This window comes from Apostichopus japonicus, chromosome 14, assembly GCF_037975245.1.
Source record: "Apostichopus japonicus isolate 1M-3 chromosome 14, ASM3797524v1, whole genome shotgun sequence".
Classification (NCBI taxonomy): Eukaryota; Metazoa; Echinodermata; class Holothuroidea; order Aspidochirotida; family Stichopodidae; genus Apostichopus; species Apostichopus japonicus.
This window is the reverse complement of record NC_092574.1, coordinates 23,471,153-23,614,886: the sequence shown is the minus strand read 5'-3', so window position 1 is coordinate 23,614,886 and position 143,734 is coordinate 23,471,153. Positions and strand designations below refer to the sequence as shown.

Here is a 143,734-nt window from a genome sequence, read left to right as displayed (position 1 = left end):
GGTGAAGAAATTTAGAAGGATTTTCTTAGTTTGGTCCATTGCAATCTTATTGAAGCCTACAGCTAGCGGTACAATTCCTTCATTATAAAGCTGAATTGGGACCCAAACATAATTGTGTCCATCACGGAGACCGCTTTAAAGATGGAAATTGATGATCAATAATAACCCTATATAAATAATGATTGTCATTCTTAAAATCCGTAAGGAAACTGACAACAACAAAAAACCTTCTCGACCTATATATGATTCATAAAAACAAGGGTCCATGTTTTAATCAACTTATAAGGGTCATCTGGAGCCCTGGAGTTCAAACATTTTTGCTTGGTGACCTTAAATGTCCCCTTCATCGCCTTAAAGATCCTCGAGTGATTAAAAAAAGACCAACACGAAGGAGATATATACCCTTCTCCTTTTTGAGAAATGAATATCTGATAAAAAAGTGCTTATTTTTAAATTAATATTTTGCAATCATAGTTCAATATTTATTTTTCCTTTCACATTTAATTCCCCACAAATGACGGCAATGACTTCCCTTTTTTGTCCCCGAATAATTTGGCGAACCCTGCGTTGAAAAGCATGGATCCTTTATATATAGGAGCTACCATCAGTAAAGACCCTCGATAGGCTGATAGGGTCCATCTGTCATATAGGGAGACCAGCAACGAGTGCCGTTATGTGTACGATCAGTATAATTATGGTCCATTTGCTAGGGCCAATTATTGAAGTCAGTGTAAGGATTCCAAATTTAACATTGAGCAATAGGGTCCACTTCATATAAAGCCACTTAGTGTGTCACCATGGTGGAAATATATGTCCCCCATATAGGTAGTAGACTCGACTGCCAATCTACACAGTTTCTTGTACTTGATGTACCGTATATTTACATATGCTGGCGTACATATAACTGCCATCGGACGACAGTGGGTTGCACGTAAAATCCGTATATACGTGAATAATCTTGTTAAGACCCTAGTAAGAACAGCCTAGTTTACCTTTCTTTCCACAAAGCAATTTTCCCGTATCTAGTTGCTGTACTTCCCAGAGAACGTCCGTATGGAAAGTCATTTTAACATTTAATCGGGAATTTCAGATATCTTAAATTGTTTCTTATTTTAGATATCTAAAATTCTATTTCAGATATCTAAAATTAAATTCGAGATATCTTAAATTTAATTCGAGATATCTGAAATTTTATTTCAGATATCTGAAATTGAATTCGAGATATCTAAAATAGATTTCGAGATATCTGAAATTCTAATTCAGATATCTGAAATTGAATTTGAGATATCTGAAATTGAATTCGAGATATCCGAAATTGAATTCGAGATATCTGAAATTCTATTTCAGATATCTGAAATTGAATTCGAGATATCTGAAATTGAATTTGAGATATCTGAAATTGAATTCAAGATATCTGCAAATCTAATTCGAGATATCTGAAATTGAATTCGAGATATCTGCAATTGAATTCCAGATATCTGTAATGTAAATGCAGAAATTCCCGATTAAATGTTAAAATGGCACGTATGGAAAGCCATTTTAACATTTAATCAGGTATTTTCAGATATCTGTAATTGAATTCGAGATATCTGAAATTCTATTTCAGATATCTGAAATTGAATTCGAGATATCTGAAATTCTATTTCAGATATCTGAAATTGAATTCAAGATATCCGAAATTGAATTCGAGATATCTGAAATTGAATTCGAGATATCTGAAATTGAATTCGAGATATCTAAAATTCTATTTCAGATATCTGAAATTGAATTCGAGATATCTGAAATTGAATTCGAGATATCTGAAATTGAATTCGAGATATCTGAAAATGAATTCGAGATATCTCGAATTCAATTTCAGATATCTGAAATTCCCTTGTATTTCGAGATATCTGAAATTGATTTTAAGATATCTGCAATTATTTGTAGATATCTTGAATAAATTGGAGATATCTGTAATTTAATTTGAGATATCTGAAATTATTTCGAGATATCTGAAATTCCTTATTAAATGTTAAAACGGCTTTCCATACGTCCGCGGCAACGCTTTCGATTGATACTATACGTATATCGGACAGATCCTCGGGCATGTAAAATACAGTGGGCAAGCACATTCGTGGTAGGCAGAAACGGACTCTGAGGCATGTACATTTTGCACGCGAGAAAGAGAGTATTAAAAACGACTTGACCAAGACTATAACTGGCCAAGACACTAGGGCATTTACTATTCTTCTCAACCATATAGTAATACAGATATGTGTGCATCATAGAGATGATACATGTATTCATGGCTAATCGGTCGTACCCCCCCCTTACCCCCACACCGAATCGCTGGCAAGTAAATATTATCTGTATGACTTGTCGATTCCCTGTGTTATGTTGCCTCAGGTATAGGATCACATTCCTTCCTCCTTCGAAGTTTTTTCGAGGGCATTTACTATTCTTCTCAACCATATAGTAATACAGATATGTGTGCATCATAGAGATGATACATGTATTCATGGCTAATCGGTCGTACCCCCCCCCCACTTACCCCCACACCGAATCGCTGGCAAGTAAACATTAGCTGTATGACTTGTCGATCCCCTGTGTTATGTTCCCTCAGGTATAGGATCACATTCCTTCCACCTTCGAAGTTTTGGAATTATATCAAGTAATATTTGCAAACATTAAAATTTAAGACATGAAGCAGCAAGACAGGTCACCAGAAAAAAGAGGGGATTTTCCCGCCAGCAACGACCCTGCATGCTTGTTTTCTAAGACGGTGTGTATATATATATACATAACTGTCCTATACTGAGAGTGATGAGAATACCTGGTTAATTATTGATATTATAAGGCTAACCAGAATAAAGAAAATATAACCCCCTGGGAATTAATAAAGCGAGCGAGATATGACTATAGAGTGAACTATGACCACCATATACTCTCGGCAACAGGTAAAGGTTACAATGTATATGTTAGGCTAACATCGAGTGACCCCCATGGTGGTTACGGAAGTAAGCAATACGTGACAATATATAGAGCTAACATATAACTTTATCATACCCGGAACTCTCCTTAACACTCCAGATAAGGTCCAAAATATATCCTCAGTTAAAGCTATATCACGTGATCTCGTTGAAATAATGAAGTTATATGTATACAAGGCTGCTAACTTTCAAGGAGGCGGAGGGGAGGGGAAGGCAAAAGAAGTAAATTGAGGGAACCGAGATGCAAAATTCTTTCAATATGGCTACGTGCTACAACGCCATTCACCCTGCAGGTCATATAGAGGCCGCAATGGCCTATGCGATTATTTACCTACTCGGCGTTCCATAGAAGCAAATTACCAGCACCGTATGCGTCTTTCTTGGAATAAAAATCCAGGTACCTGCTATGTTGTTTATTTAATGCACAAAAGAGTTCGAAAGTTATGTTTTACGGTAACGTTAAATAAGCAATCAAAGAAAAGATTTGATGCGATCATTCTCGAATGAAAAACAATGGACAATTCTAAGTGATGATATTGTCGGGCATTCAGCAATAGACATGTGACTTCTGGAATCACGCGGGGCAAACCTGTAACGCCAAGTTTTAGTTATTAGTTCGTAAAAGGGCAAAATAATTGAGGTATGGATTACGCACCTCCCGAACCCGACATAGAGGACTTGTGAATAGGTAGGTATACAAGGAAAGGATCAATAAAAAAAAATAAAAAAACAGAAAACTAGAACAGCAATGCTGCATAATTTCAATACACTTATTAGACGTGTCTTGAAAACTAATGTCTTAAACAATGCCCTTTATTATCATGATATTAAATTTATCACAAAATGTCCTTGTCTTGAGGCAGTAGTATGCTATTAATTAAACAAGCATATGTTAATTTTGGGCGAGTAAATTATGAAAAATATATAGGCCTATGTATGAAGTTCTTTGCAGAGTAAGCGATCATAGGCTGTTTTGTTGTGAAACGGTTTATATATAATCCATTGAAGATGTAACTGTCCAGTGAGTTTCTTGACAGGGTATCAAGATTTGAAATGTTGTCATCAATTGATGTTTTTTTTTTTGGCACAGAGAGCAGAAGATTGGGACGTTAAAGTGGTCCTACATATTCCATAAATGATCATATGGACAACCGTGTTCATTTTGATACAGCATAAAGCCGGTTGATATTTAAGTTAACTATTTTTGTTAAACTAACTGAAATTGTACTTTTGAAACTCGAAAAATCTTCCTCAAAAACTTGACAAAAAGTTTGAGAAATATCCACAAATTCTAACAGTATTGTTCAAAGAAAGAATGTATCAAATCTTGTAAACTAAGAACGTGATTGGTTGTAAGATTCAACATTGTAATGCTAGCCTATATCCTAGCCTATTGTATAGATGACATACATTACAATGGCCCTCAGAATCTTGATCAAAATGTTACCAAAATAAGTCGATATGGACCCCTAAAATAAAAAATAAACTTTTGCCAGCGATAAGTTTTTGACATCAGCCATTATGTTCCCAAATTTGTAGTATTCGAAAAAAGCGGTTCTAGTCACGAAGATGTTAGGTACGATTGCACAAGTAGGCTACCTGCTTAACAAATAGGACTTTATATTGGAGAAATTTGTTAGTTGGTTCACAATCCCAAAAGTGTTTAGGCCTGGATCTATGTGACGAACTGTAAAGGACCCTCATCCAAACAATCCGCAATGTATTTACAAGTTTTACTTTTAACCTCTTTTCGTACGGATCAATTTTCTTCAGGGTGTCTTGCTCTTTCAAGTAGGCTATAGGTTACTAACGTGTGTTACTGTATGCCTAGGCTACAGGCCTTGCATGGCATATGCACTTTTGAATGAGAGATCGACCGCCGAATGTTTCCAAAATTACGGGTATATGAGTACAAGTAGAATCCTCCATGGAATGAGTGGAGTACCAGTACAAATAATGAGTGCTAGTACTAATACAGAAGCATGAGTACAGCCTATTTGAGTACAAGTGGAATTCTCCTTGGAATGAGTTCGAGACTTCTCGTACAAAGGTCATGAGTACTTTATACAGAAGCATGAGTACGAGAAAACGAGTACAATAAGAATTCTCCTTGGAATGACTGGAGTACCAGTACACAATCATGAGTACTAATACAGAAGCATGAGTACGGATATATGAGTACAAGTAGAATTCTCATTGGAATGAGTGGAGTACCAGTACACAATCATGAGTACTTTATACAGAAGCATGAGTACGCGTATATGAGTACAATTAGAATTCTAATTGGAATGAGTGGAGTACCAGTACAAAATCATGAGTACTTTATACAGAAGCATGAGTACGGGTATATGAGTACAAGTAGAATTCTCCTTGGAATGAGTGGAGTACCAGTACAAAATCATGAGTACTTATACAGAAGCATGAGTACGGATATATGAGTACAAGTAGAATTCTCATTGGAATGAGTGGAGTACCAGTACACAATCATGAGGACTAGTAAAGAAGCATGAGTACGGGTATATGAGTACAATTAGAATTCTCATTGGAATGAGTGGAGTACCAGTACAAAATCATGAGTACTTTATACAGAAGCATGAGTACGGGTATATGAGTACAAGTAGAATTCTCCTTGGAATGAGTGGAGTACCAGTACAAAATCATGAGTACTTATACAGAAGCATGAGTACGGATATATGAGTACAAGTAGAATTCTCATTGGAATGAGTGGAGTACCAGTACACAATCATGAGGACTAGTAAAGAAGCATGAGTACGGGTATATGAGTACAATTAGAATTCTCATTGGAATGAGTGGAGTACCAGTACAAAATCATGAGTACTTTATACAGAAGCATGAGTACGGGTATATGAGTACAAGTAGAATTCTCCTTGGAATGAGTGGAGTACCAGTACAAAATCATGAGTACTTATACAGAAGCATGAGTACGGATATATGAGTACAAGTAGAATTCTCATTGGAATGAGTGGAGTACCAGTACACAATCATGAGGACTAGTAAAGAAGCAAGAGTACGGGTATATGAGTACAATTAGAATTCTCATTGGAATGAGTGGAGTACCAGTACAAAATCATGAGTACTTTATACAGAAGCATGAGTACGGGTATATGAGTACAAGTAGAATTCTCATTGGAATGAGTGGAGTACCAGTACAAAATCATGAGTACTTATACAGAAGCATGAGTACGGATATATGAGTACAAGTAGAATTCTCATTGGAATGAGTGGAGTACCAGTACACAATCATGAGGACTAGTAAAGAAGCATGAGTACGGGTATATGAGTACAAGTAGAATTCTCATTGGAATGAGTGGAGTACCAGTACAAAATCATGAGTACTTTATACAGAAGCATGAGTACGGGTATATGAGTACAAGTAGAATTCTCCTTGGAATGAGTGGGGGTACGACCGTACGAATATAATGCTCTAAGCGCGGAGTACTAGAATCTATATATACTAGATTTACAAAATACCTCGAGTACCATTATGAGTACTAATGAAAACGAGTATGAATCAGGCAGGCAACTATATCTGCTATTATACCAGTACGGATTCACTATACAAGGGTAAACATCGGGTAATGCGACACCGTGAGACAGTGTATTAGGTCCCTATCTACACTGAATAGGCCAACATGGGGTAACGGTATAGGTAACTTTGCTTTTCAGCTGTCTAAACGGTGTACAGGGATGTTATTTAAACGAGCAACTTCGACACAGTTTCGCAGAACACACGAGGATGCTATCTAGACTTATTTAAATACATTGGCAGACATAACGGGGTCTATCTCATTAAACGGTTTGCCATTACACCGGACGTTACCGTGTATTGGGATACCAGAACTGAACGCCTTTCTTCGAATCAAGCGTGTATAGGAAAGCATCTGAAACGACCGGGTTATGATGGCTGAATAACTTGTGTACTGGGTTAAAACTTTGGCACATATGATTTTAACATTCCTTGAAATTAATTTTTCCCATGCGATCCATACGGACTGAAATAAAGCGATATACGGAATATGTGTTCTACTTTCGCTATTTGAGAAATGCGTGCAGCTGCCAAGTGTTGTGTTGGCTCACATGTTATCGTGAATGCAAAACACTGAATGTCGTTTAAAGGACACATTAAAAGCATATAAACGAAAATACTGTATTACTATAACTGCAGCATGTACGTTAACATTTGTACCTAACAGATCAATTTAAAAAAAAAGTATGTTTCTTAAACCAAAGTCTCCCAAACGGTTTTTCACCGGACTGATATAGACCTATAGAATAGTTCCGCTTTCCTGCATTATACCCAGTTCTCTTATAAAGATCGGGACTGAGACCACGTGATCGTGACGTCATTGTGTTTGGAGTAGTATATCGTGAATGCTTACATATTTACCAAACAGATATTACTGGTGATCTGGTATTAAACAATTAAAGGTCAAAATTGAAACAAACAAAAAATATTGCAAACATTAGAAGTTTCAGTTTCCCATATTAGCAAGAAATTAGTTTAACTATAGAGTTATGCGAATTTGGTGTCTTCATATATTGGCGCTCGTGGAAATCAATTCTCCTTTGGGGTAGCCTAGGCCTATATAGTGTTCATATACGTGCATAGGCAACCAGAAACACAGAACCGTGAAAATGGCAGAAACATTCCCAGATATAGTCATAGATATACAATTCCAATGCCTGCTTTGAACGACTTATATACACGAAAATGTGTGCGTCAATGATAATATGGAGGTAGCTTCGTGTACATGTGTATACCCATTTTATATATGCGGCTATATGAGAACGTTTCTCGTGCGCTCCCAGATAATAAAAAAAAAATATGAATTTGATATTAATTGTTCTGTTTCTCTTTTTCATTTTTTTTAGGAAAAATGAACTATCCATTCTAAATTTCCTAACCTTAAACGTTATGAAAATGTTTACTCGTTTCTTCACTATGTTATGAAACAAATAGTTATGAATATTCATACTTTATCGGCCTTTTTAATTGGACGGTTAAAGACAACTTTTTTTTATCTAAATATAGTATCACGGATAAGTTCGGAGGTGGAGTTTTAGTTGATACTTTGCCCGGGGTTAAACCACACTTTTGGCTGATACCTTTTATGAGCCCTACGGGACCGACCCTGGGTAAAATCCTAATTGTTCTAAACCTGTTACTAGGGGACTTTCTCCGGGATCAAATGTGAACCCGAACAAATTGGCATTGTTACATTTTTGGCCTCTATGGTAGTATTTAAGGTGTTTTTTGTTTTGTTTTTTTATTATTTTTTTATTATATTTAGTTTTGTTTTTGGTAACACGTTAATACTCTTGATCTATTGGATGTGCGAAAAAAATGAAATGAAACAAACAAGTTAGATCATCAATAAATGGAGAGTATATGTTGATGTTTTGAAGCTAGCGCTGTATCAGGACGACCTCGCTTGGCACGTGCGATCATTTCAAGGTGAATTTGACTGTCACCTCCGGAGTTCACCAAACTATCGCAGGATGAAAGATATATATGACCGTAAAGGAAATTCGTTCTACGACTTGGTTAGGGCCCAAAATAAGTCTTAATCCGTTCCAAAAAAGAACATCCCAATAGACTTAAAGAATCCTTTAGACAGCCAAGTATGGTGTTTACGGTAAAACTCACCTTAGCTAGTTTTTTTTTGTTTTGTATAAATTTCATTAAGATAAACCAAGCGGTGTATTTTGGTCTTGTTCTTATATTTTTCTCAGTACCAAGGGCGTAGGAACCGGGGGGCTGGGGGCGCCAGCCCCCCCCCCCAGTGAATAATGTGGAGGGGCGGAAGTATCATTCCGTCCCCCACCCCCCGCTTCACAAGTCAGAAAACCCCTTTTTCATTTCCAAATGAGAAAAAAAATCTCATTTGGAGCACCAAATTGCATCTAAGGCCTAGTGAAAATACAAAATTAAGTTTACAAAATGGAGTGGGTGTTGAAGTGTGCTATATTGCACCAAATTGCATCTGAGGCTACCTGGAAATGCAAAAAATTCCAAAGGGGAGGGGGACAACCCTTCCCCTTAGACCCCTCCCCCAGGCCGGCCATCAGTCTTCAGCCCCCCCCCCCCCACTCAAAAGTACCTTCCTACGCCACTGTTCAGTACTGTTGAACTTCGAAACATAATTTCAAACCAAGCAACTTCATTTGAGTATAATATACTCGCAATGGCATTGCTATAGTTGACGGTTGTGTGTGTTTGCAGGCTGACGACCACTGCTTGTATTGTTGATGTTATGACTGCATACACAGAAATACAACCTGTAATATATATATCAGTGTTCAGTCTTTCAAAGGTCACCGTTATGAGCCTATACTCAAGTTTCCGTTCAAGATGTGTACACTTGTAAGATATCCATCGTTAAGTATACAAATGATTTGAAGTTATAAACTGCCCGCGAAAAAAAAAACGAAAAAAAAAAAAAACACATACCCTTTGATGCCTTAGGTTTGAGCACCCTACCATCCTATACCCTGTGCTTTTCTCAATCTATATCAATACAATGAGATTGTCATTCTATCTGGCCCTTTCCTTCAACCAACGTTTCTCTCTGACCCTCGTGGAAATAAATTGAGAACCAATGCATGGAGAAAACATTGTAATGATAAATCAGAGGTCATGCGTGGTATGAGGCGCATGTGTATCCAGCTCTATATATATCTATCGATGTAAACGCTCAGATGAGAAATAATAATTATATCAAGTTGTTATAATGATGGAGTCAAAAGGAATTTGTAGAAAAACGATCCAAATTTGAGAAACATCTGTTTTAAGAGGGTTCCTTTCTTTGACTGACTAAACAAAAATACATTCATGAACTCTGCCCCCCCCCCAAAAAAAAACGGAAATAAAATTTACGTATAACGTGACAGATGACTTCAACGTGAATTTCCAAAAGAATATGGCACTTGTAAAGGAAAGTCACCGAATCAGAGCATAGTGTTATCTTTCAAGGTTTGTGCTGTATTGGCCCCAAATATGCTAGATATTCAAATATGGTCACCTTTGGTCAAAATTCTATAACATGCTCTTAATAATTACACCCTTCGAGAAAATGTTCCTCACTGGGACATTTAGTCATCTTGTGTGTTCATTAAAAATTGTCTAACAAGAATTTGGAGAGAAAAGCCCTCCAGGAAAGTACTTTTGGAAAACGTCTAGCAATTATAGCGTGATATATCATTTTGGGGCCTCTATAGACTACATGTACGGTACTTCTCTTTCATTATCGTTAACTTCTGTCCGTGAGTATAGTCACGTATTTGATGAACAGTACCAGCACAGTTAGACGACGGGAAATGGGGAGCGCAGGAGAGACTGTTTGGGCTCGAGCGTGCATGGGTTACCATGCCGCCTATAAACCGCATCATTCTTGTTCTAGGCCTATGCCTCAAGAACAAACAAATTGAGCACGCATTAATTTGTCTAGTTTAACTGCTTTTATAACTAATATCGGTCAGTATCTTACACTCGTTTATGTCAAAGACACTATTACGACACTATACCTCTAAAAGTGTAGGCCTACACTTAGTAGGCGGTTCGATTCCCCGCCGACAGCAATGTGTGTCGTCTGGCAAGGGTGTTGTTCAATAACAACTTCCTGACATGGACGTTAAATGGATGTGTGCCGAGAGATTGGCTTCGGTCAGCTTGCGAGTCTACAAGCCTCCATGGCTTCTTTCGCGAGTTCCTGCTTGCGGGAAGATCACATATACATACATACATACATACATACATACATACATACATACATACATACATACGTATACTTGATAATTTTATCATCTTGTCACAGTTATCGATCAGAGTGTAGTATATTGTGTACTGTCCTGGTTACCGTCATGGCAGACTTGGCGCATGCGCGTTAGATTATTTTCCAGCCGTTGCGGATACAGATGTTCGTTGATGGTTCAAATAGGGCCAAACAAACACTTGTAGTTTCGGAAGTGTGGTATGATCGTGCAAGATCAAGATAAACCAAAGGGGCTTCAGACGATTTTTTTTTTTAAATTAAACGCAAGGAAATATTGTCCCTTCAGCCAAACGGAAGGATAACATTGCCCCCAAATGTTAAGTCTTCCGAAGAAAAGTTTAACAATACTAGGTTAAGCCAATGTTTCCGATGGGAGTCTAATAAATTATGTCAAATTTGACCAAACTCCTTTTTTTTCAGAAAAAAATGTTATACTGTTTTCCCCGGGCACTGTGTATTCAGACGGGACCGTGCATCTTAGCGAACCACAAACAACTAAAACACGCCGTTGTGCCCTATATACCGGTGACTGAGTCGCGTTTTTTATTTTCTGCCCATTTCTTTGTCAAGTCCTATATATAATAGTAATACCGATCATAATAATAAACTATATTATCGAGAAGTTTAGACGGATGTAACCATTTAAATTTTACTATCTAGCATATTCGGGTACTTTCCGCGGATGTGATTTGTAGCATTAATACCGACAATTCTCATCCATCTCGTCCTATCAAATACCCGCCTAAGTGGAATCTAATCTTACCATATACCATCTTATTTCCAGAAACTTTTCTTCTTAAAAATTTCACATCTTTTGTTCACGATTCCAATTGGGGTATTCTTACACTTATAATAGTATACCCTCATGAAAATCTTTGCCGTACTTCATTAACTTATATTCCAAGAACGGATAAGATTTTGTGTGTGTTTTCGTTGTACATACTGCACGGGACAACCGGCACATATATAAGTCATTATCTATGCAGGCAATTAATTCAATAGCACAGTCATATATTCTCGTGTCTCTACGGGTTGGTGAACGCACCGTGATGTTGTCGTTTTGAAGTTAACGCAATTTTAACCGTGTCACCAGGATGCGGGATAAAACCTGGCCATATGATATCAGGCTACTCTTTGTTACATTTGTATTCTTAAGGTCAGCGACATTCATGTTCTCAAGATGTGTTCTTTTATTTATAAGTATATCAACAATATTCTCCCCCGTGTCTTTAGTGATATTGTTAATCCCAGTAATTCCGCGTATATTCGTAACAGTACGAGGAATAATACCCATTTTTCAGTTAGCAGACATCACTCGAAACACGGTAAATTACTCTTGAACAACTACTGCTATAAAACCTGGAAAGTGCTTCCAAATGATATAAAAACTGTTAAATCTTATGTAACGTTTAAGCGCAAACTTAAAGCCCACCTAGTTGAAAACTACGCTGACTGAGTATTTATTATCTCATGTTTATTTTTCTCTACTCTTAATTGTTACCTTCTTTCATTGTTATTTGTTATTTTTTTTGGTCGCTAGCTCGATAAACTACTATTGTTTTTCTAGTGTCCTGTTTATACTATACCACTTTGTTCTATTGTTCTTATTTATAGACGAAATAAATTAAATGAAAATGAAATGAAATTTCAGAGGCTATTCACGCAACAACGTTCATGCATCCGTTACGTAATGATTTCCTATGTTGAGTGTTTGTAATGATTGTAGTGGGCGTGCGCGCCACAATATTAACATTACTGGCCAAGTGAACGATACCTACATGACTGGACGTTGAAACTTAGAGTTTCATTTAGTCTCTGTACATTTGTAGTTTAATAGGCGTTAGCTGCGTAGCCAACTTATTCTGAGCATGTGATGGCGCTCACAAGCGCCCTCTCTTTGTAGGTTCCCTACATACTCCCTGGTGTGTTGACCCCCCAAAAAATAACACTATGAACAACCGAAAAGTTCTTCCTAGTAATACCGCAAGCACTCCGCGCCCACTACAATACTACGTACTTGCAGGCAAATGCAATTCTAGTTCCGCAGTATTATTTTTTCATTCGTTGATTAACGTTAGTAGTTTTAGTAGGGGTGGGGGATGCTGCGGGTGGGGTGGTGGTGGTGGTGGCGAGGAGGGGGGTAGAGGAAGAACAGAGCAACGTGTCGTAGAAGTTCTGACAATATTTGTATAAAATAGTATTGCGTTATATGACACTATCGAGATCATATGCACTACATTATACATTCAATTCTCAGGAAAGGAGGGGTGAACAGTTCATTTATCAAATAGCTTTGGCAATAACAACAAGAAAAGGAAAGAAAAAAGAACACTGCTGTGTATATAAAGCATATAACTGTACCAATTCAAAGAATATAACTGTATCCTTATAACTTCTATGGGGTAAAAACCTATCCAAACAGACATACTGATGACACAGTGTGTAAACAAAAAAACTTTACCGTGTGTGTTTAACGGGCAACCAAATTTCGTTTGTTCTTTAGACTTGAGGAAATTGTTTTCCAAGATTTTCGGTCGAAAAAAAGGGGGTTGTTTATTAGTCACCATGTGAGCAATAGAATAGCGTATCTATATAGAAGTGATTGAGTATCTAATAGGCAGATGAAGCGAGTACACAGCCCCCCCCACACCCCCACCCAGGTCAAGGGGCCTCATCTCCATGCACCTGAGAGGAGGATTCGGGGAAAGTCTATATGTTGCCATATGTGTGTAAATCTGACCGCACTGGTGTGCACTCTTTAAATACGCGGAAATGTAATTAGTTTTGACTGATTTGTCGATACGTGTCACTGTTACCTATAAAACTGGTATACTGACCAATATGGAGATTGTTAGCATGTGTTTACATGCATATATTATAAGTCCTTTAAAATGGTTCAAGGGTATTGTTTGAAAATTACTTAACAGACGTTTACCACGAAGTAAAAAAAAACAATTTTTGTCCCTCAATATACCCAAATGACGACATAACTGATAGCTGCATGTCTGGTTATCATTTTTACAAATATTGTGATGCTTACACGACAGTAAATAGGATTTGGGGTTACGGAGAGCAAGGGTGGCGAGGGGTGGCGAGGGGAGGCGAGAAGGGGGTTATGTTATATGTACGGAAGAGTTCTACAGTTATCTGTAACCCGAAAGGACTATGTAAATTAATAAAGAACAGAATTACCCCCCCCCCCTTCTTCCTTGTTCCTCCCTAACACGAACTAAAGTTGGTAAAGTTCCTTAGATGCCTTTGTAGACTGACTGACCATCATGAATTTTGACATACTATTACGAAGAGTTTTTTCTTTCGTCTCAAAATGGTCTTATGAACATTTTCCCTAACCTTCCTGCTATGCCCATGCATATACTTGTATATATTTTACAGTGCTATTATTTGGTACCACTGTGTGCACTTGGAGCATACGTGTAGAGGTTATCGTGTTGACTATATTTGAAATGCACACACAATAATATTTTTATATCACACTTGATTGCTAATACACAATACACGTTCATTATATTAGCTGATGTATTGTTATATGCGGGGTCGGCCAATATATGTGACAAATACGGCACCAACGAATAGGTGACGTCATACAACAAAGTAACCTGCCCATGCGAAGCAAGTGATTCAGCGATTTCATTCATTACTAATAAGTATTTTGATCAAGTTTTAATAAATGCAAAATGGTAAGATGAATAAACGTGTTATGCTTTTCAATATTGACTTCAGTAACGCGGAGATTGGTAGGAAAGGTTTCGATATGGTACGGTATATATGGTATATGTGCATTGATGCAAAGGACACAATGAGCCAATTTATGCTGTAGGCGTGTACGTATGACTTAATAGGTGGGTTAACCAGCAGACATAGTGTGTCTTTGAAGTATATATAGTACCGGTACATTGTTGTATAAACTTGAACCACTGTTAATTGTCATTCCGATCGGTTTCGGTATTGACTATACAGACAAGTTTCTAGTCTTATAATGCGTCCATTATGCATGTGTATCAGCACGCATGCACATACATTGCGGGCCAGTATATTGGATTTTCTGGGGGGGGGGTGGGATGTGCTTACTGAAGGTGTACACCTTTTTGAACACTGTCCCCCTGATTTTATCCTCTTGCAGCTCCCCCCCCCCCCCCCGTGCAGAAGTAGTATACGTGGTTGCGCGCCTGCCTGAAATGGATACGATATTGCATGTTTTTCGCAACCAGATTACGATACACTATACATGAACACACATAGGTATACCAAAGCATAACTATTTTCCATACACTATGAGTATGAAGACAGACGATAAACTTTAAGACTTCGTTTATGCGTGGAGTTTGTGTAAAGTCCTCATACAAGTTGATTTTCAAACATGTAATTTTCGTTAAGTTTTACAACCTACAGGTGATTCTGCTGGGGATAGAGGAGGGGGAAGACACATGGGGCGGGGATGGGTTGTGGTGGGGTGTGTGGGGGGGGGGGTGAGGAAGCAGGTAATTTGGATGTTTCTCTTTCGCTTTACCGTCCGAGCCGAGGACATAATTGCCACATTGGAGGTTCAAGTCTAAATCTCACGGATTGAGTTTATTGCACAATTCCCGTTTTCCTCTGTTATAAAGTACTTCTATACGTTGCATGTTGTAAACAAGTATGGAGGACATTTTTCAAAGTACTTCCAAACAATACAAATATCTCTATAGGTCGAATGTGTTCCAAAGGTCGACTTGAATATTTATTTTTTTGTAGCATGGCGACTTTGCTGTGTCTAGTGTAAGGTTAAACGTCCTTGGCAGCAAGTCAAAAAAAGGGACCTGGCTCAAGGCCTGTATTCTATGAAAGCGTTTATGGTTCAAATAAAGTTACACTTGTGGTTGTCTTTTAACTTACATACACAATAAATGCTTTGCCTTTAGATATGAGCAATAAAAGATGACGTAGACGTAAAAAGAAGGAAACGATGTTCCCTTAGTCCATGTTGACAATTGACTAAGATAGAGTGATCAGTATATATATATATATATATATATATATATATATATATATATATATATATATATATATATATATATAAGTGTGTGTGTGTATAATATTACATATAGGGTAACTGAAATCACCTTCCTTAATATTTGTTTACACAGTTGACTATGTCGGGAAAACAAGGGGAAACCCCTCACGCTCAATGAGGTTATGCAATCATGCTGGTTGAAGGGGGACTGGAAATTCTCAATATCGTGGCGCATCTGCGTATGCTTAGGGGCCGGAGCGATTTACAGCCCCTTTCGGCCGGTAGAAAGAATATTAAAAATAAGTTATAGTGTACAGTATAGTACATCAATATACAACACGTGGCTTATGTGCGGTACAGTCTAAACAGTTGAAAATTCTTCTACATTGTTTCAAAGCTCGAAGCACCCTCTGATACAATCCTGAACGATAAACAATTTTAGCACCCCCCCCCCTCTCCCTAGGGTCCAGTACAAAAATTGTATTTTTCACCCTGTTCAATAGAGTCGATGCACCGTTAAAGGAGCTTCAAGACAGCAGAAAGAAATATGAGCCATGCATAGGCCTACAATAATTACTTACACTCTTCAAAATATTAAAACAAAGAGAGTTGATTGGTATAACTTAGAAAACAAAAGTGATAAGCTATTCATACTCACAAACAGTGCATAAAGTTTGGCGTTTTCCTGTGAGCCTTTACCAAGCGATGATCCTCTTTGAAACATTTTGTGATTAGAAAATCGACAATGGCAAACAATGAAAAATATAGCCCTATACTGATGTTAATTGCAACGGACAAAATGAAGCCAAACACCCAGGGATTAGCCTGCCATTCAATATTGGGTGATGGCGGAGGATCCATCTGTGCGTCAATTAGAGAAGTACTGTATATACGATGAACACTGCTAGCCTATACCAGTCTAACGAACGTCTGTTCACTGTTCCGCGAAAGCTAGTAGTGCTAGTACAACCGTACGCTGTAATTTGCCCGGCTCAAACCAAAGTTATTTGGATTTTTCAGGTGGAATCGTCGATTTCTAGGAAAGGGGGAAATATCTTTTTGACTCGGCTGTATTTGTAAACAACAGCTTATTCAGCAGCTGTTTGTATTAAATTAATTCTCGTTATTCATCAAGACTTAATTAATATTATCTTGTTTAATCTCTTTGTTTCCGAAATAAAGATGACCAACAGGTCAAGGTACGATTGAATTTGGATAGGGTCACGTCTAAAAAGTATTTCGGTTGAACCAATATTTGCACTCGGGGAATCCCCAGACATGGAAACAACGAAGTTGGAGAAATTTGATATCATCACTTAGAGGCAAGGACAACACACAACAGCTGGTATATTTTCATTTCTTCAGTGAGTGGAAATTCAACTCTCCGTCTGCGTGTTTGTGTGTGTGTGTACGTGCGTATGTGCGCGTGTATATGCTTAGAGATAAATGTTATATGAGGAATTGTGACAGTGAGGTTGTATTTAGAACAAAGAAATAAAGAGGGAACCCTTTATAGTTCTTTGATTTAGAACAATATCGTCATCATCACGTCGTGATCACAGTGCTGTTAGGGTTGAGACTGAGGTTAGTTAGCGATGTTATTATGTCCTGTTTATCTGCTCCTGTCGTATTTCATTCAGCCTGACGTTTCTTAAAAGGTCAACATACTGAAGCAGGCTCCTCTTGATTCAGTGAATTGATGAGTCACCATACTACATTAGTGTGAACATAAAAGGCCCGTCCAAAACAGGAGGAGGGGTGGGGGGGGGGGGAATCTAGGATTTTGAAAATCGCCTGTAAAATCTCGTAAACCGCCATGTAAACTTACACCGCAGAATTGAAAAAGGAGTGCTAATATACTGTAAATTTGTTTCTAAATATTTAAGACATTTTGGGTCATATTTATTGTTTATTATATACGTACATTTAGTCCACAGTCTTTTTTTCTCTCATTAGATCAGAAGGAAAAGAATGCAGAGTACACTTGACATAATATTGCGAAACGTTTGTTCTGATCTAGTTAGGGTAATGTCTGTGGTGACACCAGTTTCAAAGCAAGAGGAATCAATATATATATATATATATATATATATATATATATATATATATATATATATATATATATATATATATTGCCTATTTTCATGGAAGAGAAATAGATCTACAATGTCTCATGTTTTGTAAAAGAAAGTATTTAGTAAAATGCTTCCTGAAGTTTAAATTGAGTGACGAACCAAACAGTACATACATTTCTAGCATACTTATTGATAGACCGATGCTTATAATTTGGTTTGTGCCACTTTAAGTTATAGCTTTTATCAAGTTTACATCATTCAAGTTAAAGGGGCATGCGTCGCCATGATATGTTTTAGTTGCAAATGTACATTTATGTGCAGCACCGCTGGTTTATGTTGACTAGACCAGAGGGGTTCTGGGAGGGATCGGGGGGTGGGGGTGATGGGGCTACTATAGCTTCGACCCTAGATCAATTACAGTAGATGAAGAGTGGAAATATCTCCATGAACCACACTAGCATGTACCTTCCACAAACTATATGCAAATAAACATAGAAATATGTGATAAATAGCCTATATCATGTATGCTCACATGCGCCCATGAACGTGTAATGACGTTTTGAAGACTTTGAAGAGCAGGAGGTTCTCATCCCCCTCCGGGGGGGGGTGGGGGCGGGTGGGAGTGAAGCTTTGATACAGATTACTTTAAAGTTGTCCAGCAGCAAAGGCTTTTATTCTCGTTTTCTCCGTTCATTTACACCTCTCAAACCGAAAAACTTGTAAATTCACTTTCAGCATCGTATGAATTATCATAGGCCTCTACTTGCCCTCTCCCGGCTCTCACCAATTATCTCCTTCACTAATGGTTCAATCAAGTTAGATTAAATCCGGAGTAAAATGTAGGCATATTATACTATATATAAATACATCAGGCAAGGATTGGTTTCATCAAATCATGGGGACGATTTTACACGTACATGAATTATGGGGGCGCTTGTTCACTTTATTGATATTCCGTGGATAATCTTTGAACCACTACACTGAAGCGCATTCACTTGAATTTGTTGTACCACCTGATGTAGTCAATGAATAAATTGGTTCTGTATAGAAAACGAGACCTTTCTTTTTTTCTTTCTATATATTAACACTTGCCCCCCCCCCCCCACCCCTCATATTTTTTGGGCATTCTTACATTTTACGTAAGGCAGGTTTGTCGACGTAATCACGACAAATATACTTAATTATTTTACTCAACTATTTTTACAATTAAGCTAAGTTTCACGTCAATTATTAATTGCAATATATTCGATGCACACTGATTTTGGACAAAGTATTAATGCAACAGAATATACAATTAAATGTCTCAATGACATGATATGATATGTTATTAGCGAGGCAGTACAACGTGGGTGTTAATATTTGTACACGAGTGGGCCATTATTCGCATTTCTAGCAAATTTTAGGGGCGATATCGTTCGCTTTAATAAAATATCAGATTTTGAAGTTACTTTCACACACATAAACACACAGACATTCAAACATTCAGTATCCCATTGTTTTTCCATCTTTTCACTCCACGAACCGTAACCTTAGAAACCTTAACAATAGAATTCTTCTGAGGACGTGGTGATTCTCTACAAAATGACCTCTGAAGACTTGAAATTTCGTTTTTTGAAGTCCTCAGTCTATATGACAAACAAGTTCACACACGCATACACTATACCCCCCCACCCACACAGGCATCCGTTGCCCCCCAAAAAAACATGAATGATTTCTTTAATGGATTATAAATAATTACATCAGACAAACATTGTAAAGGTAAGGTAATCTATTCATATACCTTGCACAGTAGCCCAGCCACAAATCAAGAAAAGACAAAAACACAAATGACAAATGGAATACAAGGGTGGTCTAATATGTCCGAACATGAACGAAAACCTCCGAGAGTTTCCGAAGCATGTAGCAACAGTTTCGGAATACAGTCCTGCTGGGGATGTTTACAATAATCTTTTACATTGTTGTTATACACAGACAAATAATGTCAGACGTTTCTTCAGTGGACATATATAAATATTGAACGGCCACGTGCAAAGTGTTATGTGTTTATCACGAAGATTTTATTCTTTAATTAATTTCTCAGGGTTTTGCCACTTTCCTGAAAATCAAATATTTTGCATCACCTCTTTGTTCATCGTTGTTTTGTAGCATTTGAAGATTTTAGTCAGTATCGCTCATTTATCATACTTACTTACCTAAACTTTTAGATTTTATATTTGCATTAGATGTCCAAAATTTTCGCAAATATATGTGTTCATAAAAAATACCGAATATCTCAACGAAACTTTGAACAGTTCTAACATGAGTATGTCGACATTCTCCTTATAAGTTTAAAGGTCATAGTCCAAAAATACAACAGAAAATATAAGAAAACCTTCGTCACTTATTCTCGGCTTATAGTGATGTTTGATAACACGATCACTCAAAACATAATCTCGGTAATATTTGCAAGTTTTAAACCTTCGAGAATTCAGTCATGGAATTGTTAGCGTTTCGAAGTAAGTGAAGAGTTAAGTTTACTGTATATATCGTGGTTATACTTAGAAGTGTGTACTTGCCTTTGGAAGCCCAATCGTTACAATGTCAAAGTATTAGAACCACTGACCACGTGACAGTTCTCACACAAAAAACAAATGTATTGAAATTTGAATTAAAAACTTTAATCAACATGCAACTACATAATGAAAATCTAATCTTCAAAGAAAATTGTAAATAATGCTATGAAAACGAGCAGTGAAAGGAAACAAAACTTACAAATCCATCATTGCCCTTAAAATATACAAACAATGTGCCAGTCTATTTCGGTTTGATTGCGCACCCCACCCCCCCCCCTATCCTACCCTCTCCCCCCATCCACCACTACCTCGACAAAATATATATTGAAATTTGTATGATCAATAAGTCAAGTATTACTGGGAGTTTTGTTTTAGTTCAAGACCAACAGTCATAATTAAATTTGACGAAATTCAATGTTGAGTTCAAGTCGTCATCGGATGACGTCATTAAAAGTTGACGTTTTGTTACGAAGTCGATCTTGCCTGTGAGATATTTTCCTACGATGGTGGCATCCCTATAAATCAATGTTTAATAATGTCTATAATATATATACATGGAGCTACTTTATTCTTTACTCCCCGCTCCTGCAGCATATTTGATGTGACGTAGTATAGGATGGAGATATGTGCATAGAAAGGAATAGAGGATTCGGTTTAATAAATTAGGAATATGATTATGACGCCGTTTTTGGAATGAAATTGTTGTTTTTTTTTCAAATGCGGTTTTGCGATGCTGCTGCCAAGTATAGCCCTTGTGTACATCAGGGGCCCGAGTGTTGCATTACTCCCGAGCGTTACCGAATAAAACGCGAACCCTTATAACGTGATTCGTCTTTTAGCAGCATATGTCACATCCGCTATGGATGTCTACGTCATAGAAATAAAGTAAACTAATACCAGGGCATCCGGAAGTGATATTTATACAATATTATTAAAAATTTACAATCAATGAACATAACATAAACATGAGGTGATCTGTTTGCCCCCCTATCGTTCCTCTCTTCCTTCCCTTAACTCCAGAATCCTAAAACATAAATTAGGTTGATTTTCGTGATGAAGATTCGCTAGCTGAGTGGGAGGTCAGAGCTGTCGAATGGTAAGAAGAAGGCCTGCAGTGTAAAACAAAGAATATACAGAAATATTAAAAAGATATCGCTTAAGCATGCATGGACAGATCTTACCCATATACAGAGTACATGGGGCGTAGACCGACCCGCCCGCTCCCTCCGTCCCTCTTTCGCTCCTAAAAGGAATAATTGGAAGGGAAACATTACCATATTTGTTATATATTTTTCATTATTGTCACCTTTAATGAGGGTAGTCCTGCTCAGTGTAGGAGCACTGCTTTCCACCCTTGTGGGAAAATGTGGCCCTTCCCCCAGAAATTAAATTGTTTTGGTTCCGCAATCCTACTGAAAGGAATATCGTTTATGAAAAGTTAGGTCGAGGGGTTAAATAACTTGATTTACTGCAGAAAGATACATATGTAAAACCAAAAATATAACAAAATTGGAAACATTCACAGGTAGAGATGCGAATGGGAAGGGGGTAGGCTTGGGAGGAGAAGGGCAGGGATGGCCATATTTATCTTTTAAGAAAATTTACTCAAGATACCGGTAGAGGATGGGCACGAAAACAAAAGAATTTGATCCACTCGTAACCTCACATGGTCAATGGTGATCAAGTGGTCAATAGTGTCCACATTGTCGTGTCGAACTAATCAACGGTAACCGGAGAGTTGTTGGTATCTTACTCAACACAGTGCATGATAGAATTAATGGACGTTGTTTATGGCATGTTGCATAAGTGAGAAGGAAATATCTATATGGTCACCCGATATATATGGGATTAACCCAAGTTGTCCAGTTGTGCGCATGCGTCACTGACTTTGTCGCTTCGTGTACCTACACACCGAATTAGAACACTAAGGACATTCAAAATCTCAGATTCTGAGAACATGAAACTCGGGTAACTAACCCTTAGAAAATGCTCCCTAAATTTATGAATATATATCATTTTGTTCTTGAGTATTAAAATACTTTTGGAAGCATAAATTATAAATAAAAACACTACACAATGTTTCGGTATTTAACACACAGACAAAAAAAATTGGCCTTCATTCGTAATGTTATTTATTTGTTCTTTATACACAAGCAGACAGATGGAAGTAGAATGACCCCCCCCCCCTTTTGCGACGCCCACCATATACCCCATACCATACTTTCGAGAATGAGCACCGAGCGTCCCACGGTCCTACCTACTTTTGAACTTAGATGTTACGTAATCAGTGCTCTATATGGCATAAAGAGATAAAGAAACTGAAAATAGTACAATAATTGTAACGAGTCACGTTATTTTGAGTTTGATGCGATTCAGTGACGCTATTCACTTTATAGTCTCTAAGGGAAGGGGGAGGGGATATCACAATTGTTTTCTATTCTTGTTGATAATCGAGTCATGAGTATGTAGGGTACTGAACTGTGGTAAACAAGTTTATCTAATATGCCCCCTCGACAAAAAATGAAAGGTAATTGTCGACACTTTAAGTTACCAATGAGCGGTCACTTAATTTGTTCTTCCTGATATGCAAACCTCTTTGGCAAGTGATGTAAGCTTTAAAAGGACGCGGCTTTCCTGGTGTGACGAGCTATTTTGGTTCCAGTTTCCTTTGAAGGTAACAAGCAACCTATTAAACTTGGCAGCTCCTTGATGGACTGCTCTTAGCTGAGTATTAATGTGGGAGAAGATAGTTGAGATGAAAGGATATGACTCAACCATTTGGGGAGTAGGGACGGAAGAAGTGCCGAATGAAATCAGTTAAAGAACGTTGAACAAGTGTCTAGTCTAATGACGATTCACTTCCTTGATGCTGGCCGTTAACAGATATTCTCTGAGTCAACCAAATAAACATGTAGGATTTTACGTCGACATAGTTTTACCGTTCAAACAACAGTGTATCTCACCTTGCAACAGCATCACCGTGCCATCATTAGCGCAAAGTATGTGAAAAGCTTCAAAGATAACGTAATCTAAACACAAATACGTTTTAAGTTTGTTTTAGCACTTTGTTTTACTACATGCAGCGTTGGATATTTAGCCAGTCACGTCAGTGAGTCTCAGTAATGATCAGTTCCGCGAAACTATTCACATTGACCAAAACATAAGTGGTTGCTACTCTCACCGGTGTAAAGGAGAGGGTATAAATGGGACGAAAGCAAGAGGAGCATGAAGGGTAGGTTATGGATTGGGGTAGGATATCGGAGGTGAGTAAAGGGGGCTTGCACATGACGGTTTGTAATCTCAGACGTTTATTCACGTGTAGTATGGTACAGTGAATCTTGCTGCTGGTTATGAAAAAGCGCTGGCGAATATAATATTGCCATAAAAAAATTGTAAAAAAGATTGATTTGGTTCGAGAAAAAGCGCCAACTAAACACATATGAGAGACCGTCTTTAGTGTATGGAATCATATGCACGCCCTCCGTACTCACCAAGGGATTACATTTATTCCGTATTGTCACTTAACATGTTCCGTTTTAGAATCTCTGCTTCATTGCGCAAACTCGCTACGTCTTGTTCGAGTGTCTGGGCTTTCTTGTATAAATCAATGCGATTGGTCAACTGTGATTTTTGTTGTTCTAGTTCCTTCACCCTCTTGGTTAGGTCAGCTTCAAATTCTTGGTCACTCGGTTGCCTTTCCTCTGTTGATAAGGAGTAGAAATACGATTAATTTCTTGCATATATAGCCTCAATGGAGGAATAAGTCTTGAGAGCACTGGCGTGCCCACAGGGGAATGGGAACCCACACCTCCCATCGCCAGTCGGGGGGGGGGTGGGGCTTGTTCAGTAGGAGTATTTCTTTCTATTCTGGGAGTTGGGGAGAAGACAGAAAAATGAACAATTACACTGATGCATAAAACCTGCACTATTATTACGACTATTTTGAAACAATGGAATAATGATGTAATATGAAATCTACCATGATCCATTCACCTCCATCCTGTTCCGACTGTTCTGTAGTTATCATGTTAACATAGGTATATACAGATCATTCGTATACACAAGCATGAATGTTGATGGAGTTTAATCCTATATAGTAAAATATGGTCAATTTTTTGAATGTATCCAGTAATCGCTCTTAGGTGACGAAACTCAAAGCATTACGTATACAGTAAAATATAATAACATCTTAACGATTGGTGTCTTTGTGGTCCGTTTCACTTCACGAAAGTTCGACTATTGTGTGTCGAGTGATGAAGGTAAATCATCAATGTAAATGCAAGTGACATACTTTTTGGCCTCCCATAAGCTTTTCCATGAAAGAAAGTTATTTCTTCTTTTGACAACTTGCAGCTGATTTTACTGCCTGAAGGGCAAGAAATATAAGACATTTTGACTAAACTGTAAATCGGACGTGACATGTTTATCTCATTATTACCTCGCGATTCTAATAATCACTCCAATAAAGTTCTATGGAAATCACTTAAAGGAGAAATACACCATGAGGTTTTGCAGTGACCTCATAGCAGAGACAAATAATCTTACACCCTCTGTGAAATAACTAGTCAAAACTAACTTTTCCCCGAATTTCCAGGAATTTTGTAATTATTTTTGAACACCTACTGTGATGGCGAGCATTACGTTAATTTCAATAACGAGGGCGCTTCAAAAATGACGTCAGCGAGCCACATCGTAAGTTAAACAATACCCATCTCTGCATATGAATTGTACACTTGATAGTTCGGAAGTTAGTTTGCAAAATGCCGGAGGAAGGGGCAGGGAAGAGGAAACGATATTATTTTGTTCCTGAAGGGAAAAGATTTCCAGAGAAAAGATAACGTACAAAAGGCACAAAAGCACCACGCATGCACCTCCTTCGCAGAACTGTTACAAGTGTTGGTAATACTAGCATCTGAGTAACTGCAAGTGTCGGCCACGGATGCGGTCCGTTTAGGAAGCTCTAGGTCACGTTGTCACAGTTCCTCCGCTGTGTATTCAGGCTCGAATTGATAGCAGTCAAGTCCAAATGCATCCATGTTCTATTTTTTCCTCCAAAAAATTCCCAAGTCCAGAAAGTGTTTCGGAAGAAACATTTGACTAAATAATGCCTTAGTTATCGTGAACGGCGCGTATTAAATGTTAAGCTTAGAAGGTTTTAATGTGTTGATATACGATATATGGCAGGAACTATCGAAATTCAAACAACAATGGGGTATGCTATGAGTGACGATTAAATCCATTTTAAGGCTGAAAGAAATGTTTTCATGCATTCGCGTCGCTTCTGTCGAGAAGAGCGTATCCTGCAAAGCGTTATTCTATAAGCAGAAAATGCTAGGGTTTATTTCTCCATAAAAGGAGACATAACGCCCGCTATCATATTTTGCTTTTTTGTCATGAGATCACTGTAAAGAACAACTTCCCGCAAATATATAGCTAATAGAAATCTTGCTATACGTTTGGGAGATATCTTTGGAAATACCAAGTTCTACTGCGATAGGGCGTTCCATGTTTTCGCGCCACGTTTGTGGAATACTTTACGACAGTCTCCTCGTGCACTTCATAATTTTCAAACTTTCAAGTCTCATCTCAAAACCTTCCTCTTTGCTAAGTACTTTAATTAGTAGTGGTTTTTCTCTGCATTCTTTGTAAAAGCGCTTTGAGATATTCGTTAGGTAAAGCGCTATATAAATGTTTATTATTATTATTATTATTATTATCATGTGTGGGAGCTGCCATTTTGTAAATATATGATATCATAGTACCACTATATGATCTGAAAGCTTTTACTCTCTCTCTCCCTCGTGTGTCTCTTATCATATTTTAAAGGTAGAATGTTATAGGCAACCATATTCTCATGACCGTCATAATTCATGATATAAATAATTAAAAACAATATTTAAATAGTTCTAAACCTGTTTCGTTCTGTGCCGCAGGATATCCTTCAGCAATGGTGGAATTAGCAGGACTACCAGGAGCCTTCTTTCTCGACCAAGGCCACTGTCGTCTGCCCTTGCCAACCTTAGACTGGTCGCCTTCTTTCTTTTCGTCTTTGCTCTCATCACCTCCTGTTTCTTCAGAGGCATTCTCCTCCTCTCCCTCAGTTGCACTTGGAGTTTCTTCTTTATCTGTCTTAGATCTGATGAATCACGAATAAACAATAAGTAAAGTTCTATTAAGTCATGACTATAAACAATCAATAAGATTGATCTTAAATCGGGATCAAACATCAGATAAGCATAATACTTGGTTAAATTATGAACCATACAACAAAAACGAGCTCTTTAATCATAATAAAACAAACCAATTCCGGGAAATCATGAACAAACAACACAAAGAGATCTGTTAAATCATAAACAAGTATCAAGTAAATCCTAAACCATCCCTTCAGTTTATGAACGACGAAAATCAAACACAAAGTATTATCTATGACGTACATGTGTTACTGAAATAATTTTACGTGTATTACATCGACCACCAGGCTTGTTAAAATTCAGTTTACACTTTCCTCTCCCAACTGTCTCTTACTAATGTTTTCTCTTTAGTTTGTAAAATAGTGTAGTCTGACCCAAGCCCAGCTTGTTCAAGCGATGGTTGAGATCTTACTTCATAAGTGTTCATGTTGTACACATGAGCTTTGACCGTTGGATTTGAAAAATGTAGCAACTTTGAAAAGTATGACCTACAGTATTCAATCTAATCGGATAATGAAGAAGTTTTAAAAATTGTCATCTTTCTTTGCCTTTTCAGCTTTAATTAAGGTTGTTTAATTATCACAATAAATGTCTTGCTGATTCACATCGCAACGAGGACACCAAAACGGTCCCCTTACATTATCGTATACCCCATAAAATAACGTTTGTAGTGGCGGCGATAGCCTGGTCGGGCCGTCAAATCACCGTCATATCTTCAGTTTTCCTTCTTAAAGACTATACATATTCTTCCTCCCACATTTCTTCCGGCCCTCTAATTTATAACGGGCCCGGTACTGTATCCCCCCCCCCTCCCACCCTGCACTCTCGTTAAGACATGTATATAAATACATATATACGTACGTTTCATCTGCTTTGGATTCTGCTGGTTTAGTCTCTTTAGCCTCTTGATCGGCTGTTGCTGCTTCTTCTTTGGTCATCTTGAGTTACTTTTTACAACCACTGGGAGAAATCTGTAACCAGCAATTAAGAAAGAGTTACATCTCAGAGACAATGAGAAATGGGTACCAATATAAGTGTGACCTATATATGTTTAGAGACCCTCATGTACTCCTCTATGTTGTTGACTGGGAAGTTGGTCCCGAGCCGGGGATCCGATCTGGATCTGATCCTCTGCTCGTTCTCCATTGTGAATAAATAGATATCACTATATAAACCCAGGAGCTTTGTTAGTGTGTTGTGTGTGTTGAAGATGTGTTAATGGAAGCTATATTTGGATCAAGTTCCCTAGCAATAGCTAAACCAGTTAGTCAAGCGTAAGTTTCCGCCGTTGAATATTCCTGAACAGAAATCATAGTAGTTTGTTGCGTTAGTGTAAGCGCATATGTTTTACATTCAACATAGACATTGATAACCTACCCAGATACCCATATCCAAATAGCACAACATCAGAGGTGCACTTTCTCATTCCACAACCACCACTCGTTATGCTATGAACCGATACACACCGGCCGCGTCACTTAAATATATATGATGTGTTAGTATGCTATCAATACTATTATGGTGCACGTAACTCTATTTAAAAATTTACATGGGCTTAAGATATCCAAAAGACAGTTCTTCATCAAAGGGGCACATTTTATTCGCCAGTAGGGCACATTTGCTATTTTCTCGTGCCCCCAGCCACCCCCCGCTCCTACACCACCCTGAACCTACCACACTATCATATACCAGATATAACGAGCCTAGATTACTTTCCATGAACGCGTAAAGATTGATTTTGCCGCTGTGATCAATTGATACTGATAAATAGTGCGTTGCTGAGCTTAGCCGGGAGTAAAAAGTTACATAGTTTACATAAAGCGTCTGGTCTCATCTGAACATCAGGGTTTTTAAATTGATGATTAAAAGCATGCAGGAAGGTGCATGATTTAAAAGTTACCTTTAATAATACCCATTTCTTTATCATTGACATTCTTACATAGCTACTCGGTGTTGTGTTATTTCACAAAATAGATAAATCAATACTGCGCATTATATAGATAGCTCTTGGGTCATAGCAGAACGCCACAGGAAATTCTAGGTTATTTCAAGGACGTAAATATGGAAGCTATTGATTGCATACAATTATGTAAAGACACTTCTGTCCTTAGGAATAAATTATCAAGTTCCTGACATGCATAATGAATCTAATTAACTGTAGTTGTCAAAGTACTAAATGCAACGATACTTGATGTATAGTACAGTGTAACAGCATACAAGGATTTGTTGACGAAGTAACGTTTAGGGGGACACTAACCCAGTCAACGTTTTAGTGATTATATGACAAAGTTCTTTGTGAAGAAGAACTTTCTCAAACAGCTAAGAAACCTGTCGCTCTGTTTGGTAGATATTCTAGTTTAAGAGTCATGTCGAGGGGCTGTCATTTTCAAAATCTTGATCAAGGAGCCTTTTATAGTTTTTCTTTTGTTTATGCTTTTCATATTTTTAAAGTGAAATTTTAACAGTGTTGACAATTGAAACCAATATCAAAATTAGGTCATGCTCAATGCTTCAATATTTTAGAGTCAGCATTTGACAATCCATCTCTCCATTACAGAAAATTAAAATTGTACAACAAATAAAGAAAACCATAAGAAACTGAAGCATATGTGATTCCATGACGTCATATTTAGACTTGATCAAGTTTTCAGCATTGTGTGTGAAGCATCTTTGATATTAGCTAAGTGGAATAAGATTTCCTTAAGCTGTTTGGGGAAGTTGTTAATTACAGTTATCTCTATAAGAAGGATGATTAATGGTGGTAGGGTAAGTGTCTCCTGCCTATGGAGGGGGTGGTGGTGAGAGAGGGAGGGTGGGGTGAGTTGTTCATTACAGTTATCTCTATCAGAGGGATGATTCATGGTGGTAGGGTAAGTGTTTCTTGCCTGTGGGGGGGTGGTAATGAGAGAGGGAAGGGGTGGGGTGAGTTGTTCATTACAGTTATCTCTATCAGAGGCATGATTAATGGTGGTAGGGTAAGTGTCTCTTGCCTGTGGAGGGGTTAGGGTTAGGGTGATGAGAGAGGGAGGTGTTGGGGTGAGTTGTTCATTACAGTGAGCTCTATCAGAGGGATATTTAATGGTGGTAGAGTGTGTCTCCTTACAAGAAATACCAAATATTTCAGTGGCGACCATGAGTTGGATATGTATTTATCCCTTTACTTGCTGTCCATAAGTATGTTGTAACCTTTCTAGCATTGACCATACAAAGTTTTATAGATAAGAAGGGAGGGGCCACAGTAGGTCGATGGGAGGGGGTGGGTGAGGCGTGTGAAACCATAAAAGGAACAATATTTCAGTAACATGTAGGCCTATGCGTTGTGTATAAATCTATGCATCAAAATGTATGTGATTTCTTTTTTTATATATATATTTCCTAAAGGAAGACACGACTATATACCCTTAGATGTACAGTAGACATAGGTAACCACATCCATTACTACTACGCACATTTCGACATTGACATATATAGGAGGTAATTGTTACAGAAACTATCATTTTAACCGGAGGAGGGGAATCGGGCAGGCGCGGCGGAACGGAAAAATTATTGGGGGGGCTAATGTGTGGGGACTATCTAAGCGGAGCGCCACCATCGGTTGGCGCGGAGCGTACAAGAAAAATTTTGGGTTTTTTCAAACCCCCAGATGGCCGGAAACGGCACTTCCCGAGTGTTTTATGCTGCGAATACCTAGCCCTAAAATATGGGTCTCAAGCCTGCAATTTCTCAGATTGCACGTAAAAGTCTGTAAAAACATTGTAATTTGTATATTCGATGGTGTTTTAAGAGAGTAGCTATTACTCGTAGTGTACTCGCAAAGACGTTTTTGAGTGTAGTAAGGGCAGTGGCGGAGCTAGGGGTATTGGTCAGGGGGGGGGGCAAGAATGGTCTGTAGGGGCGCTTTCGACACTATCTAAGCGGAGCGCCACCACAGGTTGGCGCGGAACGTACAGAAAACTTTTGAGTAAAGATACTCCCTAGATTGCAGGAAATGACCCTTTCCGAGCCTTGCTAATTTGCAGATAAACGGAGAATAAATAGGTGTCGTCGCCATTTTGTCGGAAAATTACACCAACAGAATATGACAAATGTCAATAGGTATATGAGAGCGCAATAAAATAGTCAATAATCGCGAATAAGTAAAAAGTAGTGAAAAGCTGAAAAGGGCGCCAGCAGTCCATTTGAATCTGTCAGGGGGGGGGGGGCATCCGCCCCTGACTGTTTATATGGACGCTCCGCCACTAAGTAATGGGATGTTGGAGAACTGGCTGAAATGAGGCAAGTCATTGGCCTAAGACGAAGTTGTGTTACGCTTACCGGTACTCACACTCACTGCTTCCACTTTTCACGGGGCGTGAAGACGCGGTTGGGGTGACAATATGGTCTTTAGCCAGGGGACGTACCGAGGGTCCCCCAGCAATTACTAAAATTATTACACCTATATAGTATACGTGTGCATCGGACAGATCGACAAATATACATTGAAAAATGGGCAGATGCACGTTTCGGAGCCTTGGTAAATATTGGGGGGGCTTATCATGCATTTGCCCCCTCAACTTTTTCATTGGGGGGGGGGGCTGAGCCCCCCCAAGCCCCCCCGGTTCCGCCGCCACTGGAATCGGGTGCAGGAAGAGAACCAGCAGGGATGTGTCTAGTCACTGTAGAAACAGGAAAGATGCCTAGAGAGTGCGTATTTCCTTGATCTGACGTCACAGCTAGATTACCAGTCAAAATTTATTCGGAGAGTGAAGATATTGCAAAATGATATTCGATGGCCATTTAGTCCGATGTTATATGTCCGTCACAATGGAAGACGTAGAGTGAGGTTGGTTCACAGTAACTAAGGGATATATTGATGACGTCACAATTTCCGACTGACACATAAGCGTCATAACCATGGTCCCGCCCTTGCAATATTGATGAGGTTATTCGATATAGGTACAAGTAAATGCAAGTAAAACTGTTACAGTAATAATATGTATAATAATATGATATGTTCGGCAAATAGAAAAGTATGTGTCCGTTTTAGTAAATCATGTCTACATGTTTAGTTCGCTTGACTACAGACGGCAAAATAAATATTGACCGATTTAAGAAAATAAGATGGATTTGTAGATAGAACGGAGATTGGTTTTGACCCCATCTCCCTATCCGACTCGGCGTGAGCATATCCTGGAATATCAAATAAGGTCATAACTACAGTTATATGAAACAATGTAAACCGCGGGCCATAGCAGGAAGAAAGGTTAGAAATAAGAACCTCAAAAGAGAAATGTTATAGGAATTAGAAAGAGATTAGTCTGAAGAAACACCATGGTCGGTTTATCTTCTTCTTTTTTTTTTTTTTTTTTTGGATATCTCGAAAGTAACTATCCTATCTCCCTGGTTCTCTTTCTAGTGGCAATTATACTACAACAGGTTATAGGTAACCACCCTTCCTCTCCCCCCGATTCATTATCCTGTCAACATTAGTTTGCATATTATCATGTAGAATTAAACATATGAGAGCACATGACTTTCCCTCTCCCCCATCCCCCTCCCACCCCCCCCCCCCGTTAGTTTCTAAAGAGATATCAACGCTGTATGACGTAATATTGGTGACAATAAATCAGATCATGGTATAATCTTTAAAGACATAAAGGAGTGATGAATTTGTTACTGTCATTTAGTCTAATTATACTTTTCCAAGTTTAATAATATGCATATACCAGCTGTCAATTTAGTGTCTCAAATGGCAGAGCTATATCTAAGCTACATGTTCATTCCATACGAAGTGGTCACAATGGTCAGTAAAAAAAAACGAGAGTTTTCCACTTCTCGTGCACCAAGCGATTCCGTGTCAATAAGAGATATAAATTGTACTAGTAAAGTACAAGTAGTACGATTGATATATATATATATATATACATATATATATATATATATATATATATATATATATATATATATATATATATATATATATACATATATATATATATATTTATATATATATGGATATATGGTGTTGATCCTATTTCGGTAAACTATCAAATCTGTTTATATCTAACTTTTTTTATCGTATATGATTGATTGCGAAGAGAATCTGCTTATACTGCTGCTCAACATTGACACATTGTATTGGATACACAGGCCTATCTTAATCATAATTAATGAATTAAATGTAAATATCATTAAAAATTATAAACAAATAAACTAACTAATCTAAAACAAAACAAAACTTGCATGAAAAAGGTAAGACAAGGAAAGAATGAAATTACTTACAGATAAAATTCACGGTAAAGACAGAGATTAAATGTAGTGAATGAAGAGATGGGAGTTAACTGCAGTTAAGTTCAAGGTTCCCCGATACGTTATGAAGTCAATTCTCTTATTTCGTTCTTATTCATCTCTCTCTATGAACCCCACCTCCAGGATGCTGTCTATTACTCTAATTGGCAAATTCCTGCACCTATAAGAAGAACAGGGTTCTTAGTACCGGTACATCCCGGGGTTGGGGAAGTTGAGATGAAGCGAGCTTCCTGAAAGCAGGTCAAAATTTGAAAGATCATATACTTCTAACTTGGTTTTTGTAGGGTCTGATATCGCTATAGTTAGCTAGTACGTTGTTGGCATACATCTAATGCGCAATTAATCAATTTTTGTTGAACAGTTTACTTATTCTGCCAAGCGACATACCTTGGCCCGCCGAATCCTCAAACCCTTCCAAGAGTTATGGGGTTATACAATGGACAGGTGCCAAAGTGAGCGATAATATTTAACGAGTTTGAAGTTACATATTCAAAACAAGAAAATTGGATCCAACCCCACCCCCTCACTTCCTTCACACACACACACACACCTACACACACGTACACACAAACTTTGGAAGGGAAATAATCGATTACTACACTATCCTACCGTATGTAAGAACGTTAAGCTGTAAAGATGTAGGCCTCTTCATTTGGGAATAGAGATGGATATACCGGTTTAGTTGTATCTATTTTTGTTGATTTATGCCAGGTTTAAAGAAAATAAAACGGACGTAAATTTTAATTTCGTTCAGGCAGCATAACCAACGAATGCTCGGTTAAGTGAGCAGTGTTTATGTCGATGTAGAGGGAGGGTTTAGGAATGAAGACAGATTTAAAGTCGGGTCAAACGAGGCTGCTGCCCTAAGTTGCTTGACTCATGCGTGTATACCCTTTAAACTATGTTTGGCCCCTTCGATCGTATATTTCACATTGCCATAGCATAGAGGAGAACAACATGTCCGAACATTCCGTCAATTTTTATATTGTAAATAATATACAAAAAAAAAAATACAGTGAATGAATTGGTTTCAGTGAAGCAGTGGCAGTAAACGGAACTCACTGAATATTCCTCAGTTCTATGTAACGATTTTTGTTTAATTCATCATAGTTATTATAGTTCAGTGACTTGCACAGGTGGGTGGGTGGGTGAAGGGAACCCCCCCCCCAACCGCAGTGACTGTTTGGATAGGGGGAAAAACCTTTGTAGAAGGGCGTTTTGTGCCTTCATGGAGAATCCTTTCATTCTTTGCCGACTGGACGATTTTTTTTACCCCTTCGCTCCAATTGCGATTAAGGGCACCCTCTCGACTGCGGGCAAGAAAAGGTAAATCACAAACTGTTCAAATTAATTGTTGTCACTTTGAAAAAGACGTATTTAGCATACCCTGTTCATGATTCGTTATAACGCCGGAATATGCGTAAATAGACTAATATTAATGACGTATATGTTGTTCTTGATGTTGTAAATATGTTCTTTTTCTTGTTGATGTGTTTATTGATGTGGTAATTGTTGTTGTTGCTGTTGATATTACATTTTTTACGATTATGTTGTTGCTGGGTTTTTTTTGTGTGTTTTTTAATGTTGTTGCGTGTTGTTGTTCAACTGACTGTAATATATATACACATGCTAATATATTATCCCACGTTAAAACAAATTATAACAGTAAATATAAACAATAAATAATAAAATATATACAACATGTATTTGTGTTACATGTTTCATACATCATCACGTTAATGCATATCTTGGTATGCATTTTGTTATTAAACACCAAACAAATATACTGATCGCATGCATGGATCATACTAGATTATGAATAACTATATATGTACATGCCCTATCTGTATACATAACGGCGTTATTATTGTAGCTAACATCAGTCACGGTAAACCTTCACAATATACAAATTAATTAACCAGAATTATAAGAAACAGCTGTTAAACAGGCATAGGCACTATATCAACAGAGCGGAGGCTTTCTGTCTATATAAAGTTCATTTAATTTATTATGAAATTTGGAATCTTATCAAGAATGTTTCACGAGATAATTCATTCCAAATTTTGGTCTCTTCTCCATTGAATGTATGTAAGTTGTATAGGCATATACCATATGTATGGATATAACAGCTATAATGTATTAACTATACACGGAAGCAGCATATTACGCGTTATTATGTCGGTGATGTCATTAAACTTTGAGATTCTACGCGCATGCTCCGTCCTCCCATGTCCGATTTCGCAATGATATGCATTTAGCCACAAAAAAAAGACAGAATAAAGAAGAAGAAAGATTTCATCAGCTTTGCAGCGTTTTAATACTGTTCTGTGTTTAATGTTCTACATCCTTAATTGGCAAAGATTGCGTAAATACATCGTAGTATGTGGGTGTACAAATTTGGCAGTGTCTTCAAGATTTTATTACTTTGCTGTAAGAGACGGAAGTAAATTTTACTATGAAAGATAGCGTAGACATATTTGAAGGGAAGTTCTTTATTGGCAACAACTTCAAAGGTATAAACATGCATGATACTGTAAGATCGTGTAATTCATTGCTAAACATATTGTCACGCATCTATATATCATGCTCGAGTGACTGCCCGCGTATAGCTCTGTATATCATGAAAGCTTTTATTACAGTCAATTTGTTGGAAGACGTCCCTTGAGTTGGTGGTTTCTGAGAAGGCTTTATTCCTTTGTATATTATATAGTAAGCTTACACGCACGTCCTTATAATGAACCCGAAAACTGTATAAGCTATACAAATATTCACATGACCAATTTGAACCCCTATATAAAACACAAACAACTACTTCCTTATAGAGATTTTTCTTGAAATAAACACCATATCATAGGAAGTATGTATGGTATATAATATCGTATATCATAGGCAGTATGGGACCTATATGAACATCATTATATATAACTCGGTATTATACATAACTTCTATCCATCACCCTCAAAAAGAATGATCTTTATACACATATTTTTATTTGATTTTAAAATTTCACAGAGCATATCAGTGCAGCATGCAAAAATAGTGATTCGAGTCAGTTGAAGTCATTTTGAATTTATGGCACAGGTCGAGTAAAATCACACGTGACTCTAAAATTCACAAAAAATAGATTGTCAACTTAAAGCGAGTAGAGTCAGTATTAACTTATTAATATATTAGCTTTATATGTATTTATCGAGAAATACAAAAAATTCATATATGGCGTTTATCTCCCACATCTAGTCCTACTCTATATTTACTGAAACTATTCGCTCCAAACATCTCGCTAAATTAAACATGCCTTTGTTATAATAGGAACTGTAAAAACATGTATACGTTAAAATAATTAACACACGTAACTTTTTTTTTCATTGATGATACCTCACATTCAAAATGTAAAGTCGGTGTACAGTTTTTCCTTCAATATCAATATATAAAAAAAAATGTATATATAAAAAAAACACGTGTTTATAGTGCACTGAGTCTGTACTTGTCTTGAAATGCATAAAATATAAACTACTGTAGCCTCTACGTCACCCCTAATCGGATCTATCCCATACAACACACCATATTTAATTTTTAATTGGATATCCGAAACCTGTCCTAGATATATGGTGTAATGAAAGCGAACGTAAAGAAGGTACCTGGTTATGCAAAGGATGGTATGACATGTGGCAAATAATCACAAGGAGAGCGCAGTATACAGCACTGCAGTATTCAAAGAGAATGCTGGATAAAGTTGGTGGAGTTCGTAGAAATGAACCAACGGTATGGTGACGTCATCGTGAACTATCCACAGTATACGGTCCACCCCATGGACAGTAATAGGTGGCACACCACAATAATAACCCTTCCATTGACTTACACACTAAATGCCTCACTTTCCAATGGTCCCCTTAAGCATATAGGATAGAAGTTTTTCAACTGGGATATCCTACCCACCACATGCTAACTGATGGATTTGCTTATCATGGCACTTAAAAGTTTCCATATCATGACATTTTGTAGATGTTCAATCAAAAGAAGAGCATATTTAGCCAGCATTGTGAACTCCAATCGTCCCGTCTGCTCGCGCGGATTAGGGCCCTATATATAATATCCACATCATACCACATAATTTCTAAATGCTTTATGTAACCTTCATTCCTCCGTATTTTCACGCCATATCTATTTTCATGTTTTGTGCTCTTTCACAGCACATATTGATGACTGATAATATGCCAACACAAGCACTGCATTAGGATATCATGTTTGTTCAGACTCTTTTATCTACATGATTAGCCTTTTCGAGCGGATGTACGCCTACATTACTGATGTACTGGTATTGTTTATGGTATAACCATGCACAACCAGAGCCGTTAACAGAACCATCTATAGATATCTCTATTTACGACCTGTCTAAATGACGAGCGATTTTGATGATGGCGCTCATTCGACAACCATGATTAAACAACAAGGGATTCATGTCATCAGTTGATTGTATAAGTTTCCAATGTCTGTCATCACTTGATAACAATTGGCACGAAATACCGTGTTGTCATGGTAAAATCATAAGGAATGTTTCATGTTTATTTATCTCCATAACGATCATGAATTCTTTGAATTAGGCCTACATTTAGTAGCGTATGGGGTTCCCTTCTAAAATAGGTCAACGTATATATGCTAGGTCACTTTAGGTGTAAGAATCGGGTGGAATTGGTTGCTGTTGTTGTTTTTTGTTGTCAGCATACTTGAAGTGAGTTCGTACTTGTCAGGGACGGATCCACAATTTTAAAAAGGAGGGAGTGTGGCCCTGGAAGCCCCCCCCCCCCTCCCCGCCCTTTAAAAAACTTAAACGTGAAATTCTGAGGCATATTTAGTCAATATAAATAGGTCAATACTAAGGTCTGTGCAGGTTGTGCAGGCTAATATTTATATTTAACTCTTTGTATGAAGTCGAAAAGGGGGATATGCATCCCCCCGCCCGCCCCGCCCCGCACTGGATCAGCGCATGTTCTAGTTCTAGCATATATGTTGCCTGTACGGCCATACCCGGGCCCTCATGAATTTCTGAGTAATGCTCGTTACAGTTCAGAAATCTATTGGTAGCAGTGGAACTTTATACATACTCATACTCTCACTTAGAGCCAGATCATTGTACTCGTGTTAGTACTCACATCAAGGAGAACTATGCTTGTATTCGCCCTCGTGTTGTTGTACTCTTGCATTAGCTGTAATCAAGTCTAGGTGTCAGCTAGGAATAATTTATAAATACAACTTTTGAGCAAAAAGATAAATGTTCCATGTTTGAAGTTTCGTATATACTGGCTTACCGGCGTTATATGTCATTATACATGCACATATATTACTGAGCGAAAAACGGTTGCATAATGGGAATAAGAACATATACGCATATATACAGAAAACTTTCGTGTCAGTGTTGCGATGTTTGGTAGTATAGGCCTATATAGTTGTCTTCAAATTCATGAGATATAGGAAACTATAAATTTTAGAGTTTCCAGGCTCTATCCTTGGTGATAACATTACAGTTAAATTCAAAATATGTGACGTCATCATAGTAGGTGGGCCTAAGTTTAATGTTTTATAACTTTGTCAAAATATTGAAACTATAACTGTAACGTCAAGTTTATATCTCAAATGACCATTGGAATAATCTCATCAGCACGAATGTCCAATGTTAATAACAACATGTGTAGGCTACGCATAATTCATAACGCCAATGAAAGATATCCGTACAACAAAATTTTCCATGTTACACATGGCATACACCGTCATTATAGGCTAATGGAGATTAACGACCCCGTTTGTCGTCATTTGCGGATTAACTTGAAGGAGACACAAACTCAACCACCATTCTTGATATGATATCGCGGAGCTTGGAACTGGAAGAATACTACGAACTATTCGGAAATTGTTCACATATTGTCAGCGATATCGTTTTACTCAAACTGAAGCTGTATTTCTACGGCAATGTTCATATGTCAGCCGAAAAAATGACTTGTGATAACAATCATGGACGACATATGCAAGTGTTCAAGGGCCATCAGGTCATCAATCGCCCTGTCCTAGTCTTCGATGTCCGGCCGAGTCTGGAGGGGACATAAAAACTAAAAGACCTCTGCCTCAATTTCGAACATGAGGTTTCCTGAGAATATAATACATCCTGAGTACAAGCCAATTAAAAGAAAATATACTCGAATCCGAACCAGCCGGATCTAGTCGAGCTGCCTTGGTCCAATGAGCCCTGTACAAAGACAAAACTTGAAACCAAACAATGCAAAGCCTTTGTTTTTGTTGTTTAACCTTGCATAGGTTCATCAGTTCATGAACGTGGGGAAGAATCCTATCACGGATACCCATAATGCACAGTAAGAACATCGAGTGAAGTTTCTACGCGGAATATACACTGTAAAATCCAACAGCTAGCTACACAGAAATTTATGTGCTGTTTATCGAATTTATATTATGGCTTTCAAAGTCCACCGTAATTTGTAGCCTGGCCGCCATTGTCAAATTTTGTAATTTGCTACAACAACGCACGTACTTAACGTATGTTGCTCAGCTCTGTATGTAATCAATGCGAACAATATATAATAGTGCTATGCTGTACACGGCGAGCGTAAAAGTTTGAGACAAAGACCCGGAAAGCTAAGAAGAGGAATCCACTAAGCCGGTCCAAAAGTCCGAATGTTTTCGCATCATTACGGTTTGTTTGAAAGGTACCAACCAAAGTATGCAGTGAGTTCCTCGAAAATGGGGGAATTTGGAAAAGAAGGAACTGCAATTTTCGGTGTTGGACTTAGCGAACGTTTTCCTGTTCATTTTGCATGTTTCAATGGGGAATCGGTCACTTTGTCTCAATTGCTCAACAGCGGCAAATTTGACCTGTATGAAGAAGACGCCTTTCGTGGTTGGACACCTGCACATTATGCAGCTCAACGTGGTCAGGTAATAACCATCTTCATACAGTCATAATCATATCGACGAATTTCTAACGCCAGTATTACTATTAGGCTAGTAATATTCAATGTAACATGCTATAGGATTGTAACTTATACTAGGGTTAGGCCTAACGATAAAGGCTTCGAATTGTGTTTCGTTAAAGGCCCTCTCTGCTCAACCTAGTGCCTACAGCCGTTGTGTTGTACTAAACAAGGACAGTTAAGCGAAACTTACATCGCCATTTCGGTAAAAACAAATCTTATGGAATCGAAAAAATAGGCTACCGTGGGCGTGAGAAAAAGAGGGGGGGGGGAGATGATGGCATGCAGTTAAGGTAAACAAGTGTGCTGTTACTGTAAGCCATCTGCCACATTTCTGTAGTTTCCTAGGCTAATAATACGATAAAGACCTGCCACACACTGTACTTTTCATAATGTTTATACTAGATAAGTGTGTGGGGGTGGGGGAGGAGGGGGTTATTGTAGACCCGGGGGGTTCGGAGGATGGGGATTGTTGTAGACCCATATATTATTTTTGCTTACCCTGAACTGATGCTAATTTTGATCTTTGATGTTAATTTTGATTTTTTGATTTTACCAAAAGTGCTACACATATGAAGGGTACAATGAATAGAAGGATTTGTTTTTATAAATGCCTGAACAACATCTTTTATGCTACTAGTGTACTAGCTTGAAACATTTACATACACGATCGGAGGTGGTATTTGGCAGCAACAGGAATGCACTCACATCTCTTGCAAGTTCCAAACTCTTGTGTTAAAGAGTACAAATTGCAAATATAAAGCTACTGATGTCAGATTAAAATGAATTGCACACAGATCCAACATCAAACCATTTTGTAGTACAGTGTATAGCTCTTATTACACAGTTTGTCTACTGAATTAATAGCCTCTGCATGGTATCACATCTACTAACAACTATACACTAATTAAGCAAGTCAAATGAAAGGTGTGGAGTCTTGAAGGTAACCACATTTGAGTGGAGACACAGGATATTGTACATGTCATCCCAAACGTTACATGTTACTGACTGGCCGTACAAAGTCTGCAAGCAGGAACTTGTGTCCGGCAGACATTCACTAATATGTATGCTCAGAAATATAAAAAACATATCAAAATGTATTATTATAAACTAACATTAATGTATTTTAATCCTCACCAGAACCAAAATTTCTTCCAATCCAACAGCAATTAAGCCCAGGTTGTACCCATTGAATCTGAAAGCAAATCTGCTATATGGATGAACTTGAAACTTGAAAGCAAGATCAATTTGACCTACTGTTTGTTGTAATTCATACAGTGTAGAGAAATCTGAAATCTTATAAACTTGACAACTTGACAATACACAAGTTTGCAAACTGAAACATTTCAGTGGTACAGTAGCTGAATTTCCATCTACTGGAGCAACCTGAAATCTGGTGGGCACCAAAAAGCAGTTGTAAATTTCCCTAGATGTCGGAACTGTACCTCTTTACTCTCTTACTGCGTTGAATTTGTATATAGTAGAAATTGAATGCATTACTGTACTATTTTGTATGGAAGAACTGTGTCATACAAGCAGCCATCGTTTCCACTTTCAGCAGCCTGGATGTGTTTACAGTTTTTCATCAATATTACAACATTTCTATGTTCAAAATGTCCTTGCATTTGTAGATCATTCAACACTGAAGTGGCCAGTTTGTAGCATTAATTTGTAGCATTTTTCCATGTGTTACCATGTACTGTAATTATAAGTATATCCCTTCCCCCTCCCCTGTCCCTCCTCCTCCCCTGTCCCTATATTTTGTACCAGTGCTGTGAAGTATAATAAGTGACTCAGTATCTCTGCTCGTCTTCCTTTCTCAATCACCTTCTTGGCTAGTATTGATACTGTACTGTTGAATAGAATTTCTGCTTTCATGAGTTAAGACAACACTCAACAAGACTGCTTAGGCAGTCTACTGCTGTAACTACTGACTCAAATATATTACATCACAGTTTCAGAGTTTTCTCTAATTCCACCGATAAAATTCCACAGTAATCTGTTTGTTGTCTCTTAACCACAAGGAACAGTACACCAACTTGTTTAAGAAACTGATGAGTCACATAGTAACATTGCTTAGTGCTCATTGCCAAGTAGTGACCTCACAGAAGGGCATGGATGTCATGATGATGTCACACTTATTGACTGTCTCCTGCTACTTTGGTTAAAGGTCACTTGATCTGTTTTGATTCCTTGCTGAAGGCAAAATAAATCTGATTGCGGTGTTGTGTTTGTGGGTTTGTGTTTGTGCATACATGTGTGTGTGTGTATGTGATTGGCTGGTTAACATGATGATTACAATGTACCACTTTAGAAGACCCCCCCCTCCCATTGTTTTCTATGAAACTCAAAGGTCATTGAAACTTTGTAACTACATTAACTCCTAAAATCAAGCTTGGATGAACTTCATATGAAGTATGTTGATCCATGTTGTTGATATCAAGAAACCTATCGTTTCCTGTGGAGGTCATTCTGAAGTTCTTTTGAGTTCAATGCAGGTCAAAGCTTAAAAAACTTGTAAACATGATACTGTAGCTCCAAAAGTAAAGCTTGCAAACACTCTGTTCTGTACTTGCAGGTCTACTAGAAAAAATACAGTACCTCAAGCTGATTAATTGAAATTTCCAGTCCTTCGCTCCACCACTTCCTAACCCTCCTCCTCCCCCCCCCCCCCTCCCAGAACATCTTGGTCCTCTTTGCATGTAGTACAGTTGCACTAAATGCTACAAAAAGCTTTTCTCAAAGACACATTCTTATCAAACCGGTGATAAAATAGCCAGGGCTGTAAAAGTTTGTTTCCTGGATACCTCTTTGTTGTTACACTGTGCTAGAAGATGGTTGAGTGCGACAATACATGATAGTTCAACTACATTAACTGAGCCTTTGAATTGAAGCATTTCCTAGATGTACAGTAAATCCAGTCTCCTGGGAGGCTTGGTTATATCTATTGCGATAACAAGCACCGTAAACAGATCTATCAGGTCTAATTAAATGTGGTTTAATATTCTCTGCTCTCCTCCCACAGCTCGAATGTCTGATGCTCCTGCAGGGCGTTGGAGTGAACTTGAATGTCGCGACTCAGCAACAGCACCAGACGCCTCTCCATGTAGCAGCAGAAGCAGGCCATTCAGCTTGTCTGTCCTTCCTCCTGCAACAGGGTGTATCCCTGGATATCCAGGTCAGCACCATCATAAAGATCTCCCCCTGAGAATCAAATTTGGCAAAAGCCAGGCTTCAAGTTTCATGCCAAAAAAAAAACAAAAAACTATGAAGATGATTGTTCTACATCAGTTAGTCCTACTTCTATATGACATCACAATGTACAATAAATTGATTAAATTCATGTGCAAGGAATAATTTTAGCTAATTTTAGCTAGACTGTTTGAAGTTGACAGTGTACATTCTATTAAATACATTCTCTCTGTTGTATGTTTTTAACTTAAGTACAGCTTTACAGGAATTACAGGTCCCCCTTTTAAAAGTTCAGACTTGCATCAGAAAATGTACAAATAATTTTGTCTGAGTCAGTTTAAATTGCATCTAATCATCCATGCTCTAGTAATGATTTATCCTATTCAAATAAGGTAATGTAATTTTCTGTGTCAAATGGCAGTGGTTTGCTCTCTTAGATTATTCTAATAAAGTCATATATACAGCGGGGCACCACATACAGTACAGTAGCTGTAAAATAAATAAATATTTGTGTTTTATTATTTAATATATCAGCATGGAATCAGGCTAATCAGCCACAGTATACGGTTTAAAGTAGGCAGTGTAAGTTTGAACATTCTCTTACATACATCCCCTCTGTTGTATGTTTTGAACTTACAGCTTTACAGGTCAACCCCTTTAAATGGTCAGACTAACAGAAAATGTACAATTAATTTGTCTGAGTCAGTTTTAAGTGCATCTATTCATCCATGCTCTAGTAATGATTCAAAATCGTTCAAATAACATCATGTAAAATTCTGTGTCAAAAGGCAGTGGCCCTTAGATAATTATAAAACTATTCATATATACAACATGGCACCACATATTGTACAGTAGCTGTAAATTGCTACAGGCAAGTTTAATGTGCTGCATACGGTTTAATGTGCTGCATAGGAGAATTAATATCAAAACCGCAACCACGCAGTAAATCTTGTCATGAAGGAGTGTCTTGATCCAAGTCAAGCAATGTTGCCATAGCAACATGGTACATATTGTGACATGTTTTGGTGGTCATCATGAATTTTGCTTAACTCCTGAAAGTCCTTGTTTCCCTTCGCAGGATATCCACGGTGAAACAGCCGCCCACAAAGCTGCTCGACAGGGCCACGTAGACTGTCTACAATTGCTGCGGTCTCAAGGAGGCTGTTTCAAGTAAGCCAAACTTGTGTCAATAATTCAGGGTACAAATATCATGGAGAATGAAGTTTGTGAAAGTGATTTGCCTCAAAGATTCCATATTTTAAAAGAACGACTTCATAACCTCTACCCCTGTAAAGATTCTGGTTGTATTTGTTAGGTAGCATGTCTTGCTTCATAACTTTACTCTGGAGCAAAAAATATATTTATGAGTGTTAAAATGTAGCAATGGAAAACTGACTGAAATAATTATAAACGATGGAAAAGAGCAAGAGAAAATTTAGGCTAGAACTGGAATCGACCCAGTGATCTCAGAAGTTACATGCCCTGCGCTCTGCCCACTACTGTACCGAGCTATTCATATTTCTTTGAATAAAAAGGTAGTCATGTGATCATGGTTATTTAGAGAAGGTTATATTTACTTTGGCATGTATTTAGTGTATAGCTCCATACAACAAGGTATTACATTGGTGCTGTACATAAAAGTTAATGTGCTGCTTGCTGTCGGATTTAGATCTTAAGACATTAGATGATTTTAAGATATCTCCTGTAAGCTTCATGAACAGAAAAGATCAACTCAAACCAACTCTAGTATATATCAGTAAAGTTTGAAGGTTAGATTGCACCTGTGTGCTTGAAATTTACATTAACTAATGTTATCATAACATTGTCCTTGCAGATTTCCATTCAGTGTGTGCAATAACGAGGGTAAGACCCCTGGGGAGCTATACCAGCCAAAGGAACACAATGATATGGTCTGTAGTACCACAGAGGGTCCACCAATCAAACCGACCTCCAGGAAGAGGGGTCAATTCAACGAAGATGCATCTATGATAAAACGTGCCAAATTTGATGTTTCTGGTAAGTTACCTGACTCTGTATGTTTATGTTGGTGAGACAAATGGTGGGTTGCATCCGCAATATTTATGTTTAATATTTGATGGCTCATATGAGGCATCAGATATTTCATGTTGTGTGTCTGTCCACATGTAGAATATATGTACACTTCCATTGCAGATGGGGGAGCAACAGTAATGAGTGTTCGCAGAAGACAATATGGTCCAGTGGGGAGACCATAGTGAGGGTTGTAGACATGTGGTTGAACCTTTGATATTGGAAAGAATCAAGATACTGTAATGTGTGCTGTTTTGGGTACTTTTGTGCTTACCTAATCTGGTATGTGGACATAGCGTCCATCTCTTTACTTCGCACAACATAAATGATGTTCATACACAAGACATATGATGTGCATACACAAGACATATGACGTGCATACACGAGACAAATGATGTGCATACATAAGACAAATGATGTTCATACACAAGACATATGATGTGCATACATAAGACAAATGGTGTGCATACACTAGACATATGATGTGCATACAGTACATAAGACAAATGGTGTGCATACACAATTCAAGTGATAATTTAGCAAGACAAATGGTGTGCATACACAAGACATATGATGTACATACACAGGACATATGATGTGCATACACAAGACGTATGATGTGCATACACCAGACAAGTGATATGAAATGTATACACAAGACAAATAATGTGCATACACAAGACAAATGATTTGTACCTTCACATTTGGGAATTCTTTATAGTAACTAGTTCTCTTAATTGGTCTTTGTTTCAAACACTGAGGGATTATAACTCCCCCTAGCTATGTAGCACTTGACACATTAAGAGATGAAATGAATGCTGCATGCATACCCATGCTTCATTTAATAACATTTATCCACATTCTTCATATCAAGAAAAGATTCATCCATCCCCATACAGCAGTGTCCTTTTCCTACTTCTTGAGGTCATATATCTTACGTACTCTTGTAGCAACATCAAATTTTTCTGACAGCTTTTTCATGCTCATGTTGTATTTCACTGCTGTTCGGTGATAATCATGCACCAATTTGCCCATAATGTTATTGCATCTAACGGCACTGTACATTTATAGGAAACATATTTTACCTTCTTTTTTTTAATTCCAGAACCAATGATGGGAGAATCATCTTCACTCTCAGCCGAAATTACTCAGTCTGGGCAAGACTACCCCATGGACTTCAACGACGAAACTCTCCCAAGAGAATGTCCTCGGCCCTCGCTGATGACCTCCGGAGGTACCTGTCTTCCTATGTTGCCGAATACATTAGATTGCTTGCCTCGGGCCGATCCACACCCTAAGTGGAAGTGCCAGCCTTTTGTAATTTAAGATTGTTCCTGAGAGAAGGTTTATAAAACTTCTCCTCATACTGCAATTGTACGATAGTGAAAAAGCTGTACAAAAAAAGTTAAGGTGCTGTTTTTAAAAATGTATGTGGTATTCCTTTTGAAACAAAAAAAACATGCACTGTCTTTTGACGTCTTTTGTAAGCTGAGCATCGCATCGATAAGGCCAATTCTGTAATTCCATCGCTCATTTGTGGTTCATTCTCCATTGAGAGTTCACCATTGTGTTATTCCTGGTATTCCCTGTTGCACACAAAATTAATTAAATATTACTACAACAAGTTAGGAGTATGATTATGGTGAGCTAATGTACCTTGACATGTGCTCGTCTCTTATACTAAATTACATATTTGGTACCTTGTTTGTTATGATAGAGTAAATAGGTACATCATTTAAAATGGAATCACAGTAACAATCTCTGGCGTGCCACCTACATTTGGTCTATTTGACCCGGGCATGTCCTAGTGGTAGTCCCATCATTTTATGCTAAGACAAGCATGTTTCAGCAGCATGTTTCAGCAGCATGTTTTAACAGCATGTTTTAACAGAGGTACATTCTCTTCTGGTTACCTGTGAAAACAGCAAAGAAGAGGATGGGTTTTCTTTTTGGCCACCTTTGTAAATTTTTTGTGATTGATTTGTGGAATTTTGGTCAGACTTCATATCTTGCCAGCAGGGCAAATTTTTATGGATTATTTTCTGGTTGTCCCTCGGATAACCCGAGCTCTTACTTTCTGGTTACCTGAACAGCAAATTCGGTTGTCCGTGAAAATGTAGCAAAATAACAAAGAATGGCCAATATTTGACACAGTTGGAGAGATGTGTAGGTTTGGGGAATAGAACACCAGCTTTTGGGCCAGTAAAACTCACATGCAGGTAGTACATAGGCCTACCACTATTGTTGTTTCATTAAAGTATCTCCAAAGTGATGGAGCGTAAAAGGGTGAAAGCAATTTATCATTTTACCTATTGTTTTAGTTAAATGTTACATAGTCGTCCGCTGGAAGATTATCCGAACAGGAATTTTGTCTTCTCGGACGACCCGGACAACCATTAAAAATTGGCCCTGTCTGCAAGGATGTTAATGACTTTAAAATTACAATAATTTTATGAATAAAAATACACTTTACAACCTTGTAAAGGTGGAGGTATAGATAGGTGTCTTGTTATTCCCCTCTGTGGTTTCACTATTCCACATGCAGCTGAAGGAATCACAATGCAGGTAATAATGAAAAAGTAAAAATTGGTCAAGTAGGAAAAATCCATGTGCATTTTAAGTCAATTCAGGAATTCTTTTATTTTACGTTTTTGGGGGTTTTCTGAAGAATGCCATTGTGAAATGGAAAGTTAGGGACTGCAAAAAAAAAATTGCATCAGTGTCAAGGGTTTTTTTTTTTTTTAAATTTTTTATCATCTGCTGTATGTGCTCTTATCCAAGGGTTGTATATATTAATAGGAAATATTAAATTTAATTTACATATTACTGACTGCATGCTGCATAAAGATAGGCGACTTATGCAAATTAACAATTAATCCTCTTTTAGTCAACGTTGAATGCTTATCATCCATCGCATTAATTCCCACTAGTAATTGAGCATCTTCCATTATGCTTTTTGGATAGTCTATCATTCTACTTCTTAAGTGTCGGGATGCGAGTTGGTGAAAACAGGCATTTAATTTTTCACATTGTCAGCCAGTATCTGAAATTAGTAATTTTTTAATGCACTGTGTGACATCATAAGCAATGACCTTAACCAAAAACAAAGTTTCTCCCCCCCCCCATGGATGACTGCAGAACTCGGTTACTTAAGGTTTCACATATACCACCAAAAAATAGAGATATGGACTGTACTGAAACTTTACTTCTTAAAAATTGTCTGAATAATTCAGATTTGGTCTTATTATAATATAGTCGCTGGACTTCATTTGGAATTCATGATTTGCATAGAACGTTTCAGCCAGCTAGTGTTTTTTGTTCACAACGGAATTCTCTCTGCAAATGTAGATTATTAGTATCAAATGTCTGTAGGATATAGCAAAGAATCTCAGTACTATCAGTCCCACCATACCTGGATACATTTTGATTCGTTTCCCATCCCGTCACACATCTATTGGCTCCTGCGACTCCCCGACGACGACCTCTGACTTTTCATTTTGCATCTTTGATTATTACAGAGAGTGGTGTCTTTAGACAAGCTTGTCACATAGGCCCCGATTCATCGAACACCTTCATCTCACTCGCCTGTCAAAAAGAGAGACCCGAAGACCACTTGCATGACTCATTGCTAGAAAACAACAACAACAATTCTATCCTACAGCCAGCGCAACAACAGGGTATGTTGACCCCCTCTAGTGTTGTCGAACACCAAGCAGCCCTGCGCGCACAACATGGCTACGAAAAACTCTGCAGTAGTGCCTATGAGACACAATCTTACAGTCACTTCTTCTGACCAAAGATTTCCAGCCAATGCGCTAGAATGTCACGTCAGAGATCTCCCGGTGACGATGAACGGAGACTCGTTAGATTTGTCAAGGAAAGGTATGTGTTGTAGTGTGAGAGCCGCAGAGGGCTAAAGGACCAGGGTTAACGATGCAGAACATTTTATGAATGTTGCAATATTGGGATATAGTACGTGGTACATACATGCCGTATCAGTTCACATGAAGGTTTCCAGGTAGTCTTGGGGTCTTACCTTGCCTCCTGTGGATTGGCTTACATTATTCATGTGTCTTAAGATATATATTCTGTAAGCTGTGTCACATTCTCATCAACCAGGGTAGTAGTCCCTCCCCAGCAGAGGAGGGTGTTTTGGTGCATATTTTACGTAATTACAACCCTTTTTGCATAGTAACTTATACATAATGAAAATTGTATGCACATAGTGTTATTATCATATTACAATCGGCTACACAATGGCAGCAATAATTATTAATTAAGTGGAAAGATTGCCTCAAGGGAGAGCAATCCTTAATTAACTGATTTCAGCCACTTGGTTTGGATCTCAACTTTGAAAGGTAGTTCATTTCATCTTGATATTGTTGTAAAATTTCCTTCTATTCTTTGCTTTGGTTAAGTAAAAGTTAAAAAACAAAAGAATTGTACATAATTTTTACGATTGAATTTTACTTAGTTGTTCATACAATAGTAGCTTTTTTTAGTTTTGTATTTTTCTGATCCTTAATTTGCTTATTTTCCTGTTGTAATGTGTGGTAAGAATTATCCACTGAAAATTTGTAAAGCAAAAAGGTGGGGGTGAAGACTGTTTTTACATGCTGTTGCTGTTGCTCATTTTCAAATTAATCATTTTAATCAAAAAATTAATCATTTGTGATACATCTGATTTTTTTTAATGTGGCTCGTTTTTTGTTTTTTTTTATATATATTTTTTTTATAATTTTTATTAAAAAAATATTTAATATTTATTATAACGAACAAGTTCTCAGAACATGTTGGAGTTTAAACCACTCCCGTCCTCTTTGTTGATGGTAACTGGTAAACTTCGATAGTCACATGACTACAGAAGGTTTCTGAAACCAGCTTTCCGTCCTACCATCGACGACTGTAGATCTAGGCAAGATAGCTTGGCTGTTCAGTTAATTTACCATAAGTAAAAATGCTGATAAGAACAAAAAGATTTGCTTTATTTTGTTGGCAATTTTAACATGCAATATTCTGCAAAAAAAAGTTAGTGTTGTTTTGTTGTTGTTGTTGAAAGTGATGGCTCCTTTTACATATTACATTGTCGTGATTTCTACTTTTGCACAATGTTTCTTCTTCAAACTAAATTGAAGTAAAAACAAAATGAAAGTAAATGATGCTTTTGTCAAAGTTATGCATTTCCAAACGTTCCCTTTTGCAAACTCCTAAAATCCACTTGCTTCTGAAGTTGATTTTGAAACTGCTTTTAGCCCACTTATTAATCTTCAAATGGGTGGCTAGATCCTCATTGAATTTTTGATGGCCATTTCTGCAACAATGGTTTCATCATAGATTGTCATTGATTCTTTAAAGTGCATAAAGAAGTTTTATTAAGAAACAGCAGAATTAAAGCAAGAAATGTGTGATAACATTCTGTCATGAATATTCAGTAATGAATATTGAGTACTACATATTCATTTTTAACAATGCATATTTATACAATGTAAATTGGTAACGGTAACCAAATGCAAGCAGTAGTTTTGCAGTGCTGGTAAATTCAGTGATTAACAGTGTACAAACATATGTAGCTATATTGTGATTCTTTGCATCAAAGAAGCTTGATTAGAAATCGATGATGCAAAAAATATTTAAATTTATTTCAAATTTACATACTGTGACAATTGGTCAATGTAACCACGTTGAAGCATAATGCATATACATATATCTACAGTTGATCTGTTCTTGTGTTTAAATGCTGGTTGTGATCTGAAAAGCCTGTATTAATGTTGTCATTGGATCATCATTCTTGACTGCAATTCAAACAGAATAAAGAATTCTGTAATGAACTATTCATGAAACATCTTTGATTACAGGCAAGTTGGGAGAATTTTGTAATGCATGTACCAGTGTAAACTGCACTCCCAAGCCATGCTTCAAAGCACTCATACTGACAGTATGGACAGTTTCTAACCTTTTTCTGATATTTTCCTTTCAAAGGAACTTGTGATACACAATTGATGTAAAGTCATCATGATCATATAGTTACAATCTCAGGAAAGGGACTGGGGCCGAGAGTGGATCAGTTAAGGTGTTAGTTTTTGTGCCCAGGCTCTGTCTTGGGGTACTTTCTTCAAAAAGTACCTTTATCTGGGAGAAACATGATTTTCATACTGTCAGTACCAGTGTTTAGAGGCTCACATGGAAACTATAATAGAATAGAAAAACATTGTTCCAGCTGATGGCAGTGAAAACTGTCTTGGTAACGTTTTTGGCAGACATTAAGTTTTTCAGTAGTACTTTTTGAAATTTCCTCCTTCTTCTTCTACGATGAAACTGAAATGCTCCGTAGTTTTTCTTGTGTTTTTTATGACAATAGTATGATGGTCGCACCTACGAAAGATTCTTTATCGCAATTTTTTTCTTGTAAATAACAAACGTAACAACTGTCTTTGTGTTTGTCTGCATTCTGTCTGTCTGTCTGTCTGTGATCCAAAGTATTCCTCATTTGTCACATGAAAAAAAAGGTAAAAAAATGGAAAAAGAAGTCTTTGAAATATAACTGTGAACTTTTATATTCCTGCATTTTTAACTTTTGGTCTAAAATTGAATTGTATAGTTTCTTTTTATATGTTATTAATATTTTGTTTTTTGAACCAGTTAGTATTAACTTATTATTAACTTAAATAGTTGTTATTATAGATAGATAATATGGTAGCTGTTTTTTTTTTGGATAAAATTCCTCTTCAACCTCACAGTTCTATTTGTTACCTTTTATGCAAGAAGGGTCGACTTTTTCGCAGCTTTTGGCGTGTTATTAATTGTTCAATACGTTGTGGTTTTATATGCAACTTAATATTGAAGGTATGTTTTTAATAACACCTTTTGTTTTTCAGACAAACAAATTGTTGACAGAATGTGATAAAATCGTTTGAAGTAAATGTCGGATTTTTGTCAAACGTACCAATGAATGTGATTCTGAAACTCGACTACTTCCATAATACTGGAGACACAAACCATATAACTTATTAACTAGTAACTACTTAATTTATTCTTAAAAATTGATAACAACATTATCACCAACATTGTTATATAAAATATTATATAGATTTAAGAATAACCACTTATCAGTTTCTCATAGATAAATTCATTAACATTTATTTACTAAAGTTACATGAAACATTCCCAAGGAAGAAAACCAGTAAGATTAAAGAGAGATATATACAAAAAAAAAATAATAATCATAATATTTCACCTTGCTAAGATTAAAACCTGACTCTGAAAGCAAGGTTTGTTCTGGTTACTTCCCCAACTTTTTTCGTTGTAAAATTTTAGAGTCGACAGAAAATTTTAAGGCTCTGTTTATGCACTGTAATACCAGTCCGCTTGAAATTGTGTTCTTGTTTGAAATGTCTTGTTCCTATCTTCTTGGTTTATATTTCATCTCTTCTTTTTTGCTTACCATTTTTGCTGTTGAGAGAATGAGAGAATGAGAAAATGAGAGAATCTATAATTTTGTCCCTAACAGAGACATCTGCATTCCTTTTGTACTTTAATCAGATATGCGCATGCATGGGTGTAGCATTGTTTTGTATTTTAAGGGTACTGTACACTGGCTTTACTGTGATGATGTTAACCTTTGTAAATCAGCCCAATGCATAGATGGGATATTTTGTAAAAAGTTTTTTCTTTTCCCTTTGCAACGGAAGAGCTTTCCGCGGTGATGCTATCTTGGCCTGTGAGAAATTCAAAACACTTTAACGTTTGAAGATTGAAAGCATATTATACAGATAATTACCTGGAAATGGAACACGTTTGTCCAACCCACAGCTTTTAACCCTTTTTGCCATTGTTGAGGTATAAATTATTGATTGAATTAATTTATGCATTCAAGTTAGAATGTGCTTTGTGCAATTAATGTGTGATGTCGTACATGAACTATACGAAAACAACTGCTCTTTTGTTTTCTAGTAATTTTTAGATGATTGCATAATGTGGAGGTAAAGGTACAAGTGTATTGACCAATATGTTTGTTACTGTCGGTCAAGAATGACCAAAAAACGTTTCTGTCAAAATTATAGAATTTTCGATGGATTTCCACTTACATCATTGAGAGACAAAGACAGTCTGGTCTTGTTGTCATTGTGTGATGACACAACTATAGCAAAAAAGAGAATGTCCCCAATCTAAATGCACATATTTTTTACAATTCGACACCCAATGGAATAAGCATTAATGTTTGGAGTTTGACAAACGTGTTTCTTTTAACTTGCTGTAATCGCGTGTTTTGCATCTGCTTTTCCAAAAAAAAACTATTTTGTTTTATTTCGTTACACACTGGTAGTTTGTTAATTAGAGGAGTGAGTATAGCAGGTTGTTTGTTAACAGTAGTGTATAGTATAATAGTATTGTAGTGCAGAGTGTATACCCATGTGGGAAGTACAATGCTATGTATATATCAATCAAATAGTGTTAGCAGACAGGATTTTCTTTAGACTAGCTAGAAATGTTGTTATATGTGAGTATGAAATAAATGAAGATATGAAAGAAAATTGATATCAGGGCCTTTCGAAGTTCTTTTTTCTTTTTATCTTTGCATTTTTTTACTTGAAATTTTTGTTTTGAAGTTAACAATTTCTTGCCCCAAGTATGCCAGAAAGTGAATGAATGGTCATCCCTCAATGTCCGAGAAATAATTGACGTGGCGAGAACCTCCTGGACAGCAAAGTACATTTTGAATCTCTCCAACAGTTTTAACAACATGAGGCCACTTTTTAAGGGGTATAAATCAATTTCGAGACTGACTAGAACACCACCCCCCCTCCCCACAGTATGTTAAGCATGCGTAAGGGTTACGCCCTTCATTTGTAAATGCCTTGTTTGAGAATTGGTGTAACAATTCAGTTTATCCATGCAGGGTTGTGTAGGCCTTTACTTGAGGAGTGCCATAAGCATTATCAGATGTTACAAAACATCCTAGTTTTCCACTTCACGATTTGTGAGAGGGAAGTTATTGCCGAAGACTGAGGGCAAAAATATTGAGCCCACACGTTGTGGAACACTCTATAAGGGGGTTTGTTAGCCTCGTGATAACCCTGGTAGCAGTCAATCCAATATTGCGGGGGGGGGGCGGTGGGGGGTAATGGTTGTAGATATTTCCCCGATAGTCGGTTGAATAAGCATCAAGATTATTGCTCATACAACCCGATCACAGTCTGTTAACTGAGAGACTATCGAGCCCAGGTGCGTATCCAGGGGGCGTTGGGGGCGCGCGCCCCCCGGGTAAGGAAAAGAGGAGAGAAAAAAAGAGAAGAAAAAAGGGGAAAAAAGGAGGAAGGAGAGGAAGGAAGGGAAAAGAAAAAGAAGAAAGAGAGAAAAAGGAGAAAAAGAGGGAGTAGAAGATAAACGCCAAGACCTCGGGAAGAGAAAGAGGAACAGTCATAATTACAGCGCTGATCCCTTTTATATACACAGGGTAGCCAGTGACAGATCGAGAATTACGGAGGGGACGTGCGCCTCACCCTACTCCTTACACCGACAACTCCATTTTTGACGTTCCATTTTTCCTCTCTCACTAATGTATCTATATACATACTACATATGGTCTATCATAACTCGAATGTGTGTATGGACGCCTTAAACAATTGTACAATTGTGCTATGGAACCAACTGTGGCTGGTCTTGAACTCGACCGAGTCGTCGGGGAACATGACGAATTTCGGGAAGGGGGCGACCGCCCCCCCCCCCGAGCAAATTTTCTTTATGATATCGCTAGTAATTTCAAACTAGACAATGATTAGATGCTACTCTCAAGGCCTGGGAAGTGTCATTTTCAGCGATCTGGGTGGCATTTTCGGCCAAAATTTTCTTGTACGCTTCGCGCCAACCCATGGTGGCGCTACGCTTAGATAGTTTGCCTACAGGTTTCGCCCCTACCTTGGCAAATTACTCGCTACACGCCTGTTCGAATTTGTAAAGCAAAGAGCAGATATCACATCATATCAGTGAGCATGAAAATGCATGTTCCAGGATGAACAGCCTCAAAACTGTATATGTGTGTAGTCAAAGGCGTAGGAGCCCAATTGGATTTGGGGGGCTGTAACGACTTGCCCGAAAAATATAAGCACAATTTTTCGCGCGCTTCGCGCGCGTTCAACATGTGAAGGTCATTATCATATAAGCAAGCATCGGTCATTACATCGCATGGAATCGTGTGCCGTACGGTCACTGAAAGTTGCGCAGTATACCGCCGGATGCTAATGTAAACAACGAAATGTCTTATGTAGATGAAGAAAAAGCATACAGGTCTAGTTATGTCAAAACTCTCTTTTACAGTATTAATGGCGAATTAGTCGGCCAAGCCTAGATCTTCATTTTAATTACCAAGGAGATAATTTTTAAATTATTCATTTCCTTAACCTACATTATTGCTATTTATTTTTATTTCAGTAGGTGCCCGAAAATTATCAGCATATTGCCCGAATTTTCAAGGGGAAAAATTGGTTGGGGGGGGGGGGGCTGCATCCCCGCCTCCTACACCTATGTGTGTAGTGTTCGGTTTCGAAATATCTGATATCGGAAATATCTGCTATTTTTCATTTCCTCCAACCAAGTTTTATAATAGCCGTTATAAGAGGTTGCAATATTTCTACACCAATAAATTAACTCTGTCTGAATTTTCGAAAATTTCCTCACCAACATTCTTCATCCTACTTCCCTCTGTTAGTGCAATTTTGACCTATCTGTTAGGGGTTCAAGGAGGTTTTTCTATATTGGTTTTCCATAGATTGAATTTTGTGCAACATTATGAATTGTTTTGTAGTGATTTTATTCACGAGCAATGAGGTCGAACATGATGTGTGACTTGTGACAATCTTCAAAAAGGTTATGGATGGGGAAAAAAACTATTGGGAAATACTTGGTTCTCAGGCAAAAGTGTACATCTGGTTGCTCATTTTCAAGCCCGAGAAGTGCCATTTCCGATGATCTGGGGGGTATCAAAACCAGAAAATTTCTTGTACGCTCCGCGCCAACCGATGGTGGCGCTCCGCTTAGATAGTAATTCGCACCCCCGGGTTAGAAAATCCTGGATACGCGCCTGGAGCCGTAGAGAAAAGTATTTGTGACTGTCCATCCAATCTTAACAGTAAATCGCGCTACGATTTAATTATTCATACTGTCATAGTGTTAAGAATAACCACACGAAAAACATGGAATGGATGAGTACAGCAGCTATATATGACGATCGGTTTACATCCAACAAATATCTTGAGGAAAATAGGTCGGATAAATTATATATTAATTGAGTTTTTTTATTTTTTATTATTAACCTATGGAGTAAATCAACAATGGCCTCATCCTTTTGGAATTACCGACGATCACGACGTAAATACAGTAGCTCCCTGGTAATCTTAAAATTAATGTTCATTCATACTTAGTAAAGATTCCTAAATCCTATTGGTCCATTCAGGTCAGCTGACCGTGGTTAATCCTGTGAGTAACGCACGGTAAAATTACGGGGCATCACTTTAATAAATCTTTGGTTATATGTAACCAAAAATGTTTTGTTTTATGCTTTTTCCCCCCACACAAATGGTAGTGTATGAATGAACGGGGTTAATCAACGGTCTAGCGTGCGTTACTCACATGATTAATGCACTCCGAGTGTTAATGCTATCGCTGGATGCACTCGGGCTCCGCCCTCGTGCATCGCTTGCATTATCCCCCGATCGTGCATTAATCCTGTGAGTAACGCACGCTAGACCGTTGATTATCCCCTTATTTAATGTTTGGAACACGGAAATAAACTGGAGTGAATAAGCATATTCTTTGGTATAAGGGGAAGAGGGGGGGGGGCAAAGTTTAGCTGTACTGCAAGTTGCTGACTACACGCGCATTTTCTGCAGTAGGTCTAACGCTTTTCTATTAATTGCAACAAACCTTTAATTAAGATGTCGAATTGTTTAGCCGGTTAATTTCGTAGCCTTCAATCAGTCCTTATTCTTGCTTTCTTTTTCGAATGATTTCATTAGGTTTGATTAATAAGCTTCTCCATGATGCGATCCTTGCCCAGTTCAAACTCCTTCCCTCACCCTCATGATCTATGAGCATCCCATAACTTTTGTCCTCGGTCCCTTCCTTTGAGTCCTGTATAGCACACTAGCGTGTTGAATCATGAATAGTATAGTACAATTTCCTGCAAGAAATACTAACTGTTTGTATTTGCATTGCACACAAAACTGAAGAACGAAAATGTTCTTTTCTAAAGAACAATATTCGAAATGTTTATGATGGAAGACGTCCAGTTCATTAGTGATAATAAAGTTGTTTGCATTTGTTTGCATAGGTATGGAAATTAATTTTCTTTCGAAGAGACATTTTATTCTTTTTGCATGGCAGATTTCAGAAGTCATTGGATTATTTTCTTCTTCTTTTCAGGCTTGCAAAATGGTTACTGAAAAAAATCTACCAATTGCGAAATGCATCCTGTAATCACATGACGAATTCAACAATTATGCACAGATACTATCCTGACCAGAACACAGAGCTGCTGCCAACTGTACAAATTAATTTATATACTTAATCACTGTTATGTAAGTTTTTAGTAAAATGCCGCTTAAATTGGCAAAAAAAAATGAATATAAATATACCGTCAAGATGAATGAATCGCAAAACATACAATTTTGATCGATTTACGTGAAACTATAGGACGGTCGAACGGCCTGTTTTGTATTTGGTTAACCTATTCACGTTTCGCTGTGTCAAGCAAATTTGCTCAGCATGTTGTGACCATATCACGAAAAGGCACTTCTAGCTATTCACCACAGCTACATATTGTACGATGTCCTGCGCGAGCCGTAGTGAGTCACGTTCTCATGAGGCTTGGATGTAAGGTTTCATGGGTGCCAATTTTATTTAGGATACGTTGTTAGTAATCGAGTTTTTAAGTCAATGTCGTTTTCAAATTGAAGAACCTTCGCTTTTTGTAGAAATGGGTTGTTGTTACGGAAAAGACTCTACAAAAGAGTCCGTCGTAAGTGAAACTGAGAATAACATTATTTTCCACAAGCTGTTTTCTGCAAATGCATGCCCAAGTGTTGCAGTTTTATCAGATTTCAGAGCCCTAATGTAACCTAGGCTAGTTCATACAATTAGACCTGTATGCCTAAGTAATGGTTACATGCTGAAGGTCGAATCCTAGCTTAAAAAGTTAGACCAAAATATGTCTGAGTTGACGTATATGCAATATGCACAGAGGCTAAGTAAGAGCTGAGCGAGCACTAATTTAACTCAAAGCCCAAACATTAGGCATATTCTCATTTAGGCCAGACTAGGCCTAAGGTTGTTATCATGGTATGTATGGCACTGACATCACAAATGTTGTTCCTAGCAATTTATGCCTATGTCACACTCACAGATTTAAGATTTGTAAGTCATAAAATGCATACCAGTATTTAAATAATTGTATAAAACCAAGACTGTTGTTAACAGTTTCTTAAAGTTACATGGCATGTTTTCAAATTTGGTAATAACAAAAATCTATCTTTTTGCAAGTTATGGGGGTTAAAGTCTGGTCATATCCAATGCTCTTGGAAGTGCCATTAGAGGTGCTCTTTCTCAAAACTTTTCTTATGCTCAGCCTGACCAAGTTGGGGCCTTGTTGTCCTGTTGGTACTTAGTGTCCCATATTTTGTTCATCATAATAAGCAAGGAATTGTAGTTAAGGTTAAGGTGGTAACACTTGGTAAAGCGCACATTACTGTAAAAACACTCAATGGCGCTGAACAACAAAACAATTATAAAAACGATTTCTTAAATAAATGAGTCTTTAAAGCAGCTTTAAAAGTTCTGATGGTCTTCGAATTTCTTGTGTCGACGGGGAGAGCGTTCCAAAGTCTAGGGCCAGTGACGCTGAAAGAGCGGCCTGCGAAACATTTGCGGCGTGTGAAAGGAACCTTGAGAAGAATGCCCTTTGACGAGCGTGTTGAACGACCAGGTGTCTTAATTTCCAGCAACTCGGACAGATAAGCTGGTGCTGAATTATGTATACACTTAAAAACGAGGAGGAGGATCTTGTACTCGGCGCGGACATTAACGGGGAGGATGTGCAGCTCCTTCAATGCTGCGGAGGCACTATCATATTTTGATCTTCCGAGAATAATTTTAGCCGTGTAATTTTGGATCCTTTGTAGGGGATGAAGTGTGGAGGCCGGGAGGTTGATAAAAAGACCATTGCAATAGTCCATATGAGAGAAAATCATGGCATTTGCAATTTTGAGACATGTCGACTTGTCCAAATATTTCCGGATCTTCTTCAGATTAAACATGGCGAGGGCTGATGCACGAGCTTTCATGGAAATATGATGTTTGAGATTGAGGGTTTCATCCAAGTAAACACCTAGTAGCTTCACACTATGGGTACGACGGACGGGAGTGTCCCCAATGGATAAAACGTCTGTATTGCACTTTGGTAGTTGGTGATTGCTTCCGAAAACGATAAACTCCGATTTTTCATCATTCATCTTAAGACGGTTAAAATGCATCCAGAGTTTCACATTTTCTAGAGTTGATGAAAGACCCCTGATTGACTCAAATTCTGAAGAAACATCTCCGGGTTTAAAACTAGAGTAGATACTGTCAGGCGCGGCGGAACGGAAAAATTATTGGGGGGGCTAATGTGTGGAGACTATCTAAGCGGAGCGCCACCATCGGTTGGCGCGGAGCGTACAAGAAAATTTTGGGTTTTTTCAAACCCCCAGATGGCCGGAAACGGCACTTCCCGAGTGTTTTATGCTGCGAATACCTGGCCCTAAAATATGGGTCTCAAGCCTGCAATTTCTCAGATTGCACGTAAAGTCTGTAAAAACATTGTAATTTGTATATACGATGTTGTTATAAGAGAGTAGCTATTACTCGTAGTGTACTCGCAAAGACGTTTTTGAGTGTAGTAACGGCAGTGGCGGAGCTAGGGGTATTGGCCGGGGGGGGGTAGCAAGAATGGTCTGTAAGGGGGGGTTTCGACACTATCTAAACGGAGCGCCACCACAGGTTGGCGCGGAGCGTACAGAAAATTTTTGTAAAAAGATACTCCCGAGATTGCAGGAAATGACCCTTTCCGGGGCCTTGCTAATTTGCAGATAAACGGAGAATAAATAGGTGTCGTCGCCATTTTGTCGGAAAATTACACCAACAGAATATGACAAATGTCAATAGGTATATGAGAGCGCAATAAAATAGTCAAAAATCGCGAATAAGTAAAAAGTAGTAAAAAGCTGAAAAGGGCGCCAGCAGTCCATTTGAGTCCGTCAGGGGGGGGGGGGCATCCGCCCCTGACTGTATATATGGACGCTCGATCCACCACTAAGTAAGGGGATGTTGGAGAACTGGCTGAAATGAGGCAAGTCATTGGCCTAAGACGAAGTTGTGTTACGCTACCGGTACTCACACTCACTGCTTCCACTTTTCACGGGGCGTGAAGACGCGGTTGGGGTGACAATGTGGTCTATAGCCAAGGGACGGGCCGAGGGTCCCCAGCAATTACTAAAATGATTACACCTATAGAGTATACGTGTGCATCGGACAGATCGACAAGTATGCATTGAAAAATGGGCAGATGTACGTTTCGGAGCCTTGGTAAATATTGGGGGGGCTTATCATGCATTTGCCCCCTCAACTTTTTTATTGGGGGGGCTGAGCCCCCCCAAGCCCCCCCGGTTCCGCCGCCACTGGATACTGTGGTCATCGGCGTAGCCAATGAGGAATTGGTCATCACTGATACATGTGTTCATTGTGCTAGTATAGCAGGTGAAATATACTGGTCCATTTCTACTACCCTGTGGTACGGAGAAATTGACCTTCATCGGCGTAGAAAGTGATTTGTTTATACAAAGTTACAAAACTTTTTTGCTTTGGCAAGGTTTCAAAGCAGTTTCATCATGCCTTTGTAGTGCCTTCTCATTTATCAGATATCGGTGGGAGAGGGAATGTAATTTGGGTCTTTTGCAAAATAGTGTACAAATCAGACCTGTTTATTTCTTCAAGCACACATTCAATTCATCAGCCCACACACAACGTTGTCAATATTTTTTCAATTGATGTGTTGTTATGTAGTATATTGATAATCCTTAAATAGGAGGGTACTTCCTTCCTCAATAGGTTTAGCTGGTAAGTCTTGTTTTAGTAAGCTACAATAGGGCACAGTCACTCTCTAGTTCAATCAAGACTTTCTTAGCCATATTATATGTCTTTTACTTGGTTTCTGAAGTGTTAGAGTATCCAGTCAATGTCCATGAAGTATTTTGACCAAAAATTTATAACAGAACCAACGTAACCAACGTAACCAACTTTGGTACTGTCTCTTTGTTAGGAACAGGAGGAATCAGAGCATCAGAGATTACTAGGACCAGCTAATGGCAGGACACCAGATAAACCAATGTATGGGTGAGTAAACCTCTCACAAGTTAAGAGTTCTAATGCTCATCTCTCTTTTTAAAATAGATCTTAGAACCAAGTTCCATTTTTATGATTTGGTCGGCCCAAGATATATGAAGAGGCATTTTCATCTAAAATACCTCACCTAAATTTTCCTTAGAACTGCAATGTAGTCAGTTATTTGATATCCGTGAATTTAAACAAACTAGTATTTTCCTGATGTACTGTACCCATGGTGTGGTACCATAGTGAATGGCGTTATGAAGGGTGTATATACTGCCTGCCACAAGCTAAACACATTTCAATACCAGTAGATTTGGAGAAGTCGTTGTTGGTAAGTGATTAGACTAATTACAATATGGATGCTCCATTTATGATGAGATTTCTGTGATGAGGGGAACAAGCCTGGTCGAGGAAGGGGAGGCTGACTCCACGGGGGGGGGGGGGGAGTGCAGTCCGAGCCCCGGCCTGATGCAATACGGTATAACAACATTAGTATGGATTCATTGAAGTTGAGTGTGTGTCTGGGTGTAACTTTTGCTAATTGCATTTGATAATATGAAGTGCAACCAGTTACATTAATATTCATCATCACATCTGCACAATTTACATACTGGCTGGTTTTCCTCTGAAAGTCGATGTCAAGTAATCTGTGGAAAGTCCATTTTCATCTGAAATATTTGTTATCCTCCATCATTTACAGGGATGGTGGAGATAGACATCCCAAGTTACCCAAGAAAGGAGATGAACAGTCAGTTTTAGATGAGATTCTACACAACACTGCCAAGTAAGTCATACTCTAGGCATTCAATCAGAGGGGTATTACAGTAATACAGTAGTTCAAAGAGTCCGCTATCACTGGAATAATGCCATGACAACATGACTTAATACACCGACCAATTTATACCGTCAGCATATATCTATACAGGGATGTGCTCACGCCCGGCGGCTGTGCCCGGCAGTTCTGAATGCAGCACAGCACAAACAGTATTTTAAATGTTTCTGCCCGGCATTTTTTTTTAAATGATAAATTTAACAAAGTTCACCATTACTTGGCACAGAAGTTAGCTCCGGAATAGGAAAATGATAGCACCATTTGCCATCTTAGCATACCTCATTTGCAAAGGTTCCAAAGAGGAGGGTGAACCCCCCACCCCTGAGATCCCTCCCCCAGGACGTAGATCACAAATCTGCCTGGCACTCAAATATTCCTGAGCACATCCCTATCTACAGCAATGCAAATCTCAAATTCATGTCAAAGTCATGAAATCTGATGTGTTCAAATGGACAATTAGCATCAAGATTAATATTGTCATATAGGTTTATACTTGTCATATGTCAGTTTTGTTGACAGGCACAAGGGGTGCAACCAGTGTTAAGTACTTGTTGCGTGATTATTCAGTAGCTATCACCGATTTCATGTTTTTCATTGTCGAGGTGAAACGGACTCGAAACCCTCTTTTCAGCTATTTTTGTCGACAGTACTAGGACATCCACATGGACGATATCTATGAACTACCACAGAGGTAACACTCTCCTACCTGTCTATGTGAAAGTGTTGTGGAATTATCATATTATCAATATTTAAACATTAATGAACTTCTTTTTCAGTAATATCATAGATGTGGCTGCTTTAGAATCTAGAAGGATGGAGCAACAAGAATACCTTGATAGGGCCAGACAGTATGGGTGAGTAAAGTGTATCTTTTTTAATGACAAGCCACTCAATAACCCTAGTGTAACAGTTTATTCAGCTGTATATCAGGAATTCTCTCAAAGTCAAATAGCTAAGGGAATTCCAAAATGTGCTGTTTTCTGCACATCAGGCAGACAGCTACCTATCCTCTTTCTCTACTCCTAGATCAACTACCTACCCTACAACCCTGTCTCTTCAGAAATTAGATCAGCTACCTACCCTACTTACTTTAAATGAGGTCACTCCTTCCCCCTCAAAACAGATGAGCCCTTAATATCATTCCCATTCTGTAATAAGGTTGACTACCTACCCTCCCTATCAACACTGGATCAGCCCGCCTTCCAACCTCCCTTTTAGTAGCACCCTCCCCCTTCTAATAAGATTGGCTAACTATCCTGGCCCCTCAAATAAAATCTGTGCTTCCCTCTCCTACCCTCCAAAAGAAAAATTTGCTTGTAACCAGTTATAACCCCCCACTACCCTCTTAACTTCCACCTGTCAATATGATTGGCTGCCTAGACCTCACTTCATGATTCAGATTTAGCGACCTACTGCCCTTCCCATCTTCCCTTTCCTTCCCATTCCCCTTCCCTCTGTCTCTGATTCAATCCTTCCCCTTTTCTCCCGAGAGTTCCCCTTCCTGCATGAAATGTATTTCTCATGTGAAACTGTTGATATATATACTTGTCTCTTACTCTGCAGGTCTCGAGTAAATAATCTTGTTCCGAGTACGTCTAGGCTTCAGTCACATATGTTACAACTTCATAATGGAACATCCATGCCTTACTCAGTACTAGCGGCTGAACCAATTCCTCTTCATGATATCAACCTAGTAAGTTTAACTTTTGTATCTCAGGCATTAAACTTTTATTTTCATCCCATCGCTAGTGAAAGTTTTAAGTTCCCTTCGAACCGTCTAAGTAATCTTAACAAGTGACTGAACTCAAACATCCTCTTTGGTGGATTAGTCACCAACAGGAGTTTCTACACATACTGTATTGTTACGAAACAAGATAGCATTGTCTGTATACTTCATGGCAAGCCAACAATTTGTACCAATTATGGAACCCAAAGTAAAGTACCCCTGTTGCCCCCCCCCCCCACACACACACAAGATAAATAGGGCCTTATGTTTTTGAGAGATCTTTCTCAGTTTAAAAATGTTGCAAAGTACATCATTAATTCAGGTACCTGGAAGTTGCTCAAACAATGTGAGTTTTATTTAGTTCCTCTACTGCAGCAAATCCTACAGTGGTCATATTTCTATGATTGTTCAGTTTATAATGATACTAGTAATAACCTGAACAAATTTGTAAGCTTTTGATGAGTGTTCCTGCAGTAGTAGTTTCCTGAAAAATTGTTCATAAGCATTGCTTAGCTCAGCAAAAAAACATCAACTGATGAATGCAATACAAGGACAAGCCTTGGAGGAAAGAAAGAAAAATGAAAGGTTTGAAAAGTGCAATAAGGAAAGTAGCTCTGGAAAGGAGCTTAAACGTCGTGCATGGTTTGAGATGCTTCGAAAATTACTTCTAAACGAAGTGAAATTAGTATTTGGACATGTTTGGACCCGGAAAATTTGTTGAGGTGCTTTTATGTTTAGGAAGTGAAAAATCAAATGTCTTAAGTCATTATAGTTTCCTTTCATCGTAGTAAGTCTGGGTTGTATTACAGTGTACTGTAGTTGGATCTCAATCTTTGATTTCTTAATGAGAGGAATATCTGTCCATGTCTTACTTCGATCGACCAGTTCAGATGTAGACACCATGGATCATCGCTTCTAATGGTAACTTTCTTTAGATTATAACTTTCTCATTTTTTTTTGTGTTCATCTCACCAGATCACCCACACAGCAGAGAAGATGTGGAACGCCTGTGAGGGCATCAGAGTGAACCATAAAGAAGATTTAGTCGTGAATTTTGAAATTCCGGACAATTGAGAGGTGAGCCAAGCGCAGGACGCAACAATTTTGAGAGAAAAGGACTCAAAAAGAGTATTTAAGAAAAAAAGAGAGAGGAAAACGGGGAGAAGAGCTCTGAGGAATTTGTATTTTTGTACGACACTGTTATCATGAGTTTACTGTATCCAAAGAAAGAATGAAGAAAACCATGACGACGAGATGCAAGAATACGAGACGAAGAGACCCCTGTCTGTCGGAGATGAGAACAATGCTCGTCTGTCTTATTTGTCCTGTTAACAGTTAGCTAGTTAACAGTTAACTAGTTAAAAGTTAACTATTAAAAAGTGGAATCTCTGAGGAGTCCAACGGAGGCGGCATTCTTTCATTTCATGATTTGGAAGATTGACTTGGCATTTATTTTATGGTAAGCCCTTCAACTCTACAAGCAGAGTACGGGCTTTGTGAAGAACTCGACAGCGTCGACCGAAATGGGTGTACGAAGTAGACCCCGGTCTAATATGGAAAGCAAAGATACTGTAACTCTGGATTGGCTCACATTTACATCTAGAAGGAAATATTGAAATTACCAAATTATGTTTACTATGTATGGCTTCTTATATAAGCTTCCATTTTTTCTTTTTTTGCAATATTTTTTGTTTGTCAGCCCTTAACAAAGATCACATGTGTAGACTTGTAGCATCCGTCTGTGCCGTTCAGTACTTCTTGCCAAAGGTACACAGTTATAAACAGTGTAGTGTAAGACTATTGGCCTTGAGGGGGACTTAGTTGTAAATTAGACCTGTGAATAGCCACAGTATCTCCAGTGGGGCTGCTGTTTTTGGTGGTTTGCATGAGGGCACTATTGTAGTCTGGAAGGTTTAAGGCAAATATTATGTGGCCCACAAGGGGCTCTTTAATGCACTGTTTATGTGATCTACAATATATATATATATATATATATATATATATATATAATATGTATATATATATATATATATATATGTATATATATATATATATATATATATAATATGTATATATATATATATATATATATATATATGGCCCATGTTCGAATCCCGGTGGAGGCTGGAAGTTTTTTCTCTGTTCTGGATTTTCCAACTCACTACAATTTCAATTATATATTCATATATAATAGCAATGGATTTATCCACCCATAAAACTGATTGACTGAAAAAAAAAAAAAAAGAAACATGTGAATACTTTGGGGGAGTTTATGTATAGGTCCTATGTCTAACAGGATATTTCAACGTTCATAACAGGCGGACAAAACACATGTATATAATGTGGTATTTTCATTTTAGTCACAGCAGTACTGTAGCTACTTTTGGTGTGGTCCCTAAAGTGGGCACAAAATGTCACTGTTTTCTGCAAGAGCAAATTTTGTGCCTCTCCCTGCTTTTAGATAAAGCCATGGGAAAGGATGAGCACTGGTCCAAGCAAAGGAGAAGGTAGGGGGTGGGGTGGGATTTGCATTGCTGTGATGAGGGTGTTTTTTGAGGAAGTTGGAGGATGGTTGAATGGTTCTTTCTTATGGTTGTACCGCTGTTCAGGTTTTATGGAGGTTCACTTAGACTTACTGAACTACTCAAATTTGCCCATCTCTAATTCTCAGTTTTATATAGTTCCACCAGAATCTCTGTGAAATCTCACATAGTACTTGGAATCAAAGTATTCTATGAGTACATATCATTAAATGCTACCTTTAAACCAAGCACATCCAGTTTTCCATGGCCTATAATACTTCAAAATGTTCAAAAATGTTTCCTTGCCTGACTATTTTATTTTGTAGTGAGGGGGTGGGGGTGGGAGAGCTTGCTTGTAATGGAATGTGTGTTGCATCTTGCCATCAGTTATATGTTTTTGTTCCATTTTTGTTTTGATGAGGTCTGTCACATTTTTGTGTAATATTTCCACTATTGTCATTATTGATGGTAACAGAACTCTTTCATGTTAATTCAATCATCTCCTTAGCAGAGTGAGTGGCCTTGTACCTTTAAACTACCATACAATGGAATAGGAAAGCTATAGAACAAAGAATAAAACATTGGTTATGACCAACTGTAATTAACATAAATGAATAATCATTGGTATGACCAACTGAATTGAAAAAGAAAAATAGATTATTTTGATAAAACTGATAGTTGTAAATAGTTTTTGACTTGGTTACATATGTAAAGTACAAGTTATGTTATAAGAGTTAGTCTCAAAGCGCAGGGGCACTTTAAGTGTGTTGTTTTTGTCGAAGTTTATTAACAAATTAGGTAAGACTTTCACTTTGTATCATGGGAGATCTGCCAAAGGTCGATTTACCCCCCCCCCCCCCTAAAAAAAACTTTTCAAATACCTTTAGGTAATAAAGGCAATGGATGACATGCTTGTTGCATTGTCTTGAAATGCAGATGAAATTCTTTCCAAGCTATTTGCAGAAGTTGTAAACATTTGGTTTATTTGTGGATGGACTATTGTAAATACTGGTTTTTGTCTCGAAAGGCAGACCAAATAGTTGTGTAGCCTCCTCTGATGGTGAATTGTCTGTGAATCCGTTTTCATCAAATGTTATAGAATTAATAACGTGTGATTCTAAAAACAAAAAAGGATGTGATATTATTCACTCATTGTCACACAAAACAATTATTGTAATCAATAACATTGCCCAGGTTACATTGGAGTAAGAACATTCGAAAACATTTGAATTATCCAGTTTCATTAAATTTCTATACTTTTTTCATAGATTTGTTTTGATGAATGTTTTTACAACAAAGCCAACAAAGCCACAATAATAACACAAGTATGAGTTAAGTTAATTAATCGTGGTATGTTATCGTTAATTAATATTTTTGGGAGTTAATAATTTAAGAGAATCTTGAGGGTTGGTCAAATGTAGTCTGTATTGTTGAAGAAGGAAAAGAATGATGATGATGATGATGATGATGATGCTACTACTTAGTGCCAACCAAACTTCAATTAGGTTAAGTGTTGATGATATTTTGGGCAATAAAAAGGGTTTTTATAGTATTAATTATAACGAATTTATATCGATAATGATTCCGGTTGTTCGAATTCTATATCAGATTCAATAAGTGACATTCTGAATACTCTTTTATTTCCCAATTTGGTATAAACTTTTTTTCTCAAATTAGAAAATAGAGTATTAAAAATAATGTCTTCTTTTTCCATACAACATAGGTTGGCTTCCAGAATCCTTTATATGTAAACTAGATTAAGGTTTTTTTTTTCATTTGTTTTCATTTTATGATGATTGGTGAGGAATCCTGGGCTTTCTTAAGGTTGGTTATGAATGTTGCCTCATATGATCAGGGTTTCACGTGGTTGCATTGTGTATGTGTGTTCCTATGGAGCACCCAGAATATTGTGTATCTGGCTTCTGTAAAAGTGATTGATATAGATAACTTCTTCGCCAGCTTTTGTGCTATGGTTGAGATATGACACAGAGCATACTAGTTATCTGTTATGTTCAGAGAATGCTCATGTTTCAGATATTTTTATTTTTGGCTTCGTTGGCGCCCCATAGTAGTAACATTTCGAGAACTTTGGAAGCCGACTTGTGGTCAGAAATTATTCGTTTTATATCAGAAATAAACGTTTAAGGCAGGATTTTCGTTACTTCCATGTAAATTTCAACTCCAGGTTTGTACCTGATGATGGTACACAAAAATGTTCTGCTAATTTGCTCCAGTTAGTGTTAAAACAGTTGCTTTAAAATATTGAGAAAGATTACTTTTCAAAAATAATACTCACAGGTCGACTACATTTCCATCGACATTTCACCTAGACCGCATTCAGGTTTAAGTATCAGGTAATTATTGGTTGCAGTTATTCTACTCGGGTCTGTTGGACTGGAGTATTATGAATCGTTTGAAAAACAAGTGTTGTTATAATTTTATGAAGCAAACGCAACTAGCTGCTTTAAGGCCTTAGTCATCATCATGTGACTAATATCATTGTTTACTAACAGACATTATTGTCAACAATATATTAATACATTATGCAGATATACAAACATCCTATACATTGAATGATTTATGTGTCACTCATGCTCGAGCGTCAATTAATGGCTCTTTGGGCCAAATAATTTAACATCTTAATATTTTCTTTTTCGCCAAGTCGAGGTTGATGTTTACAAAGTAATGAATATAAAAATGGGCGACATGGACGCAATCAAGAAATGTTGTTTATTATGTGCGTTTTTTCTTTGAGTGAATCTCTAAAAAAATGTTTGAAACAAATTCAGCTGAGTAGTTTGCATTCGCTAATGATGATAATGGTGATGACGAAAGTGGTAGGAAAGTCGTGTGAACAAAATTGATGAGGGAAGAGGCGTGGCCGCGGGGGTGTGGAGAAGGTCGACACGCCCATTTACGCCATCCATGTTGTGGCTTTTATCAGCCGTATTTTCATTTCGCTCTCTGGAAGTAGGTATCAATAATGTATGACCTGTCACGCTATGTTATGTTTCTTCATGCACTTATGCAGCCTTGCGATGCTTAAGTACCCTCTAAGATGCCCTCAACCACCCCCCCCCGTAACCCCAACCACCCCCCCTACCCTTGCTACAGTCGATGGTTCGCCTGCGCTTGTACGTAAAGTATCGTGAAAGTAAAGCGCACTGCGTGCATTACAGCAGTTTAGATGGAGATGGTGCAGAATGGCCTATGGTGAGAGCCGTACGTATATATGGCTCTTGTGTATACATAGATAAGAGGGGTGTTGTGATATTTTAATGTATGGGGGTAAAAGTGGTAAAGATAAAAAGTTGAGGAAAGATATGGAAATAAAGAATGATAGCAGGATGTGTTGGAGATGACAATGTTAAATACAGATGTTGTTGTGTTGGAGGATGTTGTGTTTAAATTCGTTGATGGGAATGCTGTAGAATAGTAAACCTATGATGTGGTAAAGTATGACGATGTTGGAGGAAACTATTTTTGCGATAAGGCGAGGAGGGTAAAATGATTAAGCTTGAAGGCTACCTCGAGGCCTAGTAATAATTATCCATTTATGTATATGAAACCTTAAGGGCTATTTGAGAAGAGAAATTTATGGTTAATGGATATGTGAAATAAAACTCATGCCATTAAAATATGTTCTGTAACTCATTGGTATACTGTGTATCTGTGTAACTTTTCAAAATCAACAAGAAATATTTGACTCAAGTTTTATCAGTTTATCTTGATGGATGATCAACACGAAAGGGCAATTTACGGTATGATGTATGGGTTGGCATCGCTACAAAAGTATTACTCAATTATACATGGAAGGTATGGTGGTTATAGACTGAAGTTGAATCGCGTTGCGACGGACGAATCCAGAAATAATATTTGAAACATTTGAAGAAGTATAATTTTTAACAAGTAAACTTTGAGCGATTGCATAGTCATCACATTCTAAAGTTAAGAGACTCGAAGCCAAGATATCCCGCGACAGGAAAGGAAACTGAATACATCAACACTTTTCTACTTCTCGAGGGTGGAGTTTAAGAAAGAAGAAGAATATAACATTGGCGTTCTGGCTGAATGGAAACCCAAAGGTAAAATATTCTTCAAAATACCAAACTTGAAGCTATAACTAAGACGAACCTCGTCTTGTCAATTTTAAATTTAAATGTATAACCGGGGTTAATTTATTAACCGTCATTTAAGCCACAAATACCTTCAGATTGTGCTACTAGGACGAAAAATTTCATTAGCCTCCCACAGGACAATGTACCAGTAAGTTGAATCAACCTGATGATAAGTGAAATGTAGTTATATAGGCAGTAGTCTGGTTCTTTAACAAATTTTACCACTTTTGGCTGGCAACATTAAGGCAAATCACTTATTTATGTGGAAGGATGGGTCATCTGTAAAGAAGTGAAATGAAGCGAATGAGAGAAATTCCCGCCGAAATAAATATTTCATATTTCATACCTATATAATCGCTCACATAAATTTAGAACGCCGAGGGCCAGGCTTGGCCAAGGGGACACGTTTATACCCCCTCCCCTACCCCTTCCCCCTCCCCAACCTCTGTTTCCGTTTTGTTTGTGCACTTCCTCTTTCCATAGTTATATTATGAAACTACAATACACTGTGCTTTATCCAGGGGCGTATCCAGGGGGGGCGCAACAGGCGCGCGCCCCCCCTATTGGCCGTCACCAAAAAAAAAAAAAGTTTAGCAAAAAAAAAAAAAAAAAAAATTGATGAAGACCTTTATGTGAGATGTCGGTGATCGCTCAACCCCCCCCCCCCCCTCCCGTATGCTTTATTTTTTGTTTGCCAAAAAAGGTTCTGGCGAAGTTCGGCGGCATAATAGTTTTAGAAACATAGATGGTAATTGTGTTTGTATTATCACTATAAACACTAAATGACATGCCAGCCATACTAAATTGTGCATTTTGTGTCCATATTTACTGGAAATGTTGCTTATTATTAAGGTCGAAAAATGGATCACATATGGCCATGGGCGGCGATCCTGGGTGGAGGGGGGATATATCTCCCCATGAAAATGGGTGGAGGGGATGTAATGCACCATATCCCCCCCCCCCCCCACCAAATGCCAGGGATAAGAATATTTTCATGCCTACATTTATGCATCTTCGTTAATGTACGGCTCTTTTTTAGCTTCATTTCTCGCCTACCATAAACGCAGTGCGATCTTTTCAAATAAAGCGTCTTTATAAAGCAAAAATAGTTGACTGTAGGCTTCATTGGCCCTATAACAACAAAATGTATTATTGCGCCCACGGTATTGATATAGTACATATATGCACCCTCATAGTATTCATATAGGCCCTATAGTAGGCCTACACACGTACATGTTCCCTCGAACAGCTGAGAATCTCATGTAACCAGGGTAATGCTTAATACACGTTTCACCTGGATGCCCTAGCAATCGGTACCTAGGAATGTAACTATGTGTAATTGTGTATTGCATGTGTATAGGCCTATAATAGCCTGCATGAGGCCATTTTCTTCATCGAATAATATAACAGAGCTCTCGAACATTCTAACGTTGCGCCTGAAACAAGATTGACAGGGGCAATTTTCCCAAAATAACACCCGAAATTTAAAAAAAAAGTATTTTGGGATCCTGATTATGAGATATTTCGGACATGACATCCCTATTTTAAAGTTGGGTATATGCCGCTTGGAAACCTCGGGAAGTGCCGTTTCCGGCCATCTAGAGGGTTTGTTAATCCCAAAATTTTCTTGTACGCTTCGCGCCAACTCGTGGTGGCGCTACGCTTAGATAGTCAACAAGGTCATATCCCCCCCCCCCCCACACTCGGAAGTACGGATCGCCGCCCATGCATATGACACCATTTTGCATTTCACCCCTTCTTTGAAAGCAAAAATTGTACGCACCTCCCCTTAGACCCATCCCCCAGGACGGCGATCATTCATGCCTGGCGCCCCCCCTATTGGAAAATCCTGGATACGCCCCTGCTTTATCCGATACTTTCTAGAGACCTATACCGTTTGCTGTGCCCTCTTATTGACCGTTCACTCTTGCCTGTGTCCACTTGACACCCCCCCTCCCCTTCTCCCTGTCGTAAGTCTCGTCAGTTCAGTAATATTATCCTCTGTACTGCCACTGCACTCGTGTATCTTTCTCAAGTTGGTGTTTATCGGGTTTTGGGGCGCTAGAAGATTCAATAACTCAGTGATACTTGGACGCTGATACGTCCTTTTCCCCTGCGCCTAAAATAATTTTACAGTTTATAACACTTCCACCCCAATTTGTATTTTTTTAGTATCCATGATTGTGGGAAGGTGGCTTAAACTTACTTTTAATCGACTGGTGAGTCGAATCGAAGTGCTAATGTAATCTATGACTGTCTGTTTATCTGTCAACATATTTTGTTTTAGAAATGTTACTTTCATTACGACAGGTTATACAGTATCGAATGATATCAACCAAAATCTTCAAAGCAATATTACGTCACTTATAAAACTCACATTATGGAGCCGACGGACACAGGAGTAACCCAAATAGACCCAGTATCAGTTGACACATTTACAGTTGACCCTGGGACAGTTGACCCTGTAAGAGGTGACCCAGTAAAAGGTAATCCAAACGGCCGCCGTTGGACCTGGCGTCGATGGGTTCGACCAGTATACATAATAGCATATTCTCTGATTGTGTGTGTGGCCCTGCCATTGATTATATGGGACGCCTACAGCCACCAGAAGTACTTCAAGGCGATTGCGTGGCCAACGGCAGGATTCGGGGCTTTGGTTGCCATTGGTGTAACCGGGTATTTAATGTTAAACCACATCGTGTACTTCTCGAGACCCAACCAACAACGCTACATACTTAGGTGAGTAAAGGCAGCTACAATTAAGGAGGTAACAAATATTCAATCGGAGGGCAGGGGTGTAGGAGGGCTGGGGGGGGGGTGGATAAAGTGGGAATTTCGAAGCCAGAGCCACAAAATGCAACATTTACTCCATGTGACTGACTACGCATATACTTTATATTACATATATTTAGTATAGTCTTCATGGTGTATTCGTTGCATATTGTGGTTGAATTTTCACTTCACATTCACTGTTGCCAGACTATATACTCACCATATATACTATCCATCTTGAGTTTCCTAAGAGCTTCTGAGGTGATATTGAAAATGTCATTATCATTATTTACTGTTTAGGGTAACTCATGCCCCTCCTCTATCTTCCTCGTTGGACTGCACCGGATTTCAAAGGTAGGGTGGGTGGGGGTACCAAATATATACATTTCCACCGATTGATTTCGGTAGGGGCGTGAACCTCTATGGAAGGCCGCCAGAGGAATTTCAAGGATTTCAAAAGGAGGAGATCGATGAAACCGACTACCATGTGAGCGTTCCAAAAAAAAAAGAGAACAAATTTAGACGTCATGTGATGCATTCTAAGGCCTATCTCGACCATAAAATTAGGTATATTATTAGTTCTAAACACAAGGTTGTGCTAATCAATACTGAATGAAAGTGGGAAGGGGTCTTCATTCGTAGCAGAGATCTAAGTCTTCTCAGCTGAATGCTGAAAAAAATCCTCAGACTGAACCATTTCCAAGCCCACTGACTGATTGAAGTCGGGACTGCCTGGAGATCGTATTATCCTTCCCATCCCCCATTTCCGCACGCCACTGTCCTCTCCTATAGCCTATACACAGTTGATGATGAAATACTTATCTACCTGGTCGCGTCCTTTATTATGAGTATAGGCTCACTAATATCCGTCTAAGAATTACAGCTTTAAGTTTACGATATCCAACAAACATTTTTGACCAAAGGTCGCCGACATCATTTGTTATATAAATAAACAATAGAACACATTTATCAGTCATGATTGATGACTGCGCTGAATCACAAACCTTGAGAGCAAAATGTTATTCTTCTCAAATGATGAACCATAGTAATGATATAAACCTGACAATCGACAAAACAACTATATCCGAAAACAGACAGTGATAGGATGACATGCAAGTTCCTGCTCGTACGCGGGTGGGGGAGGGTGTGGCGGTCCCCCCCCTCCCCATCTCATAGGTCCACGTTTTCCTGCGTAGATAGTGCTCTTTCGTGCTGCGGGGCCGTTAATACTATATAACTGCGTCAAATGACACACAAAATGCGTCAAATGACATAGAAAATAAATTGATACGTTAGCAAAATGTACGATGAAGCACCATCTACGACGGACCCTTAATTATACAAAAATAGCCCCATCACACCGAACGGTGTTTAGTAAAGAATGTCCACATTTTTTTCCAGAAAATCACACATGTCCCTTGCGTGCGGGCTATGATACTTATATAGGAAACGCGGTATAATTTTATAGTCTTTATCGTCCCTTTGATCTCCACTGAAATAACACAAAAAGACGTAAATAGATGAACAATAAACAATTTAATTGTCACGCTTTCCTTCCCAAATCAGGTTTAACTATTTAACTTTATTTAATCTTAGAGGAAGGGCAGTAGAAGGTAGACGTGATACAGGTGGGATGCTCACGGTGGAGTGTGAGTGTGTGTGTTTGTAGGTGTGGGGGGGGGGGTGTATATTTGATGTAAACCAACCCTGCAACATAATTTATGATTTAGTATTTACTTTTTTTCATCACAATCTTTTCTACAGAATCCTACTTATTGTTCCGATTTACAGCATCAACGCCGTAAGTTCACACTTTTCTTTAAGTGGTCGGCATTCTTTTAAATAATTTGTATGGATGTAATGGAGGGGTGGGAGATGAGATGAATGGGGGTGTTGAAACTGACAAGAAGAATATACTGAACAACTACGTTAAAGTAAAGAAGGATATTCACAATATTCACTTCGAAGCAGAACCAGTGAATATAAAAAGAAAGCCGAGAAACTGGTGGGGGAGGGGATCAAGGGATACAGCTCCGGGGCCCGGGTCAATTTGGGGGCCTGGGAAAATAAGGAGTGCCTGACCTGGATCTCCTCTGACGGAGAATCAGCCATTCTATATTACTAGCTATGTGACCTATGTATAGGCCTATATATGCATTTGTATATCCACACCATGTAATGCTATAGTATTTGTGTTTTTGTTTCCTTGTAGAGTTTTGTTTTGCGGTGGCCCAAATCAGCGATATATCTGGACACTATTTGTGCTTGCTACAAGTCGTTTGTCTTATACTGTTTCTTATTCTACTTAATTCACTATTTGACGGAACATTATGACGTGGAGAATCATCTTGCCAAGAAAGAGCAAATAAAATCACCCGTTCCATTTTGCTGTATCAAACCAGGACCAAATAAAAGGTGATAACTTTTTACACGAAATAAACACCAGGAAAAACATAATTATATAAGCCTCCTACAATTGCTTCAACATAAATTGCTTTATAACGATAAGGAGAAGGAGAAAGGAGAAGGAGAAGGAGAAAGAAAAGGGGGTTGGAAGGAGAATGGAGAGGAGAGGAGGGGAAGAGGAAGGGAGGCGAGGAAAAATTAATCATATTTGTATTATTGAAAAACAAGTTACCGTGTTTGAGTGCATCCACGTGGGTTTATACCTGCTAATTGTCAGTACACTAGTTAGTTATCATATATTTTTTGACAAGTATTATTTTTTCCCCTTACAGACTCCTTCGAAGATGCCGAAACGGTGTCTTGAACTTCGTTGTGTTGGGACCTATTCTTGCACTGGGTTTAATGTAAGTGATAAACCTTTCATTAATGGATCGCTCAAAGATACATTTCCTGAACTAAATATTCTACTGGCGAGGCACATTACAATTGCTTGGTGGTGAAAAGGGCACTCTCGGGAAGTGGTGGGGCTGGGGGGGGGTAGGCATGTAGTTTAAAACTCGGTATAGTAGATAATGAAAGAATGATAAGGTGAAGATAGGATAAGGCAAGATTGTCTCTTTATACTTATATTAATATTCATTGTCTTTTAGTATACCCTAACACGTTAACTGGGTGAGTGGGCAGGACTTAGATTGGTGACCGTCACCTGGTCACGCCGGAGTCCACTAAAGCGTTATTTCGAACGATGCATAAAGTCACCCATCCACCATTCATAGTGTTCGAATTCAGATTATAGAAACGGGAAATTTTACCAATCAAATGAAGTAGTTTGTTTTGATGTGACTCCAGCCTTAGATAGTATGTATTCTTTTTATCATAATCAGCTTAGCCTACTCAATGGATCGTAACTACACGCAGGGCGAGTTCTCCCCCTCTGGTACATGGTTCTGGTTGACAATAGTCAATATACTGTCTCAGCTGGTGAGTACTAAACCGAACAATTATTACAATCTCAGAACAGATTAGAATATAAATAAGTTAATCGTTCACATATTTTGTCAATCGCCCGTCAGTAAGTAAAACATTCCACAGTCTCATTCTAGTTCACTTATTTATAACTCATTGCATCATTTGTCACTTTTGTGGTTGAAACTTGAAGCAAACAATCTAGTACGTAAAACAACATATGAAAAAATATTGATATGTATTCGAAATGAATAAGTTGGGTTAAGCAAACCGAGCGGGACGCCACCCATCCCCCCTCCCCCACCACTCGTGTTACCAATAATAACTGTCGTTCCAGTCTCGCACAAAACATGGTCATATATGTCCTCCCCCGAATCCGACTTCACACTATTCTTGAGTCTGCCCTAAATAAGACCCACCCACCCCTCCGCTCGACCCATTCACTCGCCCTCTCTACCTCTTCTTGAGCTAGCTTGCGTTGTGCCTCCAGGTTGAACTTAGATGTAATTACAGTTATAAGCAAGTCAGAACTTTCAATGTTTGCTTTCATACAGTCACAGAAATAATGAACAAAAACATTCAGCAATATATACCATAATACAATTAAACGTTAAATCTGACCCAATATTCTCGTCTCCAGTCCCCCCCCCCCCCCCGTCCCATTTAATCAGAGAAAGGATATTATTTCTGTTAAAATATCTTAATTTGCAAAAGACTGGAGATAAAGCGCACAGATAATTACCCCCCCCCCCCACCCCTTCCCCTATACACACAAACAACTGAGCTTGTTAAAGTTTGATAGCTTAAACTTTTTATTTACTTGCTATTATGATGAACGATATTGTCAATTTCAGTGGGCTAGCTACTGCCTTACAGTTTTCTATAACGCCACCAGTGAGGAGACATACCCTCTCCGGGCTCTCCCGCAGATGCTCTGTGTCAAGTTCTGTATCTTCATCTCCTTCCTGCAACAAGTCATCATTTCTCTCCTGGTGGATCGTGACGTCATAACCTCTCCAGAGAAATGGGGAATAGATAAGAACGGCCTTAGTGTTGTGATTCATGTAAGTTATATATACAAGTGAGTACTCGATCGAAGGATGGTGGGGTTGGGGGGGGGGGTGGTAGTGGAATCTCTTCTCCATTCGTAGTACCAGTGCGTGGTTTTGTGACATCATTCATGCCATACGGTTATTGATATCTGACTTTAAGTTTTCCTTTCATGACAGAAATATGATGATATGTTTATTTCTAGTAAATATACCGGTATGATTTCAACAGATCCTGCTACAGTCGAAACGCGAGGCTCTCTATAACTTTTATATTTTTAACGGACATGTCAGTTTCAGTTTGTTTTCATTCCTTTCAGAATTTCTGTTTGTCCATCGAGCTGGCGGTTCTTTCATTTGTCCAACTGTTTGCCTTCAGTCACAAGCCTTACATGGATAAAGAACCCTTAGACTTCAGAGTCTCTTGTAGACTGTTCTGTGATTATACAGATCTACAGAGAGACATCAAAGACCACTCAGGAAAGATGAGTACGTTCATATCTCTGATGTCCATTAATCTTGCTAGATGCACCAGACACACACACTTTGTGATCTAGCTATCAGTGATAGCAATGTAGAGAGATACGCCAGTGGCAAACGATATGAAACACTGAAATATGGAAAAGAAAAATATTCCACACCGTTAGCTGAACAATCCCATCTCAATATCTTGTCCGTATCTCAAGATAGAGTTGATTCAATGGAACTTAATTTGACTGACTATAAATCATAAATCATCGATTCCACAATATAGTTGGTCTGTGATGTCATAATGGCAAATTTTCTTCAAATACTTTACTTAAGCTATAATAATCGTCTTGTTGGATTATCACTGAAATCTGATACATTTGGAAAAGTGTGCTCTTAGCTGTCAAGGTTCTCTGTATTAAAAATTTCATCAAAATGCAACTGTTTCGTATAGAAACATTATTTTCCTGGGTGGATACGTGTGTTCAGTAATATAGAGAGAAGCAAACACATTTCTAACTGAATTGCCGTGATAAAATCATTCACTCTGTTGTTGCCAGATGCATTATTATAATCCCCCTAATTTTGAGGAAAAAAAATCATATCTTCGCCATACAAAATGCTAGGAGCATATGGTTTTGACCTACAGATGCAGAACATTCCGGCATTTTTATTAATCAGCCATCTACATCCATCGGAATATGTCTTTAACTGTTTAATTTAGGATTAAAAGTCGCATGTAGCGATCATGACATTTATGCGTCGAAATTAATCAAGAAACTATAGCACTGCCAAACGTCACAATGTCCCTTCAAGTCCAAATCCATCCTTACTTTGGACATAGCCTACATCCTCGGAAAGTGACATTACGCTTCTACCAAACCTACTGTCCCACGCCCACCCTATCTCGTTATTTTAATATTAATCGGGGCAGCTAAAGCTCCTAAAATATTAACATTTTCATGTTTGTCTTTTCATCTCAACCTGGTGTTCAAATATAGCTTATGGTAAAGACATGCTCCCTGTCGTTCTTTCATTACATGGCGATATATGCTTTAAACAACTGGGGTGGATGGGAAGGTTTAGATGGAGCACAAAAATAACCATTGGAATTTAGTTTGGGAAGGAAAGGATAGTCCACGATTTCTACAGAACTGACTCTTAAAAATTGGCCATGTTTTGCAATTGTGGGTGAAAGAGCAAGTACCAATGGGTGTGGGGTGGGTGTGTTGGGTTATGTCGGATGGATGATTGTTTGTCGCGGTTTCCTATTTTCTTTTCTTCTGATTTTCCATTATCTAAAAAGGTTTTTTCCCCCATCCGTTTCGTTGTATTCCTCAGTGCGTGACATTACTACTCTAGGGAGAAATAATGAGGGCAGTACAACAGATGAAGATGACACAAGCTCTCATGATGAGGAGAAGATGAAGGAGAATTGGTCATCACCAGATAAAGATATGTTTGTGTATAGCAAAGACATCTCCGATGACAGCTCTACAAGCGAAGTCTGAAGCATAATAAAGACGGACTCATCTCTAGATTCAGTAACGGTTCATCTTCACCTATATGATACCGCTGGGAAACTATAGAAAGGAGATGTCGAAATCCGGATATGACGTCATATGACCGAAAAAGAAAATAGGATATTCTAACCAAAGAAGCAGTTTCTTACGCCGATATGAACTAGAGGAAACCAAAATATATAGAGATTTGCTATATGTTGGGATGTTCACCTGCCCACCCCCGCATCCTTCCCCACACTTGAGAACCAACTTGACCTGGATGTATGGCAAGATGGATAGGTGAACCCAAAAGAGGGGTATAGTAGTATTTATCACTGAGTTCTACCAGGACAGGAATGGACTGGTACACATACATCATTGAGACTGAACCTTGCAAATCTTACTCTCGCTATTGAAAAGGAAGTCCTTTATATAAATTTAAAACAAAAGAAAAGACGATGGAGACATAAAGACAAATTACCATAATTCATGACCTTTCATTGTTCAGACGGCCAAGCAATTAATACGTACAATCATCATCAAATGATGGCATTTGAAGAATAAAATTTGTCACAATCTTTCTGATATGAATATTATTTTCAAGGATTGAGTTCTTTTTAGGATCATTCAACCTTTATGATATTGCCACTGTTCTTTGTGTTACCCTCCCTCCCTCTGGATAAGCCCACATCTGATGGCAGACACCGAACAGAAGAAACAAACGGCGACTGTGGACAGAAAATAGGTAGTGTCTTGATTCCACAGAGGACTGTACAAGGATAGGAGGTTAACATATATTCACCACAGAGACTTTACTAATTGTAGTCTGATCAGGTTCTCTGGTCAGAATTCATTCCCTGCAAGAAGCGGGGTTATCCTCATTACCATAGTTACCATAAAAATCCCATCGGACCGGATCCACTCGGGCACTACTATAAATGTTCCGAACCTTGCCCAGTATTTCTATTCATGCAAAATGAAAGACACATTTAGTAGGTATTATATCACGCTCTCCAGTAGACAACGAAAAAGCCACTCCTGCCCAAAATCTTATATGCAAATTAGGTCATAGGACTATGCAAAGTTACATTCCAGTAGTGAAAATCTGGATTCAGAGTTGATATTTTGCTGTGAAGAGTAAATAAAGTTACCTTGAGGTAATGATCATCTAATGAAACAAGCTCATGAATATTTATTTAACACTCATGCATATTAACATGGCTGGAGCCCTTTCAATGAAAACAACAATTTCTCTGTTTTAAGAGTGGGAATACGCATGATCATTGTTATTTGCATAAAAAAGGAACACAAGTTTTTCCATGTGAAATAATGTCAGTGAACACAATATTCATCGTGAGAAAAGCTGTAAAACAAACACTTTAAGACTTAGGAATATGATTTGCATATGAATTTACTGTCAATAAAAAAAGTTCTGTCACATGTATTTTCCTTTTATCTGTGCACAATCAATCTGAAGTAAAGCAACATGAAAACTAGAGCATTATCAAAGAAGCACCATTATGGCTCTAACCTTACCAATAACACCCCCCCCCCAATCCCCCATCCATCCCCAAAAAAGCAACAATGTCAGATGTTGTGATTGGGCAAATCATAAAATTAAATGTTTAGAACAAAGCTATGAGGATGTGACCAGTTTTGGGCTTCCTAGCATATTTAGGAATATACTGGATTACTTGAAAGTGACTAAAGACAATGATGAGCTTGAGATGAGTCAAAATTAGCTCTCACTATATTGCATCCCTCCCCCCACCCCATTCCCGCAGCTCAAACTGCACTGCAAGTTACTATGGAGATAACATCATATGTGAATTAGCTGGCCTCTAAGCTTCACTGAATGATCCACTCTGTGATACTGTCCATTCAAAACACATACATCCAAGCTGAGGTCAGCTTTTGCAAGATTGATACTAAAACCTTGCATTTGTAAATAAAAGAAGACTGAACTTGTGATATTGGTTAAAATATTTCAGACAAGGGATTGTTAGTAACAATGATAGTATACAGACAAAGCAGTTGCACACACCCTTCAATTGACCCTCCCACCCCCCCCCCCCCCACTTTTCTTTGTTTTGAAAAGAAAGCATGAGATGGAGACATTAGGTATATGAAATGACCTTGACAGACACTTGCCCCTTAGGCAATAAAATGTTAAACGTTTTTCAACGCAACTGTTACACAATAAAGAAATTAGAATAAGATAAAAGTAATGACCTTACCAATAAAAGTAAGATTTTGAAATACTGCAGGGAATTGATATTTCCGCTGGGCTGTGTCCAGAGGAAAACAGTTACCATTTCAGCTGCATGACTTTATTAACTTCCAATAAATCACAATTTTGTTCACTATGAAAGATAATATTTCAATACTTTAAGATTACATATTAATAATGCAATGGTAAAATACAATTCATGACAAAGCATTGTACAAACTTGCAAAGAAGAAAATTGTTTTTTTGTGTATACCCTGTATGTTGAATGTTATCGCTCGTATTTCTTTGAAATAAAAAAGCAGATAATTGGAATTTGAGCGCAAATGAATCACGTTAAAATGCATTTTATACTGCACTGGATAAAGACTTTATAGAACAGATATTTGGATCAACCAATGTTAAAGTGTTATCCCTTTACACGGTTAACAATTGTGAAGTTTAACATTAGCGATTCATGGTGGAGTTGGGCGCCCACACATCAAATTAACTTATCTTTTGTTAGCAAATTTAGAAATGTTTTTCTTTTGAGCTGCGGTAACAGATTGACATAGGAGCAGCAAGTGGAGCAAACTGATCCATTATTAACGTCTGTGACGTAAAAGATGTTACGATGGACAGCTCTACGAGATGGAGGAGAATAATCGCGTTCCTTTTAAAAGAAGTCATATTATCGGGTGTTCTTATGTACTGGAAGACTTATCTCAAGTCTAAATGTGATATGACATGCAGCCACTTAAGTTTATTGATGTTTTAATGAAATCATGTATTTTATTTTGAAGAGATGGCATTTGCATAAATTGTTCTTTTAAAAATAAAATATTGGTGATTTTAACACGGCCCACTCCTAACATTTCTATACACAACATTGTCCACCATTGCATGGAAATTATTAAAATTACAATTAAAAACAATAATAATGATAATAATAATAATAATGGAACATAAGATATTCCATGGATGAATATACTAATGGACATCAGCCATTGAATAGATTGGCTGCCCTTGACATGACATATACTTTGAAATTTCATAAATGGGTTTATCTCTGATTTTCTCTTTATAAGGTGGGGGTCAGGTGCATGGGATGGGATGGGGGGGGGTTGTTGCCCATCAAAAGCATTACAATATCATGTAGAAAGATGGCAAATATGTTTGGTTCTCCTTTAATCAAGGTTTCATCTAACAGGTCAACAATGTCCAACATACCACCCTCTCACTGGGATGCAAGAAAAATAAAAAATAAAGCTTATTAATTGTCTAATCTTAGCAAGAAATCAAGAGGTCTTGTCCAAAAAGCATTTCATTTCATTTTGAAGATGACAAGACAAAAAAAAAAGGAATAGCTTAATTAATTTTAAGTACATGCAAAGCACCAAGCATAAATTTCAATTTTAGGAAACTTGGAAACTAGGAAACTTTAGGAAACTTAGAGGAACTTGGAGGTTTTAAAATAAATCATTTCTCTTCTTATTGATTTATCATGAAGCGCCAAGAATGGAGAAATTAATTCATTTACTCTTAAATTTTGCTTTGGAATTGTGTTATCCTTTTCTCCTAAAGTGTCTTTCCAAATAAAGCCAGGATTTCCTGATAAAACCTTTATTTTCTCCACTTAATCGAAATTACAACCTGATATTCTATGACGTTCTATTCTGAACTACTAAAGAGTCAGATTTCTTTAATGTCGCACTCAACAATTTTGATGTATCTTTGCCAAAAGATATTTAGAAACAGAATGTGACATTCTATTGACAAGTGATTAATTCCTGACAACAACAAAGTGAACTAGACTTGCTGTTTATAATTGCAATCAACGCAATAATGTTTTTCATGCACCTTTTGCAACAATTTGCTACCAAAGTTGGCATTTGAATAATTATTTGTCTGAAATATCATTTAAAATGCAGATTTCAAAATAATGCTCAAAATGCAGATTTCTGCAGACTTCTGGTCAAATAAATTCTGATCAAAACAAGTATCATCTGAGACTTACATGGTATAAATTTAAATCACATTAATTGTAAACATATTGTTTTGAGTACACTTATTGCAGTTGTTTAACATTAGGATTTCACAGAGCTGACTACAACTTTCAGCATTACATACTAGCAACGACAGTTCTGTCTCCTTCCTAGGCTAGCACATTATACCTTTACAATGTAGTCGTTTGTGTAGTAGGCTAGCCAAATCACACAAACATATGACAGCATGACTTGTTTTCCCGCCAAGCCATTTAAGGATACATCAAAAGGCATTTTAGACTTACGAACTTTACGTTCTGGCGTATTTTGATTGGTCCATTTAGTATGTACTGATTATAGCTGGTTACAGTTTATTTCCAAAAAATCGTAGGAATCCCCCCACCCTAACCCCTCGCCCCCCAATCCAATACACACACACACACACACAGACATGCAAACCCAATCCTGTTTCACTTTCAAATGAATGAATTCTCCGTAGTGATTTTTCTCAAAACCTTAAAGTGAAATTAGTCGGAAATTAGCTCTTACAAATCACATAAAATCCTATTCTCAAATTCACAGCAGACTAGGCTGACAGAATCTGCTATGATGCAGATGTTACAAGCCTATTGGGATTTAGTGATATGTTTGTTTTGAAAACCAACAAAACCTTTCCTGATTTTGCACACCTCTCTTGTGACTTCAGTGTAACACACACTTCTACTATCTAGCCATACCAGGTAATCATAATAATTGTATACAGTATCACATAGCACAATGCTACACAAACATAACTGAATTGCTATACTGTGTATAGATTGGGCAACATTACGATACAAATAACAACCTCCCGCCCTCGAGTGGGATAGAAAAACAAACAAGTGAACAAGACACCAACAATAAGTCACGCAACTTTGGGAATTTCTAGCACGCAATGGTAGGGAAAGTTTTTAACGGTATTCCTAGTCCTCCGAGACGACCAAATTTCTGTTCGGCCGACCAAAATCAGCTGTGGAGGTTGTCCCGCAGACAACTAGTTGTCTCCATTTGAAATTTTGGATTCGATTGCAACTAAATATTTTGTGAAGTGATAAATTGTTAGCATCCCCAACCTTGATGATCTATTCACCAAACCTACACAACTCTCCTACAGTGTACATATTGGTGTTCTATTCACAAAACCTGCACATCTCTCCTACAGTGTACATATTGGTGTTTATTCACCAAACCTACACATCTCTCCTACAGTGTACATATTGGTGTTCTATTCACCAAACCTACACATCTCTCCTACAGTGTACATATTGCTGTTCTATTCACCAAACCTACAAATCTCTCCTACAGTGTACATATTGCTGTTCTATTCACCAACCTACACATCTCTCCTACAGTGTACATATTGCTGTTCTATTCACCAAACCTACACATCTCTCCTACAGTGTACATATTGCTGTTCTATTCACCAAACCTACAAATCTCTCCTACAGTGTACATATTGCTGTTCTATTCACCAACCTACACATCTCTCCTACAATGTACATATTGGTGTTCTATTCATCAAACCTACACATCTCCCCTACAGTGCACATAGTGGTCATTCTGTTGAAGCTACATTTTTGTTGGTGGGTGGGGGGGGGGCAAAAAAAATTGCTGTTTGGCAAAAAATTCTGAAAATTTTGCCCTGAAGGGTCGTGCTATTTCACTTTGACTATTCCACGTCATCGCAGAATAAAGTTAATTATCAGGCGATTACTTAATGCAGCATTGTATCAAGTGAAACAAGATTTAAAATAGACATAAATAAAGCTATCGTAGACTGTTCTTTAGAACTATATCATCTCAAATAGGTAACCTTTTAAAGGAGACTATCAACCAAACAAGTTGCCAAGGTTTGTAACCAATTGACCTGTACATAAAGGCTCGGCTTTTAAAGCTGTGTGTTTTGATCATATAAATTTAATCTGACCATTTGAGAGTTACTTCCCATGGACTGTAAATTTTCTTTGAGCTCACGTCATTCCTGTTTTTCAATTTCTGATCTCTCGTATTCAAGAGACTACTTAGAACCGGGTTAAAATGATTATGAGGTTACACTGTGCGATACTGTCATAATTAATGCCTTGGAACATGCAAAAATCAATTTCTCTCAATGAGGTTCAACTTTCAGATTAAATGTACAATCTTTTTTTTCATAATTACTTGGTCTCCGGGTGACTTAGTCTTGATTGTTCTTTTCCTGAGGTGATGGGTACTTCTTTAAGTACTTCTGAAAGGCATCATGAATGGCTTGTCTAACGAAAGAGGAACAAAAAAAAAAGGCAAATTCAAAGGTATGTACAGACCAAAAAAAAACCCAGGGTGACAACCATCCCGGTGGTAACTTGCCGTTAGGGTGCAGATCTAAGAGGAGGGAGGGTTAAATCTCCCAATTTCAACCCCCCACACAAAAAGTTAAAAGCAGTTTATTAGTACAACCCTGCACGTCGACAATTAGTTTTGTCACACTAAAATGATCATCTTTTGACCTTACTTAATAATAATAATAATTTATTTTGTAAAGCGTAAAATCCACAAAAGTGCTCTAAAACGCTATGTAACAGCAAATAAAGAAATATATATATATATGACACAAAATATGTAGTAAAAATGCAGAATAAAATACAATATAAATGAGTATGAAAAATAAAAAGCATGCAAGCATGCACTTGAGGATGCCGAGTGCTAAAACATTAATGAACTAACTTACTGTCTTTCTCCTAATGGTTAGAGAAAATACCTTTCAATGGTATTAAAAGAGGGTGCAGATCATATTGACCTCCTACGTGAGCAGACCGATATATAAGAAGAGAAGCCATCCTGTTCTAGAAGGATGAAGGTGTATCTCTGATAAAAATCTTCACAAGAAGTGTTTTTTATGTCACCTTTGCTCTCATACCTAATTTGTAGGCAGTAACGGTCAAATAGTATCTCACGAAACTGATTGACATGCAGTATATTTGGATTCCCATGTTCAAGTGACATATGCAATCTTGTCTTTATTCTTCTTCCTAAGATCTCATGTCACAAAAATTGGTGTCTTGCAGTTTAACATCAGATGTAATTTTTCTTGACAAGAAGATTGGTAAAATAAAACGCATTTTAAAAATTTGATGGCCCCCCATTCACAAATATTATCGATAAATTTAATAATCAGTCTGAACTCTAAATTAATGTTTCACTTATTTTTTGCCAATTTTCTGTAAATGTTTCTAATTTTGATACTGCCATCACTATATCTTCGTCCTCTTCTTAGTTTAGATTCTTGACAATTAATCAATCAATCAATCTATCAACTAAACTGACTACCAATCTGTTGCAAAATATGAGAGAAAGAAGAAAAACGCACTCACCTGAAATAATGTTGTTTAAAAAGAGCAGCGGTGACATGGCTACCGGTTACATAACGCATCTGTGGAAGAAATAACAATTGTGTGAAAAAAAATCTGTCTCTAGCACGTCAATTTACCATCGGAACGGTACAAAGACGTTGAAGAATATTGAAAGCAACTTCAATTTTGATATCCTAAATTCGTAATGCCCACATTATCTGCTTCTTAATGATGCAAAAGTAATATTTTGGTAATCATTCTGGTAGTGCCCAGAGTGTAATCCATAAAATATTTGACGAACTTATGAAACTTCTTCAACAAGCTCCTCATTCCCCTTTCCCTCCTCCAACTCCCCATTGCCCCCTCCAACTCCCCATTGCCCTCCTCTATCCCTCCATGGATACGATTAACAGGGCAATGAGTGAAGGGGAAGTGTGGTATATTATTGATAATATATCAGGCTCAATTTGGTCATCATATAATTTCTATAAGATCTCGTCAAAACTTTTTCATAGATCTGTGCCTCCTCATTTCAATTCTTCATATTACAAATACAGTGCTACCTACAAACACAGTGAAGTACTGTATTCATTCTGACTCCAAACCAGTGCAACCAGGTAACCAGTCTTGTAACTTTATATCACACAAATTCGCCCCAGAGTTTTTACGTGCAAATTAACCTAGGTACATCACTCAATACAAAGGTTTACAGGTAGTTTTGTTTCCCCCAAAACAGACAGAGAAACAGTATTTTCTGAAGTCATTTCATGTTTTGCGGTGGAATTTTACGCCATAAACTACCAACACACTCTCATGCTCCAGTGTTTGCACAGACAGAAATGTTTATACTGTTGTACTTATGAAGATGAAAGTCTCTCACCTCGATACCAGGCCAAATTGTTTGAAGCCCCGTAACATTATCCCTGGGGATGTAAGCATCCTGGGTCGCTAGCACAGATATGACCATCTGGGTATCGCTGGGCAGCGAGAAATTACCGATGAAAGTCGTCACGTCCATCACGCCCCGCATAAACTCGTCTGCTTCCCTCTGTAGATTGACGTTCTTTCCTTCCCGTTTCTCCCGGACATTCTCCTTCCGCGTCTGGTCTTTCGAATTTAATTTATTGGGATTCGGACGTATTTTGGATGGCCTTAATTTTGAACTGGCAAGACTGTTGGCATCTCTGTTCTGAACGTTCTTGCTGCATCTGGGGCAGGAACAGCAGACTTCCGTCTGATTCGGATGATTGCACGATTTTTGCTGTCCGTGATATTGAGGCACGTTAACCTTATTTGCATGATTAAATTCCTGATTTTTCCCTGCAGTGGATTGAGAGGGAGGTTCCTTTTGGTCGCAGGGACATCCATCTCTTCCCACGCTCCCTTCATTTTTGGCAGTTGATTTTTCTTGCTGGTCTACTCCACGAGATGGTGGGGCCTTCTCCGATGGTTTGGATGAATTTTGCTTCTTGGCGAGAAAGTTTCTCACTTCTATATAGGAATCCGGAAAATTGAGGGCAAAGTCTTTTCCAAGACGAAAGGAATCAGTCTGGAACAGAAAGAGAGAAAATTAAATTCTCACAATAAAACAATAAAACCTCTACAGTGACCATCAGCCTATATGATAGAGGTGATAACTACAGACAACGCCATATAACATTAAATAAACTGTTTTCCCACGAGAGAGGGAGATATGAGTTGATGTGCAATCATATGCAAAAGTGAGGACTTAGACAAGTTCAATGATGACATCACAATGCTACTAGTGCTAGCATGTTTCACACTATTGTTAATTCAGGCGTCTGTTTGGTCTTCTAGCTAAATACTGAGTTGTTTTCTAGAACAACTGTCCATTTTTCGCAGTGCAAAATATTGAACGAGAAAGAAACAACTCATTGAAAGTGGAACATATCCTCTTCTACCGACATGATGTTTACACTGTGTTTGACCTGCCCTGGCAACTGGACTAAATAATTCAGTAAGTACTACACATTCAATAACTAGGCTGCATAAATTCTAGCCCCCCTTCACACCCCCCCAAACATTTCCTGTCCCATCTTTGACTTCCCCATTCGATTTCTTCTCTTTAAACTTTATTTTTTTTCTGTCCTTCCTACATTGAAGTAAATAATTCACCTGTAATATAATATATTAGTAAAACTGTTATTTTTCATTATTCTTCTATGTGGTACAAATTCTTCTATGTCAAACAAATACCAATTCTGCAGATGTGACTGCTGTACTTACACATTCTACTATTAAACACACATGTGGTAAATGCACACGATCTATTGCTGATGTTTACAACAGCTTCTTAGCTACCAACTTGACAGTCAGATGGAGAGCATAAACAAACGATGCATGTAACCAATTTAGTTTTCGAATATGCAATAGGAAACCGGTTAATTTCTTTTCTGTGATATTAGTACGATAACAAAGTACTGAACTTGCTAATAAATTTTGAGGTCTCCAAACCATGACAGAGAATAATTTATTATTCTCATTTTGTGTAGCAATGTTGAGATTTATGAATTTTGTTTCTCATAACATACTGGAAATAATGCAGCTATTTAGCAATCTTCCCAAGTTTGCTATACAAGATATATTAATTCACCGCATATTCCTCTTGGAGAACTCCAAATTGATACAATTACATCTCTGTGCTCGTAATATCATCAAAAATTATCCTAAATTACACATTGTGCAAACGATGCATAGAGAAACAAAGTTCACAGAGATTAAACTATATCACGAGACCTCACGTAAATTAAATGTATGCTACGACAAACGTCAGCCCCTTTTGTAAGATACATAAACTCACACACCTTTGGACACTTAAGAAGCTGCCTCATAATTTCCTGTTCATATTCTGAGTGACTACTATACTGGGTTCTTAGAAGTTCCCACGGGATGGCCCCACTCATGGCTCCCTTAGTGAAGACAGGCGTTGCACTAGACCAGGACAGACATGGTATCAGAGGAATGGGCTTATCCCAGACCGTGGCTGCCAGTGTCGCCATCTGTAAGATGGAAAGAACGTAGCCAGTTATTTTAACCAGAGCACTGATTGGTTGAAATAAAATCGCAGGTGAGATTAGTTAGAGAATCAAGTTAAGTGTTCTCCAGCCTGCATACAAAAGGAAACAAATTCAAGATGGTTCTCTGTGGACACGGCCGAATCATCATTCAAATATACAGAACAAAAGTCTGCAAGGTAGAAAAATTCTATAAACTAGATATTTCATCAAGTTGAAATACAAATTGTTGAAAAAGGCTGACCAATGACAATGTATTATATTTGCTGGAAGACTCACATGTCCGCCCATGGATACCCCTGACAACCCCAGAGGGCCATAACCGTTTTTCTCCAGCCACTGAAGAATCACGATTGATTCCAGCATTAAGCTGCCACCCATCACAAACAAGTCGCTCACGTTGTGAAGGGATGAACGCCTGTACACAAAGCAACAGATAAAAAGAAAATGAGGAAACCTTCTTGGAAAGAATAGACAGCTAATAATGAATCAATTGTTAAAGCACATGACATCTAATCCACAATGTTTGGATCCCTTTTACATGGCCACATATACTTTATCCATGGATGGGTTGGTTCCGGACCACTGGTATTTGAGATACATAGAATTAGCATAGAAAGTATTTAGTGCCTTTCGATATCATACTAGTGCCACCAATATGTGGTTGCTTCAAAGTCATCAACACCTAGCTATATCACAGAATGATGGAACTTACAATTGGTCCTTGGGTTTTCGAGATCCATAGAATGGGTTCTCTAATGACAGAGATCCAATACCGTACTCCTTGATGAGAGGCTTGGCGGTGAAGATTCTCCTTCTCCAGAAACCCTACAGTGCAGAAGAGCAGGAAGTAAACATTGTTATTTGGTGCAGCAGTACCTTGTTGAACTTTAACCACCCACTCCATTCTTCTGTCCATCTCTCTTTGTTACTGATTTGAAGATAACTAAGTAAGTAAGCACTAACTTAATATTCTTGTATTCTTTGAGTTCTCATATCTAGCATGCATTGGGATAATTTGACCAAGAATGAACTCTTGCCTCTTCTCTCCCAGCACCCTTGCACACCGCACCCACACTTTGCACCCTTGCCTCTTGTCTCCCAGCACCTGGGTGCACCCTTGCCCAACCAAGTTACCAATCCTAAGAGAGTGGTGTAACGTGTCATGACTCGAGACAATATAACTCAAAGGTGGATTGACTTGAAGAAGTTTACAAAATTTCCCCCCCATAGAGATACTGCATTTTCTTAAGATAATGCATGACTCAACTCCAGTCAGTAAAATTGCCGGTAATGACTCGATTGGACTTTAAAATGAATCTGGATTGATACTTGATGAAGCTGTCATGTTACTCACATGATCTCCAGTACCAGCCAGATGAATGCAGACAGGCTTGTTCTTTTCAGATGGCCAGCGAGTTGGTACTATCATCTCAAACCTAGACAAAACAACATGGGAAACCATTCTTCTGAGAGACAGGAAATTTAGCATCTCAGAGCAGAAAAGTGACGAAAAATGTGACTGCAGTATTACCCAGCATTACAGCATTCTGTGAGAGGGAATACCACATTGCTTGAAATGACTGAAGTATATATTCAAAGATGAAAATCTGCTCAAAACACTGGATTATATAGTAACTACAGTAACGTCGAAAGTTAGGAAGACAACAAGGGGTCCTTCAAGTCTGCATAAAATCATTATAATGAGGTCAATACTCAAACGCAATGTCCCACCTGGAAATGATTTATCCATCTAGGCTAAGATTATCATTAAGAAACTGATAAACATGAAATAATATCCGTAGTTAAAATGCTGACCCAGGGATAGTCCTGCATTTGTGGCAAAATGATTTCATTACATATGCCAATAAAAGCAACTGCACAAATTATTATATTTAAATATTGGCCTTAATTGTTAACTAATTAATAATTAATTAATCGATCTGTTGGGTTTACCACAAACACAACCATAGCAAGCTTCAAAGAGCATAATAACAGGTGTTTTTATTTACCTGGCAGTTTTGACTTCATCGGGAACCAAATCTGGCAGATAATGGGCAAACGGTGACTTGAAAGTGCCATGAATCACTCTGTATCGTGATTGCTCTTCATTCTGTGTCAAAAAGGTAAAAAAAAATTTCTAATCACTTACTCAAAATGCTGAAGAATTTTAACCATAAAATCCAGAAACGCACTATGTTTATAGGTTACGATCACAATTTAAAGCAGAAAGGTTTCGGAAAAAATAAAAAAATGGGTAATAGAACACCTCAGGTGGTAGAATGAGAAAGACAGAAAATTATAAGGGTCTGGTCACCGAGGGAAACGAGATGAGTAAAATCCAAGGTTAGTAATCAGCTACCGACAGGGTTGAAATAGAGCGATTTTTTCATAAGGACGCAGGAAAATGGTGACCCAAGTTGGTGAGTCAAGTCAAGTACAGCCAAGTACAGTCAAGTCAAGCCAAGTCAAAATGATGAGTCAATTCAAGTAATGAACATCTTACAATCAGACATTCTTCTCCATTGCTTCTTGATCATGGAATAAAATCATGTCACTATTTTTTTATCTCTCTACTGCAGAATTTAAATTACAACTTACCACAACGTGGCATTTACCATAAAATTAGTGTTTTCAAATGTCCATCAACTCATTACACTGTAACTAACAGCAGAAAAGCTAAAGGTACAAAGCTAGCTAAACACATGTCAGAAGACATTGGTTCATGGTCAGTGGTGTACAGTGGCAAGGGTGCTGGGAAGGAGGGGAGGTGGGGGAATGGCAGGGATGAGAACAAGGTAGAGTGAGAAAGGAAGATGGGCTTAGAGAGTTGAGAATGGAGAAAATCTGCAGGCTCAATTCATATTTGCATAATAGCAAGTGCTGTTATCTGACTTGTTAGTTAGATGAATGGGCTTGATGTTGTTTTACAACAACTTCTGTCTGCCCAGCTAAGAGTGCTAGTATGTGTGGATTACTGTAGGTGTCATCTCAAAAGCAAGATGTTCAGCCAGGCTATGTAGAACATATTCTTTTGCTTTCTGCAGTTTCTCACAATAGACACTGCAAGTCTGCAGGGATAATCCCTATTGTTTGATATTGATTCATCGTATCTGAGCAGGGATTTTGCAGCTGCTGCAACTGCCTCAGATAAAATAACAAAACAGACAACAGAGTTAAGTAAAAGTTAACTATAAGTTATTGCCTTCCAGGTTACTCATGGTACTAATTTTCTACCTTTATAATTTCAACTGGATAGTCCTCATTGATCAGGGCTAAGCACTTTGGTCTGTCTGTAAGTATCTTCCCAAATTCAAATATTCTGAAATAAAGAAAGCAATAAATGTCAGTGGAATAGAAGCTACGGTAAATCCTACTCAAACAAGATATTTCATTGTAAATTTATAGTTGCAGTCTTCTTTGCGGTTGACACAAACAGACTGTGGACATACTCTAAAAGCTAACTGCAGATGTTACTAGCAAGTATGGTACAGCTCAATTGTCATACAAATGTTCAGATAAGCCTACTAAATGTGAAAATTGGACGAGAAAGGATCAAAGGTCTATCATTCTTTAAGTGCAGTTAGGATTATGCAAAATTTCCCTACCTGATGTCCCATCTCAATTGAGTTTAATACTTTGATCAATACTAACATACATTAATTATTAAATTAGGCCAATTGATGTTCCTACCATAATGGTATACGGTAAATTTGCGATAGTAAGGGAATTAATGTTATTTTAGAGGATAGCAGTAATGACGATCTTGCTGGTTTTAGTTCTATCCTTCATCGATGGTTCTGCCAGATATAGAAAGAATTACACTTGAATGTTTGGAAGTCAAACTGCTTGAAGAAACAAAAATTTCCCTAATTTCGGGCATGTGCTGAACTTTACTGTATAACTTCTCTGAATTGGTGGAATAATCCACCAAAATGTCTCAAATTATAAAATTGATCTTTCCTTGTTCATTGTGGCAATTTTGGCCATTTCCATTAAGGTTTTTAGATTAACATTGCAATTGAAAAAGCGGTTTCAATTTGACTAACTAACACAGCAACTAAAGAGATGTGTGATACTTTGCTATTTGCTTTTTTAATTGGATTAGTTATCATTGTCTTGCGGACTAGGGTAGTAAGTAAGTTATAATTTGCATTGTCTATAGACCTAGGCTATAGCCTATTATTATTAAACTACACCTAACTTTAATTTTGTACATCTTTCCGCCTTGCCTTGATCAAATTTCAGAAAATTCAGAAAATTTAATTTGGACAGACTAAGAATTTCATTTTACAAACGTTCACCTGTTGTTTCACATCATGCTAAGTTACTGCTACGTAAAGCCAGGCTAAGTAACTTAGGGCTAACAGTTAGGCTAAAATGGGCTACTATTTTGTAAAATTTAGGCTACAAATCATTAGGGCTATGCTATAGACTAGATTACACGAAGAACATTTTAACAAATCATGTTGGTCAGTCTTAGGCGAGGTTGGATCGTTTTATCAAACCCGCAACCCCCCCCCCCCCCTCCCAAAGAAAAACCATGACGGCTGAGGTATTGAGGCTCAGTATTGATAATTACAGGCCTAGCCTACGACTATTTAGGAAGACCGTCTCGTTCAACTGGTACACACATAAAGCCTTTGCCTACAGTACACGCAACCTATATTAGTTAGGCTAAGATTAGTAAGAACTTAGGCTAAGGTCCCTAGATCTAAGGACAATCATATTGTATCAAAAACATAATTTACCTCTTGATGGTTTCCGGTTTTCCCCACCCCTTAGTGAAGAACTGGGTAAGGAGCAATTTCCGGTAAATTTTGTCAACCGTGCTCCAGTTTATCATTTTTTTTTGCCGCAGGCGTTTCATAACAGTCTCCGACCTTGTAAATGCAAACGTTCTCGGACCGGATCTGTGCTTAAATGTTAAGTGTTTCATGGTAACCCTGCGAAAACTGAGATTACCCCCCCCCCCCCCCTGCCTTCCCCGCGACCTTCGGGGAAAAACATTGTCGTAATAAAAGTTAAAAGCTCAAAATTTTGAATTTTCCAATGCTTACGGGTGATTTTATATATTACACTGAGAATAATTAAAATTGAGCTATTTGGCATAGCCTACTTGAGTGTGCTTATACCGATGAAGGCATTACTGACCAAAGTGTCTTGCGTAGTGCAGTGCTTTAAAAGAGTGATATAGCGTTTTAGCCGCAATGAAGTGTTGATTTCCCGCATATAGATGCAGGTCCCCCCCCCCCCGCCCCCAAATCGTTAACTCGGTCATCAGTAATACCTGTTTACCCAAAAATATGATGGAAATTGAAATGACGGGCCCTTATAACAAATGTGGTACTAGCACTTGATTTAATCCTAAATTGAAAGATTTCACATAATAACTAAATTCGGACTTTAATTTGCTATACAAAGTGTGCGGCCCATGGGCAAATTCTCTGAGGTTTGCGAGATTCAGTTCAAAACTCCCAAAGCCGTCAGAATCTTTATTATGACAAGTGGAAACATAGAATATGTGTAACTTGGGGCCTTTGCAGAGTTGAGTTTTGCACAGGCCTACTCTTAATCAATAGAGTATTTCAATACATAAATAAATGCGCGCATGAATACATTGCTGATAGTTTGACCACAAAACGTGATATATCGATCCATTTCAAGGGATTAGGGGCTGTGAGCCTGTGAACCACGAGTTGGGTATAAAACGTCCAGCTGGTCCACATTGAATATCCAAATAATAGAAACCGCTCTGTCTTTAAATCCCATTTACTTAGAAATTCCTCCCCCTTTAGTAATCCCTACCTAATTGGCTCTTCAGTTCCGACCTCTTGTTTATTTATGGCTTCTTTACAATGTTAATTGAACAATACTTCACTTCTCTGCATCTCCCTGTTTGAATAATAGACAACTTTCCCTAGAAAAAAAAAGTGTCTATTCTACAAAACTTAAATATTATCCCCGTAGGACCTCTTGCGAGGTCGAACAAGGGTAAACTCCTTTTATTTATTGATTTATTTATTGATTGATTTATTGATTTATTTATTTATTGAATATCCATTTCGCACCCTGCCTGGGCGATAGATTGACCCAACATCATTTTCAGTGGTATCACAGACGCATATAGTTGCACAATGACAGTAATTGTTTTGCTTTACTTTATTTTCACTCAATATTATTGCATTGAACTTCGATTGGATAGGGTTGAACTGCTTTGCCACACTGGGTGTGAAATTAACATTATACAAATGACTGTGAGTGTATTTCACAACTGATCGAGATGCATCTCAATTATGAAGTCGAAAACTTGTAATTAAATTTAGAAGAAAAACATGTAGCAAATGTGGTAGTATGATCATATTTACTTCAGAAAGTGACACGCTTCCATTGCCACAATCTCCACCAAACGCATGTTTGTAATTCTTTATAGGCATTTTTTAATTTTTAATGAAAATGTTAAATGAAAATCCTTTTCTTTTTAATTTTCCAAAAATAGTTTGGAAAATTTAAATTTTTCACTTTTTGTTCAAAATTTCAATATTTAATGAAATGTTTTAAACTTTGTGAAATAATAGAGTTGAGAACCTTTGTCAAATAAATTCCATTTTTTTTTCAAAGCAGTAGGCTATACAAATGGACGTATAACGGGGGGTATATGTGATCTCAAATGTGAATGTAAATTCCACCATGATGCTTAGAATATGTTTATTCTTGCGCTTGTCATATGGAAATTTTCTATGTACTATCTTATTATCTTCACTCGTCGAGTCTGACACTGTTAATACAATTGCAAGATGTAGGCCTAAACGCCAATACCGAAGGTGGATAAGTATTGCGTTGCATATATAATGGTACCCCAATTGGAGTACCGATATGCAACCCACCCATCGGCGACTTCTACTTGCTACATATAAAATGCATATATAGTTGCAATGATATCAATTGTAAATGCAAATAATAATGCATGGTTGGAGCCTTCGGAGGGCGATGTTCTGGGCTCATAACTAACATATCTACAAAAAGCCTTTCGGTATGAAAACGTATATAAGTCAAAGAACTTGGCGTTTCGATGGCAGTAAAACTTCTCCAGACTCAGTCTGACAATATTAACAGAGGACATGACATGGAGTTATACAACCGACAGATGGAGAGAGAAAGAGAGGTTAATTAGATAAGACTGTACAGTTGTAAAAAGTAGGGTCAGGGAATTGCATGAGTGACGTCTTTCCACTTTCGTTATATAGAGCTACTATAAGTAAAGGACTTTTTGTGGTTTTCGATGGCGTTCCGTGGCGATGCCACTTCAACGGGATTTTCCCGTTCCTGCGTCGTACAAGGAGGCTCTGATGCAAACAGGATCAATCGAGTACAGTACGTACGTTGACAAATGTATAGTGAGCTTACAACCACAGAATCCGGAGCTTACAATATACACAATTGGTTGTGTTTTGTTTCGTTCGCTTATTGAGAAAGGTACCGATATGTTGCAACCAATCCTAACGCAAATATCGACTAAGCGTGTCGTTTTGGCCAGTGGTTCGCCCAGGAGGAGGGAAATACTGAGCAATATCGTTAGTAAATATGATCACAGTTATGCTAAAAACAGTAGCATATTAGCCTGTACGTACGTATAGGATCTATTCTAGACTAGTAAATTGCGTCTTGCTCCCTCATGCCAGCTACAAAAGAATAACAGTTGAGTTAGGGGTAATATCATATGAAAAACATTGGTATTGATATGCACTTGCCAGTGTTATGGCGAACAGTCATACAGCATCAGACCCCCAGACATCCCGAGTTACAAGTAAGCATTTGCTATCCTACCATAGTTTGGTGTCTCAATGGCTCATAATTACTAGACACGTAGCCTTGCCTATATACCAGTACCAAACCTGCTAATGTGTGTATTTTACTCTATTCAAAGAAATCATAGACAACCATCAGTGTATAATTTGGACTTCTTATTTGTCAAACTAGGCTATGTCTTCAGACCTGTACAGTTTACTTGACTCACAGTTTCGAAGGAGACAGGAAATAATTCTGAAGTATCAACCACCTAATGCCTCAACTTTGCTATTAATTGTTAACATTACTTTAAGTTTATGTTATACTCAACTTATGTAGATCAGTTTTATGTCCAGTGTTTTAGTGATGCTTTGTTTTATAGTTTGTAGTTAAGTCAGCTGCTTATCTTTCCAGGGTTTGAAATTTGAGGTTATACCATCAAAGTTTGAAGAAACACTTGACAAATCAAGTTTCAGTTCACCACAGGCGTATGTTGTAGAAAATGCGAGGCAGAAAACGCTTGAGGTGAAGGAGAGATTAGGTAAGGTGAGTAGTTCAGAATAATTTTATTTTTGCTTTGTTGTGCATTGAATAAAGTGTACTTTCGACATATAATCATTACTATTTCTGGTATAGCCATCCTTCTTTGAACTTTTATGCTGCTTCAAACTTTTGTATTCTTTAAGTTTTACTGTACCAAGTATGCTCATGAGAGTAATAGCAGAGGCATTTCAACCAGACAAAGTTAAAGTTCACAATTTACTTTAAAGGCATTGAAGACTCGCCCCAAACCGCGTGCCACCCTCTGAAAAAAGTTAACTTTCCGTTGCTTGCAAATGACTTTTTCTTCTTGTCGCTACAAAATGCAGACAGTAATTAAACGTGATACCTTGTTATCTTTTATCTAGACCTGAGATGCCCATCGCTGCTATATACACTGTGTTGTGGGGATTGACCGTAGCTGTATGTATTGACTGTACACTAGTGGCTAATTACTAACGGTAGCAAGCTGTGTGTGTATTTTCTGGGATGGATGGTGGTGTCGAACACTTCTGTTACACCTCATTCCAAACTAGGTCAGATTACAGGCATGAGACGTTTATTTGTGCGCGAGTCTTCACACCCTTTAATTATTAAGTTCTCTCAATATTGTGGTTTTATTCTCTTAGCTACTTGTACTACCAACAATATATCTAGTCACTACTTTTTTTTGCTTGCTGTTTCCATTGCATTAAATACATGTAGCCCGTAATTACATCTGATCAGAGCAAAGATGTAATGCATGATATAGATGCTGCAGAACCATAAATGGCATTTGTCAAAAATGTCTTAGAACAACTCTAAAAGTGCCACAATATTGAGTTTCTTTGTGTTAATATTAATTTTAGGAATAGCAACAGAATATCCAATCCGTCGAATTTCAGAAGGGTGGGAGAGGGGTGGGAGAGGAGTGGGTTCAAGGCATGTGAGCTAGGAATCAAGACAGATGGACCAAGGAACCAAATGAGTACAAAAACAACAATTCAATCAAATTCATGCAATGTCAAAAGTTGTCTTTTGTAAGCACAAGTGCAAACTTATTCTAAACAGCTGTTTCAGTACAAATGTCTTGCCTGACAAAGTTCAGCCATTTTTCTTTTACAGGACGGCATTCCTGACCTGATCATAGGAGCAGATACTGTTGTGGTGGGTATAAGTACAGCACTTTAACATTTCCTTATGGTGTTGCATGAGGCGTTTTTGGTTTCAATAATTGTTTCTAGGGAAGTATTTCACTTCCACTGATAAATTCAATAAATTATCATCAGTGTTCATGTTAAATGTAGTCCAATGATCTTGAATATGTGATCCAGTGGTAGTACTTATATACAGTAAGCAACCTCCTAATCATAACAGACTTGTTTGCTAATACAGTAAGAAGGCTGGACCTCATGATAACAATTGCCCGTAGTGGCACCATGATTTGGTGGGGGGGGGGTAGGGGGATAGCAAAATGCACAGTTTTCAGGGGGAGGAGGGGCAGACATTGGAAGTATTTCAGTTTTGTATAACCATAGCCAACTGAGAGGGTGGCCATTTTGGGGCAAATATACTTAATGTGTAATATTCAATCAAAAGTCAGCAAAGGGTTTTCCACATGCATTGTTTATCTGGTAACTTGTCCTTAGTTTTATATGCTTTAGTCTCACTTTTACCATCTAGGCTCTCGATGGAAAAATTCTAGAGAAACCCAAGGATGCCAGCAATGCCTTTGAAATGCTCTCCTCGTTAAGTGGGAGAACACATTCAGTTCATACAGGAGTGGTTTTTGTGGCATCGCACCAAAAAGGTTTGTTAACTCGTAAAGTATCTTGTTGTTGTTCCGTGAATTTCCAGTCGATATTTCTTTTAGCCAGAAACACTTTCTCAAAAGTGCAGAGATCAAAACATTTCAAGACATTGTTCTTGTGACTTGTGAGTCAAAAAGTGGGTATGGATTAAACAGGCTAAAATGTTACCTTTTTACATTTGGTGTAACTAAGTAATAGTCTCTCCTTAATCTTAACACATATAAAACTGAAAGTTAAAGTCACATGATTTGCTTTTAAAGTGTTATTACAGCGAACAGTACAATTTGTCCTTGTGCATTTTGTTGCAAAACACACCCAGGTATCTTTCATAATCTCTGAAATTCTGAGAAAAAAATATATATCATTTCTACAGATTAAGGTTTTTCAACCACTTTAATTAAAATGTTTTAATACAGACCTTTGAGAAGAGAATATTTGATACAAGTTACATTATTAATTTTACCATTTTTCCTGTAACTTTCTGTGTTTTTTATACTTCAATACCGTTAGCTAGTCAACTGAAGACTGAAGTGCGGACATTTTTTGAGGACACGGATGTCACCTTTGGAGACCTCACCTCTGATATCATCAATGCGTATATAGCAACCGGTGAACCTTTGTGAGTATCTAGTAATATCCTTCGTGATGCTTACATAAAGCACTTACCTGGGTTTCAATCAGTTTTGAAACCATGCTCAGAAGATTAAACAAGAATGATAACACCAGACAGTAAACTGTTCTGCCTTATTTTACTTATTAGTTTTTCTCCAAAAATGACCATACAAATAACAACCATACAACCAAACTTGTATCACACAAGTGCCAAATTACACACATAACATCTCATAGACCTTCAAGTTTTAACCATACAACTTAACATATATCACACAAGTACAAACCACTCAAATGACAGTCAAGCTCCAACCACATAATTTCGCTCAAGTAGCAATGTCACATTGAACACTCAAGTACAAACCATGCAAGTACACATGTAGCACACAAGTACCAAACAAGACAACTATACATGTAATGCTCAAGTACCAAACTACACTACTGCAGAAGTATCACACCAATGCCAACTACAGATCTTTCACTCAAGTATGAACAGCCACACAAGTACACATACATCACACAAGTACCAACCACATAAGTAACACTCAAGTACCAAACGTACAAATTACACATATATCACACGAGTGCTTACCACTCACCTCTGTTTCATTTCCAGAGATAAAGCAGGAGGTTACGGCATCCAGGCGCTTGGTGGAACACTGGTTAAAGGAATCGTAGGGGATTACTTCAATGTCGTCGGTTTTCCTCTTCACAAGTTCTGTAAGGAACTTTTGAATATTCATCAAACTTGCTGGAGCTGATGATAACAGAGGGGCGCCATAAGAAGAATGGACAATGCTCAGCTCCTTGAGCGGACAGAATGGCCCCTGGCATTTAACAGGATTGAAGTCTGGGTTGCAAAGTTAAACTATGGAACTATGTTACATCTTGAGCAAATATTGAACTCATCGGTAACTCCTTCTGGTCAGACTGTTCTGTTGGGACAGTAAGATGCTGCACAGCTATTGATAAGCAGTCATAGTAGAAGATATTATAGAAGTGTTTTGCCTGAACCAGAAGCCCATGTCATGAACCCTTCACAACTCAGGTCATTTTCACTTAAAGGATTGGTTCAGTTGTCATACATGTTTATGCTATATGAAAGAGGACAATAAAAGAAACACAATGGTGAAAAAACTGTTCAAATATCTTTTTCGGTTAAAGAGATGTTCAAGTGTAAAGTTTTATCAGATTGTGTAGAAACTGCTGAAATCTGACTAGCTGTGATGTCACATCCTCACATTCCTGAAAAGTCTTTGTTTTTTTCTCTAAATATTTTGTGAGATTTCATGACTTTCAACCAAAAGATATGTCAGGAGATCTCATATTTGTCAAAGGAAGTATTTGAGATTAAAATTCTGAAGAATATTTGAATATATTATTTTCAAATGTGTTAAAAAATGTAAATAATTTTTAAAGAAATATATTCACAAATGTTAAGGAAGTGAGGATGTGACATCACACCCTCACAGTTAGTCTTTCTACACCAGTCGTTTTCAAAGAAATTTTGATATCTTCAAAGTGTCATATCTCCTTAACATAGCATGTTATCATGGTAGTTTCTTCACTGTTCTTTTGGCCTTTTTGTGCTCATACATACAAACTAGACATGTCAAACACCTGAACCAATCCTTTAAGCTTTTGAAATAAACTGTTGCAATTTGTCACTATTTAAGTTTCTTCTGGGCTTGCATATAAGGGCAGCATCTAGGCAAGTCATTTGAAAGATTTGAGCAGGAGTTGTGTAACAGGGAAGTAGGGATTGTACTGTACAAGAGCGAGCATGGTGTCTTAGTTTGATGGGTACTTCCACTTTGGAACCCTATCATTCACCTTTCTACAGGTGGCAGTTAACAAACCCAACTGCTTGTCCCTCTTCATTGATTTTCCTGCTTATCTGTAGCAGATTTTGGTTAAGTCCCAGGTCTGTTTATGTTGATCTCTGTCTTTATGTGGAATTCCACCCCCCCCCCCTCTCCCCAACACCCCACACGAATGTCCCTGGCTGTAGTGTAAGCCCTTAATTTAAAGATTTTTATTACTTGTTATTTCTGGAACTTAATAAAGACATAAAATAGTACCTCGTGTCTCTTTTTAGATTTTTTTTTTACTCATCACTATAAAAGCAATATTTTATGCGAAGTTTATGAAATTCTAGTTGTTATTATCACCCCAGAATGAACAGTTAACCATTGGTTATTATCTCCAGAAAGAGTAACAAAAAGGTTGCATTCCAGGCAGATGGAAGTAAGCTAAAGTTTTAAAGCTAGGTAGCACTGATGTGAAAGTGGGGTCGGCAGATCTATGGCTCTAAGTCCACTTTTCCCAACCTGGGGTATATGCTGACTCCTGGGGTGTTCAAGACACTCATTTGGGTGATCTGTGAGGTCAATGGAGTCTGCAAGGAGACATCTTCCTGACCTTGGCCACAATCATGATTGGGCTGAGGTCATTGGTGATAGTCCCTCCTAGTGGGGGGGGGTGGAGGTCTTTGAACATTTCTTCATCAACATAGGGGTGCGGAGATGGACCAAATAATTCAATTTCCAGTCTAGGCTCTGTGTTTTGATTGAAACAGACCCTTTCAAGACTTTAGAAATATATAGCTGTGTGTGATAAGAACAGGTTAGCAATACACTTTCCCTTTAAATTGATGGAGAGAACGATTATAATGCAAAAGCAACCAGCCGTTCTAAGAGGTTCATTTAAGTATCAAATAATTATCAGAATCAAAGCACTTTATTTCTGTACAAGTTTATTACTTTTCAATAGTCATAACACACACTCACATATGTACAATACATCCACAAGTAAATGCATCTCATTCTAAATCTCACATTAAACCAGTCAACACAACGTTTTTGGCTTTAACGTTAGAAATGAAATAAGATTCGAGGGGAAACTAGTTTTCAACTGCAACAAACAGACTTGGTTGCATCATTCCCACATAAAGATCTGCACTTTTTTTCCCTTTTCTGATGAAAAGTGACCTTTGACCTCTAAAGCCTCTTCACTATATCAAAATGTTCTAGCATTTTCATGAGAGGGACAAAGTTCAGCCAAATTTGTTGCTCAAGTTAATATTTTTAGCAAAGTTTTCAGAATTAAGTTTCTGTTAAAGTCAAATGAACTTTTGACCTCTGCCAAAGCAAAACCTGGTCTAGTACTCACCAACTAGAATCTAAGTGTAAACCACCCTTTCACCTCTTTCTTACAGACTGAAATAACCACTGAAGATATCCTTACTCACAGATATTCTTGTTAATGGTAAAATATGGAGACCACAGACAAATGCTACTGTGAAGCCACAACAACCTTACTTTTACCCATTTTCCTGAGAGTCTAAAATCAGAAATGGAAGAATGCCCAGTGGGTTTCCTTCCGTAACCTGGAGAATACCAGAGAGGTTATAATCTGGCCAGTCTGGCTTGGGATTGAACCCCTAAAACCAGCAAGCCCATTATCCACCAGAGTTGCAACCAATCGCACCATTTTAGGGTCGATGATTAAGTCATTTTCAGTGATTTGACTGGTTTAAGTCATGCCATATCATTATCTCTATGGGGGAAGTAAAACTGATGAACTTGTCACTTTACTTTTAAACTTTAGTGACTCCAGTCATGACCTATTACAACACTAACTACCATACAAGGCTCCTCACAGTTAACTTTTTCCCCTCAGCATAATCTGAAATCAAATTATTCCAAACGTTACGTCCAGAAATGTGTTTAACAGCCAGCACTCTAAATAGGATGTTGGATATATGTATGTGTAACATGCAACATACACATCATAAACAATACATAAATAAGAACTTAATTGAAGGAACATTCTAGTCAACTTAACCAAGGCCACACATACCAAATCCTTTCAAACCTCACACAAAAATTCAAAAGTAATTTTTACACCAACCAGGGGGAAGAACCCCAGACCCTTCTCCTACATTATAGCGTCAGCTTCCATTAACCCCAGGGCTACACCCCCTATAATAGGATCAACATTTATAACTTGGAAACTTCTGTTGGAAAACCAACATTTCACTTGTAAGAGCAATTGCAACAGCTTTTCTACTTGTATGGGAAGAGAAAACTAACGCTTCGAGTTCACACAATGACATCCACATTTCAACCAGTCTAGAAACCTAAGAGCATAACTATGACAAAAGAGATTAGGATCAAACAATCCTCCAAATTACAAAAAGCTCTGATGAGACTTCACCTGTATAACAAAACTTGATCTTCATGTGCTACAAACTATTACTTGTCTTTCAGACAATTTCACCTACTTTTAGTCTTCAAATTGAAGAGGTTCACTTTCGATTAAAAAGTAAGTTTTATAGTGATAGCTTTCAATGAGTGCACATCAGATTTCTTCACTAAGTACAATTTCCTCTTTTATAATTCCCAGATCTCTCTCTACTTACCCTCCCCCACCTTCCACCCCACCCTCATCACTAGTGGCTGTACCAGCCAAGGCAATCTGGCAGGAGAGGGGAGTAACTAGGGGAAAGGAATATTATTGTGGGGGCAAAAAATATAACACTGATATGGGAGAGGGTTCTAGGGGGATGGGTTGCCTCTGCCCTTTGGGAATTTTTCTACAAGTGACTTAGACGCAAAATGGTGCTATCGATTGACAGTTTTTCACATTAATGCATTGCATTGCACTGCTTCTACTACAGACAGTTAGCTTAATTCTATATATTTTGGATAAGTAGCAGATCTGAGTGGGGGAAACTGGGGGCAAGGGGAAATCTCTGGGGGGCGGGGGGAATTTCCTCCCTCATGGCCCCCATAGCACCTCCACTGCTCATCACACACTTTCTCCCACCTCAAATTTATGCAAAGCTATAAAAAATATGTCTTATTATAAAGGTCTACAGTTTTGTGAACAAAATGTTAGCATTACTGCATAATATAACACAGTCAAGAAGTATGTAGCACATGCATGCAATGCACATGTGTGGGTGAACAACAAGTCAAACATACATTTAAACATCTCTTGAATGTTACACTTGCGAAAGATTGTGTTAACTAGGTATTTGTGTTCTGCTACATCAAATTTATTTAATAAACAAAATTTCTTTTTGCATTGTAGTGACCATCATCAAGGATAAAATTAGCAACTCTTCTCTTTGGTTTGGCTTTATAACATTGGGGTAAAAGGTGAGTATAATCTCGCTGCTACTGTGTCGACCTGAGAGAGCATGGCACAAGTAGAGTCATACATCAACAGAGCAAGCCTTCACAAACACCCAGGAATTGGCAAAGGATTGAGACATACCATGTTACATACAGTGACATACATAAATTGTATTCTATGAAGGGAGAGGGTGGGGGGGGGAGGTTGCATTCTCTGACGATATGTACCTTCCAGGTGGGTGATCTATATTTGTATATAAATGAGGGTACATAGATGCAAAATGGTGCTATATTTTGCAACCTGTTTTGTGGCATCTGACACAAAAGTTGATGTCCCCTCAACACTAAAGGACATTTCCTACCCAGAAAAAAAGTTGGTTGGGATATAGGGTGGAGGGAGGGGTCTGCAATTGAGCCTACATTGTGTACTTTGTTGCACAATGTTGTTCAAAGCTGTATCCGAGTAAACCTACTGCTCACTAGTCAGGAATATGTTGCCTTTCTCTTAATTATTGCTCATTCTCCTTTGCCATGGCAAGAATTCACCAGAGACTGTACTTGATTATAAATAAACTTCACATCACATGGTTCACATCACCATCTAGTATGAAACACTGTTCTTCATTTGTAAGCCGGGCCAGTAATGTAAGTATTTTGATATTATTACACATTGACTGAATATCAATTTTCCACCATGTGAATCTCTGGCTAAAGGCTCACAGAAGCGAAGACCTTTGTCTTTGCTAATGCAGTAATGCCATCAAATGTACTAAACCAAAACATGGCCATATGCACACTGCTATTAAAGAGACAATACCACAGTTTAATTGTTCTCAAGGTCATAGTTCCTTGGCTGACAAATCAGATGCTACCACTGACTTTAGGATGTTACTTCCACAATTAATGGCTGATAGTTCCTTGCCTCCAGATTAGACATTATCGTTATTCTTCTGATCGAATCGACTCTTGTTGTTCTTTACCATGTAGATGAAGTATGTGAGGGCGTCCTTCTCTTTCACTGGTAAAGTCTTGAAATGCTTGGCAACGATCTGCGCAATCAAGACATGATAACCATAAATTAGCAAGGTTAGCAGCTGTATCTGGTGTTGTGACTACAGCAAAAATGTGTAATTTTGAACACTGGAACAATAACATGATTGAACGGTGGGTTAAGTTCAAGCCTGGGAAGGGATAGAATTTTAATGCATAAAACCCTTAAAATGGAGAGTTGGGCAGTATCTGCAGAGCCAATTTTATACCGTGGTTATACGCTACAGGGATGCTTCAAAATTTAAGAAAAACCACACGACATGTAAATTGTAAACTGGGTTCAGAGACAATGAACTACACAGCTTCAATAAACCTTCTCTTTAGCCCTCAAAAAACCTGAGTAGGAATTTGATTCAATATTTCATTTAGAAACAGCAAGAATGTGAAAATATCTTTAAATTTTAGATTGTTGATGTGAAATGCTAAGGGATGTAGTTATATCATGGTAGATCATTTGCAAAGTGCAGAAATTCTGTCTTTTTTGAAAGAAAGAATGCAACATGCAAGGTCCATGTTGTGCACAGTGAAGGACAACAGTTCTTCCGCTTGGCTGACTTTGCAATCGATTAGACTTACCTCTGCTAACTGGGCTTTGTTCAGGCCTGGTTTAGTCTGTATCTTGAAATGTTTCTTATACCTTCTGAGAGTGTTCACCTGTAGAGCATAGAGGTCCACCTGTTGAAGGAGAAAGTATCGATCAAGAAATCCTTCACCAGTTTATCCTCCATTAACAACATGTTTTATAAGTTGCAGTACTGCAATGATTTCAGTTACATGATAATTCATGTGAGCTGGTACATCCTCTGAAGCAATTTGGAAAGAATCTTACTATATTTGCTAACAACATTTATATAAAGTCTTGGGAAAGTCTGTTGCTTTTGAAAGTTAAGCAGGTATCAAAACTTAGCCTAGATAATACGAAACTGACCAATCGAAAATCTTCCTTTATTCATACAACTTCCAGTTCCTATGTGTCCGGTAAACCAGGTTTTACAAATCTTTTAAGTCAGTAAACCTCTTTCATTAGCTGGCTGGCTGGCTGTATAAACAATATTACTATGTGACACCAGTTAGTGCCTGGTTATTTACTTAATTTAGGTTTTACCTTTGCGAGACATGAATCAAGTAAGATTCTCTTTCAAGCCAATCTAAATTGTCATGACCTTACACGAATACACAAAAACTAAAACAAAATGTGAGAACCAAACTGATCCACTTAATGATTTTAATGCAATGGATGAAAATAACACCTTTCACACTACGTGTTAGTTCTAAGCAGAAATTAATCAAGCCACACCATTGAGGATAAAAAATGATACAGGCCCCTGGTATTCGAGCTGGTAGTCGCGACCCTTTTTAGGGTTGTCAAAACGATTTGGTGGGTTGCTAAAAAGTTCTGAAGGAAACAATTGCTGTATTTTGTGGAAAATGTCTTGAATATAAATAACTTCAAAATTTGCCAATTATAGACACAATTTTGCAACTATGCACCTATAATGAAATATAAATAATCAATCAAAAAAAATTCTCAAAAGGGAGGGGAACCTCCTTCCCCAGACCCCAAGATCTGCCACTGTAAGGTTGCCAAGATGATGAAGGTGAAAATCTGGGTCACCAACAAAAAAAGCTTGACTACTAGCGGTCTAGGCAAAGGTCTATACATCCCTGAGAAAGAGCAGGGTTAAGGTAAATTTCTTTTCAAATGTATAATAAACTAAGTTTACATTCATAGTATTGCTGCCCTGTCAACGTCCCAGATCATTGCACAATTTAAAGTGACCAGGGTTTGATCTCCCAAAATGACATATAAGCAGCAAGTTGCCTACCTCTGGTACATCAGCATCGTGAACAGGAGAGATTGTCCCATCATCTTCACTTGTCTTTCGTTTACGTTTATTATTTCTGACACTGTGGATCTTGCTTTTGTGGAAATCACAAATGTAGATATGTCGAACCTACGGAGGTAAAGTGGAATCATTCACTATTGTACGGTAACTGTGAGCTATACAATTTATCAGTAATTTCAACAGTTATATTGCTGTCATGTTTTACTTTACACACCATAATTGAAAACAAATATATGGAATGGGATGAAGAGGTTGAAATATGCAAGAGAAACTTGATGACATCGGACATAGATTGCCTAGATTGCGACCTTAATGAAGCGATGGAATGTAAATTAATGCCACTTTCTGCCTATTCAGAATAAAATATGCTCATTCAAACCACTTTCCATCCCAACAAATGCTTATAAAAATAAATGGTAACATCACATTAATATGCGATTAGGTACTTAATTTCACAAAGTTTGGTTCTTTTATTAAGCACGACTAATTTATACATACAGTTCAAACCATCCAGACCTTGCTTATAAACAGTCAGCAGCTCTAGTGTGAAATTATTACACTAATGAAAATATAAACAACTCTGACATTCACTAATTCAGTGGGAGCATTTTCCTCTTTTCAAACAGTAATAACAAATGCCAATGATATGGAAAATTTCACATTATAACAATTCATCTTACTACTTACACTGTGATCAATGTTCAGCTTTAATTTTCTTTGCTGTACAGTTTTAGCTATTCTCTTGCTGTAGCAGGCATTTCCAGCTGGTCTTTTACATCTCACACTGTCATCCATTAAACAGCAAATCTGTCCATGACCAACATCCCCACTGTGATCATCATGTACTGCTGCAGCAAAACCATTCACTTTTGCAACCTTTGTGAAGAAACAGAATCATAGGGTAAAATATGCTGTTACACGGAGATAGCACATGCCTGAAGTCTGACACATTTAAAACGATATTGGCCTAGGCTAGGCCACATTTTCAGTGTAATAAAGCTTGTGACAGTCAAGCAGGAATAAATAAATAAATAAAGACATTGAAGAATAGAGTAAAGAAAAGGATAAAATATGGAATATAGGCTAGGAAGTAAAGCACTTTAAGCTAGCTTGTTTAACCTTGGCTTTGTCTTGGTAATAATGTGTACAAGTTAACGCTACGCGTTAGGACACCGTTTGCATTAACAATGAATAAGATTAATAACTACGGTCTAGTTAGACTATCAAAACTATGTCAGAATCTTCATGATGAATATTCAGACAAGACCATATTTACCTTCTCACTCATACTGGCGTGGCATGTATTAAAATATAAACGAGGAAACAATTTACGATATGGAAAACAGATTATGAATGCAACGTTGAAGTTAAAATGCTGTGGAGTACGTATAGGCCTGTGCTTAGTTGCGGAACAGTGCAATGTAATCGTGTACTGCTATGTAACCAGTGTGTGGCCTATCATGCTGTATTTCCGTGCTCAATACAATACACACTGTATACTGTTGTTTACATCGCGCCCAAGTGGTTTGAAAATATACTACAAACTGTAATCGGCATTGGAATACTTTCAGCACCTCAAGGCCTATTATAAATAATTATATTTGTACGGTGGTCGTTAATGACCGTTGCTGTCAATGACTAAACACAGTACTTAATTAAACATTCATGGTATCTCATATTACTTTCAATACTGCAATCGTTTTACAATGATCATTTCCTTGTCTGTATTCGCAAACAACATAAGGAACAATTCGGTATACAACTGCAGTCAGAGAATGACCAGTATCTGTCCCTGGGACAGCCACTTAAAGGTCATTGATATTGCCTCCAAATATGTTAGAATTTCAGTTAAAGGTCACCCATGCTATTTTACCTGCCACTCTAAAGGCCCGGTCACACTACAGCGATATTTTATCGGAATACGGTCCGATTTTTCAGATTTTAGGCCGAAGAGTGAGGTTTTTGGTAGTGAATGTAATGAATGCAGTGGAATATTCGAATACCTACTCCAAATCTGAGGGGTTCTGGAACGGACTACATTCTGAAGTGACGTCACATCAAAAAACGATGAAAATCGGAAGAGAAATCGGATAGCTATCCGATAAAAGGAAACGGAGTCAATATCAAAAGTTAGGAGAGGGCTATTCCACATCGGAATGGCTCAACAAATAGCAAATCAGGTCCCTTATCACTGTGGCTAGAAGACCCGAACGAAAAAGTGGCTGTTTCGATTCCTCCGGGAAAATCGGATAGTATTCCGATAAAAAATCGGTATAGTGTGACCGGGCCTTTAGAGTTATTATCCACACTGAGAACTTCTAGCATTGAACAGCCTTAAATGTCTTGGAATAATTTGGAGGATCACAGCCTCTAGAAAAGTACGAAAAATTGGGCCACGCTAATGACTTTTAATGTTCCCATAAATTGATGGACAAGAGTAACACTTTCTCAAATACTGATGGAGGTAAAATGACATCCATAGTGTGCACATTTATTTAGGAACCACTGAAGAACAACACCATGGACCTTTGAATTTCAATGGATTTGCAGACCCCCATGTACATTAACATGTGAATAAAATAAACTCTGTAAAATGTAAGTTTTAAGAAAATCTTGTGTGTATTAGGTAGCTGTTGTATTGAGCAGAGAATGAACCTAAATGAAAGGACTGGAAGTGAATAAAGGATCTACCATGGGGGTGGGGGAGGGGGTAGCACCCACTAATGTAGGGGTCTACAGGGGTGCTCTCCCAGGAAAGATAATTACAATTTTAGATGTCAAATGGTGAATTCTGAGGTGTACTTAGCATATAAATTAAGTCTACTATTATATCCCTTAACCACGGTTTGGTTAAATACTCTTGTATTATTGTGTAGAGGTTGAAAAAGGGGTTTACAATTGAAGAGTTGGTCTAATTCTTCCCCAGAATTATGTAAAAAAAAAACCTGAACTGAACCATTTCACTCTGACCAATGATAGATGTGGAGGGGGAGTGAGGCCACTTCTGGCCCCTGTTGCCCACACCACTGAGTCAACTGTATGTAGCAAAACTATACTGCCATAGTAACCAACTCTGCAAACAAAATAAATGTGGCTTTCACACTGAAGCCTGCAGTGATGCAATTCTATCAACATAGTTACTTGATAGTGCGATGGGGCTACTGCAATGGGGCTAGTGCTTGATAGTGCAGAGGGGGGGGGGGAGATAGCAAGGATTCCTATGGTCTACCCCCTTTTGAGACATGGATGACCATGATTTTGTTTTAGGATTTCAGAAAGGGGAATCCATTACCAAACGTTACTTGACAGGATGAAGAATTAAGTCTTCACAATATAATTCTAGGCAAATGTAGGGCACTAGTTTATTGCATTTTGGCCTTCCAAAACTCCCTGACTTGGAGGGTAAGAACCCATGAAAAGGATCATGCACAAAGTGGCACACACATGAAGTCTAAGACTAAAGCATGAAAAAAAAAAGTATGTATATTTTCCACATTTTTTCCTGCTGTAGTTTATCATCAAAATCTCTTTGAGAGCTTGCTAGCGGGGCAGAAATACTAACAGACACTAAAGAAAAACAATTGAGTTCTGTCTTTTCTCGCCATACTGTACCTCGATCTCCCTCTCCCCCCCCCCCCCCATGGATGTCATCACCAGAGACTCCCCTTATAACCACCTGGTTCTTTACACAAATAATAGTAATAATTTATTTATGAACCTTCGTATTGCTCCAGTATTCATCGAAAGGATGCACATGGTGCCTTGCCACGACAGTGTGAAAAGGGAAAGCATGGGAGAGGCAAAGCATGGGAGAGTCAAAGAATAATAAAGTAAATGGAGAGGAAAGAATCTAGTAATTTGATCCAAAGATGCAGTTTCCTCAGGCACAATGGAAGACAACAATTCTGATTATTGCATCCTTGATATAACCAATATATTAACCACTTGTTGAGAGAACATTAAGCTACATTGGTTACTACAGCCTACAACTTTTATTACACCTTAATTATAGAGGCTTCTGTGAAAGCCTAGATATTATAGCACAGGCCTATACTATGTGATTCCTGAATTATTTGGTTACTAACCTTCGATGTTCCCGTTTGTTTGCTTTCAGATTTTGCTTCTTTCGGACGTCGAAATATTTTTGAGGTTGGGACCCTATCGAAAAGTGTTGGAACAGCATCGCGTTTTAATAATTTGTGCTTAGGCTCATATCCTAACAACTTCGCCATCATATTCTCCTGGTAGCAGTCTTCGGTAAAATGATCTTCACACACAACGTTATCGATGTGAAATGTGTAAGTGTCAATATCAAATTTATCAATTGAAATAGCTCCCAGCCACTTCTTGCACAGTTCCGGCCGGGTTTTTGGATTGGGAATAGAATAGAAACTTTTCCGATGCCTCGACGAATTGTTAGAACAGCCCCGAACTTGGCAATGCGGCATTTTTCGTATTCCGAAAGCAATTCATTTGCCTGGCTGTTACATTATGATCCTGGATCTTGAAGACAGTACTATATGGTACACAGTCGATCATTTACACACACAGGTCACTGTGTTGTCAGCGGTCTGGGCGTTATACCGCATATATGCCATTCGAGTAAAAGATCAATTGCTACGTCATTTCTAACGGATACCTTTATGGGTCGTATCGTGTAGCAAGTAAACACTTCTTTACTTCTAGGAAATATTGGCAATTGGCCAATCGCCCTAATCTGTGTCGTAGCTAGTCTGGGTACCCTCTGGACAAAAACTTCCAGACGAAACGAGGACGGCCACATGATCACTGATATTCGATAGGCTATCACCTTTTCATGACACGATGACTGCTTCTTATTATGTGATGTACGCCGTGGCAGTGCATCGGCTAGGCGGAATCTTTCATTCAGTTTCAAACTTTGGTACCTTCCGACACTAGAAATGTTATCAACGTATCCAAAGTATACTGCACAGCAAGAACTTATATTGAACCAAACATTGCCCCACACTTATATCTGAAACCCCATCTAATTATGATGACCCTCAACTCATTGTTTCAGAAGTGTCACTGAGGTTAGAGAAGGGAGAGTGGTAAACTATAGCGATGCACACTACACCCCTGCATCCTTTGAATTAAAAAAAAAATAAGGTGCCATGGACATGGTACAATCAAACTTTGGTCATGCAGTTAAACTTAGTTTCAGATACCATTGGGGTTACCTCATAATTTTTGAAATGTTTTGGAGGATACACTCAAATGATACAATAGCCTCCAATGGTATAAGTCTGCTTCTTGGACACCACTGAACATGTTGTGTAGGAACCTTCATTGCCTCGATCCTAGTTGACTTTGGTACATCGCTACAATTTGTGGAAAGTTCATTATAGAGTTAAATTGCTTTGACTTGACTGAACCCTCCAATACTTCAGGAAGTGGCCTTCAAAAACTATTCTAAGACAAGGGCATACTCTCAAAACTATAGTGAGGGTAGCTTGGCCAGGAGTAACACAATGTGTTGTGTAGGAACCCTCATTGCCCCCAATTCCAGTTGACTTGGAACATCGCTACAATTTGTGGAAAGTTCATTATAGAGTTGAATTGCTTTGACTTAACTGAACCATCTCATACTTCAGGAAGTGGCCTTCAAAAACTATACTTAGACAAGGTGATAACACCATAACATCATCTCAAAACTATAGTGAAGGTAGCTCGGCCAGGAGTAATACAAATGAGGAAGGAAAGAAGAAGAAAAAAAACGCAAACAAAAATGTATACAATGCAATGCACTGAAAGTTTTATTTCAAAATCGAAAAATGTACACTAACTAGAAGCATCCTGATTAAAACGAAATAGAAAAGATACATAAACAAGAGCAAAGGATAAAGCTTTCCACTAGCCTAGTAATAAACATCTCACATTGGTAATATACCCCATCAGTGACAATCACCCTAAAATAATTTGTAACACTGTAATAAAGCTGGAGCGGACATCTTCGAGTGAACCCTAAACGACAAGGCCAGTGGAAAGCTTTCTACATCATATCTACACAAGGTCAGAGACCTACCGTCCAGCAACTACAGACCACTCTAACGGGATCGGCACAAAGTTTACTTTTTATTATCGTATCACAACGGAGTATAGTGTTCTGTCAGAATTAAGGAAAAGCCATATTCATAGATAGTGAAATGGAAAAACAAACAAAAAACAAAGAAACCAATACTGACAGGAATAAGAGTAGAAACCATTTGGGTTATGGATGCATCTGAAGAAGTTAACCTTAAAACAGGGTTAAAATGGCTCATTCTATACAAATTTGGTGCTGCATCACAAAGTTATTTAGGGTTATCGATTAAAACTTGTTTGACATGTTAAAAACACGGTTTTTGCGAAAGAAAAGAGATATCAAATAAGAGACTAAAACAGCACCATCCGATTCCAACTCTAAATTACTTTCCCTTTTAAATACATCTTGTGCAGTTTATGTCATCACACATTATGCATACTTAATATATTTTACAATGCCACTTCATAAGAGAAATTTGCCATGTAGCAGCTAACCAACATCAAGAAAATCACGTCTGCCTTAGACAATTGAGTGCAACAATAAGTTCACTTGGCCGTGGAACAAATGTGTGGGCGTGACCTCTGTACGCAAACCAGATGGAGGAGGGAGGGGGGGCAATTGACAGGAGTGAAGATTAGGAGGTAGGAAGAGTGTGGGGCGAGTGATTTAATCACTGTCACTATCACTTGATGAAGAGGAGGATGACGAGGAGGATGAAGATGAACTGCTCGACGATTCCTTCTTCTTCTGTGCTAGCTTGGCTTTGTAAGCTTCCATTGCCTGCAGAGAAGAGAAAAAAAATGTTGACAAGTTAAATGTTTGTCTGGTTCCAAAATGGACATTCATTTCTCATTTTAACAGAGATGCCAACCTCTTGACACAAAAAAACAGACTGAATATCCTAAAAAATCAGATTTGAGAGAAATCAGATTTTCACGAAAACTCGACACTAACACTGGCCAGTAAAATGTCAGAAAAGTGTTTTACTGGTAAGAACGGGCAAGTGAAATGTTTGCTTTTTTATTAACATTTAATGAGAAAATTGTAAAGCTGCTGATTCCGCGTATTTTCCGCCCATGTAGGCTCGTTGTACAACGTGTTTGTCAGGGTTTGCGGTGTTACTTGTACATGTTTCTATGCAATTCCGCTTCCTTTAAAAAAAACTTTTTTTTTTGAAAGATGAAAAATTTTATTTTCAAGAGGCAATATCGTATTATTGTATTTCACTTGTTTTGTAGTACTAAATACGATAAAATCGTACTGGTTGGCATCTGTTTTATCCACTCTAGTATAGGAACCTCCTCGTTGGCATGGTTTTCAGTCTTTGACCTGCGTTGACCTTAAATGACCTGTTAAGCTTACACACATGCAGAATGACAAATGCTGAACGTAAAAACGGTAGAGCGCACTCTACGCTATCGAGCATTTTTATGAGGATTGAATTATCCTTCAGATTGCATTATATAGTTTAGTAGAAAAAAAGTTTCAGGAGGGACACTCCACTCCCCCAATCATGGAAAAAAAAAAAAAAATTCTGCAAGATGATTGGCCTGCAGAAACTAAATACAGCTAGATAAGCTCACCTTCATGTATCGTTCCTTATCCTTGACTGCTCCCCTGTCATACTTGGCTTTCCTCTGAGGATCAAGCACCTTCCATTGCTCAGACAGTTTCTTTGCAACCATGCCTACATTCCAGTCAGCGTGCTGGGCCCTAACAGCTGCCCGCTCGTCGTTGCTGTACAGGAAAAATGCAGACCTGCAAAAAGAGAACAGAGAAGCAAAGTCAGGTCAAATCCCATGATCACAGTTAGGAAGGTCAACATCAAAAAACTCAAAATGAACTTGAGCATTTTTTGTAGCATTCATCTCACCACAAAGATGGGAAAAACCAATTAGTGTGTGAGGGGAGGGGGGCGGGGGCAAGGCATTGGAAGACATACTCTTTTTTCGTAAACATTGTTTATCAATGGTATTTTTGACTACAGTATAGAATGGTGTACTTACAAATTTCTCTTAGGAGCATTGGGGTCCTTCTTCTTCCTCTTCTTTCCCTTCTTCTTATCCCCTTTGCTTGGTTTGTAATTGGCCATCTCCTTGTCATATCTGATCTTATCCTTGTCTGCACTGTCCTGATATGGTTTCTTATCGTTAACATCCATATTCTGTTTCAAGAGAGAATAAATTGTATATTGAGATATTGAAATCAATCGAACCATGGAGGGTTAAACAAACTTAACTATCATATATTGGCATAGAAGTGATAGAGGTACTAGTGTAGAAAAAACTTTTCCCCAAGTATCTAAGATATGGTTTAATCCTCTTGTAAAATTTTCAGGCTTGAGTGATCAAACCCAAGCAAGCCTGAACAACACCGTCATCAAAATTTTCTTTGTGTCTCTGAACAATGAAGGTGTGACAATCCCATAACTTCTTCATAACTGGACATTACCATGTGCAGAAAATTTTGAATGGCATCTCGATTTGCCAATTTCAAGCCCCCCTCAATAGCAATGTGGAGCATTCCCTTCCCTTGTCAAAGTCATGCTCAATAATACACATAAAAACTATTCAAATTTGGATTTATCCTTGGAAATTGGCACGTCAAATATACACCTATTATACTTGTACACAACTACCTCAACAACCACCAAGAGAAGGGCACAATACATGGCAAACTCCTTGACTTGCATAACCAAAATACCACTATCACTACTAATACACATCTAGACTATGCAATAAACCTAGGATCACGGAAAACCTCACCTTCCATAAAGCGGCGCACTCTTTGGAAAAATCGGCAAAGACCAACTTCTTGACACTTGAGTCACCATATGTCTTTCTCCTCGCTTGGACAAAGAAAGCATAAGCCCCCATACGGCCCTTGGGCTTCTTGGTATCTTTACTGCGTCCCATTCTGTCTGATAATAGGAAAAAGTACTAGTATTAAAATTAAGTCCATTCACAAAAAGGACACTTTTGAATTTACATAACATGCATTTAACATTGGCCTTCCACTAAAACAACTGCATGCTAAGTTGCTAACATGCCTTCCACTGCATGTTGTTTGTATGTAGGTCTATGCAGACAATGTGCAGTCACACAAAAAATATGATAACTTTGCACTTGAACAGAAACCAAGAAAAAATTTAAAAAATTTAAAAAAAAATCATTCATACGAAAAGAGAATTAAAAATACATTAGTAGCACACAACAAATATGAAAACTTTGCACTTGAACAGAAACCAAAAAAAAAAATTAAAAAAAAAAAATTCATAAGAAAAGAGAACTAAAAATACATTAGTAGCATAGACCACAAACACCATAGTAACTGATGGTATAAAACAATGTTAGAAATCATAGAAGGTAATATAGCTTAACCTTGTACTGAAAATGCAAAAATCAACCATTCCTAAGTTACAGCTTGCATAAATTAACACAAAATCACCATAAACAATGGAAAACAAAGAGTGCTAACTAAAAGAAGTAAGAAAATCCCCTCAAAATCCTAAATTGTTCCTCCTTGCCACATTCAGTGATGTGGTATACATTCTACTATGTATAATAACCCACTAGGATCACATATAAACCATGCAAGCCATGCACAAGTCTGGTGCAGTTATTCACACCGACAGTGCATATCACCCCTTTAATCGCCAACCGTCAAACGACGCAAAAAAACATGGACGAATGACGCCATGCCGGAATCTACAATTTTGCATAAAATATTTCAACACATGGTAGCCTTTACTAGGCGTTTGAATCGTTTAAAACAACTTTAATATGATATGGTCCAAAATTACACTAATTGTACACTTGGATATGGCATTATACTGGACGTGAATGTGATACATAAGCAACGCAAGTCGAATTACACAGTACAGTTTCAAGAAGGCAAAATGGCTGGCGAGTCGGGGTCAAACAAAGCCTGAAAACAACACCCTGAAATGACGCCTACAATTTTCATCCAACTACACTTCCATTTCATTTCCATTTCTAACGATTTGAATAGATTTTCAATGAAAAATTATCACCAATAGTAACTAAATTGTCTTTAGAAAAAGATGGTAATACATTTTGTACGTGAAACAAGTCAATGATGAAAGTATGTTGAGAAATTCACGGCAAGAATATACGAACATTTCAACGCAATGGCCCTAAGTACAGTTAGGCCACTGGAAAGCGCGGGAGGCTCCGGTGACAAATTTTTTGCAAAGTGCAAAAACTTGATGAATTTAAGGATAAAAGTATATTGCTAAGGTTATAAGGAGGCTCAAAATTGTATTAAAATTAATATTTGAAGTCGCTATTGAACACTTAATCGTTTTAAGTATGGAAAATTCTGTTTAAGTTTTCGAAGAAACAGCACCTTGTCTTAACTTCAGAACTAGCCTATACATTCAGACTTCATTCGGCAGAGTTTTCGCAATAAAACTTTTTGAAGGTATAATCCTCAATTAAATGATACCTTACATCATGGAAAAATTCGTCAAGATCATGAAAAACTTGTTGTCAGCAAACTTAGTTTACTTGCAGAAGAAAAATTGTGAAGTTTGTGATGCTTACCTCAAATTTTAAGCACAAAGGTATGGTCTCAGCAATATATCAGTACGTGTTCAACAACAGCAGTATATGCTACAACGTACAGGTACGGCTTCTACACTGCGTATACAAAGCTACACGTTCACATTTGTACAAGCATAACCCACGCTACTTATGCGAAGGCACGCCAGACTGCGGTGAGGGAAATTGAGGGATATGATTGGTCAGTTTAAAATTAGAGCCTCTTGGTAGCCAATGAAATATCTTGGTAACTTTCGGGCAACATGCCTTCTCGATGCACATATCTTTCACGTGACCGTGTAGAGCGGCAGTTATTCAAAGGGGCGGAGCGTCGCATACAGATACCAGTTCCACCTGCATGCAGCGTTATGGGATGTGTTGGGATTTCTATGATAACATCCAAGTGCGGAGTGCATTGCAGTGATCACGAGCTGTTAGTGTTAGTGTAGCCCAGTACACTAGCTATAATAACGATATAAGCATTTCATCATTCAAGGTTCATTTCAAGCTTTTTTCCTCTCAACATGTTGGGAAAACAGCAAATTTGTTATTCATGTTATCTTAAGTCATGTAATCTCAACATTTTCCAGTTGGTATAGTCGAACCAAAAATGCCTCCCCCCCTCCCCCTCCTTACACAAACACACAAACAAGGGAGGGTAATGCTGGAAAACAAAGTTGGAAATTGACATTGAAAGATCTCATATGTTGGATTGTAATTTTTGAAAGTTTTGATTGAAGGTAGTTTCATAGTATGGGAATACACTTGTTGCACTCATGAAACGAATTCCTTTTCTCGTTTAATTTTCTCAGTTTCATTGCGATGACTATTCTGCATTTTCGACCATTACTACAATGGTGGAACAGTCGCGAAGGAATGATGGCGCTATATGGTGAAAGGAACTCTTACAGTAAGTAGAACCCTCCACGTGAGCTCTGTTATTCTGCAGATGGCAAAGTGAACAGCCTGTGAACTTCATTTATTGTTTTGTATTTATCATTTATTGAAAATCTGCAACAGTTGTACCGACAATCGTTGTCACACAAGTAGTATGGGTCCCGATTCCACCGTTTCACCATCCATCTTATTTATAACCGGTGCTGAGTGGATAAAGGCGGTGGCATTTGAGGCAATGAAGCTTACTAATCGGGAGGTTCGGGGATCGATCCCCGGCCGGGTTATAGTAACGTGGGTTTTTCAACCAAGAGCAATCCACGATTTTCCCATCTGAAACGACTTTCTAAATTGTAAAGATTCAAAATTTAAATTAAAATGTTGAATTGGAAGCCACCCGACGTGAAAGTTGTAATCCATAAGCCAATGCGGGCTTCTCCCACATTCGTGGTCGCTTAAACGTCGTAAAAATAACTACCTGATTATTTTTATTATTATCTTGAATTCACGCTAATATAACGATACATCTATTGGTATCAACAGTTGTTCTGGCGGTTAATTCGTCCACTGAAGAAGCTCCGAGACAGGAGTGTAGAGCCGAGACTTATTCAGAACTGTTGAACCCGCAAACCGTCATCATCCCAAGTCCATCAAAGCGGATGTGACAGAGGAGTGGATCAGCTAGTCCACTGCAGCAGAGCTGGATGATTCAGATGAATCTTCCGAGACCGTGGCAAGGAATCAAATGATCATTTTTTAGCCCATGAGGCATACAATAAAGCCATGTAATTTTAACTTGTTTTTATCTTCAAATTCCTTCCAATAGTCGAAATTTCAACAATTGTGTTACCTTTAGTGGCATAGACTACCCTATATCACCTTATTTTGTTATTATGTGTAAACAATCCTTTTAAGGAGTTTGTTGCATTACAGAAGCACATCAGAAGTGGGTGGGAAGCAGGTGGGGGACGGAATGGACTAAACATCCAGCTCCAGTCTCAGAAGAACATGCAGGACCTGAAATAGTGTTGGATGCCTGAAACATGAGTCAATATAGTTTGACTTATCAAATTTCATTTCGAATAATATAATAGCCGGAAGAAAATTCTCACATGAGGCTGAACTAAATTGGAGGAAGGGAGGGGGATAAGACACATTACTGAGAATTCTACAAAGTATACCGACCTAACGTAATGAACATTTCTTGTTATGTTTGAGGAGACATGATAGGTGAAGATTAAAATTGGTAACAGGTTCCCACCCCAACCCCCCCCCCCCCCATGCCCAACCCACCCTTCTATCACATGATAAAAGCCAACTATCTGGCTGTAGATGGTGCAGAATTACATTTAGTTTTAAGGGCAAGTTATTCGGAACTACATATCTGTCTCAAGGAAATTGGGTTGGGTGAGGGGGAGCAGAATGCTTTGTGACAAACAGAGCCTGTGGTGAAATGCGTCAATTATGGGATACTAAGGTTACAATAATCAGGGGGGTTTTAATTTCTTGGGCAGTCGAACAATTGGCTTTGACTTTTGTTAAGTTGTAGATAAAGGACCTCCACACTATTTGGAGAGGGATGTAGGGGTGGGTGCTAATAAATATCACATGATACTTTTTCCGACCCGTCCGATATGCTGCAAAGTAAGATTGCATAAAAATGTACCCAAAAGGGCGAAGAGAGAACTTAAAAACGGAAAAGAAGAAGACAACAGAAAACACAAACTCAAAATAGTCTAAGCTGTTTTCTTCTTGTTGTTTCCATCCATTTTGATTTGTTTCAAAACCTTTGCATTTGTCAATGAAAATTTTGTTTTTCAATTAGTCAAAGATGACAGATGGAATGTGACAAAGACAAAAGCTGCTCATTACGCCTAATTGTTACGTTTTGAAAGCAAAGTCAGAGTACCGTCAATGTTAGGTTCCCCGTCGATGTTAGGTTCACCAACAAAGAACTTTCAGGTGACTGTCCCATGGGATCTTGGCATATTATGAGAAATAAAACATCTTCCTTTTATTTTCCTCTTCAATGTGGCACTTGGCTCTAAGTCATGGATATCAGATAGACAGTCTTCTTCACAGCCACCAGATTCACACAGCCATCAGAAAGAAATTGTTTTATACAAAGCCACCCAATGCACACTGCTACTAGTACTGGATACACACAGCTCACAGCCACCATATAAACACAGCTCACAGCCAGAGGATAAAAACTGCTCACAGCTGTCTGACACACACACACACACAGCTCACAACTACAGATGCCTTGAATAAATAGCCTCCATCACAGATTATACATTCAAACATTCTCAGCAAAACTGGTGAAATATGTAAATATCATGCATATGTAAAATATCATGCATATGTAAATATCATCCATCTGTTCTGCCAGGCTTTCTCCACATGGAACTGTTCTCAGTTATCCTTGTAACACCTTCTGCTCTTGAACCCATTTTGCAGTTTCATACTTTAAAGGTATCTTGCAGTTCCCTGGCACGATAATCATATTCCCATACAAATATTCTCTCTTTATTTTGACCTCCTCCAGATGGTTTTCTGGCATCTTTGATCTTCCTTACATCATTCCTGCACCACTGGATGTTGGTAACGAGCCAACGACACTTATAATGATCAGTCGTTTCACTTTGGTCCAGTTTTCTGCTTCTTACGAGATGTTCCCTTTCTTCTCTGCCCTCCGCTGGATGAGGCAGTCTTGAGAGCTAACGAGAGGTCTAGCTCTCCCTCTTGTAGCTTGGTAGAATTCTCTTCAACTCTGTGAAAAGTGAAAAATCGATAAAAAACTAACCTCAATGCTGTTTAAAATGTCTAATATAGCAGAGCAGAGAAAGTCTGCGATTTTATTTTCCTTTATCTTAAACAATTGACTTTCCTGTTAAAATTGCACTCATCAAAAATGCGCAGGGCATACTTTGGAATGTGCGCTCTCATTTGACAGAGATGCTTTGAAAAGTCAAAGAAAATCCTAGAAAAAGGTCATGTCCACGTCAAGAATAGTCATGAATCTTTGCAAACGGGACAAAATATTTGCTATTAAAGGGCTATAAAAGTCATGCTATGGTTATGGGTTACCTAAGACAGCCCATCACACCGGAAACCAATCCATTCTTAATTTTTGTTCCTAAATAGTTGCTCAATGCTGGAGCTGATATATAAAGAAAGTTTTCCCCAAGACACTGGATCATCTTGAGACCCATCAGCTGTTAAATTTGGCCTCAAACAGCTGCTTCAGACCAATTCCTGGCGGTTACAAGGGTGAACATAACTGACATCAATATTGATCCCGATGTTAGCATCCTAAATCTGATGTCCCAAGTACTTGACTGGTGACTGAAACCCTTAAAAAGGTGAGTTTAGGCAATTAAAATTCTCCCTGCTGATAAAAAAAAAAACCTCAAGGGAAAAGTAATAGACAATTACATGTTGGATCTTACAAGGGGTTATCATTTACAGAATACCTACATGAAACCAGAAAACATGGTACCGGATGCTCAACCCGCCCCCGCCCCCCACCCTCCCTTTTCCCATCTTACCATACCAAAATGCATCACCACCTACCTGTTGTGTACTGGTTCAGATCCAATGACAACTGTTTCTTCCTCTTCACTGTCACTCTCCATGGCTTTTACTTCTGAAAAGCAAAGATTTACAATAAATAACATAAAAATTTTGTTATTAGAGACACTTAAAAGGCATATTTAAACAGTGACTAAAATATAAAGCTACTAGTACTTTCTCAATAAAATTCATGCAATTTTGGTTTCACCATTTCAAAGTCACAATTTTCATCACTTTTGCAAATCCATGGTTATTCAACCACAGTACTTTCCTCCATTTTGAAATTTCCACTGCTCCATGTGTTAGCTTGTACAATTGTAACCCTGCCAGAGTGGATCCTGTCAGGAATCAGGAAAAATATTCTGGAGCTCAAACTTTACAGGTTTACCTAAACAGGATTCTTAAATAGATAAAGGGTTTGTTAGTACACAAAACAGAGTCCATAAAACTTCTCTCCAGTTTTCATATGTTACAATTTGTATTGGATGTGAAGGGTGGGGGGGGGGCAGGGCAGGGGCTGGAGGAACTTACTAACAACAATGTGCATGTTCTCACCTGCTTTGTATTTTGGTTTATCTAGAGGTTCTTCTGGCAGCTCTTGTTTTCCTCCCCGTTTATCATCTGCCTCTGTTGTGGCTTTCTCCTCCATAATAGTGTCCTGTCCATTGTCGTCGCTGTCTTCTGTCGGCACACCCCAGGTATTTCGGAGACCCTCCCCGATGGTACCAACACCTGGCGAATCAATCTTTACGTCACTGTAAAATAATAATAATAATAATAATAATCATAATACATACCTCTCTTACAATATCTAATGAAGCTCTATACAAAAATTGAAACCACTAAGTTGCACTAGTAGTAACATCTGGTGGTATGACAGTATGACTGATGTATCATTAGGGAAGACCCAATCAAGGATATGCAGTAGTCACCATAGCAACCGAATAATACTACTGTCGTTATATAGGTAAAAGTCAAACATGCTCAACCGATATCTGGATATCCTAGAAAGGGCTAAAACCATCAGAAAATCATTGAAGCTGTTTGTCCTGCTGCACAATCTTTGTTGTTACAATCAAAGATGTTACAATTCAATTCAGTTTACTGCTTCTTTTTTAAATTTCATTTTAACGATTTTAAGTCAAGTCAAGTCAAGTCATACCAAGTTAATGTTTTCTGACTGTCGAGTTGAATCAATGACTCAAGTTATTGCATCATCTCTACAGGGAAAATACTGATGGACTTGTTTGAGTCACTTAGCTTCTGACACCTGTTATGATGCAGCATGTTACTTTAAGAGTTTGCCACGCTAGATGCTGTTATGTACGTTTTAAGCGGTTATGTATTATGATGCTTATTTGTAAGCGTAGAGCACAATCAAGTTACGGTCGAGTACCCTTATAGAATGGTATAAATTAGTTTCCAAGGAGTGGTTGGCTCTCTTCTCCTAGTGGCACCAGCTTGTGTGTCACGCCACATTAAAATAACTACAAGGTCTGCCTTCCCCTGAAGATCCACCTTTCCGTTCCGGCCTTTTTTTATACTACCAACCCGTCTGTGTTTGACTCTTACTGCCTTCTCTTTTGCTACCGCCTTTTTGGACCTCTTCTCTTTTGGACATATTCTCTTCCTGAACTGTTATTAACTTTACGCTTCCTGAAGCTTCTGGACACACCCTCTATATAACTTTAAGCGATCGCCGACTTCCCTGGGATGTGACACCCCGATGAGGAGCCCAGCAGCAGCCAGCCAACCAGAGGTACCTCTGCGCGCTTAGTGAACTTTACCGTACCGGTACCTAATTTATTTATTTATGTTAAGTTGTTTGTTTTCACCAAGAGACACTGATTAGATTCATTTTAAGACTACCTCTCTTATCTACTTTCTTGTGTTTGTTTCCCCAATTAATAGTATCTGGAATTTGTAACACACCTTTAGAGGTCGTCCACTAGATTACATCAAATTCAGATTGCAGTGTAGAGTAAATACCCCCATATAGGTAAAATGATAAATTAATATCACCCTCCATCACTTTGAAGAGATAATGAAAAAACAACATTGGCCTATATGATCCATCCAAAAGGGGAATTTTACTCCCTCAAAGCTGGTGTTCTATTCACCAAACCTACACATCTCTCCTACAGTGTACATATTGCTGTTCTATTCACCAAACCTACGCATCTCTCCTACAGTGTACATATTGCTGTTCTATTCACAAAACCTACACATCTCTCCTACAGTGTACATATTGCTGTTCTATTCACAAAACCTACACATCTCTCCTACAGTGTACATATTGCTGTTCTATTCACAAAACCTACGCATCTCTCCTACAGTGTACATATTGCTGTTCTATTCACAAAACCTACACATCTCTCCTACAGTGTACATATTGCTGTTCTATTCACCAAACCTATGCATCTCTCCTACAGTGTACATATTGCTGTTCTATTCACAAAACCTACGCATCTCTCCTACAGTGTACATATTGCTGTTCTATTCACCAAACCTACGCATCTCTCCTACAGTGTACATATTGCTGTTCTATTCACAAAACCTACGCATCTCTCCTACAGTGTACATATTGCTGTTCTATTCACCAAACCTACGCATCTCTCCTACAGTGTACATATTGCTGTTCTATTCACAAAACCTACGCATCTCTCCTACAGTGTACATATTGCTGTTCTATTCACCAAACCTACACATCTCTCCTACAGTGTACATATTGCTGTTCTATTCACAAAACCTACACATCTCTCCTACAGTGTACATATTGCTGTTCTATTCACCAAATCTACACATCTCTCCTACAGTGTACATATTGCTGTTCTATTCACAAAACCTACACATCTCTCCTACAGTGTACATATTGCTGTTCTATTCACAAAACCTACACATCTCTCCTACAGTGTACATATTGTTGTTTCTATTCACTAAACCTACACATCTCTCCTACAGTGTACATATTGCTGTTCTATTCACCAAATCTACACATCTCTCCTACAGTGTACATATTGCTGTTCTATTCACAAAACCTACACATCTCTCCTACAGTGTACATATTGCTGTTCTATTCACTAAATCTACACATCTCTCCTACAGTGTACATATTGCTGTTCTATTCACAAAACCTACACATCTCTCCTACAGTGTACATATTGCTGTTCTATTCACCAAATCTACACATCTCTCCTACAGTGTACATATTGCTGTTCTATTCACCAAATCTACACATCTCTCCTACAGTGTACATATTGCTGTTCTATTCACAAAACCTACACATCTCTCCTACAGTGTACATATTGCTGTTCTATTCACAAAACCTACACATCTCTCCTACAGTGTACATATTGTTGTTTCTATTCACTAAACCTACACATCTCTCCTACAGTGTACATATTGCTGTTCTATTCACCAAACCTACGCATCTCTCCTACAGTGTACATATTGCTGTACTATTCACCAAACCTACACATGTCTCCTACAGTGTACATATTGGTGTACTATTCACCAAACCTACACATCCCTCCTACAGTGTACATACTGGTCATTCTTTATTCTTTTGCTACGTTTTTTCAGACAACTAAATTTGCTGCTCTGGCAACCAAAAGGTAAGACCTCAAAAATGTGCCCTGACAAGTGACAAAAGATTTTATAACATTAAGTTTTGAATGTTACCTTCACATAAACACAATACCATTTGAAACATTTCTTCGCCTGATTACAGACCTGCCATTTTGAGTTTCTTCTCTTCCCCCATTTGCCTCCTCTTCTTCTTCTTCATCTTCCATCTCGTCTTCACTTCCACTGCCATCAACCTCTTTCTTTATCGGGATAGTCTGCTCCTCCATGTGACCTGTTGTGATTCGGGATGAAACCTTAGACTCTGCAAAACCATGCTTTCGGCCTTCTTTCCTGCAGAGACAGAATCGGGATATAAGAAACTCGATGAAGTATACGACCTAAATCATTCACTCACAAATGGACAGAAAAGTGTGAAACTGAAAAGTAAAATATCTGACTTTTTGCTAACCATTCATGCAATAGAATGGACAACATGTTTCTAAGTGTTCCAAGGGCGGTGGAACCGGGGGGGCACAGGGGGCACGTGCCCCCCCACTTTTCCTCAGGTTAAAAATGTGCCCTTTTTCTACCAAAAAATTTCTAAATAAAAAAAGAGTTAACAAAGCAAAACCCACGTCGAATGAAATATTTCGGGAATTTTTAAATGTTTACTACCACAGGCGTAGGAGCCCAATTTGAATTGGGGAGGCTGTAACGACTTGCCCGAAAAATATTGCCAAAATTTTTCCCGCGCTACGCGCGCGTTCAACATGTTAATGTGCATATCATATAGGCATGCGTTGGTTATTACATCGCATGCCAATAACATACAATCATTTGCCGTGTTATAACCCTTCCAAATTGGTTATAATTATTGGCAAAGTCGTTACAATAATAATGATCATAATAATATCAGTTTAACCATTGAAAAACACATAGAAAATTATTTTTCTTTCAGTATTTTGACATATTTCATTTGCTGTTATGCATGTATCGATCGCGTGTGCAGGGACTTGGACTTTATAATGATTTCACCTCATTTTGTCTTTTTCCTTGTTTCCCAATTTGCACATTAGATATTGCAGTGCTAATATGCATTGTTTCCTTGAGGGGGGGGGGGGGGGTGGTGGCGTTGATGGAGTGATGTGTATACGCAAATAAGATAATACAATAAGAGTTATAAAGGGTACTAAATGTCAGGCTGCATCAGTCCAATCGAATTTCTGCTAAGTGCCCTTCGACGTTTGTCACGAACGACTTTATTCATTGTACGTGTATTCAGTATATGCTGGTCAGGGTAATAAGTAGGTCACTCGTCGTGACTGACAACTTGTGCGTTTTTTCTCGAAGCGACCAGAAATGAAGGCGCTATTCGGTATTAGCGATCACAAATTTCCAGAACATACGGGAAGTTATTTTTAGCAGGTGACCGGATATCATCGACCAATGAACGGTGAACTATCAGTTGTATCTTCGAGACATGGATGATTCTCGATGTTTTTCCGTCAGGATTCCTGGAAAAGAACTTTCGGGAGATTAAACCCGGCTATATATAAGAAGAGATATTTTCGGTGATGAGGAGTTTAGTTTTCCGACCTATTGTGAAAAGAAATTCATCTGAGATAAAAGATTAATAATCGAAGGGACGGACGGAGGAACCGGTGGACTGTTTGTTTATTAGATTGGTGCGTCGTTTAACCGGGACAGGCGTGACTTCGGCAGAGTTTTTCGGAGTTCACCCAGGAGGAAGCCATCCTTGGGATACAAACGTTGAGTCGAATTGGACCAGCGGGGAACGGTTTTGCTCCTGACCAAGTCACGGGATACCAGCCTACGAGGGAGAATCCCGACATCGTTGTTGGTGACGCAAGGAGGTCAGAACAGCTACGAAAGGAACCGAGAGCTGGCACGCGCCGCGTAAGATAAGTTAAGTAATCTTTTACAAATTTAACGGCCGTACAATATTGTAAAATCTGTCTGTAATATTCCAAATTTCTAGTACCAATAATCCTTGCACAAATCAGTAGAGATCGTATCATTGTAAATATATCGTTTTTGTTAACTTTCAGAAACATCTCGGTAGTCTTTTGGTCCTTTGAGTTTACTTCCCTGAATCTATCTAAAATTTTATTTTTATTGGCTTTGAAGGCCAAAGGAAAAACCCGGGGTCGCAACAGAGGGGGCGCTAGAGGGTGCCATTTTGTATTATCCCACGGAAGTTGTGACAACGTTGGTGCCCCCCCAGATTGAAAGTGCTTCCGCCGCCCTTGAAGTGTTCACCAATAAACATAACAAAGTGACACTCCATAAACTTATAATCTCATCTACTGCAAACCATTCATGTATTAGACTTGGGTACATGTTCCTACCTTTTCACAAAGGTGAAACTTTGAATGTCTGATCTACTTCAAACCATTCAATTCATTAGACTTGGGGACATGTTCCTACCTTTGCACAATAAGGGAAACTTTGAATGTCTGATCTACTGCAAACCATTCATGCATTAGACTTAAGCACATGTTCCTACCTTTTCATAAATGGACAGAAAAGTGAAACTTTTTGGAAAATTTCCTCCTAAGTTTCATTAATGGACTTCAATTAAAATCTTCACATCTTATTGCAGGGATTAATTTATCCGGTATCGCATAGCAAAATACTACACAAAATGGTCAAATTGCTAGACAAGTGCAAAGATGAATAGTAGTTTTTCTTACACAGAAATTAATGTATGTTATAAGAGACAAAGTTCAGAGCCTTCAAAGCTGCTATTGCAAAATTGGAACACAAACTTATTCCCTGAAGTGAACAGTCTGAACACTAACTTATTCCCTGCAGTGAACAGTCTGAACACTAACTTATTCCCTGTAGTGAACAGTCTGAACACTGACTTATTCCCGGTAGTGAACAGTCTGAACACTGACTTATTCCCTGTAGTGAACAGTCTGAACACTAACTTATTCCCTGTAGTGAACAGTCTGAACACTAACTTATTCCCTGTAGTGTACAGTCTGAACACTGACTTATTCCCTGTAGTGAACAGTCTGAACACTAACTTATTCCCTGAAGTGTACAGTCTGAACACTAACTTATTCCCTGAAGTGTACAGTCTGAACACTAACTTATTCCCTGTATTGAACAGTCTGAACACTAACTTATTCCCTGTAGTGTACAGTCTGAACACTAACTTATTCCCCGTAGTGAACAGTCTGAACACTAACTTATTCCTTGTAGTGAACAGTCTGAACACTAATTTATTCCCTGTAGTGAACAGTCTGAACACTAACTTATTCCCTGTAGTGAACAGTCTGAACACTAACTCAATCCCTCCCTGTAGTGAACACTAACTTATTACCTGCACTGAACACTAACTTATTCTCTGTAGTGAACCCTAACTTATTCCCTGTAGTGACAATGGTTAATGTTAAAATCTCACTCAATGATCATTAATTTTTCTTTTAGTTTGATCATCACATATTAAGTGCAGGATTAATTCAGAAGTAAAAGTAAAAGTCACTTCCTACTGCTTGACAAAATAGGTTTATCAAATCCCCAGGGATTTATACAGCTGTTATAGCATAGCAATATGTTACACAGTCAATTAAACTGCACATATTTTAAAAACATTCTGAAATGAAAATGAAATTCTGAAATTAAAATGAAAATTTTAATTTTTTAGTTTGGTTACATCCAACATACCTCGCTTGGGCATCATTTGCTAGAGCAGACTTGATGACCTCTGTGATCTCCGAGACTTTAACAATAGCTATCTGGCAACACCTCGAGAGCTGAAAGACAACATCAAACAGTTCAGGTCTTGTGGACCCATTTTATGTGTGAAGTTATGATAAAGCAGTTTGGAGACCAGAACCAGTACTGACCTGTTAGCCTAATATCTGTAATACTGTCAATTCCCACTATGGACACTGGCTATCTTAATGCAGCTGGTTGCGTTGGTATGGTAACATCTCCAGAAATATATTACAGTTGAGCACAAACTATATTATTACCTTGCGGCATTGACATCTCAAGATGTACTCATTTGAACACTAAGAATACAAACAAACACCGTGTGACAAGCCTTTTCTTTTCTCTTACATTAAGCCTTCATTTTTCCCTAAGCTTTCCCTTGTTCAGAGAATTATGTTGTATAATTGTCACACCCATTCCTGCTCCAGTGGCTGCTATTTACTCTCACCATCTAATCAGCGAGAGTGTTACTATGATTGCACCCCATTCATTACCACTGTAATGCAGCAATGGTGAAGGAATTAATTTCAATGAACCCAGATTTACAAACAGGTAACACCAAATCCACAGAAGACTCCGCTCAACAACACTGCAGAGCACCAAAAGGTCAAGATAATCTGATTCCTGGTGAGGGGTTTGAACCTAGAACCTAGAGGCTGTTGGGTGGACACTCCAATTGCTACCCAATTCTGAATAGGTCAAGAGAATCTGATTCCTGGTGAGGGTTTGAACCTAGAGGCTGTTGGTTGTACACTCTATCTGCTACACCAATTCTGAATAGGTCAAGAGAATCTGATTCCTGGTGAGGGTTTGAACCTAGAACCTAGAGGCTGTTGGTTGTACACTCTATCTGCTACACCAATTCTGAATAGGTCAAGAGAATCTGATTCCTGGTGAGGGTTTGAACCTAGAACCTAGAGGCTGTTGGTTGTACACTCTATCTGCTACACCAATTCTGAATAGGTCAAGATAATCTGATTCTTAGTGAGGGTTTGAACCTAGAGGCTGTTGGGTGGACATTCTAACTGCTACACCAATTCTGAATAAGTCAAGAGAATCTGATTCCTGGTAAGGGTTTGAACCTAGAACCTTGAGGCTGTTGGTTGGACACTCGAACTGCTACACCAATTCTGAATAGGTCAAGAGAATCTGATTCCTGGTGAGGGTTTGAACCTAGAACCTAGAGGCTGTTGGTTGTACACTCTATCTGCTACACCAATTCTGAATAAGTCATGAGAATCTGGTTCCTGGTGAGGGTTGGAACCTAGAGGCTGTTGGTTGGACACCCTTACTGTTACACCAATTCTGAATAGGTCAAGGTTTGAAGTAAGTAAGTCAACTTTATTGAATCCTTTTTATTAGAACCTGGAGGCTGTTTGTTGGATAGTCTAACTGCAACACCATGCCTTCAGTTAAGGCTGTTTCATACCGAACACTGCATTTGTTTATTTGAGTGAATATCATTCCTAAAAACAAGGCTAGGCATGTGTACATATGCTATGAAGATACGTTAGGCCTAATCTGTGTATTTGTTTCTCACATCTGTCATGACCTAATTGCAAACAAACTAACAAAACATTTTGTGCACAAGTGTTTATGTGACAGTGTTAGGTGCCAACACTTTCTCCAAGAGTCAGATGGAAGCAAAGTAACCCCCCCCCCCCTTTATAAAAGATATTTTTGTATAAAAGATCATAATTATCAAGATGGAAAACAGTTTCTAGGAAGGTCAGGACATACCTGATCCTTTAATAGAAGCATACTGCCTGTCATCTGTACTGTACACAGCTCTCTATGAATATTCATACAGACAACCATTGTACCATCCATGACACTTTCTTCTCTATCAGATGGATCAACCAGCAAATATTTCCTGCAAAAATATAAAATCAGAAAATAAATACTGTCTAGTTCATCTTACACCCCTGCCCCCCCCCCCCTCCTGCCCAAATATGTCACCACTGCAATATGTAAATCCTAGTTACAGTACAACATGTCATCAATCCCACTTTACTGGCTGTACTTTCTTGAGCAATTATCCATTATCTTTGGAAAATAATTGGGGTAAACCAAATAGGGATTTATCTTAGATATAAGCAAAGAAACTAGTAAACAAATAAAACCCTTGACTGTTGGCATGTGAAAAACTAATACAATCAGAATTGAAATGGAAGCAATTCTATAGTTCAAGAAATTTCCTTTCAGGAAATAATTTTATTATGCAATCAATTGATGCTGGTCTTATAAAATCTTTCTACACCGAGATAAATGCCATGTAGCAATACAAATAAAACAAGATATTTAACCTTGCTACTCCAATATGACATTGAGGTTATAACTCAAAATATTAATTTGAGCATTTTGTTTCATAATAAATGGCACCCCTAGAGCATCTGTTCAAATTATTCTACCATAAGCATGACACTGATACTACTGTGTGTGTAGAAGACAAAGAAATTGCATGCAGAGCAGTGTATGGCACTATGTTGCTAAGAGTAAACAATTCCAAGGTTATTGTGCTTGCTCAAACTATTGCACAACAGATATGAATCGATTCAGATTTTTCCAGTTTGCACAGTGGGTGGGTGCAGTGCCAAAGATCGTACGTAAGGGTTCAAAGGATAGTCCAGGGGGATCAAAGGATAGTCCAGGGGATTAAAGGATAGTCCAGGGGGTTCACAGGATAGTACAGGTGTTCAAAGGATAGTCCAGGGGTTCAAAGGATAGTCCAGGTGATGATTTATTTGTTGACATGAAAGCGGAGCATATTCTAAGAATCCTGATCAAATTTCCCAATCAATTCCTACAAAGTGTTTTGGTAATTTGATATTGTCACAAACTGTACCATAAGTGAGCATCCGTAGCAGCGAAACGGTTTGTTTCCCTTTATATTTCAATTTAATTTCTTTCAACTTGGATTGGATAGGGTTTCCATGGGATGTGAAGTTAACATTGCACCGGTGACTGTAGTGGATTCATATTAAGACATATCCCGAAAGTAAGAACTGTGTCAGTGTGCTTCTGTGACATCACACCTGTTCGCTTCAAGGTCACTTCAGATATGTGATAACTTCAAATGCTGTTTACTCACAAACCGTGCTTAGGGACTGAAATAAAAATCTCACGGAGGGTGCTTTAGAATACGTTCCTCTGCCGTAAGTAAAAATTAAACTTAAACGTGGAAATATCCTTTTAAAGTTCTATAGATCTATTGGAGCGCTGACACTTTGCTGTAGTCATAGGCGTAGGAGCCTAATTTGATTTGGGGGGGCTGTAACGACTTGCCCGAAAAATATAACCAAAATTTTTTGTGCGCCCCGTGAGCGTTCAACATGTTAATGTGCATATCATATAGGCATGCATCGGTTATAACATCGCATGCCAATAACATACAATCATTTGCCGTGTTATTACCCTTCCATATTGGTTAGAATTATTGGGGAATTCAATGATAATAATAATATCAGTTTAACCATTGAAAAACACATTGCAAACTAATTTTCTTTCAGTAGGTGCCCGAAAAATTCTCATCATATTGCCCGAATTTTCACAAAAAGTTTTGGTTGGGGGGGGCTACAGCCCCCTCAGCTCCCCCCCCAACCAAAACTTTTTGTGAAAATTCGGGCAATATGATGAGAATTTTCGGGCACCTACTGCAGCCCCCCTGCCTCCTATGCCTATGGCTGTAGTTGCTTACCCTTCCTGAAAGAATGCAAACGTGACACAGATAGGCATGTGATGGATGCTGAGGGCAACCGGTTCTCGATCTTCCAGGGAATGCTGTTGGATGTAAAGGATCAATACGTCATTAAAAAAAAAAAGGGAGATTTATATTGAATCAAAGATGATAAGAGGATATGAGCGAGACAAATTAAAATACTGCATCAGCGATTGTGACATGAGAACACAATGAGAGATTCGAATTGACATAAAACATATGAAACATATTGACAAAGAACTATGTAAACTCCAATACCTTCACAAATTATAACTTTTACAAAAACTTATGTTTACATCAAACAAATCAGATCCTTCCAAGTGTAAGGTTTCAATGAAGAAATGATGAGGAGGATGACGACACAAGAAAACACATCCCTTTCAATAATTTTGTCGTGAATCTTGTCTTCTTTTATTTGTCTCCAAGGTCGATGACTGGTTCGGACTATGATTAGGGTTGGGAGGGGGGGCAGGGGTGTTTTGAAGTAGGCTTTCAGTTGAAGGAAACAGAAACAGAAGGAAAACTACTCGGTCAAATGAAAAGCCTCCTTACTCATTTGCAAATTTCTCTTCCTTAGAATATTATTCCGTGTAAAAGGAACGAGTGAATACTCACAATTGTGACTTGTTCACCAGAGACCGTGACCTCTGGCCTTCTGAAGTGATGGAGTGATGCTATGGCAGCAATGCTGCTGCAATCCAGCAGATTACCATCAAAGTTCAAGGCGTGCAGGTCCACTCGAACTTGCCATACCTAGATCAAAAATAATTATTTTATAGAAATGAATTATGAATAATTAAAAGGAATGATGGAAAACTCAATGGGAAATTTTAGACTAAAGAAAAAAAAAAGAGTGAACTTTGGGTTACAAAAAATGCCAAATTTCTCATGAAATCCCTTCCCTGACACTTTCTGGGTTGTATCGAATGAAACTGAGGCGTGATCCCTGGTTACACTTTATGCAAGATACTTATTTCTGACTGGCGCCCTCAGCCAAGAAATGGCTACATAAGGACCACCAACTAAGTGCTGGGTTGCTCAGTTGGTAGAGTGCTGGGTTCTAACCCAGAGGTCACTGGTTCTAAATGAAAGGGACAACAGGAATGGGGGGGGGGGAGTTTCCCATGACATTTGGTAAAAATATCTTAAAACTTCTTTTATTATGTATATTGTACACAATGACATATTTACAATACAACTGAAATGTTTTACTTTACATTGTGTCATTCTTATGGTTAGAAATTGAGCCTCTTTATGAAGCTAGTTTATACTTTCAATTCTGAGATTATTCACCATCCAACTCACATGTTCTTGTGCATTATACATGGATACTACAGGCATCAGTGGCAGATCCAGGATTTTTAAAGGAGTGTTTTTTTTTGGGGTGGGGGGGGGAATGGAGGGTGACCCATGGTCTTTAAAGCCAATTATCACATAAGATTTCCAAATGGCTGTCCTCCCCCAGAAAAGAAGATTGAAAGTGGTGCATTCTTATGCATAGTTAGACTATAAATTATGTCTAAAATGAGGCCTAAAATGCAAGATTGTGCTAATAACTGTGGTTGATTTTTGTTATTATTTGGTTGAAAGTTGGTGGGGTGTCCACCCCACCCTCTCAATCATCATCATCAACCCCCACAAGGAACGTCTTCTGCGAAAAGTGTCAAAGCAGAACAGGAATATATAAACAGATTTAACTTGAAGCTATTATACAAAGTGTTGTTCTTCAAGACTGCAAGTCTATTGCACTGGGCGCTAGTGCAACACACTGGCAGTATCGTATAGTACTTGGGCCATAACTTGGTATTGCTGAAATATTAACAGTACTTATTAATATCCTCTAGACGTAAATATGCTAGACAGTCTTGTAATGGTCACCCATGTTCAAACTTTGGCTCCACATTTTCCTACCACCATCCATCGAAATACCATTACTACCTAGTTTGGTCACTAGCTGAGATAACAGCCTTGCTGTTTTTCTATTATCCTTCATATGTTAACCTTCCAACTGTAATGTTAGTTTTGTATTAATCTTGTATAAAAATATGGGAAATAAATATGAAATTGAAGTAGTTGGAGATATTTCAATGTAAAAATAACACTGTTGGAAAAATAATTTTGGCTGTCTGAACAACTAGGAATACCTCTGAGATACTTGTTAAACCTTGTTAAAGGGTGGGGGTCAATCATTATGACCTTTATGTTACAACCACACCCTGCTGTAACTGTTTAACGATTGGATAAATTAGATGAACCTATCCAGACACAAAGTCCGAACTTACCTTTACACCGACAACAATGCACAGACTCTCTGTGTCAACAGCCTTAGATTCCCTTACTGATCGCTCCAACAATCTGTTCAATTCTACACCAAGTGAGGACATCCTACCATGATAAATGAAAGAAAAAGAGAAAAGGATAGACATCTATCTCAGAATAATCAGTGGCAAAATTTATTCAAAGGATATTTAGGATTTGATGACAGTTTCCATTAAAACATCTTGAAGAATTGTGAACCTGGATGGGACTGCCCTTTCATTTAAAAGATGAATTATATACATCCTTGATGCCATTCTTAACATTGACAGGTTTGCTCATAATAGGCAACAAAAGAAAACTAAAAAATGCCAAGACTACTCTTTTGAATTTCACACACTCTGAATTAATGCAAATGAGATTTTGAAATGGAAAAGATTTAAGTAGGATTATGCACTGTCTGTAGTCTCAGCAACAAAAGACACTTTAATATGATTAGAGTGAATAAGTGAAACTATTGAGTCGTAACATCTGCCGTAGTTTGTGGTCATGGTAAGCTCTTATCTCTATATATTCTAGTTCTGTCAGCCATCATGACAATGGACCTTCAAAATATTGAAATCAGTACTACCACAAATGGCTTGTTGGTAACATTAATTTGTAACTACCCCTTTCATTGCTCATTGCAGGAAATTGTTCATAGACATGAAGAAAAACATACTTTTCCTCTCTACAGAGCATTTGACCAACAACCAACTGAGCGCCCTTCGAATACATTGAGAATAATTATTTTGGAAATTAATTCTTTGTGATTTCATAAGAAAAGTTCAGATGGTCTAATAAGGCCATCTGCTAAGAAAATAAGCACACCATTGTATAGAACTCTCCATATGGGATAGATTCAGCATTCTTTGGGAAAAGTAATCTCAAACATAATACATGAGGGTAATTTTTAGGGCTGTTTGGTTGTGCGAGATGACTAAATCTTTCATTGGACACCGACAACTATATGTTCCTTTAGGTTTTCCATGGGACAACCACTTTTGTGGCAGTAAAGCACTGTCATAAATTGTTACAGCTGTGTGGACCACATTATATGCATTATATGTATAGCCATCTGGATTGTCTGATCTGACAAACAGCCAATAAAAATATTTGGTCTCAGACAAGTAATCAACTTTCAAGTACATTTAAACAGTCAGGATATATTTGGAGCTGTCATTTTTCTCCATCTGTAATACCTCCTCACTTTAAAAAAAATTGAAAATGAGACTTAAGCTCAGTTTACCTTCCAGGCTCGAATGTCGGAGATGCCATTGGAGAAAGTTCCAGGTTAATATGTAGCATTCCTTCTGAGGGTCTGGCCCCACTTGGTTTGACAACTTCACATGATGTTTGTGCAAGAACTCTACAGTCAAAGAAAAGAAATTAATTAATAATGCAATATAGCAATAATCAAACTTTTCAGCACTTAAGTGTTAGTTTACAATCATGACTTGAGGGAAGCTTCATAATTTTATAAGAAAAACATAATTTGGATTTTTTTGGTTAATTTTAGAGCAAAGAAATGTAGGTTTTGAAAGAGTAAACATGTTTTCTATAAAGGCACAAACTGATTTTGAAAAGTGAAGAAAGCAAATGCTATTGCTAAGCAAAATGACAGATTGAGGCATTTATCCACTTGTTTAAACTTCAAAAAATGTCAAATGTTAAGAGTAAAAAACCTGTTTGGTTGGGTGAAGTTAAAAAGTTACAAACCTTGTTTCTCCCACCTGGACCTCACAACAACCTCTCTCTGTGCCGTAAGTAATCCTTACTTTCCTGTAATCATAGGTATCTCTACCATCTAACCTCTGAAAAACAAGTGTGGAAATAGTACATGTACAGGCTAGTATCCAGTGAATAATGTAGGCCATATATGAAATCATTGTTAGATGCATAGATGGTCATATTCTTTCATATGTGAAAGTGATGGCTAGTTATGTTGCATCATTCATGAGCTTGGCATATAACCCCAAGTTAACTTAAGCCTCCCACAGTCCAAGTTTGCCAGGGCCCAAGACCTATGCCTGGGTGAGTCCTAATAGTGATACCTTTCAGTTCTCCTGGTCTAGGCCTAGCCCCAAGATTGATACCTAGTGTACATATCAAACTTTACAAACAGAATCAATTATATCCTATAGATCAATCAATTTCAGTACCTTGATTCTGGCCTCTGGGAGTTAATGTTAAACAAAAGCATGCACTTTGTTTGTTGCACAAGCAAATATTACATGGCCTATGATACCTACTTAAAGGTAATTTCATTATTTTTCTAGTATGGTGGTGTAAGGTAACTTAAGGTGTTCCCTAAATTTAAGAAAACATATGTAGTTACTGTTAGGAACTGTAGTTGCAGTGCTTGTAAGTCAAATTGTAACCACTTTTCAATTGCAATTTTTAATCTACAAAACCTGAACCGAAACAGCCAAAATTGTACAGTGAAACAAGGAAAGTAGGAAACATTAATTTTGTATCTTGAGATAAATGCGTGGATTATCACACAAATTTACAGAATTCTATGGTCCTTGCTTTGAGCAGTTTGACTCTCGACCTTTACAACTACAAGTATAATTCTTTCGATTCTGGTGGAATCTGGTCTACCCATCGATGAAATCACATAGCTACATTGATAGAAGTAGACCAGCGAGATCGTCATTCCCGTTATATTTTATTAATACATGGATGACCTTACTGTCGCGAATTTACTGTAGGCCTATATCATCACAATACTGCCGAGGGACCTGCACTAGTAGTGGAACTGGTACACTCATGCCCTATATACGAGAGAAGACCTTGTGGTGGTGAATCTTGTCAACTGAAGTGAGAATTTGTTACCCATTTACCTTTCCACTGGCAATGGCACTATTTATGAATTGCTTTTCTGCTGCGGAAACTATAACCTTCATGTTTATTCTTCTGATATTATCCTTGCCCTTAAAATGATAAGAAAATATCCGGGTCCGACTGTCCGCATGAGTTGTCGAATTCGAATTGAAGTTAGCATTTACCTAAGACAGCATACCATGTACTACGCTGAGTTCTTGACAGTACTGTGGGCATGCTGCATGCATGCTGGTATGGGTTTTTATCTGAGTGGAGAGTTGAAACATGAAAAGATCTTGACTTTACCCCTAAGCTTGTGCAAAGTTACCATGACATGCACATGACTTTTTCACTTGGATAAGGGAGGTCTCTTTCAAATGTTGTCATATTTATGGTGAAGCAGCAATATTCTAGCAGGATATTCCATTACTGAACCTCACTGGGTAACAATCAGTGATGCTCCTGTTTTCTCCAACCATGTTTTTACCTCCATGCTCCAACTCAATTTCCTCATATATAGTTGAATATCCATTAGATTATTGTTGACAAATCTATCAAATTTGTTTTAGTTGTTGTCATAAATGTGTACCGGTATAAACATTAACCTGCTTGAGGGCCCTTTTTAGTTTGCAAACACCTTGCTATATTGTCTCAGGGTCCCATGTCTTATCTTTAGTATTCAAAAACTAATGCAAACATATATTGAACAAATTATGGCAAAATAAAGAACAATTTGTGGTGTTGCGAGTTTCCGTTTTGACTGCACGGTATCTGTGGTCATCAATCTCCCTGCTTAGGAATAGGGTTTCTTCGTCCCCGCAGGGCCAGAGCCGTATATTTAGAGCGGTATATTTTTTATATAAGGCTATGCGCAGAGCGTTACTCGGGCGCCAATGTCTCTCCAGCGATGTCAAGATTATGTAAAATTCAGGGAGTTGTTTGGGTAATTATTAGCAACTCCGTGGCATAATGCAAATCGAGGGCGCTAATCACTATTAAGTGATTTCACAGTGCTGTACCTAACCTGTTAATTTCGTAAATCATACCAGGGGCGGTGGACCATGTAGGGCACAAGGGGCACGTACCCGACAGTTTTGTGAAAAGTTCAAACTTGACCTATTTCGAAAAGTAAACAATGCATTTGTAGTACGGAATACATAGAAGTTTTAATTGTTGGAACGATTTGAGGTAACTTTGTGGTTGGCCCTGTCAACATAAAATTAAAAACCTTTCTCATGCACCTCGATTTTTCATATCACATATCATATATCATATATCGACTATCACATATCATACATGACATATCATGTATAATATCTTGAAGTTTTATTGCTTTGGTTAAAATTATTGCTTTGCTCATTTTTGACGGAAGGGTATCTACAAATGGTGTTTCCTCACTAATACAAACAAAGAGACTCGTTATCAGAAAATAGCTGAATTGCGTGTGTTCACCATGAAAATATGCCGGTGCACCGAAGCAAAGTAAACTAGACATGACTGTGTGACCAAAGTGACACGGACCCAGCCATTTATCCTTTCATGACCTTTGACCCTAAATTTGTGTATACCTCATAGACACTGGTGAAAAGCACTGCATAATGTGTTAGTCGCATTATCATAGGCATCGGAGTAAATTAAATCATTGACACCTAGATGACCGCATTTGACCTTTGACCCCATAACAGTAGGTCTTATGCAGAGGTCAACATCGACTTTTGGGGTTGTTTGTGATTTGACATTTCTTTGACCTTTGACCCCTTAACTGTAAGTTAGACAAAGAGGTCAATGTGGACGATTTTGGATGCCTGTCCAAGGTGAACATGTTGACACTGTTACTTTTGCTATTTGAAGTTATTTGTGATTTGACCTTTGACCCCTTAACCATAGGTTGGACGAAGAGGTCACTGTGGACAATTTTGGATGTCTGCCAAAGGTGAACATGTTGACACTGTTACTTTTGCCATTTGAGGTTGTTTGTGATTTGATCTTTCTTTGACCTTTGACCCATGACCATAGGTTGGACGAAGAGGTCACCGTGGACATTGTTTTATGTTTGTCCAAGGCCAACACATTGACACTGTTACTTTTATCATTTGAGCTTGTTTTATATTTGACCTTGTTTTTTACTCTTGTGACCCCAAATGACCTTTGATCAAAATTTCAACAAATAAGTTTTGTAGAGGGCTTCAAGCTTTATCATATGCATAAGATATATGATCAGGCTACATACCGTAATCTGTAGGAGTAGCGTTTTTTGTAAATTTTACATCTTGACCTTTGACCACTTAACCGTATGTCGGATGAAAAGGTCAATGTTGACTTTTCTTTATCTTTGGTCATGATCTACAAGATGAGATATTCAATTTTGCAATTTGAGCTTATTCTAATTTTTTTTGCACAGTTAACCATTTTGACCCTAGTGACCCCTGTGTGACATTTGACCCCAAACTGGTCATGGCCTGAGGTACCCTTACGGTCAATGATTCTTGTGACTAAGTTTGGTGAACCACGGTAAAGGCATGTACGAGCTATAGCGATTCCTGTGACAGAAAGAAGAAGAAGAAACAGTAAGATACAAGACCCAGCCCGCACTTTGTGCATGGCTGGGTAACTAAAAGATTTCACCTTATAAAGTGGCTAATGACATCACACATTGGCATGACATTCATCAAGCAACGTGTATCCCAATTATCAAGTACCCCAAAACAGCACCGAATTATGTCTTTTGTATTGTTTGGAAATATCGTTCATCATAATCACCAACATCATGAATACAATAAAGATGATGCTTAGCTTAGAAAGAAAAAAACTCGGTAAAGATAGGCTATGACACTTTGAGTTCACGCGCCCGAAGGGCGTCAAGGTGACACAGGGGGAGGGGGAGGACGTTCACCCACCCCCAAAAAATCAAGCTTTCTTCCAAATGGTGCCCTCTTCTTTGGTGGTATGATGAACTGCAGTGACGTGGAAATAAGCTCTGATCGATGGAGAAACGCAGATTGATTAAACAATTCGGCAAGCGTCACCATGTGCCCAGGCGTCCGGCGCCTTTATTCGTACCAACTCGTACCAAGCCATACCGACCCGTCACAACACGTGCCAACCCGTAGCAAGTCGTATCAAGCCGTAGTGCATACGTACCAATACGGCGCGTGATCCGTTTCTATACGCCAACCCGTAGTGGATCCGTCACCGATCACGTGATCATGGCTTACAAGGGAAGCGCTAAAGGTCCTCTATGGGTTGCTATGTATCGTCTCCGGGTTGCCA

General features: G+C 38.2%; 10 protein-coding genes and 1 long non-coding RNA gene across 19 annotated transcripts in view; 5 read left to right on the top strand and 6 right to left on the bottom strand.

The window, feature by feature from the left end:
• Positions 1-16,745, bottom strand: part of LOC139979586 (uncharacterized) — a 22,200-nt gene extending 5,455 nt beyond the window's left edge. The window contains exon 1 of the mRNA XM_071990533.1: positions 16,432-16,745. Coding sequence (XP_071846634.1) covers positions 16,432-16,634 — 203 coding nt within the window. The 5' untranslated portion in view covers positions 16,635-16,745. The remainder of the gene's footprint in view (positions 1-16,431) is intronic.
• Positions 16,746-20,122: 3,377 nt separating this feature from the next.
• On the bottom strand, positions 20,123-33,013 carry LOC139979928 (uncharacterized). Of its 2 annotated transcripts, none has more exons than XM_071991169.1 (5): positions 32,853-33,013; positions 27,453-27,562; positions 26,313-26,536; positions 23,892-24,101; positions 20,123-21,509 (listed from the first exon to the last, which is right to left on the bottom strand). In XM_071991169.1, the coding sequence occupies exons 2-4, from the start codon at positions 27,527-27,529 to the stop codon at positions 23,905-23,907; spliced, it is 498 nt and encodes a 165-aa protein (XP_071847270.1). In that variant the 5' UTR covers positions 27,530-27,562; positions 32,853-33,013; the 3' UTR covers positions 20,123-21,509; positions 23,892-23,904. The 2 variants fall into 2 exon arrangements, with proteins under 2 accessions (XP_071847270.1, XP_071847269.1); XM_071991168.1 differs by having other exon boundaries at positions 23,927-24,101.
• Positions 33,014-39,377: 6,364 nt separating this feature from the next.
• On the top strand, positions 39,378-53,632 carry LOC139979477 (uncharacterized). Its single transcript, XM_071990311.1, has 6 exons — positions 39,378-39,821; positions 42,882-43,034; positions 44,127-44,218; positions 44,883-45,064; positions 46,203-46,331; positions 48,616-53,632. The coding sequence occupies exons 1-6, from the start codon at positions 39,561-39,563 to the stop codon at positions 48,888-48,890; spliced, it is 1,092 nt and encodes a 363-aa protein (XP_071846412.1). The 5' UTR covers positions 39,378-39,560; the 3' UTR covers positions 48,891-53,632.
• A 4,292-nt stretch (positions 53,633-57,924) lies between these two features.
• On the top strand, positions 57,925-67,681 carry LOC139979591 (ragulator complex protein LAMTOR1-like). Its single transcript, XM_071990542.1, has 6 exons — positions 57,925-58,109; positions 61,443-61,516; positions 62,211-62,294; positions 63,119-63,196; positions 63,906-64,035; positions 65,044-67,681. The coding sequence occupies exons 1-6, from the start codon at positions 58,068-58,070 to the stop codon at positions 65,140-65,142; spliced, it is 507 nt and encodes a 168-aa protein (XP_071846643.1). The 5' UTR covers positions 57,925-58,067; the 3' UTR covers positions 65,143-67,681.
• A 2,732-nt stretch (positions 67,682-70,413) lies between these two features.
• On the top strand, positions 70,414-85,538 carry LOC139979584 (transmembrane protein 184C-like). Its single transcript, XM_071990532.1, has 9 exons — positions 70,414-70,675; positions 73,019-73,447; positions 75,245-75,281; positions 75,693-75,895; positions 76,219-76,290; positions 76,771-76,867; positions 77,707-77,916; positions 78,222-78,390; positions 79,711-85,538. The coding sequence occupies exons 2-9, from the start codon at positions 73,089-73,091 to the stop codon at positions 79,878-79,880; spliced, it is 1,317 nt and encodes a 438-aa protein (XP_071846633.1). The 5' UTR covers positions 70,414-70,675; positions 73,019-73,088; the 3' UTR covers positions 79,881-85,538.
• On the bottom strand, positions 77,848-95,392 carry LOC139979582 (protein ABHD18-like). Of its 4 annotated transcripts, none has more exons than XM_071990529.1 (11): positions 95,217-95,392; positions 93,703-93,787; positions 92,478-92,578; positions 91,823-91,904; positions 91,181-91,293; positions 90,745-90,883; positions 90,256-90,450; positions 88,311-88,979; positions 87,452-87,510; positions 86,262-86,353; positions 77,848-77,864 (listed from the first exon to the last, which is right to left on the bottom strand). In XM_071990529.1, the coding sequence occupies exons 1-10, from the start codon at positions 95,333-95,335 to the stop codon at positions 86,278-86,280; spliced, it is 1,638 nt and encodes a 545-aa protein (XP_071846630.1). In that variant the 5' UTR covers positions 95,336-95,392; the 3' UTR covers positions 77,848-77,864; positions 86,262-86,277. The 4 variants fall into 4 exon arrangements, 3 of the variants coding, with proteins under 3 accessions (XP_071846630.1, XP_071846629.1, XP_071846628.1); XR_011797235.1 differs by lacking the exon at positions 77,848-77,864 and adding an exon at positions 80,345-85,339 and having other exon boundaries at positions 85,388-86,353; XM_071990528.1 differs by lacking the exon at positions 77,848-77,864 and adding an exon at positions 80,345-82,234.
• A 2,100-nt stretch (positions 95,393-97,492) lies between these two features.
• On the top strand, positions 97,493-105,521 carry LOC139979589 (dTTP/UTP pyrophosphatase-like). The gene is made up of 6 exons (XM_071990538.1): positions 97,493-98,039; positions 98,668-98,799; positions 99,898-99,939; positions 100,456-100,582; positions 101,094-101,202; positions 101,812-105,521. Exons 1-6 carry the CDS (start codon positions 97,764-97,766, stop codon positions 101,954-101,956), a joined length of 831 nt encoding a protein of 276 aa, XP_071846639.1. The 5' UTR covers positions 97,493-97,763; the 3' UTR covers positions 101,957-105,521.
• On the bottom strand, positions 103,933-113,794 carry LOC139979588 (histone deacetylase complex subunit SAP30L-like). 2 transcript variants are annotated; one of them, XM_071990535.1, is made up of 5 exons: positions 113,319-113,794; positions 109,921-110,109; positions 109,213-109,341; positions 107,963-108,061; positions 103,933-107,385 (listed from the first exon to the last, which is right to left on the bottom strand). In XM_071990535.1, exons 1-5 carry the CDS (start codon positions 113,679-113,681, stop codon positions 107,266-107,268), a joined length of 900 nt encoding a protein of 299 aa, XP_071846636.1. In that variant the 5' UTR covers positions 113,682-113,794; the 3' UTR covers positions 103,933-107,265. The 2 variants fall into 2 exon arrangements, with proteins under 2 accessions (XP_071846636.1, XP_071846638.1); XM_071990537.1 differs by lacking the exon at positions 113,319-113,794 and adding an exon at positions 110,510-110,734.
• Positions 113,795-114,987: 1,193 nt separating this feature from the next.
• On the bottom strand, positions 114,988-119,993 carry LOC139979590 (high mobility group protein 1 homolog). 3 transcript variants are annotated; one of them, XM_071990540.1, is made up of 5 exons: positions 119,845-119,993; positions 118,045-118,199; positions 117,286-117,443; positions 116,863-117,037; positions 114,988-116,059 (listed from the first exon to the last, which is right to left on the bottom strand). In XM_071990540.1, exons 2-5 carry the CDS (start codon positions 118,192-118,194, stop codon positions 115,946-115,948), a joined length of 597 nt encoding a protein of 198 aa, XP_071846641.1. In that variant the 5' UTR covers positions 118,195-118,199; positions 119,845-119,993; the 3' UTR covers positions 114,988-115,945. The 3 variants fall into 3 exon arrangements, with proteins under 3 accessions (XP_071846641.1, XP_071846642.1, XP_071846640.1); XM_071990541.1 differs by having other exon boundaries at positions 118,045-118,195; positions 119,845-119,985; XM_071990539.1 differs by lacking the exon at positions 119,845-119,993 and adding an exon at positions 119,752-119,771 and having other exon boundaries at positions 118,045-118,195.
• Positions 119,994-120,143: 150 nt separating this feature from the next.
• On the top strand, positions 120,144-123,407 carry LOC139979592 (uncharacterized). 2 transcript variants are annotated; one of them, XR_011797237.1, is made up of 4 exons: positions 120,144-120,337; positions 120,654-120,751; positions 121,279-121,468; positions 123,284-123,407. It is a non-coding gene; the product is annotated as an uncharacterized lncRNA (long non-coding RNA). The 2 variants fall into 2 exon arrangements; XR_011797236.1 differs by having other exon boundaries at positions 121,279-121,520.
• LOC139979583 (exosome complex component RRP45-like) lies at positions 122,473-140,643 on the bottom strand. The gene is made up of 12 exons (XM_071990530.1): positions 140,485-140,643; positions 139,358-139,452; positions 138,888-139,007; positions 137,626-137,728; positions 135,959-136,096; positions 135,323-135,405; positions 133,366-133,498; positions 131,575-131,663; positions 128,044-128,229; positions 124,867-125,066; positions 124,312-124,384; positions 122,473-123,508 (listed from the first exon to the last, which is right to left on the bottom strand). The coding sequence occupies exons 1-12, from the start codon at positions 140,545-140,547 to the stop codon at positions 123,376-123,378; spliced, it is 1,416 nt and encodes a 471-aa protein (XP_071846631.1). The 5' UTR covers positions 140,548-140,643; the 3' UTR covers positions 122,473-123,375.
• Between the last annotated feature and the right edge of the window lie 3,091 nt (positions 140,644-143,734).

Coding starts and splice junctions, on each gene's coding strand:
- LOC139979477 (XM_071990311.1), top strand. CDS start 39,561: ATGTTTTCGCATCATTACGGTTTGTTTGAAAGGTACCAACCAAAGTAT. Junction 44,219..44,882: donor TCTCAAGGAGGCTGTTTCAA/GTAAGCCAAACT, acceptor TTGTCCTTGCAG/ATTTCCATTCAGTGTGTGCA. Junction 46,332..48,615: donor CTCGCTGATGACCTCCGGAG/GTACCTGTCTTC, acceptor TGATTATTACAG/AGAGTGGTGTCTTTAGACAA.
- LOC139979584 (XM_071990532.1), top strand. CDS start 73,089: ATGGAGCCGACGGACACAGGAGTAACCCAAATAGACCCAGTATCAGTT. Junction 75,896..76,218: donor AAACCAGGACCAAATAAAAG/GTGATAACTTTT, acceptor TTCCCCTTACAG/ACTCCTTCGAAGATGCCGAA. Junction 77,917..78,221: donor GCCTTAGTGTTGTGATTCAT/GTAAGTTATATA, acceptor CATTCCTTTCAG/AATTTCTGTTTGTCCATCGA.
- LOC139979591 (XM_071990542.1), top strand. CDS start 58,068: ATGGGTTGTTGTTACGGAAAAGACTCTACAAAAGAGTCCGTC. Junction 58,110..61,442: donor ACTCTACAAAAGAGTCCGTC/GTAAGTGAAACT, acceptor TCTCTTTGTTAG/GAACAGGAGGAATCAGAGCA. Junction 61,517..62,210: donor CCAGATAAACCAATGTATGG/GTGAGTAAACCT, acceptor CATCATTTACAG/GGATGGTGGAGATAGACATC.
- LOC139979588 (XM_071990535.1), bottom strand. CDS start 113,681: ATGCCGCATTGCCAAGTTCGGGGCTGTTCTAACAATTCGTCGAGGCAT. Junction 109,342..109,920: donor AGCTGAACATTGATCACAGT/GTAAGTAGTAAG, acceptor TTACCTCCGTAG/GTTCGACATATCTACATTTG. Junction 108,062..109,212: donor ACGATGCTGATGTACCAGAG/GTAGGCAACTTG, acceptor CTCCTTCAACAG/GTGGACCTCTATGCTCTACA.
- LOC139979582 (XM_071990529.1), bottom strand. CDS start 95,335: ATGAAACGCCTGCGGCAAAAAAAAATGATAAACTGGAGCACGGTTGAC. Junction 90,884..91,180: donor CGAAAACCCAAGGACCAATT/GTAAGTTCCATC, acceptor CTTTGTGTACAG/GCGTTCATCCCTTCACAACG. Junction 87,511..88,310: donor CAATTTGGCCTGGTATCGAG/GTGAGAGACTTT, acceptor TTTCTTCCACAG/ATGCGTTATGTAACCGGTAG.
- LOC139979928 (XM_071991168.1), bottom strand. CDS start 27,529: ATGACCAAAGAAGAAGCAGCAACAGCCGATCAAGAGGCTAAAGAGACT. Junction 26,537..27,452: donor GAATCCAAAGCAGATGAAAC/GTACGTATATAT, acceptor GTGATTCATCAG/ATCTAAGACAGATAAAGAAG. Junction 24,102..26,312: donor TGCGGCACAGAACGAAACAG/GTTTAGAACTAT, acceptor CCTTATCAACAG/AGGAAAGGCAACCGAGTGAC.
- LOC139979589 (XM_071990538.1), top strand. CDS start 97,764: ATGCCACTTCAACGGGATTTTCCCGTTCCTGCGTCGTACAAGGAGGCT. Junction 99,940..100,455: donor TAGGAGCAGATACTGTTGTG/GTGGGTATAAGT, acceptor TTTACCATCTAG/GCTCTCGATGGAAAAATTCT. Junction 100,583..101,093: donor TGTGGCATCGCACCAAAAAG/GTTTGTTAACTC, acceptor CAATACCGTTAG/CTAGTCAACTGAAGACTGAA.
- LOC139979590 (XM_071990539.1), bottom strand. Junction 117,444..118,044: donor AGTGCGCCGCTTTATGGAAG/GTGAGGTTTTCC, acceptor CTCTTGAAACAG/AATATGGATGTTAACGATAA. Junction 116,060..116,862: donor ATAAGGAACGATACATGAAG/GTGAGCTTATCT, acceptor TCTTCTCTGCAG/GCAATGGAAGCTTACAAAGC.
- LOC139979583 (XM_071990530.1), bottom strand. CDS start 140,547: ATGAAGGTTATAGTTTCCGCAGCAGAAAAGCAATTCATAAATAGTGCC. Junction 136,097..137,625: donor GCATTGTTGTCGGTGTAAAG/GTAAGTTCGGAC, acceptor TTTTTGATCTAG/GTATGGCAAGTTCGAGTGGA. Junction 128,230..131,574: donor GCAAATGATGCCCAAGCGAG/GTATGTTGGATG, acceptor CTGTCTCTGCAG/GAAAGAAGGCCGAAAGCATG.